The 125446-nt window shown below is 35.8% G+C and overlaps 1 long non-coding RNA gene and 1 pseudogene across 3 annotated transcripts; one reads left to right on the forward strand and one right to left on the reverse strand.

The window, feature by feature from the left end:
* Positions 1 to 32485: 32485 nt before the first annotated feature.
* On the reverse strand, positions 32486 to 34782 carry LOC141488839 (cytochrome c oxidase subunit 7B, mitochondrial pseudogene; annotated as a pseudogene).
* Positions 34783 to 64885: 30103 nt separating this feature from the next.
* LOC141508473 (uncharacterized) lies at positions 64886 to 113816 on the forward strand. Of its 3 annotated transcripts, none has more exons than XR_012474420.1 (3): positions 64886 to 64919; positions 68684 to 68798; positions 108577 to 113816. It is a non-coding gene; the product is annotated as an uncharacterized LOC141508473 (long non-coding RNA). The 3 variants fall into 3 exon arrangements; XR_012474421.1 differs by lacking the exon at positions 64886 to 64919 and adding an exon at positions 67489 to 67557; XR_012474422.1 differs by lacking the exon at positions 64886 to 64919 and adding an exon at positions 67583 to 67646.
* The last annotated feature ends 11630 nt before the right edge of the window (positions 113817 to 125446 follow it).

Genomic DNA, 125446 nt, shown 5'->3' on the forward strand with positions numbered 1-125446 from the left:
CTCACTCAAATTCAATTCACCTGCTTACCATGGCATCCCCTCCCTGATGCCATGGTCTCCTTTGAGAATGAAGGACAAATATCAACAATATGGATCTATGTTTAGCATAATTACCTATGTAGAACTTGTATTAGATTGCTTTCTGTCAGGGAGAAGGGGGAGGGGAGGGAGAAAAACATAAAACTCAAAACCTTGAAGAAAAAATGATTGGTGAAAACTACCATTGCATATTATTGGAAAAACAAATAAATTAAAATATTTTTTAAAAGAAAATAGTTGCTGATAGTGCAAGTTTCTTGGAAAGTTGCTTGCTATCAAAGCAATGCTAAATAAAACATTTTTGTTGCATGGAACTTTTTAGTTTGAAAATCCTTACAAATTCATGCAAGTTCTGTATTGTCTAAATAAATAAATAAATGCATTAAATCACAAATCCTAGGGAGAACAGCTCAGAACTATTAGGCTCCCTTTACAGATAAGAACACTAGGAGCTAAATAGATTAATTTAGGATTGCAAAATTTTTTGAAAACTGAAGAGCACTATAAAAATGCTAAATATATAGGGGACAGAATGTGAGCTGTAGTTGGCAAAGGACTAATGGACATCAATTGTAAACGAACAAGGAGGAAGAAGTGATATTTGTATTTCAAAAGCTTTCACAGTCAATGTCAAAGAAGACATTGTTCTCTTCAACTACATATAGTTTTCCTTCTCCATTTTGAGACTTCCTACTGCCTTTATTTCTGATGTCAAATAAAGATTTTGTAATTTCTTTCAATTTGCCTGGAAAGTTCCTTCCTCCCCCACTGCTAGTTACATCAATGGAAGACCTATTGGTTTGCAAAACCCAGTTCAAATACTGCCTCTTCAAAACAAGTCTTCCTTCCCTGATTTCCTAGTTTGAAATGATTCTTCCTCCTGTGAAATCTCTTGGCACTTTGTACCTTTAATCTCTCGGTCAGGCTTTATAGCAGATATCAAATGCATCACTGGTGCACTTTCATGCCATGCTTTGGCTACCATGAATGTTGGTACTAGTTTTTTCCCCCTCTTTTCCCAGTCAATTGGAAGACCCTTGAGAACTTATCTTATTCATCTCTGTATTTTTATCAACACCTAGCACAATGCTTTGCCCATCAAAATTAATAAATTTTTGTTAATGACTTTCCCCAAAGAGTACAAAGCAAAGAAAAAATTTTTGGATATACTACTGCTGTCAGTGTCATTCATAGTCAGACAAGACATTGTAACTAGTGTTATTCCTTATAGAGCTCCGAATAAGTCACATTGAAATCACAATAATTAATCAGAATTCACAGAAAATGGATATTCTAATTAAATGACTTTTCTAGTTAGCTAAGAAACACATTTAGGCATCTGTCCTAATTGAAAATCCTTTGAAGTTGTATTTATTCAAACTTCTTTCTATAGTTAAACAATAGTATCAGAGCTATAACTAGACAAGGATGAATAGGATTTTATCCCAGGGTGCCAATATCCAGAGGGACATGTTTTTCTTCCTAAGGAGGAGATACTTCCTTCATGAGAGGGTACAATTCTTTCCAGTGGTGACAGCTATCCCCATATCTTATCTTTTAATCTTCTAACAGCCAGTGCCACCATGCAGCAAAACTTGACTCCAAGACCCTATTGCTAAGGTGCTTCTCTCCCAAAGTCTACCTTTCCCTCAACAATCCTCGTGAAGATGAGCACTGGATTTTCCTGGGGACTTGCCATGGTTCCCCTTTCCAAGCATGAACATACTTGCAATCAGATTATCCTCTATGCCAGCTCTTTCTCCTTTCCATTGAACTACCCTCTCTGATAATGTTCCCCTCAAAAAAAATTTCATTATAGTTTTAAATACAGTGAATAGAATTTATACTATCTGTGGCTGAGCATCCTCAGTTATTTTAGCATCAGTATCATGAGCTTCAAATATCATTGTATAGCATTCAGTATGTAGATGTAGACAGTGTAGGAAACTGTACTAGTATACTATTAAAATATACTCTGGGGGGGGGGGGGGCGGAGCCAAGATGGCGACAAGAGAAGATCATCTCTTAGGTGCTCTCTTTTAAAACTTATAAACTAAAGGCTCTAATTACATTTCTGAGAGACAGAACCCACAGAGGGATTCATTGAGACAGTTCTCCAACCCAAGATAACCTGGAAAAGAGTGGAAAGGCTATGCTTTCTGGGGGTGGAGGGGTGGGCCCCCAGAGTAAAGGAACTTCAGCCTCACAGAGGCAGCTCCAGGGTGATGGAAGCTGGGTTCACAGCAGCAAGGGCAGTTCCCTGATCTACACCCTGGGGAGCACCAGGCACAACTTGGGGGATGGGGGCACTCTGCCAGAGCAAGCACATGAAGCCCGGCACTCAGGGCACACAGCGAGCAGTGTAGTCACAGCAGTCCAGATCCAGGAAACAGAAGCAGAAGCTGGTAAGCAGGAGCCCCTAGGGCATGAGTGCTGAGACTAGGGAGGGGAGTGAAGAGCCACTGCTGAGCACTGTCTTCTGTCCCTGGAAAAGGACTCTGGGACTCTAACTACATTCAGATCCTGATTGCAGTCTAGACCCCCCATAGAACAGCAGGGACCCCCCCAGCTCAGCCCCATGGCAGAGGGGTGTGCTTATGGTCATTCACAGACCAGGAGGGAAGACAGAGCCTCACACATGGAGATCCTGATGGAGCTGTCCCACTAATACTCAAAAGCTCAAGAAGCACCCCAAAACCAGGCACAGGCTAAGGAAATAAGTAAACAGAGAAAAAGGAGGAACACCATTGAGAAATACTTTGCCTGTGATCCCAAGAAGGATCAAAATACTCAATCTGAAGATGAGGAAGTCCAAGCTTCTGCATCTAAAGACTCCAGGAAAAACAGAAATTGGGCTCAGGCTATGACAGAGCTCAAAAAAGACTGAAAATAAAGTGAGGGAGATAGAAGAAAAATTGGGAAAAGAAATGAGAGAAATGCAGGAAAAACATGAAAATGAAGTCAGCAGCTTAGTCAAGAAGAATCCAAAAAAATGCTGAAGAAAATATCATGTTAAAACCAGCTTAGGTCAAATGGACAAAACAGTTCAAAAAGTTATTGAGGAGAAGAATGCTTTAAAAAGCAGAATTGGCCAGATGGAAAAAGAGATAAGAAAGCTCTCTGAGGAAATCCTTCAGACAAAGAATAGAACTGAGGGAGGTTGCTGATTTTACAAGAAATCAGGACACAATACTTCAAAACCAAAAGAATGAAAAATTAGAAGAAAATGTGAAACATCTCACTGAAAAAACAATTGATATGGAAAACAGATTTAGGAAAGATAATTTAAAAATTATTGGAATACCTGAAAGTCATGAGTAGGAAAAGAGCCTTGACATCATTTTCAAAGAATTACTCAGGAAAATTGCCCTGATATCCTAGAAGCAGGGCAAAATAGAAATTGAGAGAATGCATCAATCTCCCCAAGAAAGGGACCAAAAAAAAAAACAACCCCCAGGAATATTATAGCCAAGTTCCAGAACTCCCAAATCAAAGAGAAAATATTACAAGCAGCCAGAAAGACACAATTCAAATATCGTGGAGCTGCAGTCAGGATCACACAGGACTTAGCAGCAACTACATTAAAAGCTCATAGAGCTTAGAATATAATATTCTGGAAGGTAAAAGAGCTTAGAATGCAACCAAGAATCAACTACCCAGCCAAACTGAACATCCTCTTCTAGGGAAAAAGATGGACTTTCAATGAACCAGGGGAATTTCAAATGTTCCTGTTGGAATGGCCAGAGCTGAACAGAAGGTTTGATCTTCAAATACCGAATTAGGTGAAGCATAAAGAATGGAGGAGAAGGGGAAAATATGAGGGACTTAATGATGATGAACTACATGTATTCCTGTATAGAATAATGATACTGATAATACTCATATGAACCTTCTAATTTAATAGAGCAGGTAGAGGGAGCTTTTATAGATGAAGCACAAGAGAAAGCTGAATTTAAAGATAAAATGTGGTGTAAAAATGGAGTCAATAGATAAAAGGGAAATATAATGGGAGAAAGAAAAATAGAGGAGGAATAGGCTAAGATATTTCATATAATAAGATTTTTCTTTATTACAATGAGCTATTGCAATGATATGGAAGGGGTGAAGGCAAGGGGGAATGAGGGACTCTTCGCTCTCATCAGAGATGGCTAGGAGAGGAAACAACAGATATACTCAATGGGGTACAGACATCTAAAGTAAGAAGGAGAGAAGAGGGACAGGAGGAAGGTGGGGGGGATGTGAATGATGGAGGAGAAGATGAACCATGGGGGGGGGGGGGAGTGGTCAGATATAACACATTTTTTATTTTACTTCTTGCAAGGGGCTGGGATTGGATGGCCTGTCCGGGACCATAGAGTCAGGTGGATGCTGAACCTAAGGGGTGATGTGTGGACTCAGGGGCTCTTGGGCCCAGATCCAGGGGTCTGTCTACTTCACCACTCAGCTACCCTACAGCAGAGACAGAGTGAAAGAAGAGAGAAAATATAGTACATGGTAGTGGAGAAGTACGAATGGAGGGAGTTGCGATCAGCAATGGCAATGGTGGAAAAATATGGAAGTAACTTTTGTGATGGACTTATCATGAAGAATATGATCCACCCGCAACAGAGCTGGTGGTATTGGAACACAGGCTGAAGCACAATTTTTTTTATTACTATTTGGCGAGGGGGAGGTTTCAGGGCAAATGGGGCTGGGTGGTCTGCCTAGGGCCGCACAGCTGGGTGATTGTTGGGTGTCTGAGGCCAGATTTGGACCTGGGTGGTCCTGGCTCCAGGACCAGTGCTCTGTCCACCACCCGGATGCTCCTACTACTATTATTATTACCATTTTATTTTCTTTTAGGTCTGTTTTTTGTTTTTGCAGGGCAGTGGGGTTGGGGTGGCTTGCATGGGGTAACACAGCTGGTTGATTGCTGGGTGTGTGGGGCCGGATTTGGGTTCAGGTGCTCCTGGCTCCAGGGCCTGTGCTCCATCCATTGTACCACCTGGCCATAACTATTATTATTATTATTAATAATAATAATTTTTATTTTCATTTTTTTCTCTTGCCTTTACTTTATTGCTCACATGGATCTATATTTTTGGAGTGGATGGGGTATTATGTTCACTCTTAAACAAGAATATTTAATAATGTATAAAAATTATTTGTACAAGATAAGAATAATAAATAAATTTTTTACAAAGATATATTCTGGAAGTTAGTTTTATGACTAAATCATTATTATCATTTTTTCTTATGAATTATATTTTTAACTGAAAACTTGTCTGATTAATTGATGGTTCTAGTGAGTTGAAATTTCATTATAGAACAAATAATAATGCATTACATTTGTATAACACAGACTTCTGGATTAGAGTCAAGATGGCAGCATGAAGCTTGGAATGAAGCCTCTACACAGACTCTAAAGCTACAGGTCCCACCCAAAATAAAGAGTAAAACAAATTCCCAATTCATGATATCATGGAAGAACACTAGTAAAAGTCAATCTCACCTTCGTAAAAATGGAGTAACACTCAACATAGGCAGGAGAGCTGGAAAGCCAGTGGGAGGCTCTTAGCCTCAGCAGAGCTCAGGTCAAAGTTCAGCAAGCCAGTGAGGTGGCAGGCCAGCACTAAGGGACCCGACTTCAGCTCAAAAGACAGAGATCAAGGCCTGGGAAACTCTGGTAACTACAGACAGGATTGGGTTGGGCTGGTTACCCTACTGCACAAACTGCTCCATAGGCAATGCCATGGACAAGCATTAAAGCAGGGACTAGATCCCAGTCCTAACAGAAAAAGCTTGGCATATACTTCCTATGCTCCAGAGTTCAACTATCAAAATAAGCAAAAAAAATGTTACTATTATGAAAGGGACAATGAAAATGCTATCTCAGAAGAAGAAAACAGTGACAAAAGGCCTACAGGTGGAGCCTCAAAGGAGCTTATGAATTGGCCTCAAAGTTAAAATGATCTCTTGGAAGAGCTAAAAAAGGATTTAAAAAAAAAAGAGGAAGAAGAAAAATGGAGAAAAGAAATGAGAGTCATGCAGGAGAATTATAAAAAAAAAATTGACTGAAGAAATCAATTCCTTTAAAATTGACCAAATGGAAAAGGAAACCAACTCTTTTAAAAGTAAAAATAAGAAATTGGACAAAGAATTAACTCTTCAAGAAATAAAATTGACCAACTAAAAAAGGAAAAACTCATTTAAAAATAAAATTAACCAACTAGAAAAGGAAACAAAAAAGTTAAGTGAAGAAGATAAAATCCTAAAAACTGGAATTTGACAAATGGAAAATAATGACTCTGTTGTGAGACACTAAGATTCCATCAAACAAAGACTGAAAAAGTAGAAGAAAATGTAAAGTTACCTCTTAGGAAATATGACCAACCTAGAAATAAAAACCAGGAGAGAAAATTTAGGAATTACTGTTCTACCAGAAAGCCTCAAAAAAAAAAAAAAGAATCTGGAAAAATCTTTCAGAAAACTATTATGAAAACTGTTCCCTGAACAAGAAGATAAAATAGTTCTTGAAAGAATCTACCAATCATCTCCAGAAAGAGATCCCAGAATAAAAATTCCAAGGAATATTTTTAACCAAATTTCAGAATTCTCATCTAAAAGAGAAAATATTGCAAGCAGACAAAAAGAAGCAATTTAAATACCAAGGGACCATAGTCAGGATTAAACAGGATTTATTAGTTTTGATATTAACAGATTAGAGGACCTGGTATATCATTTTCTGGAGGGCAAAGGACTTTGGATTACAACTAAGAATTGATTACCCTGAAAAATTCAGCATATTCAAGAGAAAAGATGAACTTTCAACAAAATAGATTATTTTCAGACTTACCTGATAAAAAACTAGAACTGAAGAGAAAATTCAATCTTCAAATTCAAAAGGCATTCATAAAAAGGAAAATGGAAAGGGGAAATATGTTAGTCAAAAAAGGAAAGCAATACTAATAACTGTTTGAGAACTGGATTTCTCTTAGGATAGTTAGAAGATACATTCTTAGAAAGAGAATATGAGTATAGATTTATTAAGAAAGTGAAGATGCTATAGCTAATACTTGAGTTCATGAGGGTTGTATGGACAGTAAAACTATATTTGTGGAGAATCTCAACCTCTGTCTCTTAGAATTAGATAAATCTAACCACAAAATAAATAAGAAAGAATAGAATTTCAGGAAAGTTTGGTAGGCCTCTGGAGAAAAGTGAATGGGATTAGAAAATATACCTTTTTTTCTTTGTGCTACATGATACCTATACAAAAACTGATCATGTATTAGGGCATAAAAATCTCACAATCAAATGCAGAAAGGCAGAAATATTAAATGCATCCTTTTCAGATCATGAAGCAATGAAATTTACATGTAATGAAGGATGATAGAAAGATAAACTAAAAATTAACTGGAAACTAAATAGCCTGATTTTAAAGAATGAGTGGATCAAACAACAAATCATATCAAAACTTTTGGGATGCAGCTAAAACAATTATTAGGGGAAATTTTAAATCTCTAAATGCTTATATGAATAAAAGAGAAAAGAAGAGATTAATGAATTGGACATGCAACTAAAAAAGCTAGAAAAAAGGAAATTAAAAATCCCCAAGTAAATACCAAATTAGAAACTCAAAGTAAGAAAGCTGTTGAACTAATAAGTAAAATTTAAAGTTGGTTTTATGAAAAAAATAAACCTTAGGTTGATTAAAAAAGAAAGAAGATTAAAAAAGAAAGAAGAAAACCAATTATTATCAATATGAAAAATGAAAAGAGTAAACTTACCACCAACGAGGAGGAAATTAAAATAATAATTTGGAGCTATTTTGCCCAAATACATGCTAACAAACTTGACAATGTAAGTGAAATGGATGAATAATTACAAAGTATAAATTACCCAGAATACCAAGAGAGTAAATAAAATACTTAACCCCATTTTAGAAAAAGAAATTGGAGAATTCACCAATAAACTCCCTAAAAAAATCTCCAGGACCAGATGAATTTATAAATGAATTTTACCAAACATTTAAAGAAGAATTAATTCCAATTCTATATAAACTATTTGAATAAATTGGTGAAGAAGGGATGACACCAACATGGTACTCATATCTAAACCAGAAAGAGGCAAAGCACACAAAGAAAATTATAGACCAAGTTCCCCAAAGAAAGAATTGTGGATTTTAAACAAAGACCAAAAACTATCACCTTTAATTTAAAAAATAAAGTTATCATATATATTAAGTAAGTTTGCTATCTCTTATATTTTATTTTTTTCCTTAAGGATATGATTTTTCTCTCATCCCATTCAATTTTGATCAATGTATATCATGCAAACAAGACAAAAATTATCAGACTACTTTCTATGAGGGTGAGGGGAAGGAAGCAAGATTGGGGGGGATTGTAAAATTCAAACAAAAAATAAGTGGGGAAAAAAAGAAAGAGAAATTCCATTTAAACAACATAAAATACTTGGGAATCTACCTCCCAAGATAAATCTAGAAACTATATGAACTCAGTTACAAAATACTTTTCACACAAATAAAGTCAGATGTAAACAACTGGAAAAATATCAAATGTTCATGCTTAGGCCAAGCTAATATAATTAAAATGACAATTCTTTCCATATTAAACTACCTATTCAGTGCCAAGCCAACCAAACTATTAAAATATTATTTTTCAGAGCTAGAAAAAATAATAATAAAATTTATCTGAGTAACAAAAGGGCAAGAATATCAAGGGAATTAATGAAAAAAATGCAAAGGAAGATGGCCTAGCTATACCAGCTATAAAGCTATACTATAAAGTGGTAGTCATAAAAGTTGTCTGATACTGGCTAAGGGCAGCTATGTGGAGAGAGCATTGGCCCTGGAATCAAGAGGACATAGGTTCAAATCCAGTCTCAGACACTTGACACTTACTAGCTGTGTAACTTTGGGCAAGTTACTTCAGGGTCATCTCCAGTCATCCTGATTCATATGGCTCTGGAGGAGAAAGTGAAGCATGACTTAGCACAGCACCACCCTTACTCAAATAAAATTCATGTGCTTGTCATTGCATCATCTCCCTAATGTCATGATCTTCTTTGAGAATGAAGAATAACTGGCTAATAAATAGAGAAGTGGGTCAGTAGAATCGATTATTGGGTTCAAAAGAAACAGTAGGAAATAACTATAGTAATCTACCATTTGATACTAGCCTCTGAGATAAAAACTCATTATCTGACAAAAATTGCTGGGAAAATAGAAAAATAGTTTGGTATAAAGTAGGCATAGACTACATCTCATACATTATGCTAAAATGGGTACAGTATTTAGAAATAAAAGGTGATATCAAAGGCCAATTAAAAGACCAAGAAATAATCTGTCAGAACTATAGAAAGGGGAGAAATTTAGGAGTAAACAAGAGATGAGAACATTACAAATTGCAAAATGTATATTTTTGACTATATTAAATTAAAGTTTCTGCACAAACAAAATCAATGAAGCTAATATTAAAATGAATGCAGAAAGTTGGGAAACAATTTTCACAGCTAGTGTTTCTGGTAAAGGACTCATTTCTTATTTTTTTGCAAGGCAAATGGGGTTAAGTGGCTTGCCCAAGGCCACACAGCCAGGTAATTATTAAGTGTCTGAGACCAGATTTGAACCCAGGTACTCCTGACTCCAGGGCCAATGCTTTATCCACTATGCCACCTAGCTGCCCCAAAGGACTCATTTCTAAAATATAGAGAACTGAATCAAATTTATAAGATCAGAAGTCATTCTCCACCTGATCAATGGTCAAAGGATATGAACAAGAAGTTTTCAGATTAAGAAATTAACACTATCTACAGTCATGTGAAAAAATGCTCTAAATCAATATAGATTAGAAAAATGCAAATTAAAACAACTTTGACGTACCACTTCACACATCAGATCTGACTAAAATGACAAAAAAAAAGGAAAATGATTGGGACACTAATGCATTGTTGGTGGAGTTATGAACTGATTCTAGAGAACAAGGTGGAATTATGCCCAAAGGGTAATAAAACTCATACTCTTTGATCCATCAATACCACTGTTGGGTATATATCCCAAAGAGATCATAAAAATGGGAAAAGATTCACATGTACAAAAATATTTACAGCAGCTCTTTTTGTAGTGACAGAAGAATTGGAAATTGAGGGAATGTCCATCAATTGGGGAATGGTTGAACAAGTTATAGCATTTGAATGTTATGGAGAGCTACCCTTCTGTAAGAAATCATGAGTGGCCTGACTTTAGATAAGTCTGGAAAGACCTGCATTAACTGATGCAGAGTGAAATGAGCAGAACAAGGACATTTACAGCACAACATGAGATGATCCACTATGATGGTCACAGCTCCTCTCAACAGTTCAGATATCAAGGACAATCCTGAGGGATCTGTTACAGAAAATTCCATCCACATCCAGAGGAAAAACTATGGAGTCTGAAATGCAGAGCAAAGCATGCTATGTTCACTTTTTAAAAACTTCTTTTATGTTTTCCCTTTCCTTTCATGGTTTTTTTCCCATTTGGTTTTAATTTCTCTTTCATAATATGACTAATATGGAAATGTTAAAAACAATTGTATATGTACAACCCAAATCAGACTGTATGCTTCCGTGGGGAGGGGGGAAGGGAAGGATTGATGGTAGAAAGGTACAGAATTCATAAACCTGCAAATGAATAAATGTTGAAAACTACCTTTTCATGTAATTGGGGAAAAAATAAAATAAAGAATATTTGTTTAGCACTTGGTAGCTTGCAAAGTACTTTCTTTTTTAAAATTTTCATTGATATCTTTTTATGTCATTTTATTTTCTAAATATATTCATTCCTTCTCTTCTCCCCCCAAACAGTTATCCCCAAATGACTGAATGAAAGAAAGGAAAGGAGAAAGAAAGAAAAAGAAGAAAGAAAATAAATATTTATTAGTCCCTTATTATGTGCCAAGCACTATATTAGGGATACTGTTCCAAAGAAAATATGGTACTACTATCAAAATTCTTTCAGTCTAATAAGGGGATTCAATATCTACATGTAAATAGTGATGATCAGGGAAATGTTTTTTGGTTTATAAAATTATACAGGGGCAGCTAGGTGGCGTAGTGGATAAAGCACCGGCCTTGGAGTCAGGAGTACTTGGTTTCAAATCCAGTCTCAGACACTTAATAATTACCTAGCTGTGTGGCCTTGGGCAAGCCACTTAACCCCATTTGCCTTGCAAAAACCTAAAAAAATAAAATTATACAAATGGTGTGTAGATACATGAAAGAATATATCTGTAATTATGCTGCCTAAAATGAGCTAATTTTCTTCCTATCAAAGTTGGAAGACAAATTTGTTTACATAATGGACAAGACCAGGCAGTTTCCATTATGGACCAGAATTTGTAATACAGAAAATGAAAACAATTGATATCTTACCCAATCAAATGAAAAAAAATTACCGTTATCCCTTATTCCATTAATATGATTTTCCTTTTGCATTTATAACATAGGTTGCTATTATTTTTGTGAGTTATTAGAAACTTTGCTGTAATCTATTTTTTTAATGTTGTTATTTTTCCTGTGTTCTCAAAGAGGACCAATGTATATTTGTCCCAATTCTTACCTAACCCTTAGTAACTGAATGAGCATTGCCTCAAACAGATTGAAGCTTGGGAAAGACTTTAATTAGAAAGGCCTAAGTCTCTCATTACATCCCAGGCAACCGCCAGTATTCTTGACTTTTGTCTTGTCACTGGAATTCAGTGACTCTAAAAGAGAGAAAGGTTGATGACTTTGTGTCTTACATAAATCCAGTTTGAGCAGATCAAGACATCATCCTCTTGATGTCATTGGTCTTCTTAAAGGGCAAATAACAATAACATGGGATAGATTACACTGAAGTTTCTAAAGGTTCATAAAAATAATGCCATTGTATGAGGGTTTTTACCTATGAAATTGGCAAATACAACAATTGGAACTTAACTTGTTTTGACTGTCTAGACCAAGAGTGGAGTTATGTGTGTGTGTGTGTGTGTGTGTGTGTGTGTGTGTGTGTGTGTATAACATCACTTGTGGGCTATATTTGATCAAACATTTAATTCACTCCTAAAAAATGTCCTAGATTTATTGAATTTTGAGTCCCCGTTGTATTTGCCTTGGCAACACCACACCACTACACCCAAGGGTCAGAGGTTTTCTGCCCCTAGACTCATGAAAAAAAAATGATAATTAATTCAGATTAAACTCAAAAAAGTTTCATATATAACCAAAACTGCAGTTGTTTCAGTAATCCCCTACCTAAGATATGATGAATTCTGTCAAAGAGCAAGGTAAGGAGACTGTACAAAACATCTATATGACTATAGCAATATAAATAGAAAGAATGATTAAAAGGAAACTGAATACTGTATAATGATAATGACCAGTCATGGCAACTAGGTGGCACTATAGAGTGCAGAGTTGGGTCTAGTCATGAAGACCCAAATTCAAATCCAACCTCAGGTATTTTGTAGAGCCACTGGGAGAGCCACTTAACCTCTGTTTCCCTCAGTTTCTTAAATGAAAAATGGAGAAAAGAATAACACCTACTTCCCAGTGTTGTGAGAAAAACCATTAAACCATTAGCATAGCGCCAGACCATGCAGTAAACAATATATAAATAAAATTCCTCTCCCCTGCTCCTCCCAAAAAAGAAGAAAATATCTATCTACCCCCAACATTGGGAATTGGTAAATGTCACATGTGCTACTTCATTGGTATTTTCACTGGTTTTGAGAAACATTTTTTTCTTTTTAAATCTCTGTTACTGGGGAGGGTTTACTGGCAGAAAAATGGGAAGGTCAATTCAGAAATGAATATTGTAAAAACAAAAAGTATTGATAAAAAAGATAGAAAGTAAATCATCAGTATAGGACTATAATCAGAAGTGATATAGCAAAATATAAAGGAAAGCTGAAAATATATAAGAAAACCTCAATTTAAGAAATAATTAATTTGAACCAAAATCTTTTGCTCCCTTTCACTGTGTTTCTTTTTTAGGTTTTTGCAAGGCAAACGGGGTTAAGTGGCTTGCCCAAGGCCACACAGCTAGGTAATTATTAAGTGTCTGAGACCGGATTTAAACCCAGGTACTCCTGACTCCAGGGCCGGTGCTTTATCCACTACACCACCTAGCCGCCCCTTTCACTGTGCTTTTATCTTAAGCAGTCAACAGTCAAAATTATCTTAATATATTTAGGTCTAAGTTCAACATCTCACCTTGAAGGATGAATGCAAGCATTCCAGTGTTATTGGGGGGGGGGGATCATAACCATACCTCAGACTCCTCTTTCAAAAGATTCTTGGAGAATTTTTCACCTGGGTATTTTGGTCAGGTGGATTAAGAGGAAGAAAGGAGCAATGCTACTGCTTTGAACCAAGAGAAATTGGAGGAATTGTGCAAAATTTTGAGGAAAGGAGTCATTTTATAGCTTTTTAGGTCTCTAGAGACTGAAAATAGTTATAGACTGCATTTTTGTTCCCAGTACTTTGAATTAAGTATGTATAAAATCAACCTATCTTTGGACTTAATTTCTCCAAGAGGAAAGAGTTTCCATAACACAGACTTTTATTGTGTGAGAAAGCCATGTAATTCTGTTACTTTAATAAAATATGTTCTTTTTTGCTAGCACTCTTTGTCTTAAATGACCTATGGTAATCACTAAAATAATGCCTGGCATATTAACTCACATGATAAGATTTTCATGTCATTTGAAGGTCAGAGTTAAAAAGGCCTCAGAAAAAGATTTGGATTCAGCGGAAATAATATTTATTTGTTAATGGTTTCCTATGTTGACTATCAAATTTAAAACTTGCACTGAGAGATTTCTAAAAATAGTTTGAGGACATCTTGAATGTTTCCTGATTTTTCTTTCCTCCCCTTTAAACATATATACATTTATTAAACATTTACACAAACTTTCGTTGAATGACAGTGGAATACTGAGGGTGCTAAAGATTGGGGGTAGAAGAAGAAAAACACCACAAAGGATGAGACAAACCGCTTAACTTAACTTAACTTAAACAAAAATAATTCAATGCTATAAATATCAGGATAGATGGTAAATGTCAAAACAGGGTAGAACATGGCAGTCCATGAGCTTCATGCTCAGAGTTAACCCCAGATAAAACCATGAAGGAGACAGTTTAGGTTGATTCAACAAGAATTTATGTGCCACTATTTGAGATGTGAAGACAATAAACAAAACTAGCTTGAGGCACTGTCTTGAACATGTCTCTTCTTGTCCATCTTCTTGCCCACCTTCTGAATTCTTCATAGGACCTTTCAGAAAGTCTTCAGAAAACCTTCCAGTACCCCTTTTCAATATGAAAGTAAATAAATTCTAGAGTTTACTACATTACATATAAAAAATAAAACTGATTAATTTATAAATGGAATTAGAGTTAAGTAAATACCTTTAGTAAAAATGAAATAGATTTAGAAATGTTTTTTGGATAAGACTCTTCATCTCCTGACTCCATGCATTTTCACTGGCTTTCCTCCAAGACTAGAATTTTCTCATTTTTCAATCAATAATACAAAAAAAAAAGCACTCAAGAAGCTTACATTCTAACGGAGAAGACAACCCATAAAAAGAAATGAAAAAAAGAGAAATGACAAGGGAGATGATGGAGAAATACAGGATGGATAGAGAGGGGTAAGGAAGCATGCAAAGATGGTTGTCCTGGGCTCACTCCTTAAAGGAACATTCTGGGAGGAACCCTCCACCCTCCCATCAGACCAAAAAACCCTGGGCAGAGAGTACATCTGAGGGATACGTTCCCTCATCTAGGAGTTTCTGGGGCCTGATGGAGAAGCGCAGCCTGGTAGGAAATGCTAGTGCTTTTCCAACTTATTGTCTCTATAGCTTGTTTGTTCAAAATTGTTTGCACATTGAATATCTTTTTTGCAATTTTTTGGTATGTTGTCTCTCTTCCACTTCCCACCACCACCACCACCACATTAGACTGTGAGCCCATTTAAGAAAAAGGACTGTCTTTTGCCTTTCATGGTATTCCCCAAGGCTGAGCACAGTCCCTCAGCTTAATGTTTGCTGACCAAAAATTTTGTAACTTCATTGACTGGAAATCAACTCACAAAACAAAATATTCCCTTATAGGCTTAACCTCATACTCCTTAAGGGAACACCTAGCCAAAGTTGAGACTCTAGGGCTAGATGGTCCATTTGGTCCCTTTCATTTCTGGATCTGATGATTGCTTGTCCTTTATTCTGGAAGAAGGCCATGACAGCAGGGAGTCTGATGACAGCATGTGAATTGGATTTCAGTGAGGGGCTGCTTTGCTAAGTCACCAGTCTCACTTTCTTCTCAGGAATCATCTGGGTCCAGTGGGCAGGAAAACCAAAGATAGCCCTGGATGAGAGGTAGTCAGAGTAAAGTGACAATTCTTAGCCACTACAAAAAGAGCTGCTATAAATATTTTTGCACATGTGAGTCATTTTCCATTTTTTTAAGATCTCTTTGGGATACAGACCTAAGTATTGGATTGCTGGATCAAAGTGTATGCACAGTTTAAAGCCTTTTGGACACTGTTCCAAATTGCTCTCCAGAATGGTTGGATCACTTCACAACTTCACCAAAAGCGCATCAGTGTCCCAGTTTTCCCACATCCTCTCCAACATTCATCATTTTCTTTTTTTTGTTATATTAGTTAGTCTGACAGGTGTGAAGCAGTACTTCCGGGTTGTTTTCATTTGCATTTTGCTAACCAATAGTGATGGACAGCATTTTTTTTCATATGACTGAAGGTAGCTTCATGTGAAAACTATTAACCATTAATCAATTGGAGAACAACTTTTATTCTTAAATATTTGATTCAGTTCTCTGTATTTTGAGGATAGAAGCCTTTATTAGGAATACTTCCTATAACCCCCCCATCCCATTTTCTACTTTTTCTTCTAATTTTGTTTGCATTGGTTTTGTTTGTATAAAACTAAAAAGGTTTTGCACTATCAGAATGATTCATTTTACATTTTGTACTGTTTTCTATATCTTGCTTGTTCCTAAATTCTTCCCTTATCTTATTCCCTGTCAGATAGATCTGACAGATGACCTAAACAAATTAGGAGAGCATGGAAAAGTTTATCACCTTTTATGTATAAATCATGTACCTATTTTGACCTTATCTTAATGTATAGTGTAAGATGTTGGCTTATAACTATTTTTTTGTCACAGTATTTTCCAGTTTTTGTCAAATAATGAGTTTTTATCCTAAAAGCTTGGATCTTTAAGTTTATAAGACACAAGATTACCATGGTCATTAACTACAATGAAGTATCTAATCTATTTCATTGATTTACCACTCTATTTCTTAGCCAGTTCCAGATTGCTTTGGTAACTACCACTTTATAATAGTTTGAGATCTGGTATGGCTAGACCACCTTTTTTTCTTTTCATTGATTCCCTTAATATTCTTGATCTTCTTACAGATGAATTTCGCTGTTTTTTTCTAGCTCTATAAAATAAGTTTTGGTAGTTTGATTGGTATAGTACTGGATAAGTAATTTAGGCAGAATTGCCATTTTATTATATTGGCTCAAATTTTGTATGAACAATTAATACTTATCCAGTTTTTTAGATCTGATTATTTTGGATTTGTTTTACATAGTTCTTGGATTTGTGTTAGCAGGTGGATTACCAAGTATTTCATATTGTCTACAATTATTTTTATTTATTTTAGGAAGATTTTCTTTTGAGTTTTAAAATATTTCCCCCATTCTTGCTTCCCTCTTCCCACCTCCCACAGAAGGCAGTTTTGTTAGTCTTTACACTGTTTCCATGATATACATTGATCTCAGCTGAATGTGATAAGAAAGAAAGCATATCCTTAAGGAAGAAAAATAAAGTGTAAGAGATAGCAAAATTACATAATAAGATAACGACAAGTTTTTGTTCTGAATTGAAGGTCTTTGTTCTTTGTTCAAACCTCACACTTTGTTTTCTGGATACAGATGGTATTCTCCATTGCAAATAGTCCAAAATTGTCCCTGGTTGTTGTACTGATGGAATGAGCAAGTCCATCAAGGTTGAACATCACCCCCATGTTGCTGTTAGAGTGTACAATGTTTTTCTGGTTCTGCTTATCTCGCTCAGCATCAGTTCATGCAAATTCTTCCAGGCTTCCCTGAATCCCCATCCATCCTGGTTTCTAATAGAACAATAGTATTCCATGACATACATATACCACAGTTTGTTAAGCCATTCCCAACTGAAGGGTAGTCACTTAATTTCCAATTCCTTGCCACCACAAACAGGGCTATGAATATTTTTGTACAAGTGATGTTTTTTCCCTTTTTCATTATCTCTTCAGAGTACAAACCCAGTAATGGTATTGCTGGATCAAAGGGTATGTTCATTTTTGTTGCCCTTTGGCCATAATTCCAAATTGCTCTCCAGAAAGGATGGATGAGTTCACTGCTCCACCAACAATGTATTAATGTCCCAGATTTAACCACATCCCTTCCAACACTGATCATTGTCCTTTCTGGTCATATTGGCCAGTCTGAGCAGTGTGAGGTGGTTATCTCAGAGATGCTTTAGTTTGCATTTCTCTAATAAGTAATAGTTTAAAGAAATTTTTCATATGATTATGGATTGCTTTGATTTCCTCAGGTGTAAATTGCCTTTCCGTATCCTTTGACCATTTGTCAATTGGGGATTGGTTTTCTACAATTATTTTAAATGGAATTTCTCTTCTTTTGTTAGTGCATTTTATTGATAATAGTACATATTCAAATTTAATCTGATTTATTAGCCTTTTTCTCCATCACTTTCTTCATCTGGGCAATCAAAACATGGTTAAAAATTGTCTGGAAGTTTTAAGACTCCTTGTGAACCTTGAATTTGAAAATATGACATTGGCATCATAGAAATAGTGATGTTTGGAGGATGATTGGATTAGGGGTAAAATATCATGAGTTACATTTTGAACATGTTAGGTTTGAAATGCTTGCCGGACATGATTGGAAATGTCCAGCAGTCGGTAATATAAGAATTTAGGACAAGCATTAGATCTAAATAAATGGATATTAGAGTTATCTGCATTGTCCAGTCAATAAAAAATGTATTAAGTCCCTACTGTGTGCAAGGTTAGGAGATAGAACATATCATGTGAGTTTTTAAAATCAAGATAGTAGAAAGTATAGTGGAGAGAGTCCAGTATCAAGTCTTCCAGGGAGCAAAAAGACCGAAATGTCTTGGTCAGATAAGAGGCAGGTCAAGAGGAAGCAAGGTCACTGAAGCCAAGAAAGAAGAGAGCATTTTCAATGCTAAACTAAAAGATTGCTCAAAGTGAACTATTTCAAGAATTCCCTGGTGAAGGCTAATGGAAGAAGTATTGGGGGGTCAAAGAAGCCTCTCCTGAAGTCTCTAAAATTACCAAAAGTAGATGCTTTCCTATTATGGCTTTGCATTAGGGCAATATTAGTCTTCATGCTTTATATACAACTATTCTTATACTATATATATATATATATATATATATATATATATATATATATATATGTGTGTGTGTGTATATATATATATGTATATATATATATATATATATATATATACATATATATATATACAATTATTCTTATACTACAAATAAGCATAGAGGTTTTATCTGAAGAATAGATTTCCCAACCTGACTCTCAGGAACTACCATTTCAACACAAATCTACATATTCTGTAATTAATGAACTTCAGTTACTACATTGCCATTGTCTTTTTTAAGGATTCCATATGAAAGTAACAATGGAATGAATTCCTAGATTATTCAACTGATATCATAAGACTTTTCATAATCCTGGAGGGTTATGTTAAATATTTAATTTGCTATGACTCCATGAAAGTAAAGTAGAGGCAAAGGTCTCAGAATGTTTTTCAGCTCTCCAAATATCCTGGAGAAAAATCACCTTTTTTGCTGAAACATCACATGCTTGGTCCTAGCCCAAATTTTTGTCCTGCAAAATTTCATAAACATCTTCCTAATCCATTTTGAGTGATCCAGATGTGAAGGAAATAAAACAATTCATGGTTGACTCCAGAGTCATAAACTCTTTCACTCAAGTCATTTAAAAACAAATTTTTACACTTTCAATTTAGTATGTACTAGGGAAGGAATATATGTCCCAAATGGGGACTATATACTTAGAAATATGTTTTTAAAATAATTACATGTTTAAAAAATAACAAACCACAAATAGAAATCTATTTTTCTTCATTGCAGAAAGGGGCCAGTATTGTTCCTTGTGTTCTTAGAAACCACAAGGAATTTTATTTGCAAAGAATCAAGGAAAAGTTTTCTAGTGTCTTGGACTGAAAATTGTTGGCTTAGTAAATCAAGTTGAACTCTGTTTATCAATAGTCTTGTGTGTGTGTGTGTGTGTGTGTGTGTGTGTGTGTGTGTAGTGTGTACTGTCCCATTTAACAGACATTGAGTTAATAGCTGGATAATTGTTAAGCATTTCACCTCTCTGTCCAGAGGTAACACCTAAAAAATCCACAATAATGCTGTGAATATCAATCTTGTAAAATTCTTGGTCTAACACTAGACTGTTTTCCCATATGTCCTAGAGGGAACCTTTGAGTCAAGACAGCAAAAAAAATGCCCCAAAGTATAGCTAGGCCTTTTGTATCATGTTACATGAGCTTTTCTTTCCTTTAGGTTATCTTTTCTCTTTCAGGTGCCAAGATTTTCAAATGGGTAGCTGATGAAAAGACTCATTGAATTGCTGTCTGTTTCATAGCCACCATTTCTCAGAGGACTATCTGCATAGGCCTCTGGCTAGGTATTGGCTTCCTTTCTGATTTTTAAATGTAATCTTTGCCTATAGTATAGTAACAACACTTGTTCACACTAGATTATTAAGTTGTTCACAGATAAAAATTTGACTGCCCAATCTATTCACATAAAATTCTTGGAACAAAATACAATTTAAAGAAAAATATCTATTTTTCCACAGCTATGTAACTTTTAGATTTTTAGAAATTTAAACATTTTCCTTCTGTAATACAACTATTAATACTAAATTTTCTTTGAGGGTAAAATCAAGAGTTTAAAATTTGGAAAAAATAGACTGGTTTAGTTTCTACATGAAGTCACATCTACTACTTCATAATTAATGTCAGATTGATAGATCTTTAACTCTTCATGAATCATTTTAGCATAAGAATCTTCATTTAATCCTCTTTAGAACCTTCTAGAGGGAGGTGGGGATGGGTAAGGTAGGTATTATCCCCATAACCCAAATGAGGGAACAGGTTCAAAGAAATTAACTGGCCCAAGGTTTTACAGCTACTAAGATGATGACCTAGGATTTGAACTCATTTCCTTTCTCCTAATCCAGCCCTTTTCCCATTATACAGTATTGCACCAGTTTAAACTGAATGTTCTCTCTCTTTCTGCCTAAAATGCATCTATTTTATTGCTCAACTATCAAGGCATAATTTAATTCGAATATTTACACTTATGTATATAAATACATTATATATATATGCATGTACATATAGACACACACATATATGCCTATATATGTGCATGTATACACAAATGAACATACATACACACATACATACATACATGTGTATAGAATAAGTGCATGAGAATGTCAACCATGAAGCAGCATTTCCTTCCCACCCTCAAGAACTCTGATCTCACATTGTCATGGGTCTAGGGGCTAACCCTTGGAAATCTAAATGAAGCTCATGTATAGGTCTCCCCAAAAGTAAGCAACAGGGTCATTATCTCTTGAACTCAGTACACCAGAAGGGTATCAAATATGAAGCAGTCCTTATTTCACTAACCTCCAAAATTGTAAGACACAAAGGCACCCAAGAACAAATACAGAAACATAAAACACACAAAATACCATATTAAAAAGGAAAGATACTTTTGGGGATTGCTGAACAATTGTTCCCCATTTGCTTTCCACCTGCACTGTGCAAGCAGTCCTGTGATATAATGGAAGTTCTCAAGGTCCAGATCTCTCAGCTCCTCTCACTCAGCTTTAGCCATTCAAGAGGAGCCTTTTGGAGGAATCTCAACCTCTCTGGGAAGCATGCTGTTAAGAGACTGTGGATGGGGTGGGCCTGATGTAAACTCAAGAGTTCTCAAGCTTGGGAACTTGAACACAAAACTACCCAAGAGCTAACTCCAAAGCTGGCAACATCCATTCTCAGAATTGTTAGTATCTAACTTGTTCCAAGCAAAGGAAATTAAAAGGAGAAATGTAGATGTAGGCAAATCCTCAGGCCTTCCCCGGGAAAACAGGATGATTGCCATTTTCTGCTCCTGGGGTGGGAGGAGTGGGGGGGGGGTATCCTCTCTCTTGACTTCCTCCCCCATTGTTGCACTCTGGTTGGAGTTAATAAAATGATTAAAAAAAAAGAAAAAGTCATTTCATGGATTTCTCCTATCCCAAACTGGACCTCAGTCAAGCAATCAAGAAGACCCTCTTTGGGTATGGGAAAGCAGGGAAGACAGTGAAGTTCCCTGGGTCAGTAAGAGTCTAAAGAATAATATATGTCTAGGAAAGTGCCCTTATGTCCAAGTTTCTGCCTAGCCTTAGGAGTAGTCCATCCATCTTATGACCACCTAACCCATGACCCTGCAGAATTATTGTTTTGCTTATTTTAGCCTATACATCATATGTCAACTTATGAAATTATTCTTTATTTAAGGTATCAGACCTATAAAAATAGGGCCCTGGAAAGATAGGGCATCTAAGATCATGAGGAAGATCTGAGTTTGATTTCATTAAAGAGAACATGTACCCTTTAATGAAAGTCACTGGCTCAGAGCTCTGCCTCAGTCTATTTTATTATAGACAGGATAATTTTAATTGCCATAATTCCTAATCTTGTTCCTAGAGAAAAGAACCACTAGCACTCTGGGTATTTGTGACCACAGAAAGCAGGGGCTCTGGTCAGAGGAGTGCTTCTGGTTATCCACTGGAGAGCAGAGCCCTTGCCTCAGCTCCAGGGCTGAGAGGAACACTTAACACTTGTGACCATGGAGGAATCATCCAAATTGCATATACAGGGCTAGGGAAGTAAGGGGCCCTGGTTGTGGTTGGAGGTGGGGCAGGGTATAGAGAAATGCTTCTGGAGGATAAGAGCAGGATGAGGCAGAATATAGGTCAGGAGAGCAGTAACCATAATTTTCATCCCACCTTGGAAGAACTGAAAACTTTCAAACTCCAGAACTAGCTATAAAAACAGAAGCACAAAAAAAAACCAAAAAAAAAAAAAAACCAGAAGCTTGAGACAGTGCCACCTGCACCTCAGGAGCAGAGTCCATATTTAACTTAAAGTTAAAAGTAAAAAATAGGATTTAAAATGAGCAAACAACAAAAAAAACCAAGTTACTATGGAAATACTAAAGATCAAGACACAAACCCAGAAAAAGACAACAAAATCGAAATACATAAAATCTCAAAGAAAAATGTGAATTGGACACCTGCCCAAAAAGGATACCTGGAAAAGTTCAAAAAAATTTAAGCAAATAAGAGAGTAGAGGGGGGGAATGGGAAAAAGAAATGAATAATGCAAAAAAATTGTGAAAAGGAAATTAGTAGGGGCGGCTAGGTGGCACAGTGGATAGAGCACCAACTCTGGAGTCAGGAGTTACTGAGTTCAAATCCGGCCTCAAACACTTAATAATTACCTAGCTGTGTGGCCTTGGGCAAGCCACTTAACCCCATTTGCCTTGCAAAAACCTAAAAAAAAAAAAAAAAGAGAGAAATTAGCAGTGGTAAAAGAGACAAAAAAAAGTTGAAGAAAATAACACCTTAAAAATAAAGAATTGGCTAAATGGTAAAAGAGACACACAAATTCACCTAAGAAAAGAATTCCTTAAAAAAGTAGAATTAGTCAAAATGGACAGAGGTTAAAAAAACTCAATGAAGAAAATATTTCCTTAGAAATGAGAATTGGGGGGCAGCACTGGCCCTGGAGTCAGGAGGACCTGAGTTCAAATGTGACCTCAGACACTTATTACCTAGCTGTGCAACCATGAGCAAGTCACTTAATCACACTGCCTTGTATAAAAAACAAAAAAGAAATAAAGAAAAAAGAAATTAGAATTGGGCAAGTGGAATAAAACACAAGAAAAACAAGAAAAAGAAGAAAAATGTGAAATATCTCATTGGAAAAACAACTGACATGTAAAATAAATTGAGGAGAAATAATTTTAGAATTACTAAACTACTTAAAAGTCATGATCTTATAAAAAAAAAGAGCCTAGACATATTTTAAAAAATAAGGAAGGAAAACTTCCCTGATATCCTAAAACCAGAGGATGAAACAGAAATTGAAAGAATTCATTGATCACTTAGCAAAAGAGATCTCAAAATGAAAACTCCCAAGAATATTCTAGACAAATTCTAGAATTCTTAGATCAAGGGAAACTATTGTAAAGCAGCAAAATGAAATAATTCAAATATGGAAACATAGTCAGAAGTTTCTACATAAAAGGAATGAAGGGCGAAAGGAGCCAGGATCATAACCCAGAACAAAACACCAAGCAAAATTATTATCCTGCAGGGGGAAAAAATAGATCTCTAATGAAATTTAAGACTTTCAGGAATTTCTGGGGCAGAGCCAAGATGGCAGGGATGGAGCCAAGATGGTGGGAAAAAAGGCAGAGACTTGCCTGAGCTCTCCCAAATTCCCATTCCCAAAGAAACACCTCAAAACAAAAGGTCAGGGTAAAATAAATTCCCTGCTAAAAATAGGGGTAAGAGTAGAGCATAGTCTAACACAGGCTACCCCAGCCCAGGAAGCCAAAGCAGGCCTAGAGGGCAACCGAATCAGCATTGGCAGCAAGTGTGTCTGCATCTCTCCAACCATAAGAAAATAAAGGATTCAGACAGCTGGTTAGGAGGAGATTATATGGGTCACTTTGCTGGCACTGGGTCCAGGACTAATTTTCATTACTTATACTGGGGTGGGGGGCAGTCTTGGCTTGCAGTCCCAGAGTTAGGAGAAGAATTAACATACTAGAGTTTGGAACAAAGGGGAGCAAGGACCCAGGTAAATAGTTCCAGGGCAAAAAAAAAAAAAAAAAAGACTACTCATGATTATTCACAGACCAGAACATAGACCAGGAAAGTAGTTAGTACACCTCTCCCTAGATCAGACCACTTTGGAAGAACTGAAATTATAAAGACAGCTTGGGATAGTACCCTCTCCACCTCAGAAGCAGAGCCCAACTTTAACATGAAGTTAAAAGTAAAGAAATAGACTGAATTAATGAGCAAATAAACAAAAAGATTCTGACCACTGAAAGATGCTATGATGACAGGGAATTTCAAAACTCAGAAGAAGACAGTAAAGTCAAACCTGCTACCTCCAAAGCCTCAACGAAAAATATAAATTGGTTTCCAAACCAAAAGAATTTCTGAAAGAACTCAAAAAAGTTTTTAAAAATCAATTAAGAGAGGTAGCGGAAAAATTAGGGAAAAACATGACAGTGATGCAAGTACTTCATTAAAAAAAATACTGATGAAAATAACCCTAAAAAACAGAATAGGCTATATGGTAAAGGAAGCACAAAAATTCAATGAAGAGAAGAATGCCTTAAAAAACAGAATAGGGCAAATGGGAAAAGATATATAAAAATTCACTGAAGAAAAGAACTTAAAACATAGAACTGGTTAAATTCAAAATACAAAAGCTCAATAAAAAAATAATTCTTTAACAATCAGAATTGGGGACTTATGTTTATTATGGTTATAGATGTAGGTTTCTATTACATTGCTGTCAGGCAGAGGGGGAAGGAAAGGAGGAAGAAAAATTTTAAAAATGATTGTTGAAAACTAGCATTACTTGTAATTGGAAAAAGAAATGAAAACAAAAATTAGAATTGGACAAGCAGACACTAATGACTCCAAGAGAAATAAAGAGTCAATAAAACAAAAGCAAAAGCAATAAAGAATACAAGAAAATGTCAACTATCTCATTAGAAAAACAACTGATCTAGGAAGTAGATCAAAGAGAGATAATTTAAGAATATTTTAACTGAAATCCATGATCAAAAAAGAACCTAGACATCATCTTTCAAGAAATTATCAAAGAAAACTCTGATATTCTAGAACCAGAGGGTAAAACAGAAATTGAAAGAATCAACTGATCTTTCCTGAAAGAGATGGCAAAATGAAAACTCCCAAGAATATTATTATCAAATTGCAGAGCTCACAAGTCAATGAGAAAATACTGCGAACAACCAGGAAAAAACAATTCAAATATGGAATCATAGTTAAGGATAGCACAAGATCTAGAAGTTTCTACTGATTAAAAAATAAGTGGAGTTGGAATATGATATTCTGAAGGGCAGAGGAGCTAGGATCACAACCAAGAATCACTTACCAGCTAAACTGCATATAATCCTTCAGGGGAAAAATGGAAATTCAATGAAAGAGGGGACTTTCAAATATTCTTGAAAGAAAAAAAAAATAGTGCTGAATAGAAAATATGCCATTCAAATACAATATTCAAGTTAAACATTAAAAGGTAAACAAGAAAGAGAAATTATAAAGAACTCAGTAAGAATAAACCATTTAGATTCCTACATGGGAAGATGGTACTTCCAAAAAACTTTATTATTAGAGAACTTAGAAGGATTATACATAGACAGAGGATCTGGGTGTAAGATGATGGGATGATATCCAAAAGAATAAAATTCAGTGGTAAGATACTGGAAGGAAAAAGGAGGAAAAGAGAAGCAGAATGGGGTAAATTATCTCACATGAAAGGAAAAAAATTTTACATTGGAGGAAAAGATAAGATGGGAAGGAGGAGCACATGAGTCTTACTCTTATCAGAATTGACTGAAAGATGGAATAACATACACACTCAGTAGGGTATAGAAATCTATCTTACCCTATAGAAAAGTAGGAAAAGAAGGGGATAGAAGAAGGGAGGTGCTGATAGAAAGGAGGACAGATTAGGGAAGGTGGTAGACAGAAGTCAACACTTGAGGATGGATAAGTTGAAAGGAGAGACAGAATAGAATAAACGGGAAAATAAGGAGAAAAATACAATTAGTAGTCATTACTGAAAAAACTTTGAATCAAGTTTCTCTGATAAATGCTTCATTTCTCAAATATATAGAAACCACTGGAGAAAACTGAATGGCAATAGAAGGAAGTAAGTCTTTTCTCAGCTATTCAAAGCACCTTCACAAAAACTGAACATATTTTAGGGCATTAAAAAACTTTAAAACAAATGAGGAAAAGTAGAAATGTTAAATGCATCTTTTTTCATATCATAATACAGTAATAATTATATTCAATAAAGGGTCAAAAGAGATACAGATTAAAAATTAATTGGATTAAATCCTAAAGAATGAGTGGGTGGGCCAAAGAATCAATCATAGAAATAATTTTTATTTTCATTAAGGAGAGTGACTCATTTTTATGAGACATCCATATATAAATTTATGAGGCCCAGGGAAAGCAGCAGTTGGGGAGAAATTTATATCTCTAAATGTTTTCATCAATAAAACTGAGAAAAAGCAGATCAACAAATTGGGTGTTTGACTAAAATTTTTTTTAAAAAAGAACAAATTAAAAATCCCTGATTACATTTTAAAATGGAAATAATGAAAAGTAAAGATTATTGAAATTGAAAATAAGAAACAACTTAATAAATAAAACTAGGAACTTGTTTTATGGGGAGAAAAAATAAAACTTTGGATAATTTGATTAAAAAAAAGACCAAAATACCAGTGTCAAAAATGAAAAAGATGACTTCATAACCAATGAAAATTAAAGCAAATATTATGAGCTATTTTACCCAATTCCATACTAATAAATTTAACAATCTAAATGAACTGATTATTTATAAAACTACAAATTGCCTAGATGAATAGGTGAAAATAGAAAATCACCAGAACCAGATGGATTTACAAGTAAATTCTACTAAAATTTTAAAGAACAATTATTTTCAATACCATATAAACTATTTGGAAACATAGGTAAAGAAGGAGTCCTATCAAATTCCTTCTTTGAACCAAATATGGTGCTGATGCCTAAACCAGGAAGAGTAAAATCAAAGAAAGAAAATTACAGACTAATTTTCCTAATAAATATTAAAGAATATTTTTAAATAAAATACTGACAAGGAAATTATAGCAATATATCACAAAGATCATACATAATGACCAGATGGGATTAGTATCAGGAATGTAGGACTGATTCAATATTAGGAAAACTAAAAGCTTAATCGATGTTATCAACAAAAACAATCATATGATTATCTCCATAGATGCATAAAATGCTTTTGAGAAAATACACTTATTCCTATAAAAAAATAGAAAGCATAAGAATGGAACTTTCCCTAAAATGAAGAGCAAGCATTATTTGTTATTGTGATAAACTTGAAGCCTTCACATTGAGATCAAGGAAGAAACAAGGATACCCGTTATCACTACTATTAGTCAATATTATACTAGAAATGTTAACTATACCTAAAGAGATGAAAAAGAAATTTAAGGTTATCAGAAGAGGGAATAAAGAAACAAAACTATCCTCTTTGCAGATGATATGACTGAAATTGTAATTGGAAACTTCAGCAAAGTTGCTGTATATAAAACAAACCTATACAAATTATTTCTATGTACTTACATACATTTCTATTTCCTTATATGTAAAACCCACAAAAATTTCTATGTATTACCCATAAAGTTCAATAGGAAGAGACAGAAAAATTCCATTTTAAATAACTGAAGATAAAGGCGGCTAGGTGGCGCAGTGGATAAAGCACCAGCCTTGGAGTCAGGAGTACCTGGGTTCAAATCCAATCTCAGACACTTAATAATTACCTAGCTGTGTGACCTTGGGCAAGCCACTTAACCCCATTTGCCTTGCCAAAAAAAAAAAAACAAAAATAAATAAATAAATAACTGAAGATAATATAAAATATTTGTAAGTCTACCTGCTAAGACAAACAGGAACTAAATGAAAATAAAATACTTTTCACACTTCTCACACAAATAAAGTCAGATTTAAACTAGAGAAATATTAATTGTTCATAGGTAGGCTGAGCATAGAAATGACAATTTATCTAATTTATTTAATGCCATACCAATCAATTTCCAAAAATTATTCTGTAGAGCTGAAAATAAACAACAAAATTCATCTACAAGAAAACTTTATCAGGGAATCGGGGCAGCTAGGTGGCATAGTGGATAGAGCACCAACCCTGGAGTCAGGAGTACCTGAGTTTAAATCCAGCCTCAGACACTTATTACCTAGCTGTGTGGCCTTGGGCAAGCCACTTAACCCCATTGACTTGCAAAAACACCAACAACAACAACAAAAAAAGAGCATCAGGGAATCAATTTTTTAAAAAGTGGCCTTACAGTATTCAGATCTCACTGTAGGATAAACCAGTAATCTAGTACTAACAATCTAGTACTAAGAAATAAGTGATGAATCAGTGGAACAGATTAGATACCAAAGACATAGTAGTAGGTGCCCATAATAATCCAGCTTTTATAAACCCAAAGATCCAAGTGTTGGGGAAAAGATTGCTGGAAAAATTGGTATAAAGATCCCATATTATATTTCAAAATGAATATGGGATTTAGATATAAAGGATGTTGTTATAAGCAAATTAGGGAACATGGAATATTTTACTTGTCAGATTTATGGATAAGGGAACAGAGCACATTAAAAAATGTAAAATGGATCATTTCATTTAAAACTACAAAGGTTTTGCACAAACAAAAACAATGCACACAAAATTAGAAGAAAAGCAGAAAACTGGGGGGGCAATTTACAGGGAGTTTTTCTTAATTAAAGGCTTGAGTTCTCACAATATAAATAGTAGTAAGTCAAATTTATAAGAATACAACTCATTTCCTCAATTTTTAGACAGAATAATCAAAGCTATCTTTAGATATAATTGCTTTAAATACAAATTAAAATACCTCTTAAGCTACTACCTCACACCCATCAGATTGGTTAATGTGACAGAAAAGGAAAAGGACAAATGTTGGTGGAGATGTAGAAAAATTGGGATAATTATTTACTCCTGGGAGTTGTGAACTGGTCCAACCATTCTGGAGAACAATTTGGAACTATACTTAAAGGCCTATAAAATTCTGCTTACTCTTTGATTCAATGCACTATGAACTCCCAAAGAGATCAAAGGACCTGAATATTCCAAAATATTTCTAGCAGTTCTTTTTGTGGTTGCAAAGAATTGGAAATCAAAAAGATATGTTAATTGGGGAATGGTTGGAAAAATTGTCATATGATTGTGATGAAATACTATCACACTTTAAGAAATGAACAGAATGGTCTCAGAAAAATCTGGTAAGACATTTATGTACTGATACAAAGTAAAGTGAGCAGTCAGGAGATCATTTTGCACATAAAGCAATATTGTTCTGTGATCAACTGTGAATGACTTAACTATTCTCAGCAATGTAGTGACAAGAGCATTGCAAAGGATCTTTGAAAAATACTATCCACCTCCAGAGAAAGAACTGATAAAGTCTATATGCAGATTGAAGCACATTTTTCTTTTGGGGGGAGGAAGAGGGGTCTGTGTTCTTTTGCAATGTGGTTAATATGGAAATGTTTTGCATCTAATCATCTATGTATATGACTGCTATCAAATTGCCTTCTCAAGGATAGCGGAATGAAGGGAAGGAAAGAATTTGGAACTCAAAAATTATAACAATGTTAAAAATGCAACTGAGAATAGAAACATTCCCTTTTGAAAAAAGTATGTGGGTGTTCCTCCTGAGCCCCTTGGCCCGGTAGGAAGCAATGAAAACAAAAGACATTATCTGGGTACTGGCAAGAAGGATGATGTCATCAAGAGGCTGCATGGAACTGGGGGCCATATACCAACCTGCTTGAAGCCATTTCTGGTTCAAAGAGCAGATGTTCCTCCAACACCCAAGGTACTGTTTTTGTCCAATTTCAGTGCTATACCACGCACAAAAGAAAACTTTTAAAATAGCCAAAGTATCTTTTGAGCCATAAATATACTCAATTTTCCCATATGGGCCAGTCATTAGAGGATTGGTTCCCTGAGAAATTTAAATACCATCTGCTGGGGTTTGAGAATGGTGAAATATCAAGTGGTAGTCAAAAGGGTCAGAAAGTAAAGACAGCTTTAGGATGAGCATAATTGAAGTAAGGGGTCAACAACCACGGAGCAGAGAGCGGCGAGAGCTCCAAGAAATGAACTGCTCTTGGTAGAGAGGGAAGCCTCAATGCAGAGACACAAATCCTAACTGCTTCCTGCAGAAGATACAGGTTTCTGGGCATAGAACTGCTCCCTGCTGAGTAACATCACTTTTATAGGGGATGGTTCTATTCCATTAACATAACTGTTCTTGTTTCCAAGGCAGCCACAGCAAACAGTGGAGGCAGTGCTAGTCCTGTAGCTAGGATCCAAGGTTGCCTCTATCTGCCTCCATTTCCCCAACTGTAAAATGTTATTAGCATCTACTTCCCAAAGATACTACCCATAAAAGCAACTAACAAATAGCCAAGCACATACAGCAGGTGCTTAATGCATGCTTAAAGGAACCCTTGACCCCTTGGGAATTTGTGTTTTCCTGGCCAGCTGGGGAATGCTGCAGGGCAAGGATCAGTCACTTTATTTCCCAATGCCATCTGGGTAGCAGCCTAAGTTATCAAAATAAGAAATCTATCCAAGTGTAAGTATACTGGAGTCAGGCAGAAGGCCCCGAGACATGATTATGTCAAGGACTGGGGTAGGAATCAACAGAGATCACATCTCTATGGCTAACAGTTCATAGTTGTCAAGTTCCAAAAGCAACTTAACCATATCTTATAAAGAAGAATTTAACTCAAATTCATAATTAAGTTCAGCATTTTATCTAGTACAGATGACCTTTCTAAAGGGAGAATATAATTCTGATTGTGAACAAGAGGGCACCTTCATGTTGTTTGTGGAGCATTTTAGGGTTTAAAAAGTATTTTGTAAAAAATCTTTTTAAAGTTAGTACAATGCCTAACCATAGAAGGTGGTTAATGCATGTTCTCTTCATTATCTCTCTTGTACCAAAAAGGGAAACTCAAGCTTGGGGAGAGGTTAATTGACTTATCCAGTCAGTAATATCAGTCAATAATTTCAGTCAGTATCCCAAGGCAAGAAGGGTAAAAAAGTTTTCTAACTAAAAGACTATTTTTCTATTACAATGTCTTGTCTGAATTAAAAATGATATTAAAGACACCCATCACATTGGCAAAAGCACAATTAAAATCCCTAATTTTAGACAAGTTGTAAAATTTTGTGGATTGTAGATGTAAAATTTTTTTTGAAGAATCTGTATGCAATATAAGTATGCAAAAAGTTTCAAAAATAATCTTTAATCTGTCCCCCAACTCCCCATAGTACCACTGTAGGAATATACTTTGTTGAAGGCACCAGCAAATACCCAAAAAAAACATTTTTCATTCAAAAATGTTCATGATAGCATTATTTGTCATTAAAAAAAGACACAAGTATCCTGCATGTCCAACAATAAGGGCAATAGTTAAATTACAATCCAATATACTATAAAATTATTCTCAAATTCTCATCTATGATCTAATTGATTTGTTTTGAATGTTTTTCAACGTATTAAGATTCTCAAAACTATCATCCTGATAAAAGAATTTTAAAGACTAAATATTCACCTATCAGTAAGAAATTAAGACTCTTGGGTTTCCCTCTGTGTTAATTACAATCTCAAGAGTATAAATGATCAGGATATTGGGGCACTTGACCTGCCAGGAAGAAACAAGATATTGGAAAGAGTACTGTACAAGGATGAATCTTTGGGGCAGTTAGGTGGCACAGTGATTTCAGAAGTCCAGAAGCCCCAAGTTCAAATCCAGTCTCAGATAATACTTAGCTGTGTGACCTTGGGCAAGTCACTTAATCCCATTTCCTTGCAAAAACAAAACAAAACCCAAAAAAGGTAAGTTTTTGAGGAAGTTTTGGGCAGATATTTGTAAAACCTTCACTGAGGCCACACCAAAAATAGTTAATAATTTTGCCTATTCTGTTTTTGCTTAAAAATCCAATTCTTTCCCAATTTAGAATGCTAGTTTTTTGAAAGGGCCTCCACTTTAAGGTTTAGATGGTAAATCCCAGAGAATAAAATTTCATGTCTAAACTATACTATTAATGTTAATTTTGTTTTAATCCCCTATTTTTAAAGTTTTTACAGTTTCAGGGTTCTTACCTCCCAACATGCCCATGCAGATTTACCTCTGTGTTAAAAGATTTTCAAGGAAAAATATAAAGTTGGGAGGGGGAAAGCAGGGCAAGGATAACAACCCCCATGTCAAGGACAGATAAAGTCTACCATACTCATGGGAATGCGGTAGAGGGGAGGGTGAGAAAGGAATGGATATGGAGGGGATGACTGAAAAGCTATGAAGACATAAAACATTACAAAACAACTTTAATTTGGTTATACTGGATGTTTAATATTAAAGTTACAACAAAGCATTTTTTTATATTTTAAAGAGAATTCTGTTGCCCTTTGCGCTCCAGGTGTTGGTTCTCATAAAATCTGAAATACACAAGTAAAATTACATAAATTACAGATAGAAGAAAACCACTTTTCATTTTCTTGATTTTTAGTATAGAGTATACATAAATATTTATATACATATGTATATTTATTGTCTCCTTTATTTTAAAGTAAGCTCCTTTCAAGTAGGTATTATTTCATCCTTTGTAGTTTTATATATATATATATATATATATATATTCCTGTTTGGGATGATAACTTCATAGATTAAGAGCTGTAAAATATCTTAGAGGCCATATGTAACCCAACCTCCTCAATTTTACTGATAAATGAGTAGAGTGGCTAAATGACTTGCTTGCTCTTTGAGTGGAATTTAAATCTAAATTTGTCTCAATATTGGAGAATATCCACTACACCAGGTTGGGTACTATGAAGTGAGCAACATTTAAACTGGGCCTTGAAGGATAAGGATCATAAATAAGAACTGAGGAAAGAGAGGTCAGAGTGTGAGCAAAGAAAGGGTCATGAGGGTCTAAGGATTATATGCCACTTTGTGTAAGGCGGACCACTAAACATTTTTCTTTGCCCAATTTTCTTTATATCTAGAATTCTCAAATGTTTATAAAACTATCTGAAAACCTCAGACTAGAAGGCACTATGTAATAATATATATGTAGATAGATAGATAGATAGATAGATAGATAGATAGATAGATAGATAGAACAGTATGTGAGTGTATGTGTATGTTATAAGGGCTTTAGAATGTTTTTGGAGTTTTTTTCTACTTCAAGTGATATTGGGTGAGGAGAGAAAAATAAATCCATGGTAACTAAATATTTTTAACGGAAAAAGGATACCTCTGAGGGCCATATTCTGTTAAGACAAAAGTTATTTTACTACATCTTCTAAAATGGTAATAGCTTAATATCTTATAATCTTAAATTAACAATTAAGCTAAGCACCTGATGTGTGCCAGGAACTATTTTAGGCAATTAGGATACAGAGACAAAAAAAAAATTAAATAATCTCTGCTCTCCTGGAGGTTGCTTTTTCCATGAGGAGATCAGCTTTCTCAATTGTTGATAAAAAAAAATCTGTCCATTTCAACTCACTTTCTCAAGGTCCCTACCCCAACCCGCCTAGAAAATTCCAACAAGTAGTCTTGCTGCTCTCTCCTCCTGCAATCCTTCCGGTGACACCACGGACACGGCAACTTCTGCCTGGTGACGTCACTGACATCACTCGCATCACACATCTACCCCAGGGACATCACAATTTCTGCCCGGTGACGTCACTCCCATCACACATCTACCCCGGGGACATGACAATTTCTGCCCGGTGACGTCACTCCCATCACACATCTACCCCAGGGACATGACAATTTCTGCCCGGTGACGTCACTGGCATCACACATCTACCCCAGGGACATGACAATTTCTGCCCAGTGACGTCACTCCCATCACACATCTACCCCAGGGACATGACAATTTCTGCCCAGTGACGTCACTCGCATTACACATCTACCCCAGGGACACTACAATTTCTGCCCGCTGACGTCACTCGCATTACACATCTACCCCAGGGACACGACAATTTCTGCCCGCTGACGTCACTCGCATTACACATCTACCCCAGGGACACGACAATTTCTGCCCGCTGACGTCACTCGCATCACCACTCTCCTCTGGCCCTCCAGGCCCGGGGCCGCGGGGCCCTGCCCACGCTCTCCGGCCCAACGGGGCCACTCACCTCCCGGCACTCTGGGGTCCCCCCGGGCGCTTCCACCATGTTCTGCACCTCCTCGAGCTCCCCCGCATGTCACACCGACGGCCGCGTCACAGAGCGCGCTGGCCGGGCGCCGGCCCTGGGGAAGCCGAGGCCCGAGGCCCGCCCCTCAGGCCTTCTTCCATGGCTTGGGCCTCACTCTGCGGTGCAGGGTCGGGTACCGCGCCAGCTCCAGCTGGCTCAGAGCTTCTCGCCAAGTGGCCAGACAGAAGGCGCCGCCGCTCACCAGCAGCAAGAGGCCGTACTTGGCGTGGAAATCCGCCTTCTTGTCCCCGGGCTTTGGGCCGGTGCCCACCTGCCGGGCGCTTCCAACCGAGAGGCGGGCCAGGGCGCGGCGCACGGCCGAGAACATGGCCCAGAGTCCCGGCGGCGGCAACGGTCTGCGGGCGGCGGGCCTCGAGCGCAACCGCTACTGCGCCGCCTCTGCCACGTGCTCCGTGCGCGGGGGGGGGGGGGGGGGGCCCCCTTGTTTGGGCCTTAGGGATGCTCCCCAAGCACATGCCTGATCCAACGTGTTTATAGCGGCCTTCACGGGGTCCGGGCCCGGGCTCCCTTCGCCGTCGCGAAGCAGCCCTACCTCCCCTTCCCTCCCTGCGCCCCGGCCCCGACCCCGGCCCCGGCCCCGGCCCCGGCCCCGGCCCCGGCCCCGGCCCCGGCCCCGGCCCCGGCCCCGGCCCCGGCCCCGGCCCCGGCCCCGGCCCCGGCCCCGGCCCCGGCCCCGGCCCCGGCCCCGGCCCCGGCCCCGGCCCCGGCCCCGGCCCCGGCTGCTCTGTGAAGGCCCGGGCCATCCGGAGACGAGCGCCTGCTGTGTGCGCCCATAGTGGGGGTGCAAGCCGGACCATCCCCAGAGAGAGAGAGCGACACAGCCCCTGCCCTCAGGGAGCCCCCCGGGGAGCCAGCGCACCACCCAGTTGTGGAAAAACAATGCAGGATAAAGAGAGAGAGAGAGAGAGAGAGAGAGAGAGAGAGAGAGAATGTTAAAGGGAAGACACCAAAATTGAAATCAAGAATGTCCATTAGTAGTTAATGTATTCTTGCATGGTTTTACAGATAAAATCACCATGATCTTGATTTTTTTTCCTTTTTATGGTTATGAGCTTGTTTTTACTAATTTTTTTTCCAGACCTGTGATCTGTGTGGGGAGTTCTTGGTGCTTTTGTTTTTGTTTTGTTTTGTTTCTAGTTTTTGCAAGGCAATGGGGTTGTGATTTGTCCAAGATCAACAGCTATGCAATTGTTAAATGTCTGAGGTCTCATTTGAACTCAGGGCCAATGCTCTACGCACTGTGCCACCTAGCTGCCCCCATTATTTTTTAAAATTTTATTTCATTAAACATTTCCCAATAACATGTAAAAAAATTTTTTTAACACTATATGCTCTATCTACTGCCCCACCTAGCCGAGCTTTCTAATTCAGATCCTGCAATTTATAGTCTTAGAAAATCACCTAGAGGCAGTTTTAAAATTAAAAAAAAAACTCCTATAGTCATATGAAAATGTGCTCTAAATCACTAAAATTAATGTTTGTCCTTCATTTTCAAAGAAGACCACAACATCAGGGAGGTGATACCTTGACAAGCACTTGAACTGGATTTCAGTGAAGGGGGATGTGCTAAGTCATCAGTCTCATGTTGTCCTCCAGAGTCATCTGGGTCCAGGGGCCAGATAGGAATCAGGACTGACTGGAGATGACCCCAGATGTGAGGTAATCATGGTTAAGTGACTTGCTCAAGGCCACACAGCTAGTTAGTCAAGTGTCTGAGATCACATTTGAACTCTTATCCTGAATCCAAGGTCAGTGCTCTATCCACTGCACTATTGGAGGAAAACAAATTAAAACAACTCTGAGGTACTACCCACACCCATCAGATGGGCTAATATGACAGAAAAAGAAAATGGTAAATTTTTCTAAAAAAAAATGGAGGGGATGTGGGAAATTTGGGAGACTAATGCATGGTCAATGGAGTTATGAACTGATCCAGTCATTCTGAAAATCGATTTGAAACTATGTCCAACAGGCTATAAAGGGCTATAAAACTGCATAGTCTTTAATCCAGCAATACCACTACCAGGTTTAGATTCAAAAGAGATTAAAAAAAAAGAAAAGGATCTATATGTGAAAAATATTTGTAGCAGCTCTTTTTGTGGTGGCAAAGAATTGGAAATTGAAGAGATACCCATGATGTGGAAAATGACTGAACAAATTGTGGTATATGATTGTAATGGAATGTTATAGTTCTATAAGAAATGAAGGGGGTGGCTAGGTGGTGCAGTACATAGAGCATCAGCCCTGGAGTCAGGAGTACCTGAGTTCAAATCCAGCCTCAAACACTTAATAATTACCTAGCTGTATGGCCTTGTACAAGTCACTTAACCCCATTGCCTTGCAAAAAAAAAAGGAAGAGCAGGCAGATTTCAGAAAAACCTGGAAATATTTATGTGAACTGATGCAAAGTAAAGTGAGCAGAATCAGGAAAACATTGTACACTATAGCAGCAACATTGTATGTTGGCTAACTATGATTGACTTATGACTTTTCAATAATAAAATAATCCAAGATACTTACTTACAAAGACCCATGATGGAAAAATGCTAATCATATCCAGAAAAAGAACTGATAGAGTCTGAATGCAGATCAAATAATATTGTTTTTATGGGGTTTTTTGCAAACTTATTTTTTTTTCAAAATGTGTCTTCTTTCACAACATGACTAATATGGAAATAGACTTTCCATGATTGAATACATATAATTTTATCAAATTGCTTACCATCCAAAGGAAAGAGGGAACACAGAAAATTTGGAGCTCAAAATTTTATTAAAAATCATATGATTGTGCATGCATAAACTATGTCAGATTATTTTCTGTTTTCAGGAGGGGGAAATGAAAGAGTTGGAGGGGACAAACATTACAAAACATTACAAAACATTACAAAACATTACAAAAATGAATGTTGAAAACTATACATATAAGTGAAAAAAGAAAGGAAGGAAGAACTAAAAAGAAGAACTAAAAAAGAATGTTAAAATTGTCTTTACATATAATTGGAAAAAATAAAATATTATTTAAAAAAATTGTTTCCTGGAGCACAGATGAGTTAAATGAATTACTAACAGTCACCGTATATCAGAAGCCAGATCTGAAACTACCTCTTCATGCTTCATGCCAACTCTTTCTCACAGCTTCATCATGCTTCCTCTCTCCTTTTTTGTGCAGTTTGAAAATGGATTCCTGAGTTTCTTTGATATTTGTATAGCCTCTAAAAGGAATTTCTTCATTAGGTAATTGGTTGGATGTTGCTGCTACTCTGATAGAATTTCATAAGTATCTCTTGTACTAAGATAATTGAGACCAAATTTGCCATTGTTCTTTCACTGATGAAAAATGTTGGCAACTGTCCTGGTTTTGGTTGGTTAATTGTCCTCTTGATTTCATCTAGAAATGGTCTCTAGATGACCATATATAGATGAATCTGTAGGTTCATTTACATCTAATCTTCCTTGTTTTATAAGAAGATACTGTTCCCAATCTTCCCTCACACCTACTCCACAGTTTGACAAATGAGTTAATACCCCAAGGTTTCTTAACTTGGAGTCCATGAATAGTGTCAGGGTACTTGTGAACTTGGGGGGAAAAATTGTTTTTATTTTCACTAACCTCTAACAAATACCAATTTCCTTCAAATATAAATTGAAAAAACAAAAGCAAAAAAAAACAAACAAGAAAACATTATTCTAAGGAGTCCAGAGGTTTCACCAGACTACTGAAGGATCCATGACAAAAAGGAAAGTTAAAAATTGTTACTAAAGTTAAGAAAAATTAAGAACCACTGTTCTTAATACCATTTGGCTGCATTAAAATAAGATGTTTGTTGATGAAATTGGTTTCATAGAAGCATGAATTTAGAGTTAGAGACCCTTAGATCCCCTTAATTTTACAGCTGAGGAAGCTGAGGCAAGACATATAATTTGACTTAGGTATGAAGCAGAATCTAAACTGATTTTCCAATTCTAATTCTGCCTTCTATACATTACACAGTCTCTCAATAGAATATAATCTCTTTGAGAGAAGGAACAGAGAAAATTCTAGTCCAGTACTCCTCTAAGGGATAAGGGAGTAAAACAATCATCCTGTCACTATTGTTTTCCTCTCCATAAAGGCGGAATTTCAGTCAAAAAATTGCTACACTTTACTCCTATCTCCACATTCCTCAGTTTCCATAGCTGGTTTCAATCTGCTACAGTTGCTATATCTGAAACCAGTTTTTTATGTTGAATAAGTTATGATCAAATTAATTTTTTTGTGGCACTGTTTAATCTCTTCTTGAACAGTCTCCATCAGGTCCAGTAAGAAAGGTTCTGGGTGGTCAATAAACCATAGGGCCTCTTCAGCTTTTGGTCCCAAATTTCATTTTTTAATATAGTTTTTGTTATCCTCCTTATGTACAATTTCAAAATGAGGTTGCTTAAGTTTCAGAATATAAAATAAACCCTCATAAATCCTCAACTTTTCTTTTTTATGACTAGCAAGATACAGCAGGAAGAGCTAGAAAGAGAAATCCCATTCAAAATAACTTCAGACAATATAAAATACCTGGGAGTCTACCTGTCAAGGTAGACTCAGAAACTTTTTGAAAACAATTATAAAACACTTCTCACACAAATTAAATCAGATTTAAATAACTGGGCAAATATCAACTGCTCATGGATAGGTAGAGCTAATATAATAAAAATGATAATTCTACCAAAACTAAACTACCTGTTTAGTGCCCTACCAATCAAAATTCCAAAAAACTACTTTAATGAGTTAGAAAAAGTTGTAAGTAAATTCATATGGAGAAATAAAAAGTCAAGAATTTCCAGGGATTTAATGAAAAAAAGTGAAAAAAGAAGGGGGCTTAGCCCCACCCAATCTAAAATTATAAAGCATCAGTCATCAAAATTATATAGAGTGGTGGACCAGTGGAATAGACTAGGTACAATAGCAGGGAACTATTATAGCAATCTGCTATTTGATAAACCCAAAGAGTTCAGCTATTGGGATAAAAACTCTCTCTTTGATAAAACTGCTGGAATAATTGGAAGTTAGTATGAAAGAAACTTAGATTAGACCAACACCCCACACCCTATAACAAGATAAGATCCAAATGGATACAGTATTTAGACATAAAAAACAATACTCTAAGCAAATTAGAAGATCAAGGACTAGTTTACCTGTCAGATCTATGGAAAGGGAGCAGTTTATGACTAAGGAAGAGATCAAGAACACTAAAAACAGATGATTTTGATTACATTAAATTAAAAAGCTTTTGCACAGACAAAACCACTGTAACCAAGATCAAAAGACATGTAGTAACCTGGGAAACAATCTTTACAACCAATGTTTCAAACAAAGGATTCATTTCAGAGAACTGAGTCATATTTAAAAAAAAAAAGCCATTCCCCAGTTGACAAATGGTCAAAGGATATGCAAAGGCAATTTACAGAGGAGGAAATCAAAGCAATCCATAGTCATATGAAAAATTGCTCTAAATCATTACTTATTAGAGAAATGCAAATTAAAGCTTCTCTGAGTTACCACCTCACACCTCTCAGACTGGCCAATATGACCAGAAAGGATAATGATCATTGTTGGAAGGGTTGTGGGAAATCTGGGACACTACTACACTGTTGGTGGAGCTGTGAACTCATCCAACCTTTCTGGAGAGAAATTTGCATCTACACCCAAAGGGCAACAAAAATGTACATACCCTTTGATCCAGCAATACCACTACTGGGGCTGTACCCTGAAGAGATGATGAAAAAAAGGGTAAAAACATCACTTGTACAAAAATATTCATAGCAGCCCTGTTTGTGATGGCAAAGAATTGGAAATCAGGTAAATGTCCTTCAATTGGGGAATGGCTTATCAAACTGTGGTATATGTATGTCATGGAACACTATTGTTCTATTAGAAACCAGGATGGATGGGAATTCAGGGAAGCCCTGGAGGGATTTGCATGAACTGATGTTGAGTGAGATGAGCAGAACCAGAAAAACATTGTACACCCTAACAGCAACATGGGGGTGATGATCAACCTTGATGGACTTGCTCATTCCATCAGTGCAACAACCAGGGACAATTTTGGGCTGTCTGCAATGAAGAATGCCATCTGTATCCAGATAAAGAACCATGGAGTTTGAACAAGTTCAAGTACTATTCCCTTTTAGAAAAAAAAAAAAGACCGATATCTTATTGTCTGATCTTATTAACTCTTATACTTTATGTTTCTTCCTTAAGGATATACTTTCTCTCTCATCACACTCAATTTGGATCAATGTACAACATGGAAACAATGTAAAGACTGACAAATTGCTTTCTGTGGGGGGGTGGGGGGAGGGAAGTAAGATTGGGGAAAAATTGTAAAACTCAAAATAAATAAAATCTTTCATTTAAAAAATAATAAAATGAGTTTGCTTAATATTAAAAATCTCCATCTTATGAAATTTTATATTTCAATATGTTACAACAGAAAGACTACATAGGAATCAGCATTTGATTAGACATGAAATATGTGGAAGAGTAAGGAGTCTTATACAGTAACTCCTGGATGACTAAAATACCAATATCACCAACCTCTAAATGGGAGATCAAAAAGGGAAGAACTGGTTTTAAAATGGAGGTGAGTCTGGTTATGATGTCATTGTTGTAAAGTATGCCAGTTTCAAATATCTTGAGAATGAAGTGCTGGGGGGAGTAATCAAATGGCCATGTCTACTACTAGAAGCATAGGAATGGAGTTTGGGACTGGAGTTTAGACTGATGAAAATAGTCGACATAGAGATGATAGTCAAAGTCAAGAAAACAGATCAGCCAGAGAAAGACTATACAGAAGAGGAAGTTAATGTCAATGAAAGAAAGGATGATGGCTCCAAAGGAATAACAACATCAAGATAAGGGTTTTTTGCTTTGTTTTTTGTTTCTGAAAATGTTTTTGGCAAAGAACAAGAAAACAGCAGAGAAACTAAAAATTAAGATACAACTAAAAATTAAGATACAAGACAGAAGATAATCAAATAAGGTTACCAAGAAATCAGGATAGAAAAGGACTGAGGACACAATTGGAAGAGTTATCAGTATAAAAGTTGAAAGAGGCTTCTTTCTCTGATTAAGGAGAGAAAAGAGAGAGGATGAGTAACAATACAGAGAAATTATGAGATAGAGCAGAGAATTCCAAGAGCAGCAGAAACATCCTGGGTGTTCTTGGGTGAGGATAAGTTGGGGGAGTGGGGAGGAACTATAAACTCTGTTTCTATTGCCTACAGTGAGTTCAGCTGGAGGGAATTAAAATCTATTTGTGCTGTGGTTGGATTTGGATCTCTCCTCTATGAACTGATATAGTTGTGCCCTAGGTAACAGGCACTACATTCTCTGCCCAGAACAGATTCTAACAGGTAGTTAATGTTTTTAAAACACTTTGAAGAAGAAAGGTGCTTATTTAAGTATTAAGCATTGTTATGAACATCCTGCCTTTTAGAAGCTCAAAGGTAAAGACAAAAGGATCCATCCTTATTAGTATTCCAAATTAAGTAGTGTAGGATAAATTATTTTTTAGCTATCCATCTTATTTCCCTCCCAACCCCTCACTCCCACAGACTTCAGTCAAGTCCAACACTGGAAAGAGACATAGACCCAACCCCTAATTTTCCTTTTAGCCCTAATGAATACTTCTCTGACAATGCCTTCCTTGTGTGGGTTTGTTTGTACAGATAACCCTTAAAGCCATCAGCCTCCTGCTGCCAGAGAAATTTGATAATACTTTCTTAAGGAATGCAAGTAACCATAACTGAGTAGTGGTATATCCCACCAGTTTGATTTGATTCTCACCAGACATGATGTTAAGTCTCTTCACTGTGATCTTGATGTTGTAAATTTGTCCGTTTGGGCAAATATAGAAAAAAATATCTTCAGGAATTAGGAAGAAGCTCCCACTTTGCCTTGGATAATTAGCAACCATTGTACCATAACTCCCAGGGCACATAACTGAATTATCTTTTCAGTGAAGTTGACTTGTATGATCTTTGTGATATCCTGATAAAGAAAAGGCAAACCTATCCTTCCAGCTTCAATGACAATCCAAAGATATCTAGGCACCAACATGTTTTTGACAAAGCATAAAAAAAGAGTATCTGGAAGCATTGTAATTGATATTTCAATGGTGCAAACTGAATTTAAAAAATTATGTGACAAGAGTCTAAAAAACCTATGAACATCTATCAGCAGTAGAATGACAAAAAAAACAAAAAGTTTTAATAGATTGGGGATACTACTAAGATATTGCCTTTAGCTTAGATAATGAGGACATAATTTTTGACCCAGTGGAAAGTAGGTTATTAATAAAATTCCAATTACTTTTGGTAAAGATAGTCTGAATATTTAAGACAGAATGGTACCATATTGAAATAAAACTTTCTTTTAAGAATTATTTTTAAAAACATCCCTTAAAATGGGAAAATTTATAGAATTGGTTAGAGTTTCATTAATAGAATGACATTAATGCCAATGATTGGTACTTTGATTCCTGAATAGACTTCATAGATCCACATATAAGGAAAACTCAGTTCCATTGTCCCAGACTACAACTGTAAACCCTAAAGTTACCCATTGATCATAAGAGGGACCACCAGATGAGAAAATTCATCATATCTCAATCCATTATGAATCAAACCCTTAAAATCTGGGTTACATGAAAAAACATAACAACACATACACATACAAATCTACCCAAATGGATATTTTGAAAGTCTTATTTTCTAACTACAAAATCCAATGACTTTTTCTCTGAAGCTTCTTGACACTATTGACCATCCTCTCTTTCTCCTCTAAAGAATTACACTGTACTGGTTTTCTCAATTCTGACAAATCTACTTCCTTCACCCACTCCTTTTTTCTTTTTTTTTTTTCTCTAAGCTTTTCTGTTCTTCTTTCTTTATACTCCATCTCTGAATTAAGTTCCTCCTCTCATATGGGTTTCACCTATTTAAATGACTCTTTGGATGGAGTCAATTTAAATTCAACATATGTAAAATAAACAATCTCCATAATGATCTTACTATCAATTTCTTCTGCTCTTCCTGTTTTTGTTAATGATAACACTACTTTCCTATTGATCTAGATTTTAAATTTCACTCATAACTGACTCATCCTCTCTCCACCAATCAATCATCAAGATTTATTGATACTGCACTAGTAAAGTTTCCTAACTTTGATCTCTTTCTATTCTTGGTGTCATCTTCCATCCTCCTTCAGCCCAAATATTGCCATTGCTACCTTCATATCTCTCCTCGCACCCTCTCTCTTACTCACATAGGTTCTGCCCCAGTTGAGGTCTTAACATCTTTCCCTCAGATTCTTTCATTAGTCCTTCTGTGGGTTTGTTTGTACAGATAACCCTTCCTCAATTCTCTACCCACTTTACTCCACTCAGCTTCTAAAGTGATTGCCTAAAATGCAGTGCTGTGTTACCTTGCCTTTGAAGTTAAATTCCAGTGGCTCCTATTGTCACTAAGATCAAATATAAGTGTCTTATTTTAGCTTTTAAAGTCCTTGCATATAACTCCTCTTTTTTGCACTTAATGGTACAGTGAAAATAACTTTGTATGCCCCTCACAATACATACTCCATCTCTTATCTCCCTCTAGTTATTAGAATTTGTCACCTCCTCCTCCCCAAAATTACATGCAAAATAACTGTGCGTTAATTTTGTATAATCTTAGTTCTTTATGCGTAAGAACTATTTCATTTTTATCTTTGTACTTAGCAGTACCCAACATCGAGTTTGGCACATAGCAGACTTTTAACAAAAATTAGTAGATTGAGTAATTCCTACTGCCTTTACCTTAGTTCAAATTTCTATTTTACCTCCAGCACCTGGTATATGATGGCCACTTAATTCATGTTCATTGACTGATTGACATTTTTAACTGAATACTTAGGTCTCTTATATAGTTCCCTAAATCATTTTTTTGCTTTAGTATTTCTTCCACTTGAATTCTCAAGGTTCTACCACCAGTGCTCTCTCAAAGCACTCACTCACTTGAGTCACTCTTCTGGTCAAAAACCTCTAATGGCTCCCATTGCCTGCTGAATAAATATTCTACAATTCAACAAATGTCATCTACAATTTGACCCTAAATGACTTTTATCAGCTGCCAGCACAGTGCTAACACAGAGCAGGTGCTTAATAAGTCTATGTTAAATTGAATTATTGAATTTCCAGCATAATTTCCTGTCACTTCCCTACACAAACCTATGATTCATCCAATCTGTACTACTTTCCATTCCCTAGTACACATTATCCTTTCCACCCCAATTTCTGCCTATTAAAATCCAACCATCGTGACCAAATTCAAATGCCACTACTGCCATGAAGCTTCACTCATCCTGCAGCAGAAGTAAGCTTTCTTCTCTGAACCCTTTTTCCTTATTATTAACTACTCCCAGAACCTATCTGTTCTTCCTTATATTGTAATTATTTATGCAGGTGTCTCTTCTATTAGACCATGCGATCTTTGTGAGTAGGAATTTTATATACACATATATCTTTGTGGCTCTTATTATAATACCTGCAAAAGTCCTTGGGATTTGTGTTTACATATTCAATAAAGGAATGCTTATTTTGTTTATAAATTTGTTTTCATTATAGATTTCACATTCTGTTTGTGCCCTGTTTGGAACAATATTTGCTCCTATATGAAAATAAGAACAATTAATTTTTTAATAAAAGAAAACATGGAAATCTTTTAATAAAAGGAATATACTTCTATATGGGAATATTGATTCTAACTTGTTAGTTTTTTAAACTAGGCAATCTCTATAAATTTTATCCATTCTTCTAGTTCAAGAGTTCTTAACCTGATGGAGGTCCAAAAAGATATTTTAGGATCCATAAACTTTGAATTTTTAGTATTTGATAAATATATTTCAATATAATTGGTTTCCCTTTCAATCCTGTGTGTTTTATGCATTTGAAAGCATTATTTTGTCTTTAACAACTCTTTCTGGCTAAGAATTAGAAAAAAAGATGTACTCATCAATTAGGGAATGACTAAACAAATTTTGGGGTATTATTGTGATGGACCATTATTGTACTATAAGAAATGACAAGCAAGATGATTTCAGAAAAACCTGGAAAGACTTATAAGAACTAATGCAAAGAGATGATGAAAAAGGGTAAAAACATCACCCAATAGGAAATTCAGGAAAATTTTGATGGATTTATTGATTGATTCAAAGACATTTTAGTAACAATTCCCAACTTGTTCCTGAGTATAGCAATATATCAACTGATACTTAACTATATATACAGATCAATTATATGTCAATTTCTTATTATTTAGGTATTATATCAATAAAGGAATTAGCCTAGATGTGCTCTTAGGTTCCTCTCAGTTCTTAATCCATAATTCAGGGATAATCAGTTTGTAGTTTTATGAATTGTTTAGGGATTTCAACAGATGCAATTTCTTAGGTTTAGAACCTTCTTTTGCTCTATAGACTTAGGTAGGAGTGTGGCCTATGAGGGTTCAGAGAATCTTTAGGAAGCTCTGCCTAGTATCTACTTATAGATAGCCTTGGGGTCTCTGCTTCCAAAAATCCATGGTGATACATTATAAGGGAAATGGGAGGTTCTCCATTCAGAATTTATGCAGTACCTGTTTTCACTCTTTTCATTGAATAGTAAAGAAAAGCCTTCTGATTAGTTGCTGAGTCAGAAATGAGTGTGTATACAAAAGGTACTACCAGTAGATTCAATCTCTCTTTTTTTCCAGGTTGTAATAATTTTCCTCTTTCTCTCTTCCTCTCTCCTTCTTCCCAAGGTTGAAGGGGGAAGAAGAGGGAAAGAGATAGGAAGGGGGAAAGAAGGGGGGAGAGTTGGAGAAAAGAGAAAGAAGAAAAAGAAGATGAAAAGAAAGGAGGAGGAGGAAGATGAGGAGGAGGAGGAGGAGGAGGTGGAGGAGGAGGAGGTGGAGGAGAAGGAGAAGGAAAAAAGAAGAAAGAGATGAGCACATGGCTATTTTTCTTCCTTTGTTGTGTTTCATCCTTTCCTGCACTTAAATGAAGCTTCAAAAAGTTCAGAAGAACACCAGAAATCCAGAAACTGGGGTTCGTGCCAGAGTTTGTTGGCATCAAACCAGGGTGGGAGGCAATGTTGCCCTGAAGAGCAAACCAGGGTTTCCACCCTAGCAGATGATCAACCTGTCACTGAGACTCCATATTTTTTGGCAAAAGAGTGGCCATTTGACTTCTCAAGTAGTTATGGACATACCAAGAAATAGATTTATTTGGTAGGATATATAGATGCTTTGTAGCATCCACTTTTAAGTCTGAATTCATTCTCCCTAGGAATCAATTGGCTGAAAGGAAAAATCTGTCTTCGGTTTAGGGAGCTTTTATAAAAAAAATTATTCTTGTAATATTTTCTCACTAGCCATTTGTAAAAGCTAATTTATTTTCATTACTTTTCAGTTATGTTGAGAAGATAGGAAGGGTTACTAATCATTAGTATGGATGATATTGAGGACATTTTATCTTATGATTGATATTTGGGGAAAGGAGGGAAAAAGAGAAAGAAGAAAGGAGGGAAAAGTAAGGAAATAAGAAAAAAGAAAAGAAGAATCAAGAAAAGAGAAGAAGAAAGGAAGGGGATAGAGCACTGGCCCTGGAGTCAGGAGTATCTGAGTTCAAATCCTACCTCAGACACTTAATAATTACCTAGCTGTGTGGCCTTGGGCAAGCCACTTAACCCCATTGCCTTGCAAAAACCTAAAAGAAGAAGAAGAAGAAGAAGAAGAAGAAGAAGAAGAAGAAGAAGAAGAAGAAGAAGAAGAAGAAGAAGAAGAAGAAAGGAAGGAAAGAAAGAAGTTAAAAAAAAGATTTAATTGCCTATGTGCCAAGTCTAGACTAAGTGCTTTACAAATATCTCATTTGATGTTCAAAACAACCCTAGGAAGTATCTGTTCTTATTTCTCCCATTTTTACAGTTGCAGAAACTAAAATGGATAATTAGCTCATTGGAATAAGGGTTTGAGTTAAGAGCATGAGACTCACCCCAATTCCTCAGGGGTACCTCTGGAACATGGAGATTTATCTAGCCGCCTTCTTGCGATCTGACTTAGTAGTGCTTGTGAGAGTTAGGATAAAGGTGCCTTGAGCTCTATAAAAACTCCACTCCTACAACTATAATCCTCTACATGCATGTGATTTATGGACTAGAAAATTCTGATTAACTAAACAAACAAACAAATTCTGAAGGAAAAAATTCAAATGAGCTATTACTAAGAATAACATTCATTAACCTTCCTCAGTGAGAGAGGACCATCCCAAACCAATTATTTATGAATTTAACACAGCTTAAATTGTAAAGTCTTCATTAAATTACAGGTTGGGGTTGGGTAAGAGAAAGGAAGTGGGCCTATTTATCAATCCTGGGTCTATTACATTTATTCTTACACTAAGATTTTTTTAAAAATCCTTTCCATAAAAAAGTCAAATTAATAAAATTCAGGAAAAAAATTTTTTAGCTTCTTCCTAATCAAAGAGTAAGTCATCTTCTCAACTTGAAAAATAATTTAAAAAAAACAATCATCATTTGTAGAATCCTGGTCATATCTATATGCATATGTAAAATTAAGCAGAGAATTGAGGTAGTTATTTGAATAATCCCAGCCAAGAAAAACTTATACCAAAAGTGGTCAGATTTAGTTATTAAAAGAAAGGTAGTGTTTACTAGAATTTTAAGGATAATTGCCACAATTCTCTGGCTTTTCTTTTCATATGTACACACTAGCCTGCAGGCAAAATGGTAAGCTGATATTGCTTGCTATTGTATAATCTTGTAAGCAGTCAGGGCTTTTCCCATAAATCATTTTACTTCTGCTTTAATCATAGACAAAACATTGGCATTTATGGCTTACTTGGAATCAGGTCTTTAATGGAAACAAAATAGTTATTGTATTTCCCTTTTCCTCCCTCCAGCTGGGCAACATTTCTTAACCCCCTTCTTTCAAATCAGGTATGGGATTTAAAAGCAAGGTACTAATTTGAGCTCCTCTAAGTTTCTACTGATAATAGACCATCTACATTCAGAGTACAGGCAGTCCCCAGCTTACCAACGGGTTATGTTCCAAAAGAGCATTTGAAAATCACTTGTTTGGAACTTTGAACATTTTCCCATAGACACAGAATAATAAATGGTAATTAGGTTCCCAGGAAGCCCACAAAAGCCTATTGAGGCCATAAAGTGGTTAAAGTATCTTACCAATGGCACCAGTCTGAGTTCTGGGTTCTGAGAGTATTCTCCTGGTATTCAGGAGAGACTAGAAGGAAGAATGTACTTTTGCCCTTTCCTAGGCTCAGAACCTGGCCCTAGGCAAAGTTTTAAAATAAAATCCTTATAAATCACTGTTATAGTAATAGAGTGCTAGAACAAAAGTTACCTTACAGTACAATCTCATTTTACAGATGAGAAAACCGGGACCCAGTGGAGATGAAGTGACTTGCCTGACATCACAAGTGATGGAGCCAGGATTAGAAACATCAGAGATGGCTCCATTCTATCACAATGCCCTTCTGAATAGATCGAGCCTGACTTTGGCATTCTCTCATCTACACCTCTGTACATTCTGTATATTAATGTTTCTTTTCCAGGGTCCTATTGTTACTGAAAATCACCAGCTCCAGAACCCCAAACATATTTGGCTCATGCTTCCAAAGTGCCCCATGCTTCAAAATCAGCAGTCTTCCTCCCTACCCTCCTCCTCAGATCAAACTCCCAATTCCCCTGGAATCTATCTCAGAGGAATTAATTTTAGTAAAGGGTTAGAAGGAATGTGCTGGGATGGGAATAATTCATACATGTAAATAAATATCTTTGGGACAGTTATGGGAATTTAGACACTTTCAAAAGAGGAGCTTTTATGAAGAATAGGAAAAACTTAGATTTTTGGACATGGCAAATGTGTGGATTAGTTTTGCTTAATTATAATTATTTGTTACAAGGATTTGTTACAAGGATTCCATTGGGTGAAGGAATAATATGGGGAGGGAGAGAGGAGTTAGGGATAGTGCAGACAAAAAAAAAGAAAAGAGTCATCAAGTCAATTTTTTTTAAATGTACAGAAGAGAGCAGAAGGAAATTCAGAAGGAAATATAGACAAGCAGGGCATGCTGAATTGCAAAAAGTAGGTTGTAACAGATATTTTCAGTTTCAAATAGAATTCTATTTTTCCATTCTAGGAAAAAAAGAATGTTTCTTCATTTCTAATTGGTGAAATTTCAGACAGTATAACAGAAGTGAAAAAAATCAGGTAGCTGGAGAAAATTCGTTTTGGAAATGGAAGCTGTCACTACACAAGTCTTTGGAATTCACATGTGCTCAGCACTGCCTGCTTTTCACAGTGTCATCTTTTTCTTCACTTCCCCCCTCCAATTATTAAGTTATGAATTCACTAAAAGCTATAAGAGTTTTTTTTTATAGTAGCTCTCATGACAGAAGGAACAGGAGCTCTAGTAGTGATAGGAGAAATAGGGTAAATAAATGAAGTTTGTTTAAGGTAGGGGAGCTGTTTAAAAGCAAAGGCCCATCTACAGTGTAGTCACTCTATAAAAATAGTGTCTGTTAAGAGCTTTGTATTTCACATGGCATTTTATTATATTTCATTTGTAGTTTCAGTTCATTACACACACACACACACACACACACACAAACACACACATGTTTTCAGAACCACTGCATAGCATGATTTAGATTCAGTTGTTTTTTTCCTGATTTTCCTCTAAGATAAATATATAAATATATTTCATACACATATGTGTATATATGTATATCTGTGTATGTATGATGAGTGAATACATACAAGTATATGTATGAATGTACAAATACACCCACAGATATGTACACACAGAAGGCAATGTAATATCCTGAAAAGAGAACTGATCTCAAAGTCAAGAAGGTACCTGGATTAGTCCTTTTGAGACATATTTGAACTTACGACTCTAAACAAGTCACTAAACTTCTCAGGTGCCAAGCCATTCTTTAAAACTATAAATTGCTGAATTGTTGCTGGTCTGCTTTGAGAAAGGTGTTGTTGCCTCTTTTGGAGGGATAAATAGAGAGATAGACCTGGAGTCAGAAGAACTCATCTTCCCGAGTTAAAACCTGGCCTCAAACATTTAGTAGCTGTGTGAACCTGGACAAGTCACTTACTGCCTCAATTTCTTCATCTGTAAAATGAACAAGAGAAGTTCTTTGTCAAGAAGACCCCAAATAGGGGTCACAAACAGTTCATCACAACTGAAAAACAATTGAAAACACCATTGAGGGGGTGGCTAGGGCCCAATGGATAGAGCACCAGCCCTGGAGTCAGGAATACCTGAGTTCAAATATGGCCTCAGACACTTAATAATTACCTAGCTGTGTGGCCTTGGGAAAGCCACTTAAGCCCATTGCCTTGCAAAAAAAAAAGAAAGAAAGAAAGAAAGAAAGAAAGAAAGAAAGAAAGAAAGAAAGAAAGAAAGAAAGAAAGAAAGAAAAAAAACACTAATGAGATCACAGGGAGTTCTAGACTAAGAAAAAAATATATGTATAAATATATACTTCCAAAAATTAAAGGGTGATTATTTGCATTATTAAGGGGTTCAAGATAAGATTGTCTAAATAATACATCTCTCTGGCTCATTTAATATATGATTTGATTTACAGAATAATTGATGTACACATTTTTTCAGGAACACATGCAAGAAGTGTATTTTAAGTTGATCTGTTTTATCTCCTTACCTCTGTATACAATTTTTAAGCCCATACTGTAAAGCATATAGATTTTCAAATGACATGTTGAATAAATTGAATTAATAATTAATTTAAAACTATTTCCAATTTTTATTTGTGCTACTTTGACCATTTGGTCCTATTTTCTAGAGATTGTCTGCATACGGCATTAGACCTGGTTCTGGTAGCCTGAAGTCCAAAAGTAAAGTTAGTCACCAGATTCTATAAATTATTAAAGGTAAAAGAGAAACCCAGAAGTTGATAATCTGGCTGGTTGGTTTCCCAATGGAGCTGTCAATCTCAGGTCAGGATTAAAAATATCTTTGACATTTGCACATGGAGAAATTGTTGGTTCACCTGATCAACCTGAATATTCCAGTTATTCATGTGCTACTCATAAATGTTCAACATAAATGGATCTCAGATGTAGATAGTAGTTATTTTCATTACCAGTGGTTAATTCATTGAATACCCAAGTTCATGATCTGAACCGCTTTTTCTGCTTTCTTGTCAATAGCCTTATTAGTGAAGTTGTCTTTCAGCATGTTCTTAGCAAGCCAGCCTCTCTACCTTCTCTTTAGGCAATAGCATTTATTTGACCCAGTGAGTACTTGTCTTGTGTGCAAATTCTATAGAAAATAAGACAAAATTTTGGAGAAGCAAGAGTGGAGCCCAATTTAAGAAATTATGTAAAAAATCTAAATTTACAAAACAATAGAAGGTTACTACTTCACAATAGGATTTGCCACAATTTTCCTTTACCATCACTCACCATTACTCTTTGTTTGAGACAATTCATAATTATTAAAAATACTTTTTTAACCTTTAAAAAAGTTGCATATAATTAATTGTATAAGTAGGCTTACTACTAAATTTTGATAGTTGAGGAACTGAGACAGATAAAGGTTATTCTGATTCATCTAAAATGTGATCTAATTTACCAAAAAAAATTTTATTTTTCCAGAAATATATTGATTGTGTACAACTGTACTTGGATTATTCACAGTCTTCATTTTCTAAACTATCAAAAATTATGTTTTCTGTTTTTTTCTGGTGGACATTGTGTATGGGTTGTTTTTTTTTTAAAGAAATGTATCACTCTGATTCTGAAATTTTCTCCTTTGAGAAAATGGCAGGTGGTTTGGGGTAGTTTATTTCAAAGCTCAAACCATCTACCACCTCATTATCATCAAAGATTCTTATCTTTGTCTTCTGTCTTTAAAATTGATTCACATGTCAGCTGGTTATGCTGGATAATGAATCTGGTGAGCTAAACCCACACAGCTGCTAACACTGAGTTCTACAGTTATACAAAACATCAAAGAACTGTTGACAGACTGAAAGGCATCAATATAGGAACCTTACTCTACCAAACAAGAGAAAATGATGATAATCTGTCCACTACTATATGCATTTTTCAAAACTGAAATATATCACCTAATGAGTCACATTAGGAAAATTCGGGGCCACAGCCAATCTATATTACCTGATCACTAGAGATTTTTTAAAGTGCTATTACTGACAATTTCCAACTTTTAACAATTTTATACTCAGTTGTGACTAAGGGATTTTTGTGATTTTTTTCTAAAAGCCAATTGTGTGACCATATAAAAAATCATCAACAACCTGCCTTCTCATATTATCATATCATCAAAGATGATAACTATATAGATCATCTTTATAAGTCATTACTTGGTCATGTCAACTTAGTCACTTTTGAAGGAGGAATAAAAAATCTGGCAATTCCTTAAAAGTATGGAGTATTTTATTCACGGAACTTATATCTCTACCATCTAACAAAACATATGTCATATAGTAGGTTCTTATTAATACTTGTTGATTTTTTGTTCTTTTAGACTCTTCCCCTCATTGACCTTTTGGTTTATCCTAAGATATGATCTGTGAGTGCCTTTAGAAGTATTATGTCACTTCCATCAAGATTTTTTTCTTTATATATTTGGATGAATCCTGATCTTCCTGACTTTTATCTTTTTAAGTGATGCTGCCTCTTTCTAACAATACATATGGTACTGATATTATAAAGTCCAAATGCAATGGTTGTAATGGAAATAGGTCACTTAAAGATACAGATCTGTTCCATTCTGAGTCTTGTTTTGCCCCATTCAGGTTTTGTGAAGAAATACTTCTAGAAACATAGTACTTTTCATATTAACAAGCTATTAAATTATTAATAATTTTATATCATTCTTAATTTTTATCATTATTATGATTATTATTATTATTATACTTAATAAGTGTTTATTAAATTGAACTGGATTGGATTGAAGTGAATTGAATCTGACTTAACTGAATCTTCTACTAACCTCTTTCCCAACTCCTTTTCTGAGGTGATACTGTCCATTCTCTTACTCTTCCATTGTTGTTTTAATAAATAAGATTATACCTTAAAATAATATTACCTTTAATTGTCTTATGCACAAAGCTATCATATGTGACAAAGAGAGTTTCTGACTGCTTTTAGTCCCATGACTGTGATAACTGTTTGTACTAGATAGTCAAAGTATATACTTTCCATTTATCATTTTTGGGGAAATCAACAGTTGGTTTAATGTAGCTAGAACTGTCACTGGATGTTTTTTTATCTCATTTTTATCCTTTCTTGCTTTTTTTGGTATTTACTTTGACCTTCACTATTACCAGTCAGTGATCAGACTGTGCACAAACAGCTACACTAAAACAATTCTGATATCTGTAACTAGTCATTTCTTGTCTGTTAAAATATAGTCAATTTCAGTCTTAAATGATTTTTAGTACATGCTCTTCCTCTCACTTTCCAGACCTCTTTTAAGAAAATAAACTAAAAAGTCATCATCTTGTACAAGAATAAGATTTTTTAATAGACTAGCAGACTTTGGCCTCTTTCAGCTCTTGACGTACAATCACATTTTTTTTTTGCAAGGCAAATGGGGTTAAGTGGCTTGCCCAAGGACACACAACTAGGTAATTATTAAGTGTCTGAGGCCAGATTTGAATTCAGGTATGCCTGACTCCAGGGCCGGTGCTCTATCCACCGAGCCACCTAGCTGCCCCAGAATCACATTTTTTAATCATAGTTTTCTGTCTTCTCATATAGCCCCTTTGTATCCAGGCCACAGACTCCAACTCAAAAATGTTATCCTGGAGCCTCTTATCAAATTTTATATTGCTTTTATCCACATCCTTCTCTGCAATGGCTTTTGTCTTGTGAATTGAGATGATCTTTGTAATGGTTTGCTTGCTTATAGTTGTCATGAGCATTGCAAAATAGGAAAATCAGCAAAATTATGTCTTTTGTTTTTATTGGGGTTACTAGGAAGCCAACCCTACCTATTCCTTTACTCATCACTTAGAGAACCTGCAAATTGTCCTTTCATTGTGGTTTCTACTATGTTCTAGTTTAAATTTTAGAGAATGTAAATATAGATATGACTTTTATCCAATAATGTCAACTCTTGATCACTGAATGAAAATTACATATTAAATACCTACATTTAAATTTATGTTTATAAGTGATCTAAGCATGATTTTTATTACCCTATTTATCCATGAAACAAATAAAAAAGAAAATAAAGATGAAGATGGAAAAATGCCATTGGATTTGGGGCTTTGAAATAATTGGTGATCTTTGAGAGCAGTTTAAATAGAATATTAGAAAAGGAAATCAGATTGCACTGAGTTCAGGAATGTGTATGTGGTGAAGGAAAAGGGGCAACCATCTTGAGTTTGGTATTAAAAATGAAGAGAATGTTAAGAATATAGCTCAATAGGGGGTGGCTAGGTGGTGCAGTGGATAAAGCCCCGGCCCTGGAGTCAGGAGTACCTCGGTTCAAATCCGGCTTCAGACACTTAATAATTACCTAGCTGTGTGGCCTTGGGCAAGCCACTTAACCCCATATGCCTTACGAAAACCTAAAAAAAAAAAAAAGAATATAGCTCAATGAAGGATGCAATAGAATGATTTTTTTTAATGATAGGTATGATCTGAAGCACGTTTACAGACAAAGTGTATATGCAACAAAGTGCCTAAGAGAGCAGCAGTGACCGATAAAAATAATATCTATTGCAATAGCATTTTATGGTTATAAAGTATTTTACATTATTTTTTCTAATTTCATCTCTACAACAATACTGTAAAGCAGATAGTATACAAATATTGTCATTATTTTATAGCTAAGGAAACTCACAGTCTGTGAGAATCCAAGTCAGCCCGCAAGTATAGAACTCTTTTCAGTATAGCTCTTTATCTTTCTTATGAACAAGATCCCAGAAAGGACAAAAGGGAATAGAAACAAGAACAAATGCTGGGGACTAGCTCTGGCAAATCAACCTTCTGCATGGAAAGTAAAGAGGGAGAGAATGAGTGAGAACCAAATGAAACTTTTATTTGTGGACCAATGAAGTTGAAAGACCTCAAGGAAGGAATTGATAATCTTAGTAAAAGAATTTGAAATCTTCCATTAAGAAATAAGGTGAAACATTCAACTGAGATCAATGTATACCATGGAAACAATGTAAGGACTAACAGACTGCCTTCTGGGGGGGGGGAGCAAGAATGGGGGGGGGGGGAATTGTAAAACTCAAAATAAATAAAATTTTTCTTAAAAAAAAGAAAAGAAATTAGGTGAAGAATGTTGGAGTCTTGTCTGTAGAGACTGGGATATAAGGAAAACCCAGAAAAGGTTTCAAATGTGGGGCAGATAATAAAAATTTGACAAGATGTGATAAGATAAAAAGAAGAAAAAGGACTGATAGCCTTATCACAGCAAGGTCTCACCTGAGGTTGGGTAGGTTGAAATTTGTGGTCTATAAAAACATATTTTCTGGACTTTCTCCGGCTTAACTTTGGGAAGCAGGAGTGGATAAAGAAAAACAATACCAGGAAGTTAGGTGACACAGTGGATGGAGCATTGATCCTAGAGTCAAAAGGACCTGAGTTCAAATCCGGCCTCAAACACTTAATAATTGCCTAGCTGTGTAACCTTGGGCAAGTCACTCAACCCCATTGTCTTAAATAAATAGAATTTTTTTAAAAAAGAAAACAGTATCTTCAGGGCTTCAGCAATAGAAAGTCAAAGAGATGAGGAATTTTGAAAATCCCTGCAATAATATGAAGTCATCATTTCCTATGCATTATGATTTATATAAATTCCTTTGTATCTTCCAAGTTAAGTGGCAAGGTAAGATTTCATGGGAGAAGTGGAAAAAAGAACCTAGAAGGATAATGATATTTGACCTTCATTCTCATTATTTATTTTTTAAGTTTTTGCTAGGCAATGGGGTTAAGTGGCTTGCCCAAGGCCACACAGCTAGGTAATTATTAAGTGTCTGAGGCCGGATGTGAATTCAGGTACACCTGACTCCAGGGCCAGCACTCTATCCACTGTGCCATCTAGCCACCCCAATTGACCTTCATTCTCAAAGAAGACCATGACATCAGGAGGAGATGCCATGACAAGCACATGAATGGGATTTGAGTGAGGGAGTGCTAAATTACCAGTCTCACTTTCTCCTCCAGAGCCATCTGGGTCTAGTGACCAGTTGTGAATCAGGGTGACTGGAGATAGGATGTGAGGCAAATCAATGTGAGGGTTAAGTGACTTGTTCAAGGTCACACAGCTAGTAAGTGTCTAGTGTCTGAGGTCAGATTAGAACTTTAATCCTCCTGACTCCAAGACCAGTGCTCTATCCACTGTACCACCTAGTTCCCCCTACATAAAATGATAATATTGATGAGGTGGTGATAATACTGGGGCAGTGGGAAAGGGTGGGATCTAGATAAACAATACTAAAAAAAGAAATAATATTTGAGAAGTAAAATAAAATAATCAAAATACTGGAAAAGAGCTGAGGAGTTGATTATTGTTTAAATGTAGTTCTATAACAATAAATGTACAATATTAAATGAGCAAAAATTGATGCTCTTTAAAAAGCACACTTCAATGACTGTTGAGATTGCAGAAGAAATTGATATGGGGAAGTCAAACATTTCAAGGATCATGACAGACCCCAGGATTAGTTGCACTGAAGCACAAAGGAAAATGTGATGAAAAATAATAAAACAATAATAGTAACAATGGCAAAAACTAAAAGATTCTTGCTACAAAACAATCTAATTCTTAGGAGAAAAAAGACAACAAAGAACTTCAAAGGGATCAAGTAGGTGAAAGTAGGTGAACACATAGGCTTTCTGAAATTGAAATATTAACAAAAGGTAAAAAACCATTGCTTATTGTTTCTATGAATATACAGTGCTTGCCATGGGTAAGACAAAACATGCATTATTTAACATTGGAAAAAGATAATTTTAACTGATGAGATCCACTTATAATTAAAAGATATATGAAAGCATTGTCAGAAAAAGTCATCATCCTGTAAAACATCCATCTCCAAAATTTTGTAGATTTTTTTTTACTTCTGCTAGGCATGGAAGTCTTGTCTCCATTGAGGAAATGATGAACTCTGATATATTGAGAACCAGAATTGTTTTGGAATTATGAAACTGTTCAAATGAAGATGGAATACTGCTATGGCCCTATGATGCAACATCATAAAATGTTAAGAAACTTTTACAAAAAATTATTATTTTTAACATGCATTTAAAAAAGTTTTTTGAATTCCAAATTTTCTTCTTCCTTCCCTCTCCTTCTCGACCCATTGAGAAGGCAAGAAATTTGCTATCAATTATACATGTAAAATCATGCAAAACATGAAATGTATTCATTTAAAAGAGATGGAAATAGGCACACTTTAGTAGACTCAGCACTCACTTAATTTAGGCACTACTGAAAACCTATGTGCTATAATTAAAGCTATACTTGGAAAAATCAACTGTTCATCAAAATTAGCCTTAATGTCTAAAGTAATAAAAGAATGGTTTCATGATGAAGAATTAAAGACTATTTTTCAAAATCTTGCAAGCTCCAACACCAAATCATTCAAAAAACTTAATCTATTGAAGTTTTATCAAGTATTAATATAAAAATTCACAAGACCCATAAACATCAATACATTCAATTATTTTATTTTGTTCTGGTTAATATACACAACATTGTAGCCTCCTTATCATCTCTAGGCAGAATGCACACAATTCTAGATATTCAACTCCAGTTTTTCTGATGAAATCTAGTCCTGTATGATAAAATACCTATTGGACATTTCATATGGGATATCCCAGAGACGTCTCAATCTCAACAAATCCAAAATGGAATTTCCCTCTAAACCTGCCTCTCTTCTAAATTTCCCTGTTTTAGTTGAGGGCATCACCATTCTTCTAATCTCCCAAATTCTCAACCTCAGCATAATCTTCAACTCTTCATTCTCCTTCATCCAATATATCTAATCAGTTATCAAATCTTGTCATTCTTACCTACATATATTTCTCAATTATCCTCCTCTCTTCTTATATCAATTTAGGCTCTCATTATCTCTCACTTAGTCTATAGCAATCTTAATTGGTTTTCCTGACTCAAGGCTCATCTTACTCCATTTCATCCTCCACTCCATCTAGATGCCAAAATAATTTTCCTTACATGTAAATTTGGCACTGGCGCTATACCCTATTTAGTAAATTCCAGTGGCTCCCTTTTGCCTCAGTGATCAGTGATCAAATCTTCTATTTGACTTTTAAGGCCTTTCAGAACCTAACTTTCTGGTCCATGTATTCTTCAATCCAAGTAATATTGGACTCCTCCCAAGTCAGGACATTTTAACTGACTGTTTTTGCATACCTGGAATAATTCTCTCTCTCTCTCTCTCTCTCTCTCTCTCTCTCTCTCTCTCTCTCTCTCTCTCTCTCTCCCTAACTTTCTTCAAGTCTCAGATGAAATCTCACCTTCTACAAGAAGCCTTTTCTTTTCCTTCTAAATATTAGTACATTTCTTAAGAAAATCATGTATGTTTTTTGTTTGGATATAGTTGCATATATGTTGTCTCCCTCCATTAGATTATGATATCCTCGAGGGTTTTGCCTTTAAGCAGGTACTTAATAAATACTTGTTAACTTGACTTCCATTTGGTTTTTAATGCCCTTCAGCCTGGCCCCAACCTAGGTCCTTTGAAAGGTCAGAAAAAAAGACCTCCAAAACTAGTTAAGTTGAAGAGCTTGCATCCTCAATCAATTGATCAATCAATAAAATATATTGATTAAACTCCTCCCATTGTGCTAGGCACTGATACTACAAAGATTAAAAAACTGTTGCTGGGGCATCAGTGGTGCAGTGGATAGAGCACTGGCCCTGGAGTCAGGAGGGCCTGAGTTCAAATCTGACCTCAGACACTTAATTATCTAGCTGTGTGACCTTGGGCAAGTGACTTAACCCCATTGCCTTGCTCCCCCAAAAAACTGTTGTCTTCAGAAAGCCTATATTCTATCTATTATATATACATATTATATATATATACATATTATATATATACATAGATATACATAAGTATAGATATACATAAGTACATATGCAAAAAGTATATGTGTTCATGTAAGATAAATATGTCCATAAGGGCTTTCTATATGCTTATAAACAGTATAGAAAGTGGAATCTGGCCTACTTCTTCCCAAGGGAAACTGCAATATCTACATTGAGGGAAGCTGGAGAAGGTAATTGTTACTCCCCTTATCTATCTGCAAGAGAAATATAGGACTAGAATTCTATCTATCTGCTTCCCTTAAATATAGCTGACTTAGGGATATATTTTTTAAGTGGTCAAAACAAAATCCATTTCCCTAGTCACTTGTAGTCAGCAGTTAGACTTCTTCCCACTAAACATTCGTTATACACAAGATGATCACAAAGAGAGAATAAAAAGCCTACCTACATTATCCAAGAAAACAATGAGAAATCATATTAGAATATGCTAGAAAGAATAAATGAATTCTTTACCTGACAGCCAGGGAAAATCTCAGATCAGACTAGGACAGAGACCCTGATCTTCCCCAAGAGTAAAATCCTGAAGCCTCCAGTGAAACAATTGGAAGTTAGAGATATGTTGAAGAGGCAATTTCTCCTATATGTCTGGAGCCTCTTTTTCTCTTCTTGTGCCTTTCTCAAAGAATAACTGGAACTAGCAATGTCTTTCACTTCAAGAAGCTCTGGTACCAACTCCTCCTTCTATGCATATCTACATTCTTGTAAACATCGGCATTCTCTCCATTAGTCCAGAGTTATGTTCCACATAGGTCTAATGCCTCCGTTGCTTTGCTTGGGAGGAAGCCAGTTTACATAAACAAGGTAAAGGGTCAGGAGCAGAGAGAAGTTGATACTAATAACAAGGGAAATCTTCCTTCTCCAGAGCCACCATTTAGTGACCTTTTCTCAATCCTAATCTTTCTTGATCTCTCTTTGTTATTTGGCGCTAATGATGAACATCTTCTGAACACTCTCCTCTATTTGTGATACTTCTATCTTCTGGTTCCTCTCCTATCTATTTTATTATTATTTCTCATTCTCCCCAACTGTGGATATCTCCCAAACCTCTATCCTGGGAACTTTTCTCTTTTTTCTTCATACTATTTGACTTGGTTATCTCATCATAGTTTGGGTTTATCTAGCCTCTCTCCTGAACTCTAGTCTCCTGTTACTAATTGCTTCTTGGACAGTCCCTGAAGGCGTCTCAAATTCAACATTTTTCAGAGCAGAATTAGTTATCATTTCCCTCAAATTCTCTCATTCTAGCTTTCCTATAACTGCAGAGGATGTTTCCAGCTCTCCCAGTTACTAGCCCCACAATTATGGTATCTTCTTCAGCTGCTCACTTGTATTCACCCCACTTATCTAATTTATCTAATATATATTTCTCTCCACTCACACAATTATTGCTCTAGATCAGGTCTTTATCATCCCTTCCCTAGATTATTGTAATAGCTTCCCAACTGGTCTCCTTGCCTCAAGACTATTCCCATTCCAATTCATTCTCCACTTAATTGCCAAGATGATTTTTTTCCCTAAAAATGAATGTCTAACCATGTTACATCCATCATCAGTGACCTCCCTATAAACTCCTATTTGACTTTCAAAACCCTTTATCACTTGGATCCTTATCTTTCCAGTCTTCTTATGATTCACACCCCCTCCACACACACTATATGATCCAGCTATACTGCTGTTTCTTGACCATGATAATCCATCTCCCACCTTTGTGCATTTGTTTCCCCCATTCATGTAATGTTTTGCCCTTTTGTCTTACCTTCTTTATTCCTCTAGCTTCCTTTAAGTTTCAACTTGTTAGTTCTTCATGAGGTCTTTTTCAGTAGTCCTCCCTACCTCCTCACCAATTTAGTAGTGACTTCCATCCTAAGATTGCCTTCCATCTACTCTGAATGTATTTTTTGTGTTCCTAGTTATTTGCATGTAAGATCCTTTTCATTTACATGACTTTAGTCATGGTATATATTGTTTTCCTGATTCTTTGGTTCACTTTCTATCAGTTCATATGTCTTCTCATGCTTCTTTACATTCTTCACAATTTCTCATGGCACAATAACATCCTATTATTTTGATGGACCAAAATTTATTTAGCCATGGGTCAATCAGAGAACATCTGCTTTGTTTCCAGTTTCCTTTGTGAAAAAGTGCTGCTTTGAATATTTTGGCAATATGAATACTTGACTATGAATATTTTGACATACATAAGGAATTATCTTCAACCAGCTGGAGTATGTCTAGGGGATATGAGCATATTAGTTATTTTCTTGATATAATTTCAACTTGTAAAGATAAGGATTCTAAGAGATGGAGATGAGGTGGGAGCATATTCTTGGGATAAATGGATGTAAAGATGTAGACATGGGAGATGAAGTGTCATTTTTGAGAAATAGCAAGAGGATCAATTTGGCTAGAATCTAAATGTGTGATTGGGAATACTATGTGTAAAACATATAGTAGCAAAGTAGCAGTGCCGTTGTAGTCCTAAGACCTAAAAGGTTATAGAAGGGTGTGGTAGGATCTGATACTATCCCCTCCAGCAAGGATAAATTTTCCCTAAAAGATCACAAAATTCTGTAGGGATCTGATTGACTCCAGCCTCCTATAGCTCAGATCACATAAGGGCATAAAAAGTCCATCCACATGTAGTCAAGACCCTCTTGCATAGTCAATTTCTGAAGATCACACTAGACACCTTATCCTACCTGACTGACCAGATGGACATGAGGAGAGACTTGCTTCTTTATGATACTATATTTTTGTTATGTTGGGGGGGGGTGGAATTTTTGTCTTGTTAACTATTCAATAACTAACAAGTATCTCAGTCTATCCTCAAATCAAAGCTGAACAAACTCTGTGCTGGTGTTGGACCCACCCTTACCAAGATGTATGGCATATTTAAGGTACTCATCTTCTAGTCTTTGGTTATATTAGCTCTGCAACACTAAGATTTCACTTATTGTACATGCAGGAAAACAGACACCTTTCCCTCCAACTCCCAGTTACTTGGAGTCAAAAAGGTTAGTCAGGAACCTAGAGACAACATTAAGGTACAGAAAGAATGGTAGGAAGCAAAACAAGCTAGCTTCATAAGGATCCAGGATATCTCTTCATGTATGAGCAGTAAAGACATGACTATAAAGAACCTAGTTGAGATGAAAGAGGTGTGACATAAAGAGGATGCAGTGGTGATGTCCAGATACCCCAAATATTGGTGTTTTTTAGACCCAAAGAAGAAACAGAATTGACTTGCCTTAAGGATAATTTCATCTTTCAAAAAGGACAAGGAATTATATTCTGATTTTCACCAACAGAGAGGAACTGGTAACTAGAGTGGAAAAGATGGGACCTTGAGAAGTAACTATTTTAGAGTTTGTGATAGAGAAGTAGAGGAAAAGGGGGTATATATGGACATGAATACTACATTATAGGAAAGAGGAAAAAGTTGAAAGAAGCATTGATAGAATTTCATAGGTTAAGTTTTCTGAGGAATAATAAAAAAATTCTCAAAAATAAAATTCCAGAGACAAAAAGGAAAACAATTCTGATAAGTTCCATATAAGAGTTCTCTGAGGAGATCTATGTATTTGTGTAGAGAACTCACTACCAATTTGGAATATATATATATATATATATATATATATATATATATATATATATATACATAAAATGAAAACAAGTGAAGATTCAACAGAATGAATACACAATTATCACATAAAATCCTATAAAAACTCAGAAATTCTAAAGCTTATTAGAAAGCTGAAGCTCATGAGAAGAAACAAATAGTTTTGTTTTGCTTTTTTAAAACTGTATTAGAGGGGTGGCTAGGTGGCGCAGTGGATAAAGCACCGGCCCTGGAGTCAGGAGTACCTGGGTCCAAATCCGGTCTCAGACACTTAATGATTACCTAGCAGTGTGGCCTTGGACAAGCCACTTAACCCCATTTGCCTTGCAAAAAAAAAAACTGTATTAGATAAAGAATAAGGCCAAAAATGGGATACAAGTACTACTTGGAATGAATGGGATGATGATACTCCACAGCAAAAACAAAGCAGACCTGCTCAATTCTTATTTTGTTTGTTTTTCTGTAGAAAAGAATGACCTTTAAAATGGAAAGAATGAAAATGGTTTGTCAGGAATTGATACCCAAGATAAATCAGTAGATAGCAAAAGAATAGTTAGTTGCCCTTGATTAATGTGAGTCATCTAACTCAGATGAACTATATCCTTGAATACTGAAAGAACTGGCAGATGTGATTACTAAAGCACTGTCAGTGATATTTAGAAGATCATGGAGAATGGGAGGGGGCACTGTGATACTGAAAAAGAGCAATACCATTCAGTTTTCAAAAGAAAAAAAAAGGAAAAGGCTGGTATCTGAAAGTCAGAGGCATGACTTTGCTTCTTGGGAAAAATTCTAGAATGCATTATAAGAGACAGTGAACATCTAGAATATGAAAGTATAATAGCAAAGCAGCAGGAGGGTTTCCATCGTAATCCTAGAATTATTAGAAATCTAAAGAGGCAAGGGGAGAGACCACTAGGCAAAACTAGCATTTCTTAGTCAAACACCATGCTTAAAGTCTCAGAATCTCCAAGCAAGGGGAAGCTAGGTGGCACAGTGGATAGAGCACTGCCCTGGAGTCAGGAGTACCTGAGTTCAAATCTGGCCTCAGATGCTTAATAATTACCTAGCTGTGTGGCCTTGGGCAAGACACTTAACCCCAATTGCCTTGCAAAAAAAAAACAAAACAAAACCTAAAAAAAAAACATCTCCCAAGCAGGTAGAGAGGGGTCAGAATAGTCCAAGGGAAGTAGTGAAGTTTTAGGGTTATGGATATATTTTGTTATCATTGCATTTTAAAAATATTTATTTTCTCCAATTACATGTTAAAACTATTTTGAATATTTTTTAAAGTTTTGAGTTCCAAATTCTCTTTCTTTTTTTCTGCCTCCTTCCTCTCTCCTCTCTCTCCCTGAATCAATAAGTGAATAAGAAATGGTTATACATGTACTATCATGTAAAACATTTTTATGTTAGTCATTTTGTAAAAGCAGACTTGAATTTAAAAAAAAAGAATGAAAGAAAGAAAGTGAAAAATAGTAGGCTTCATTTTATATTCAATGTCAGTTTTTCTCTAGACCACTTCACTTTGCATCAGTTGTAAGTCTTTTCAGGTTTTTCTGAAGTCATTCTGATTGTCATTTCTCATAGCACAATAATATTCCATCACAATCACTTGATGACTATCTCTTTGATTTACAATTCTTAACTATATGGATGTATATTGAGTAAAAGCAGTTCAGTCTGTCCCAGGGTAAGGAAGATCATCCAAACCTGTAAGCAAAAATGGGTTCTTTTGGTTTGAATGAGGAAGTAGATCCACCCAAGGATACAATAAAAGCACACAAAATTTTAATTGGCATTAAGGGTTGATGGTTTTCTTCTTGACATCCACATTTGTTTAATATCTTTAAGTTTTTGGGCCAAGTTTGAAATTTCAACCAGATAATTTAAATCAACATTGCCAAGTGCAATACTAAGGGAAAACTGGATGATGGTGATGACGATGGTGACATCTGTGCAGGAATAATGAAGAAATTAACTAAAAAAGAATTTGAAGACATCTCTGATGCTAGCCTTTTAGAAAAGATGAAGAGATGTGGGCTAGATGACAGCATAATTAGATGAAAATTGTTAAATACTGACACAAAGGGTTGACATTAATAGCTTAAGTGTCAGTTTGGAAGGAGTACCCGGTGATACTCCAGGGATCTAGTCATTGATTTTTATCAATGACTTGGAAAAAGGCATAGGTAGGCATCCTGATTATATCTCCAGATGAAGCAAAGCTCACTTGATGATAAAATAAGGTCCCCAAAAGATCTTGACAAGCTTGGAAATTAGAGTGAATAAAATATGATGAAATTTAAAAGTGATTAAAAACAGTCTTACATCTGAATATCATGTGGGGGAGATATTAGACTTGTTCTGTTTGTCCCCAAAACACTACTAATGGGAAGTTTTCAAAGAGGAAAATCTAGACTTGGACTGATGTAAACCATCTTAACAGTCAGCATCATTTAAAAATGGTATAGGTTCTCTCAGGAGGTATTGGGCTCTCCTTGACTTGAAGTCTTTTAACAAAGGCTGATTTCACCACCTGTTGGTGGGGTTGGTGAGAATATCCTCCTGTGCAAAAAAGGTCTTAGAAAAGTCAAGGGCAGCTGAGAGTCAGTCACTCAACAAGTGTTGAGTATTGGAATACAAATATAAGAAGAAAGACCTTACTTCAAGGGGCTAAGAGGTTAAGGGAGGAAGATAAATAGAAGCTGAAAAATTAAGGATGTGAGAGAGGAAGGAATCTCAGCAAAGGTGTGGTAGAGAAAGTGGAGTGTCACCTAGGGAGGAATGAGACATGACTGGTCTGGGGGCCCTTCTTAAATAGAGCTTTTGGGAGGAATGATTCAATCAGAGGGAAAATTCAAAGTATCAAGGGAATACTGAACTCTCTGATTTAAGAGTGGACTGAAGATTTTTGGTTTTGGAGTAATGAATACAGGTATTATTATTCCAAATTAGCAGATGAAAAATGGAGGCACAGAGAAGTGAAATTTATTTAACTTTTCATTTTTTTGATGCCTTTTGTCTTCATCTCACCTTTATTTTTTAACAGTCCTCCCTCCATCCTCATCCCCACCCTCAATCTATCTATTCTAACAGAACTATCTATTCTAACAAAGGTTTTAAAAACCAAGGAGAAAAATAGCAATTTAACTAAAGCAACCATATGTTTACTTTATAAATGCATATTACTTTCTGGTCTGCTTGGTACAAACCTAGTTTAGCTGATCTTAGAGGTTTCCAGCAGAGCTGGGCTAGGAGGAAATCAAAGCAAAAGAAGTATATTTATTCAATATACCACAGTTTAATCCCCTGTTCATATGAATCCAGGATCAAATGACAGAAGTTACTTGGAAGAGGAAAGCAGCTGAAAGCAGAGACTGAAACAGAGGAGTGATCATCAGAAGAAAGAGAGCAATGAACAACAAAAACACTGTAGAAACCAAAAGTGGATGCATTTGGAAATAGTAATGAGGATGAAGAGTAGTTCTTTTGACTGTGGAGAAAATACTATAATGGAAAGAGAAATAGTCTTATAGATTTCAAATTCAATTCCACAAGAATGACTGAGTCATCAAACTCTGTATCTACAAACATTTGTTAAATGTTGACTATGCAGAGCTCAGTATTAAATGATGATGATGATGGTGATGGTGATGATTTGCCATTCTTCTTGAAAAACACCATGACATCAAGGAAGTGAAGCCATAACATGCGTGTGAATTGGAGTGGCCAGATATGAATCAGGACAATTGGAGGTAGCCCTAGATGGGAGGAAATCAGGGATAAATGCTAGGTAGGATTGGGGGAAATCTTAGAAATATAATAATGAAAAATAACAAATCTGGATGTCAAGTCACAAGATGTGAATTTGGCCCCCTCACAGACACATTAACCACTTAACCTCTCTGGGGTTAGGTTTCCTTTTTCATCTAGAAAATGAGACAACAGAACCAGATAATCTCTAAGGTATCTCCAAGCTCTAAAACCCTACCTTTTTTTAAGAGAGCCTCCACCTTTATGGAGTTTACGGGCTAGTATAGAAACAAGATACAATCACAGAAACTGAAATATATTTAATATGTAAGCACATGAGAACAGCGATCTCAAAAATGAGGCTATGTGATCAATCAGAAAGTAGGAGTATAAAATCCTGCCTTCCCTATAATATTCAATTGTGAGACTCTCCAAGACAACCAAATCACCCCCTTCATTCATAAGTACTCAGTCTTCCCATTCTGACCTCTCTTGCCATGATGCAAGCCTCTAATCTCATCCCCGTGCCATAAAGGGACTTCTCAGGGTGATTATAACCTCACTGTGACTTAGGCACCTGCACCAGAAGTTATACTGGTAAAATTCTCCCTCTCTCTCCCACTGTAGATTTAACCATTACCTTGTGACTGGGCAGGTACTTTTCAGCAAGTTCTACAATTTGCAAAGTAACTTTTTTTTTTATTTTAGGTGAGATAGAATGTATTGCACATGACAAGTAAAAAAGAAATGTGGTTCTTCCTTTTAGATCTCATTTCATTATCTTTTCCCCAAATGTACCCCTATTCCAGACATCCCTTTTACTGCTTGGGAGCACATCTTAGGCTTTATCCTTGTCTCTTCACCTCACTTATGCAATCAGTTGCCAAATCTTGTCTAACCACACATCATTCTTATAAATTTTTTTTTCTTTACTCACACAACTACCACACTAATTTAAGCTCTTATTATTTCTAGTCTATACTATTGTCATAGCCTTCTATCTCTCTGCCTTCAGTCTCTTCTCTACTTCATTCTCTCCTCTACACAATTATAAAAGGGATTTTCCTGAAGGGCAAGCCTGACCATGTCACTCTCCTACTTGAGAAACTCAGGATAATATATTATTGACTTTAGGATCATATATTATTCTATCCTTATCTCATAATTTTTCATTTTTCTTTTTTGTTTGTTTTATGATAGGCATAATGATTAAGATGTATAACCTATAAGTAGTTAAATATGCTTTTATTCCCACCGTGGCTTCAAATTTCACTCCTAAGAACTTTTCCTTCTCTCGTTCCTGCTTCTGGGGACAACTTTTCTCCTCGGACCTTACAAAGCCCTAAGTTTTAAAGGATAGGTAGGAATTCAGCAGGGAAAGAGGAAGTTGGACATTCCAACCATAGGCAACAGCTGAATAAAAGCATGGAGATATAGGAAATATAGTTGGCAAATAGGACACCTTAAGAAGTCCAGTTAGATGGAAAGGTAGGTTGACACCAGATTGAAAGCAAGGCAAAGGAGTTTGAAATTCTGGTGCCATCTCCATAATAATTTGTTTTGTTTTGTTTTTTAGTTTTTGCAAGGCAGTGGAGTTAAGTGACTTGCCCAAGTAGGTAGGTATTTGAACTCAGGCCCTCCTGACTCCACTGCGCCACCTAGCCGTTAGTTGTTAAATAATTCCCAATTACATTTTAATCTTGAGTCATTCTTGGTTTTGCAGAGCAAGAGTGCATTAGACACCTCTGGTTTAAGGAAAGGGAAATGAATGTGAACTTCCTGGAGAGAGAATAGAGAGAAAAGGTCAAATGCTGGTGCTAAGCAGTCTGTTCAATAAGGTAGGTAACTCTACAATTAATTTTAGAAAGATTTGCACATAAAGTAATTCATATAAAAAGTTTTAGTGCTTAAAGAGGAAAGCTAGTTATCTTGATAAGTTGGTTATGTAGTTCTCTAGTAATCCTTGGTAACTACACCAATTCAGCAAACATCTATTAAACAAAGAACAGGAAATACAAAGATTTATAAGATATGTAGGATATCCCCCAAAAGCCAGGGTGTTTGGAGTTTCAATGCACTCTTGGCTGCTGAATGCAGCTGACTTACTATTTGGCATAGATAGGAAGTATAAAAGAAGAGTTCCTACCCAACTCTCTGGATGATGGTTCCCAGAGTAATAGGAAGAAGAGGCAATCTTCATTTGCTCTTTTTGCCATCCTATGATCCTATGCCTTTGCCATCTCCAAGGTTGAAGATTAACAGAAGCCTTCCATGTTTCATATGGAATGGGCTCAGCATGTTGGAATGTCTGGATTTTATAGATGCCATTTAGATGGTGTTAGAGACAACTTGCAGGCCATAGTATGGAAATTAGACTTACTTTTATCCTCTCTCCTAGAATGTAGGCAGCCAGGAAAACTGGGCAAAACATGAAGACTGCATACCTAAGGTTATAATACAGAAAGCAAAGACTCACTTTAAGTCATTTTCTAACACCTTGTACAGAACACCTCAGAAGTCAATAAATATCTGACCATCATAATGATATCTTACTTATTCCCTGAAGTTTCATAAACTGTTTTCCTAAATTATCTCATTTGGGCCTCAAAGCAACTTCATTTGTTGTACTATTACCCCATTTTCACAGATGAGGAAATTGAAGCTAAGTGAGTTGCCTATGTGCACAGAGCTTATTAAAAGTCAGATGAAGAGTTTAGAATCTTAAGTCTTCCAGACTCCAAATCCTACACTCTCTCTACTACCCCATTGTGACTCTGACAATAGGGACAGTTTCATAACTTAGCTTGCTTGGTTGACTAATCCAAATTAGCAACTATTTCAAATTAGAAAATGTATATTATGCAAAGTTCTTTACAAACTTAAAACTTAACAAAGATAGTTATATGAATATTGTTATTTTGTTCTGGTCTTGTCCACCTATTAAAGAGTCAGCTTAGCTGTAGTGTACTGGATAGTATTTTGGGACTGGAATCAGTAAGACCTGAGTTCAAATGAAGTCTCTGATGAGTATTACCTATGTGACCTTGGGGAAGTCACTTAACCACTGACTTATTTCCTTAATTGTAAAATAAGGATTATAATAAAGCAGGGTTGTAAAAGTACCTAGTATGTGCTATATAAATGCTGGTTCCTTTCCCCTTATTGATGGGACTAAAATAGAAAAGAAGCTGGGACAGGTCACTAATTCTGCTTGTGTTCTCTTATATTTCGAGGTCTCTGTACTATTGTTCAGTTGGATAAAATGACTTTTTTTTAGTAGTTGAATAAAAGTATTGGGGTAAGATCATCTTCTGGAAATTTATAAAAATCATCCTTGGGACATTTCCAGAGGTAAACAGAAATACTAAAATGAGATGTGCCTCATCCTGTTTCACCCTGACTTTGATTTCTTCTAATTTCTGAAAGTATTTCCTTCCATGTAACTTAAAAGACTGAATACATTTGTTTTTAAGTTTTTGTGGATTGATGTTTTGGTCAGGCAGTTGTGGAAAACAGTCCAGTCTGTAATGATGTTGAGGGTCCAGCAAAGATTATTGGTGGTGTTCTCAAGAATACTTTCAGGGATGGATTTTCAGAATGGGGATTGGAGGTCTGGGAGTCAATGAAAAATAGTAAAACAGCCGCTGGGAAGTATCACACGTAGCAAAGAATCTTATATTATGAAGTCATTATACATAATAATATATCTAACTATGTGTGATGATGTTCTATTTGTATGCCTTGCTAAGTATCACACATAGCAAGGAATCTTATATTATGAATTCATCATATATAATATATTTAAGTATGCATGATGATATATTTGTATGCCTTGCTAAGTATTACACAAAGGAAGGAATCGTATATTATATATAATAAATTTAAGTATGTGTGATATTATATTTGCATGCCTTGCTAAGCATCACACATATCATGAATCCATTATATAATAATATATTTACATATACCCATTTAAATCTGTTTCTATGTTAATACGTTGGCATATAAAACACAATAAATTTACATGAATATAAATGTTTAAAATACATGTCTTTATATTGTCCTATATGTTTCTGTTAGCATGGGAGATAAATGATGACAGCTATAGTGAGGTATTGGGTACTTCATCTTCTTCCTTATTGAAGTCTTGCAGTTGTTCCAATTAAGTGTTTCTGGCGTTGGGTGGCTTCGCCGAAGGGAAAGGCTCCCACTCGGGCTGCACGAGCGCGTCCCGGGAAGCATCCCGGCCGAGATGGGGCCGCGGAGCGCCCAGACTCGAAGTTCCCGGAGAAGCCCCGCCCCCTCCTCCTCCTCCTCCTCCCGCCCCCTCGGCGGGGGGCGGGGCCGCGCGCAGGCGCGCAGGCGCGCCGGCGCCCCGGCTGGCGGCTCCTCCCCCCGCGGGCCGTAGTAAGCATGGCGGCGGCGGCGTCCGGAGTCTCCCGAGTGAAACAGAAAGGGGGAGCCGCCGGGAGGCCGGGCGAGGAGCGGGGCTGAGCTGCGGCGCCGTCACCGCGGGGACACCACTCCCACAGCCGCCGCGCCGCGCCGCGCCGAGGGGAGGAGGCGGCGAGCCCGAGCCGGGGAAGGCGGCGGCGGAGGAGGTGAGTCTCCGCGGCCCCGGGCTGGGCACCGGCGGGAGGGAGCCGGGCCGGGCCGGGCCGGGCCGGGGCCGGGGGGACCGTTAGCCCGGCTCGGCCGGCCCCCGCCACCTGCGGCCCCGCAGCGCCCGCGTCTGGCGTGGAAACTTGGCCGCGGCCGAAGTTGGGAGCTTTTCCCGGGGACGATTCCCCGCCCCCGCCCCCCGCTTTTTGGGTTGAAAACCTTGAAAACCTGCCCTTCCGCGTCTGATCCCCGGCGGCGGCGGGCCGGGGTCCCCCCGCGCCTCAGGGAGCCACCTGTTCGCGGCCCAGGCCGTGGGACTCCGGACACTCCCCGGAGCTCCGGGGAAGCTGACCGGGCGCGGCGGGGCCGGGGCCGGACCGGCCGGAGCCCACGCGAGGGCCTCGGCAGCGGCTTGGCAACGCTCCTCGCGTGCCCTCCCGTGCGGGGGACGTTCCGTGGGGCTGAGCCGCCCCTTCCTTAGCCATCTCCCCTGTGGAGTCATTCTGGATGCTTAGCGCAGAAATGCGCTTTCCAGTACCTTCCAGCCGGGATAACCGAGATTACTCCTCAGAATTAAACTCTGCAATGCTCTTTGGGGGGGGTTCTCCATTTTTTATCACGTTACATCCCACTGCTCAGATCTTCGTCAAACACCATATGTTTGGCAGAAACGAACCGCGTTTTTAGGCTCTGCTCTTGTGTTTTGGTCAATTTTTTTTTGAAATTTTCCCTGTTTTTTCATAAACAGACATCGTGCCGTTGCTACCACAAGTTTTAGCTCTTCGTTAGGAGAGAGTCTATTTTTTTGGTAATATATTATTTATGTCAGTAAAGCAGTCAATGCCCCAAAGGGAAATTGGCTTCTACTCTTTTCCTGTTGATTCTCATTGAATTCATTTTTCTCTTTAAGAATGAATTTTTGGATAAAAATATATGCATCATCTTGTCTTTGCAACAAGTTTTAACCGTTCATTAGGAGAGTATTTTTTAAAGAATAGATTACAAAAAAGTAAATGCTCCAGTGAGAAATAGACTGATGATCTTTCCCTGATTTTTTGCCACTAAATTCATTTTTTTTAAGAATGAAACATCTTTACAGAGCTGTGTGGCCTTGGGCAAGCCAACTTAACCCCATTGCCTTACAAAAAAAAAAAAAGAATGAAATATCTAATGAAATTAGTTTCACTAAGTCAGATGCTAGGCCTGAAAGAAATCGGACAGTTTCTGGAAAGGATTTTAATAACTAATATTGCCCATGTTACTCAATCTTTTATAGGCCACTAATATTTGTTACAGAGAAGAATGAGGATAATTTATAGACATTTCCCCCCCATTCTATTAAATTAGCTTTTGAACAGAAGGGTTTTCTTGATAGCAGAAATACTTGGATTTTCCTTACAAAATTTTGCCACGTTTTCCACTTGTAGATTATGTACAACAATACTGATGTCAGCTCAGATTGATTTCATCTTGGTCACCTGTACTGCCTGTCTGTGTCTCTTTTTCTTCCCTCCAAGATGAATCTTGAGTGCCCATGTATATAAACTCATTTTAACAGCATAACTAAAATGTAATTATGTGCATAGATATTAAATGTTTTGATTGTTAGTTGGAATTAACTCTTTCACTGCTTAGATTCTGATTTGTGGATAATCAAAAGCTGATTGTGCTTTAATAATGGGCTCAGGGAATTAGTAATAAAATTTTAGAGCTCAGTGGACTTCTAATTCAACTTATAGATGAGGGAACTGAGACTCAGATTAAGTGACTTTGGGTCCTTTTATTCCCATCTAGGGTTCTTTGCTATAGTTTTGACTTTTTGACTTTTATATTTAATCTGTAAGTGAACAAAATCATCATTGATAAGGATCACTTACAGAAAAACATGTTAAAATATTGCATAGAGGAAAAAGTAGGCCCCGAGAAAGCCAGGAATCCATAGAAAAGAAATTAAACATGACTTGTTTTTTACTTATGTACTTTCATTTTTATTCTGGGTTACTTAAGTTCATTTAACTCATAATTTGACCATCTTTTGTTAATTTAGACTTCTGTAACATTCATACTTGTGTTTTTGTAATATTGGTTGTATGAATTACAGACTTGTGTTCCTAGTGGTTTTTTCCCTTGATTTTCTGACATTAAAAAAAATGTCACTTGATGAAGTAACTATTCAAACATGAAGATTTAGGCATCATTTTTTAAAGCATTCTTTTATTACCTTCTCTACCCCCTTTGAAAATGAATTTAAGAACTTCAGATATGAAATGCATATATATATATATATATATATATATATATATTCACAATTACATTCTGTCATATAGCTTAGGGATATATTTTGTTTTGTTTTGTCCAAGAACAGGGTTAGCTTTTTTGAAGCTTTTATAACAAAAATTCTAGAACAGAATAGCAGATGGGAAGACAGGAAACTGTTTCTGACTCTCCAGTAATTATTTGTGTGCCTTACTTTCTTTGCTAGCAAAACCAAAATGTTGATTCCTTATGTTACTAAATGTTTCAGGGGAGCAGTACTGTACTTATGCAAAAGGGTACTTTGTAGAAGGTAGATTAGAAACAGTTTTTTACCTGAAAGGGCTTTTTAACTTTTTTATTATGGTAAAAGCCTTTCTCAATGAAAGACGCAATTTTGAGTGATCTTGGTTTGTATCTCTTTGTATGTCACCATCTTATAGCTTCTCCAGGCACACATGAGTGTTTATTTGTCTCTTCCATATTGGCATCATGCCCTGTGGTCTGCCTCCTAGTCAGTCTATGTCTGGTCTTCTGCATGTGTAATCTCCCTCCCTCCTTTTCTTCTCCCAATTGAGTGCTGTGGTCTTAGGAAAGGTAACTTAACTTGCCTGTCTTTACAGAATCACAGAATTCCAGAGTTGGAAGGAACTGTGCAGTCTAACAGTGCCTCAGAAAGAACTCTCTGTACAGAATATTTGACAAGGTGTCATTAACCTTTGCTTCAAGACCTTTTATGACGGGAAATTCACTGAGTTTTTCCTTATATTGAGCTTTTTTGCAACTTTCCTTTGCCCCTAGTTCTAAGACCAAGCATAACAAATCCATGTCTTCTTCCATTTGGCAGCCCTTCAAGTATTTGAAGACAACTATGATGTCCAACCTTAAGACTTCCAGACTTCTTTTCTTCAGCCATTCTTCATATAGTATAGTCTCTAACAATTTCAACATTTGCCACCTTATCAGTATCTTTCCTACTATTGGTCCCCAGACCTGAAAACAGTAATCTAAAGATGGTTCAACTAGGTCAGAGTATGGTGGAACCATAGCTTTCTTATTTGTGGATACTATGTCTCTCCTAGATACTGTGTCTCTCCTGGTGTAGTTTAAGGTTGTATTCACTTTCTTTTCTGCCATATCATATTGTTAATTCATATCAAACTTGCATTTCAGTCACATTTTGTTTTTTTAAAACATTACCATTATCATGCCTCCCTCTATCATATAGGTTAGAAAGTAAATTTTTTTAACTCAAGTGAAGATTTTGCAATTATTTAATTGAAAATTGAATCATATTTGATTCTTCTCCATATTGTAGAGTATCAAAATATTCAACATATTTTGCAAGTTAAATGGAATTAGATTGTACTGAGAATCTTTTGGGGGGAGGGGAATGTGCCAAAAGAATGATAATTTTTTTTTTTGGTGCATCCTTGCTTCATTAACAGATTTGATCCAGTAAATATTTACTAAGGACCCACTATGTACAAGTAAGTATCTGTGTTACCTGCCAAGGCTAAAAAAAAAAAAATCCCTTCTTTTTAGGAAATATGGAAGGGGAAAGAGAGATTCATAGAATCATAAATATAAGGAAGGAAAGGAAAAGGGAATAAGCACTTATATAACATTGTCAGACACTGTGCTAAGTCCTTTACAAATATTTTCTCATTTGATCCTCACATCAACCTTAGGAGATAGTTGCTATTATTATCTCATTTTAGAGTTGAGGAAACTGAGACAAACAGTAGTTAAATGACTTATCCAGTTAAGCACTTGACATCTGTCCTCTTATTTGATCCTCCTAATATCACTGGGAGGTAGGTGCTATTATTTTATTTTATTTTATTTTTTCTATTATATACAAAGATAGTTTTCAGCATTCATCCTTTTGCAAGCTCTGAGTTCCACATTTTTCTACCACCTGTTCTTCCCTCTGCATCCCCATGGCTTCTAACAATCTGTTAGACATGTTAGACATGTACAAAAAGTTAGACATGTACAATCATATTTAACATATTTCCATATTAGTCATGTTGTAAAGGAGGATAAAACCACGAGAAAGAAAAAACAAATTCTTAAAAGTGAACATACATAGTATGCTTTGCTCTGTGTTTGGAGTCTATAGTCTTTTTTTCCCCCTGAAAGTGAATGGCATTTTTATTTTTATTATGGGATGGGATTAAGTGACTTGCCCAAGGTCACACTGCTGGGCAATTATTAAGTGTCTGATGTCAAATTTGAACTCAGGTCCTCCTGACTCAAGGGCCGGTACTCTATCCTCAGCACCACCTAGCTTCCCAGATGGTATTTTTCATAACAAGTCTCAGGATTGTCCTTGATCACTGATTTGCTAAGAGGACCTGCATCCTTTGTAGTTATTCCTGAGTTAATTGATCATCTCACAGTGTTAATGTTGTTGTTAATGTGTACAATGTTCTCCTGGTTCTGCTCAATTCACTCAGCATCGGTATATGCAAGTTTTTCCAGACTTTTCTAAAGTCCAACTGCTCAGTGATTTCTTACTCTATCACATTCATGTACCACAAATTGTTCAGCCATTCCCCCAGTTGATGGGCATTCTTTGCCACTACAGAAAGAGTTGCTATAAGTATTTTTGTATATGTGAGTCTTTTCCTCATTTTTATGATCTCTTCAGGATACAGATGCAGTAGTGGTATTGCAGGATCAAAGGGTGTGAACAGTTTTATTGTCCTTTGGGCATAATTCCAAATTGCACTTTAAAAAAGGTTGGATCAGTTCACAATTCCAGCAGTAGTGCATCAGTTTTCTCATATCCTCTCCAACATTGATCATTTTCTTTTTTTATCATTTTAGCCAATCTGATAGGTATAGGTATAAGGTACTACCTCAAAAATTGTTTTAATTTGCATTTCTCTAATCAATAATGATTTGGAGCATTTTTTATATGTCTATTTATAATAATGACTATTATTAACCTCATTTTGTAGATGATCCCACAGCTAATCGATATTGGAAGTCAGATTTAAACTCAGCTCTTCTTGACTCTAGAGCCAATGTTTTTATCCACTATGTCACCTAACTGCGTCAGATGTCAGAGATCACCTAATCCAATATCATTTAACAACTCCAAGGTTTCAACCTATGTGGTAAACCCAAAACTTATGAATGTAGTGTGTGTATATATAGATAGATATCAGTATGTATGTACGTATATATACATATATATATATATATATATATGCATATTAAAATATATGAGGTGGGAGTGAGCACTAACAATTAAAGGGATTGGGAGGTGATACATGAATACATGAACTGAACTTTAAAGGAAACTCAGGATTCTTAGAGATGAAGGGGAGTAGGGTTGGGGGCAACCTGTGCCAACAGTGGCCCCCCCCAGTCATCCCAATCCTGATTATAATCAGAGTTGTGTGTCTGTGTCTAATATGGCATTACAGTATCTTTGTCCACATGTGTAGCCAGATATTGATTAAGCACCTACTTATGTGTTAGGTACTATGCTAAACTCTTTAAGATTATAATCTGTAGGCTTAATAAGGGCGATTGGTTCTCTTGGTTAGAGCAGGTGCTCCTAGTGGATGAATTTATACACTTGGGTTTGTTCTATGAGGCTATTTAATTTCATACCATTTCCTGGTCACAGACTGACCTTTAACCCCAGCCAGCCATCTCATGAATAATTGACCAAAGATTTTTTTTTTTGCCACTTCTAGATGCTGCTGAGAAAACAAAGGGTAGAGAATGGTATATTCCTTGTTCTTAAGGAGCTTATTGTCAAGAAGAAATACTAGAAAAACAATTCAAAAGAGTTTAAGTATATACTGTGAGATAGTCTCTATAAATAGTGTAGTCATTTGGAGGAGGGAGATTTAGTATGGGATAGGGAGTGCTAGAGTAGTCAGAAATATAAGATTTGTAGAGTGTTTCAAATGAGGATAACTCATAAGAATGATGTACCAACGTAGTATGAGACATGTGTTGGGTACTAGTGACAAAGAATAGTGAGTAGATAGACTGTGCCTTATCCTTCACTACAAAGGAAGAACAGGAAGAAGATGTTGATACCTCCACATAAATCCATCAGAAACACTTTATGAAGAACTTCTTGAAAAGTACATTCAATTAGTCAGTAAAAATTTGTGCACTGTGTGCTGGGCACTGTGCTTAAATCCTGGAGGTGGAAAGAAAAGTGAAAGATAGATCCTACTCTCAAGGAGCTCACAGTCTAATTGGGAAGGTAAGAACTAACTTTATACAAACAAATCATCTAGAGATAGATACTTACATTCACATATGGGATAAGTTGGAAATATATACACCAGTAAATACTGTAATACAGCCATTATGAATAGCATAACCTTCATGTATGAAGGACTGTGAAGTTTACTTTTGTGCTTGTTTATAATTAGGCAACTAGGTGGTTGTGCTGGGTCTGGAATCAATAAGACTGAATTCAAACTCAGCCCCAGATGCTTCCTAGTTGTGGGATCCTGGGCAAGTCACTTCATCCCTATTTGCCTCAGTTTATTCATCTGTAAAGTGGTGGTGATAATAGTATCACTTAACTCCCAAGTTTGTTGGGAGGATCAAATGAGATAATTGCAAAGCATTCCACAAAGTGCCTGGCACCTGGTAAGTATACTATGAATTTTAATTATAATTTTTATCTAATGTGTCTAAAAGCCAAAATAGAGATAGTAGCCTAATCAAAGGCTTTGTGAGATCAAACCATTTGAACCAGGTGCCCCTCAGAGAAAAGGCTGTGTACTCGGGGTCAGTGAACTATAAAAGGGAAGAGGAGAGAACTAGGATTTATTAAGCACCTACTATATGCCAGGCATTATACTAAGAACTTGACAAAATATCTCATTTGATCCTCCCAGCAAACTTGAGCTGCTATTATTCCCATTTTACAGTTAAGGAAATTGAGGTAGAGAGTAGTTAGGTTGACTTACCCAGGGTTGTATAGTTAGAGTCTGAGTCTGGTCATGGAGACTACACTACTTAGCTGCCTTTAAGAGCCCTCCTTTCCCCCACTTTTTTTTGGGGGGGGGGATTAGTGAATTGCATTGAATGAATATATATATGGATAAGTAATGAGCACATCTCTTTTCCTTAAAAACTCATCATTCAGGCAGCTAGGCGGCACAGTGGATAGAGCACCAGCCCTGGAATCAGGAGTCCCTGAGTTCAAATGTGGCTGCAGACACTTAATAATTACTAGCTGTGTGGCCTTGGGCAAGCCACTTATCCCCATTTGCCTTGCAAAAACCTAAAAAAAAAAAGCTCATCATTCTTTCACACTTCTCTACACTTCTCTCTTACTTTTGAGTTATTGCCATCCTTCCAATGACCCCTCAACTTTTCATTCTCTCACTAATAACATATTTATTTGCCAAGTCTTGTCTTTTCTGTCTCCACAAAAATCTTTCATACCCCTCCCTTTCTCTCTAACTCAGTCATCTACACCTTCTGTCTTTTTCACCTCTCACCTGGACTATTGCAAATACATCTTATTTATTGAACTGCCTGCCTTAGATGACTTTCTCTTCAAACAGTTAAAGTGATTTTCCTAAAGAAGACATACGGAGGCAGCTAGGTGGCACAGTTGATAAAGTCAGAAGGACCGGAGTTCAAATCCAACCTCACACACTTAATAATTGCCTAGCCGTGTGACCTTGGGCAAGTCACTTAACCCCATTACCTTAAATCAATTCAAAAAATAAAAAAAATGACTACATCACTCCCTTGTTCATTAAATTCCAGTCCTCCTATTGATTTAATATCAAATACTTGTTGCTTGGGCAATAATTTATACCTCTAATAGTACTAAATTGTTAATTTCCTTTCCAGTTCTCTCTTCCATAGCTCTTGTTTCTTTTCCAAAAACTTTCCAAAAATATTTTAAAACTTTTAAAAATTCTTCATTTATTCTAGGAGTTCTGGTTGAATTTGTGCTCAAGCTGTGTTTTTCTTTGAGTCTTTACTTGTAAATATTTTAAGTCATTCTCTTTTTCTGGGTTTCTGACATAAGACTCCTTGTTACCAAATTAGCTTTTTCTGGAGGGATCCTTTTTTTGTTTATTTTTCTAGCCTGCTTCCTGACCAAAGGCATGATGTTAGGTTCAGGTCCTATGCACCCCTTCATGGGGTATTGAGTATTGTATTGTACCAGGATCACAGCTTAGAATCTGGCTTTGATCTAAAACAGTATCTGATTGCTGCCCTCCTAGCCTGAGGTTTGCAAAGTTCTGTCCAGATGTGAGAAACAGTAGACTGCTACTGGTTTTGGCCATTGTCAGCCGGCTGGAAAGCTTTATTGATTCAGTTATAGAATAGCAAACCCCACTTTGGTCTGAAATTCTTACTTTTGATTATTCCTCCCCAGACTTTAGCGTGGGCTGGAGACTGAAACTGCTTACCCCATTCTGCTCTTGGGGTCCAAGCCACACCATTGCTGCTTGCTTCTGCACCTGTTCCACTCTTGTGTACAGCCTGAGGTCAGTAGGGTGGGTTTCAGGATGGGGATTGACTCAGGTCCCTTCATCAATCTACTCTCTATTTGAAGCCAGGAATTGGATAATGGATAGCAAAGCTCCCTGTTTGCAAATTGTCCCTTTGCTGGTTGGTCCTGTTTCAGTCTGACACTACCTTAGTGGATTGTCTGATCTCTGGTCTGCTTCACCTGGTGACTGCAGACTTAGCTAAACTCTGTCTCGGACTCCTGTGACTTTTTTAGGTCTAATGCATTTTCTGATCTATTTGGAAGAATTCCTCACATAGTTTGCTGCTGCTCAGCCATTTTTAAAAGCATCAAAAATGGTTAACATTTTGGTGATTAAAAGGAAACTTTGTTTATTGGGAAAATTCATATATTTGAAGCTTATTCTTCATTTTGTAGTGAATTGAGTTTGAAAGGCATCAGCCCTATTTAATTCTTAATGTGCTAAGTTTTAAATCCAGTTATTTACACCAGGTGGGTTGCATCTTTAGACTATGACTGCATAGCTCTACCTGTAAGTTTTATCCCTTAAGCATTGAAGCAGAAAGAAAAACAAATAACTAGATAAGAAACTAGATAGTGTTTCTTCTATAAAAATAACCTTTATTAAAATACCAAAGTTAACTGCTAATTAATAATTAGTAATGTGTTATGTATTTTTTAAAAGAATACAGCTAGGTTGCGCAGTGGATGACCTTGGGCAAGCCACTTTAACCCCATTGCCTTGCCAAAAAAAAATAGAATATGGAGTAAAATTCAAATTCAAAGAAATACAGATACATGGTGGGGATTATCTTTTTTCTTTCTTTCTTTTTCTTTCTTTTTAGTTTTTGCAAGGCAGTGGGGTTAAGTGACTTGCCCAAGGCCATACAGCTAGGTTAGTTATTAAGTGTCTGAGACTGGATTTGAACTCAGGTACTCCTGACTCCAGGGCTGGTGCTTTATCCACTGCGCCACCTAGCTACCCCTGGGGAATATCTTCTTAATTGAACTTTATATACTTTTAATCTTTGAGTATTCTTTGCCTTCATTATTTAAGTTCAGTTAGTTTATTGCCCAAAGCCAATTTTAGCTCTTTTTATTCCTTAGGCCTTCATGAATTACATTGCAAAAAATGAATAAATTCTTTGATTGTTAGTCTAATGCGGAGTCTCTGCACTATTGGAGGAATAGCCAAATTAAATTCGAACATATTTTCTTTTGCTGGGTGAATACTTGAAACAACTAACTTTGTAGGACCTGTTAGAATTTGTGTTCTGCCTTACTTGTATATGGCCCCTGAGATTACAACATCACTGTCTCCACTGGAGGATTATTGTAACTTTGTTTTTCTCCTTCTACTCTAAAAGCGAAATTTTTTTTAATCCCTTTTGGGAAGCTTTTGCATTGTTCCTTAATTGTTGACTTAAATGTCTTTGCTTTCAGATTTGTTTTTAAAGTAGCTTGGTATATCAAAAGCCCTGTTATTCATCTGCATGAAACTCTTTAGAGGAAAAGGGTTGATTTGTCTTTTCAGCACTCCTCTCATTGATACTCAGAAAATCATTTTATCTTTTTAATTTCTTTATCCTTTTTAAAGAAATAAACTAGTCATTTGCCTAATAGGTCTACAGGATCTATAGGGAAAACAAAAAAATAAAAAAAGGTTAGAGATGATTTCTTTATTAATTCCCCATTACTATCCTTTTTTGAGGTAATTTTTTTTTTCAATATGATGAGATTATGTAGTTTGAAGAGGTTAGCTTTGGTGAAAGATTTCTTTTTTATTATGAACTTAGTTATCAATGGGCATTTCAATATCCAAAGAAAAATAAAACAAATTCTGAATTTATGTATAGTTTTTAAAAGACACTGTAAATACATACACACACACACACACACACACACACAATTTACAGGTTAGTGACAAAAAACTTTCTTACAACAAACACAGTTTAACATATCTCTAAGCATGACTCTACTGGTGAAGATGCATATATTCAATTGGGTTTTTTTTTAGGTTTTTTTGCAAGGCAAATGGGGTTAAGTGGCTCACCGAAGGCCACACAGCTAGGTAATTGCTAAGTTTCTGAGACCGGATTTGAACCCAGGTACTCCTGACTCCAGGGCTGGTGCTTTATCCACTGCGCTACCTAGCCTCCCCTATATTCAATTTTTAAAAGTTTTTTTGAGCACTTCTGTTCAAGACTTCTAAAATCTGAAAGATACAGAAGGGAAAATGAAAAAGTTCTTATCCTCAAGGAACTTGCATTTTTTTTTTTTACTTTAGAAAGGATAACAATATGATAGGTGATTATATATAAAATAGAAGCAAAAAGGACAAAGGAAAAATTTAAAAAATAAAGAAATTTTTGAGATGAGAAATGACACCCAAGAGATTTAGGAAGATTTCATAGAGTAAGTAGCATCTGAACTGATGGAAAATGAAAGATCTGAAAAATAGCTGAAGAGAGTGAATTTCTATCCTGGAGGCTGGCTTGGGCAACTCCTCAGAGGGATGTAGAATGTCAAGTTCAAGGAACAACTAATAGTTTGATTTGGCTGGGGTGCAGACTATATGAAAAGGGAATAATATGAAATAAAGCAGGTTGAAGGAAGAAAATGGAATGAAAATAAGGAAGGTGCAGAGCCTTAAATGTAAGGCTAATTAATGAAGCTTGTATTTTATCTCAAAGGCAACAGTTGTTTAGGGAGCTTTTTCAACTGGAGACATTGTTACTCATCAGTCCTTTAAAAGATTATTTTTGTTAACTTTGTGAAAGATGGATGGCAGAGAGATCAGTTTGGAGGCTAGTACCTGAATTAGAATGATGGCCATGTCAATGAAAAGAAGGGAATGGTCTCCAAAATTTGCAAGTAGAAGTAATTAGGTATGACAACTGATTAAATATGGGTCTGTTGGAGAGAGAATAGTCCAATGACTTAAATTTATGAACCTGGGTGGCTAGAAAGAGACTGGATGAACTTAACAGAAATAGGGCAAGTTTTGGAAAAAGAGGAATTTTTGGAGTAGGAGGAGGGGTTTACTTTTTGTTGATATTGGATTTTAGATGATGATGGCAGAAGACCTAGGACCTGCCCAGCAGCCATACTTAAGTTCAGGAGAGAGATTGGGCTGAAGATGTAGATTTTGGGAGTCAATGTATACAAATGATAAGTGAACCTAGGGAACAGATAAGGGTTGAAAAGCAATAGTGTAGAGTAGATAGGAGAAACCTCAGAACAGGACCTTGGGGAGACACTCTTTAAGTTTCTTTAATTTTTTAAAACTTTATTTAACAACCACAAAACTAAGATGACTATTTACATATATGACAAACAGTGGAAGAGGGATATACATTAAAGCAAGAATTTGTATTATATTTACAAATAATGTATGTGTATAGTTTGCTCTTCAAGAATATATATAATACATTAGGGGCAGCTAGGTGCCTCAGCGGATAGAGCACCGGCCCTGGAGTCAGGAGTACCCGGGTTCAAATCCGGTCTCGGACACTTAATAATTACCTAGCTGTGTGGCCTTGGGCGAGCCACTTAACCCCGTTTGCCTTGCAAAAAACCTTAAAAAAAAAAAGAATATAATACATTTGATGTACTGTTTTCAAAGTTCTGTTTGGTTCCATTTCTTTATTTTTTATTTTTATTTTTTTTAGGTTTTTGCAAGGCAAACGGGGTTAAGTGGCTCGCCCAAGGCCACACAGCTAGGTAATTATTAAGTGTCCGAGACCGGATTTGAACCCGGGTACTCCTGACTCCAGGGCCGGTGCTTTATCCACTGTGCCACCTAGCCACCCCAGTTCTATTTCTATTCATTGCATTTTAAAAACCCAGTGACACTCTTTTCTTAAGTTTTTCCTTTTTTTCCTCTTCCTGTTAATAACCTAATATTTCTTACTCTGTTTCTTCCCCCAAAAATTCAAAGTCCTTAATTAAAAAAATAAGCATTGATCATTTCAGAAAATTTATTCAGCATCTTAAGATATCACCTCTGTCAGATGGGTGATGTGTGTCATCATTTATATTTTGGGTTTTTTTTTAAGTTTTTCTTTACAATGATTTTGTATAATTGTTCTGATTCAGCTCCCTTCATCCTTCATTAGTTCTTATAAGTCTTCCTAGGATTACCTGAAAATGCCAATTTCCTCATTTCTTACAGTCCCACAGTAATGTCAAATTCATATTTAATTGTTAATTTCATATACCATAATTTATTTAGCCATTTTCCAACTAGAGGACTTTTCCTTAGTTTCAATGCTTAGCCACTACAAAAAAAGAGATGGAATAAATATTTTTCTATGCATGGGTCTTTTCATTTTTTGATCTCTTTAGGGTAATGGTAAAATAGGGCAAAGTGTATATTATTAGTAACTTATGGGGTATACAGTAGTTCCAAATTTCTCTTTCCAGTGACTGAACCAATTTACAATTTGATCCACACCTTATCATTTCCCTCCCCTTCTCTTTCTCCTCTTTCCGTCCCAAATGTATAAGAAAATGAGCAATTCCTCAAAAGACACAACAGTAGAGGTGGCTAGGTGGCACAGTGGATAGAGCACCATCCCTGGAGTCAGGAGTACCCGAGTTCAAATTTGACCTCAGACACTTAATAATTACCTAGCTGTGTGGTCTTGGGCAAGCCACTTAACCCCATTTGCCTTGCAAAAAAAAAAAAAGACAACAGTATATGAACAGGCAATACTCAAAGAAATCCAAACTATCAATAGGGTTTTTTTAAATAAAAAAAAGTTTTGTCAGAAGTCTTTTCTTTTTATGTTTTGATATCATGTGGTTATGGGATATTTTTTGGGGGGGGAGGATTGCCATTTTATATAATCTATTATCATTTTCCTAATATTGTGCCAACCTTGCATTGCTAATATAAATGTTGTTACAGCCTCTTTACAAATTATTTATATTTTTTTGCATCAATATTCTTTAGGAATATTGACCTCTAGCTAGGTTTTTTTCCCCCTCTAGTTCTTATCTTTTTAAAATTTTCCCCTGGTTTTAGTTTTAAGACCATCTTTTTTTATTATATTAGGAATTTGGTAGGATTCTTTATTTTGCAATTTTTGCAGTTTATGTAATATTGGAATTAATTGTTCTTTGATTGTTTGAAAGAATTCACTTGTAAAATCTGCTTGGTCCTGGTATTTTTCTTTGGGAGTTAATTTATGCCTTTTCCAGTTTCTTTTTCCCAAATTTCTTCATATATGTGCTCTATTCCTTTTCCATTAATCTGGATATTTCTAAGAGTGTTCTTTATTTTTTTCATTTTTTGAATCCTTTTTTTCATATCGGAAATTTAATTTTTCTCCTATTATTTAAAAAAAATTAGCCTTACTGTTTAATTGGATTTATAGTCCTTCTGCCCACTCTCTCTTCTTTTCCTGTTCCTAGTTTAATTTATCAGTTGTCTTTTTGGTTTCAACTTTGTTAATCTCTTCTTTGATTATTTTTTAGAATTTCTATTTTGATGTTTAGTTTAGGTTTTTTTTTAGTTTATTGCTTTTCTAGTTCTTATTTTTATTTTTTCACAAGTATCTGTTTTTTATTTACACATTACCAAAATATTCTTGTTGTAAGAGTAAGCATAATCCCTCCCTCCCCCCATAAAAATAGAAAACCTCATGAAAGTAAAGTGAAAGAGGAAAAAAATTGCTTCAGTTTTGCATTCTGATGCCATCAGCTCTGTCTGTGAGATGAATTGCATTCTTTATCACAAGCCCACCAGAGAAGTTACTTCTATATTTTTCCACAGTTGCTGTTGCTGATTGCAATTCCCTTCAACCATTCCTCCCCATTAACATTTATTATATTTTCTCTCTCCTTTCCTTCTGTCCCTCTTCAAAAATGTGCTGTAGGGCAGCTGAATGGCGCAGTGGACGGAGCACCATTCCTGGGGCCAGGAGGCCCCAAGCCCACATCCTACCCCAGAGACCCAACAACTACCCAGCTCCTTGGTCCCAGGCAGGCCACCCAATCCTACCACCTTACAAAAAGTAAAAAAGAAAATGTGTTATATCCTCTCCCATGATTTAGCCTCTCCTCTTTACTTATATTCCCCCCTCCTCTCCCCCCATCCCCTTTCCTTTCCTTTTTCTTCTAAGATTTTTATACTCTATTGAGTATGTATTCTGTTTCCTCTTTGAGCCATTTCCAGTAAGAATGAAGGCTCCCTCATTCCCCCCTCACCTTTCCCCTTTCTATACCATTGAAAAAGCTATATCTTGACTCTTTTACATGAAATATCTTAGCCTATTCTACCTCTCCTTTTCTCTTTCTCCCAGTACATTTCCCTTTTACCTATTGACTCCATTTTTACAATATATTATACTTTAAATTTCAGCTCTCTCCTGTGCCTTGTCTATATATATTCCTTCTAATTGCTCTAATAAATGAGAAGGTTCATTATGAGTATTATCTGTGTCATCTTCCCATGCAGGAATACACCCAGTTCATCATCATTAAATCCCTCATAAATTACCCTTCTTGTCCATCCTCTCTATACTTCACCTGAGTCTTGTACCTGAAGGTCAAACTTTATGTTTAACTTTGGTCATTTCAACAGAAACTTTTTAAAATTACCCTGTCTCATTGAAAGTCCATCTTTTCCCCTGGAAGAGAATATTCAGATTTGCTGGGTAGTTGATTATCGGTTGCATTCCAAGATCTTTTGTCTTCCAGAATATCATATTCCAAGCCCTAAAAGCCCTTAATGTAGATACTGCTAAGTCCTTGTGATCCTGTATAGTTCCACGATATTTGAATTGTTTTCTTCTGGCTGCTTGTAATATTTTCTCTTTGACTTGAGTTCTGGAACTTGGCTATAATATTTCTGGGGATTGGGTTTTTTGGATCTCTTTCTGGGAAAGATGGGTGAATTCTCTCAATTTCTATTTTGCCCTCAGCTTCTAGAATATCAGGGCAATTTTCCTGTAGAAATTCTTTTAAAATGAAGCCGAGGCTCTTTTCCTGATCATGACTTTCAGGTAGCCCAATAATTTTTAAATTGTCTTTTCTGGATCTGTTTTTTCCAGATCAGTTGTTTTTTCAATGAAATATTTCACATTTCCTTCTAGTTTTTCATTTTTTTAATGTTGAATTATTGTGTCTTGATTCCTCACAGTCATTGGCTTCCTTTAGCTCCATTCTACCTTTGAAGGATTTGTTTTCCTCAGAGAGCTTTCTTATCTCCTTTTCCATCTGGCCAATTCTGCTTGTTAAAGCATTCTTCTCCTCATTAACTTTTGGATTGTTTTTATCCATTTGACCTAAACTAGTTTTTAGTATGTTATTTTCTTCAGCATTTTTTTGGATCTCCTTGACTAAGCTGTTGACTTGGTTTTCATGTTTTTCCTGCATCTCTCTCATTTCTCTTCCCAAATTTTCCTCTACCTCCCCTTAATTTTCAAAATCTTTTTTGAGCACTGCCATAGTCTGAGCCCAGCTTCTATATTTCTTGGAGGCATTAGATGCAGAAGCTTGGTCTTTGTCATCTTCTGTTTTGCTCCTTCATGGGACCAAAGTAATTGACTGGTTGGGTTCCTTTTTTTCTATTTACTCATTTCTCCAGCCTGTACCCTGGTTTTGGGGGTGCTTCCTGAGCTTTTGAGTATTAAATTTAGGACACTCCTGTAAGGACCTCAGTTCCTTCAAGGTCTTATGGGAGGCTCTGATTGCTCTCCTGCCTGTGCTTTGGTTTGTGGATGACCACAAACCCCACCCCTCTGTCCCAGGGCTGTAAGAAGGGTCCCTGCTCTATGGCAGGGGGACCCCAGACTGTGTCTGAGTATGGACAAAGCACCAGAGTCCTATCCCAGGGACAGAGGAGAGACCTCCACAGTCTTCCCCTACTCCCTTACCTTCCGTTGACTAAGCACTCTGGAAGCAGCTGCCAGGTGGCTCCTGTTGGGCGGCTCTGTAGGCTGCTTCAGTTTCCTGGGATCTGGGCTGTGCTGAAGGCAGTGGCTGCACTGAGGAGGGCCACACTTTCCTGGGCTTCACCCTCGCTCTGGCAGTGGTTTCCCCACTGATCTTCCAAGTTGTGCTTGGTGCTCCCTGGGTTAGCAGGTCAGGAAACTGCTTCTGCTGCCAAGAACCAGGACTCCCAGGGAGCCAGGTGTCCTTCGGGCTGTTCCCAGAAGCCTGGAACTCCTTCACTCTGGTGGGCTGCTGCCCCTCCAACCACATGGAACAGAGCCTTCCCACAATTTTCTGGTTACCTTGAGCTGGACAATTGCCTCACTGGATCTTTCTGTGAGTTCTGTCTCTTGAAAATTTAGTTAGAGTCATAATTTTAAGGTTTTTGAAATATTTTGGAGAGAGTTCCTAGGAAAGGCTGTTCTCCTGCCGCTCACTATCTTGGCTCCACCCCCCCCCCAATTTTTCTAGTTCTAATTGCATTCTTTTTTTTGGCAAGGTAAATGGGGTTAAATGGTTTGCCCAAGACCACACAGCTAGGTAATTATTAAGTGTCTGAGACTGGATTTGAACCCAGGTACTCCTGACTCCAGGGCCATTGCTTTATCCACTGTGCCACCTAGCCGCCCCTCTAATTGCATTCATAATTCATTATTCTATTCTTTCCTTGGTTGATGAAAATATTTAAGGTACCTATTTTCCGATTGTTTTGACTACAATCCCAACAGTTTTGATATGTTGTTTTTTGCCATTTAATTTCATTATATGTTTTTATTTCTATGATTTGTTTTTTTTTTTGACCCAGCGATTCCTGCACATGTTTAATCTCCATTTTAGAGAATTTCTTCACATGTTCCATTTGAATGTAATTTTTCATTCTGTGGTCAGCAAAGGATGCATTTTAATATTTTTGTTTTAAAAATTGTTAACTTGAATTTCTTCCTTTCAAATCCTTTGACCATTTAAAATTTAAAGCAGTTCCATATTTATCCTAGATATGAGACCTTTATCAGAAAAACATAATGCAGATTTTCTCCCAATTAACTATTTCCTTTCCAATTTAACTGAATTAGTTTTATTTGTAGAAAAAAAATTAAATTTTAATGTAATTCAGATCATCCTTTTTACCTTCAGCCATACTTCCAAGACTATGTCAGACATCTTCTGATTGGTTTTCCTTCCTCAAATCTCTCCCCTCCAGTTCATCTTCTCTACTAAGCTATCAGAATGATAAAGTATAGGTCTGTCCATATAATCCCCTACTGAGAAAACTCCAGTGACTCCTATTAACTCCAGGATTTAAATAGAAAGTGTTTTGGCTTTTAAACCCTTCACATCTTGTCTCCTCTTTTTCAAGACTTCTTGCCCTTCACTTCCTCCTTACTATCTGTGATCTTGTGACTTTGCCCTCCTGTTTATTCCTTGCACATACTATTTTATCTCCCACCTTCATACCCTTTCATTTGATCCTGAAGTTTTAAAATGGCAAATGTACCATTGTTTATAAAACAGAATTGGCTAAGCAAAAAGTAAATTTCATTATATCAGTGTGTATTTAATTTAATTTAAATTGATATATGTACCTTCATATTCAAAAATCTGAATGTTACCTTAGACTATTAATAAACATTTTTTTAAATGACTCCATGATCTCCTGATTTCTCTGACTTCTTTTAAGGCTCAGATCAAGTCCTTTGTTTTAGGGGATGCCTTTCTTGGTGTTCCCCCCCTCCCCTCAATAGCTAGTCACAACTAATGCCTTCTTTTTGAGATTCTAATTACACTTTTAGCACAGTACCTCAATCAAGTCGAATTCATGTACTTATCATGGCATTACCCCTGATTGCATGGTCTTCTTTTGAGAACAAAGGACAAACTTTATCATATATGTATATACATATGTAAATACATATCTAAATATATATATATATATATATATATATATATATGATTAGAACTTATAGATTGTCTCCTTATTCCCTTACTCCTTAGAATGTGAACTGTAAGGACTAGAACTGGAGTTTTTGCATTTCTTTGTCTAATAGCAGGTAACTTGAAACTGGAAAGGATAGCTAACATATAGAATGAAAAGGTTGAGATACTTTAAAAGAATTATATCTCAAACTACATCTAAGATGAAATTTAATAGCAATAGATGTCGAGTTTTACACATGATCCCCCCAAATTAAATGTGTTACAAGTATGGTAGGAAATAGGGGGGGTCGTCTTTTTATTTAATGAACAACCCAACATAAGTAACATAAAAGAACAAAAGCAAATGCAATAGACATTACTAAGAAACATGCTGTACAAAAAAGATGAAAATGTTATTGTAATTTGTTCTGGTTAAATCATAGCATCTTGTGTTTGTATTATATTCTGGGTATTATGTTTTAGGATTTGGTGGATGACTAGGATGATAAAGGTTTTCAGAACTATGCCATATGAAGATAAAGTAGAAGTATCTTTCAGCCCAAGAGGAGAGTCAATTTATGCACCCTATAATAGTAATGTAGAGGAGGAATTAGATCTGGTTTTGGTCTGGAAGGCATTGGATGATATTTAAACTCTTTTTCATCTATCCTCATTCCTTTTTTTTTTTTTTGGAGGTCTTCTGGGTGACTGAATGACTAGTTGTTGATGTTGGGTTGTGTTAGCAGACTTGTGAAACCTCTCTTCTAACCAGATATTCTATTCTGTTTATTTTTATTGTTTTTCTATATCTTTCTAGTTAACTTTCAATTTGAAATTTGTTTTAATTGCCTTCTTTCCCCTATTTTGTTGGTATTGGCAATTTGGAGAATTTTCCCATTACTTTCCTTTGTTGAAAGAAATAGATATTATTTTTTACTATTTTGTTGCAACATCTCCCTTATTCTCCATGTATACCAATTGAATCTTTTTTGGCACAGTTTTAAATTCGTAATTTAGTTGAGTGATGTTAAAAGAGACTAGAAATCACCAGAAAGGCTAAAGCAAAATAGTTTAGCAACTATTGATGAGTATTTTATTGTTCAGTTTTCCTCTTAAAATGGAATTATTGGACTTTTTTTATTTTCCCTCTCAGAGATTGTATGTCATAAATTCATTTTTCTGTTAATAGTGTTTTATTTTTTTTCCATTTACAGGTAAAAATAGTTTTCAACATTCATTTGTGTAAAATTTTTGAGTTCCAAATTTTTCTCCCCCTCTCCCCCTCCCCACAATAGCAAGTAATCTAATATAGGTTATACATGTTAGATATATTTCCATTATTATAAAAGAAGAATCAGAAGAAAAGGGAAAAAACAATGAGAAAGAAAAAGCCAAAAACAAATATAAAAAGTGAAATAGTATGCTTTGGTCTGCATTCAGACTCTATAGTTCTTTCTCTGGATGTGGATGTTATTTTTTATCCCAAGTCTTTTGGAATTGTCTTTGATCACTATTGCTGAGAAGAGCTAAGTCTGTCAAATTGATCATCACACAGTGTTGCTGTTAATGTGTACAATGTTCTCCTGGTTCTGCTCAGCATCAGTTCATTTAAGTCTTTTCAGGTTTTTCTGAAACCTGCTTACTCATGTCTTCCATAACAATAGTATTCCATCACATTCATATACTGCAACTTGTTCAGTCATCCCCTCAATTTCCAATTTCTAGCCACCACAGAAAGAGCTGCTATAAATTTGTACATGTGGATCTTTTTCCTTTTTTATGATATCCTAAGAATATAGATCTAGTAGTGATAATCATAAATTAATCTTTACTAATACTTCTTCATGTAGTGTGATTCTCCCCCCCCCATCCTTTATATTGCTGCCTAATAAGGGTTTAAAATAAATTTGAATTCACTGCCAAGTTAGTGGATATAATGAAAGATAATAGTGTAATTTATTTTGCCTCAACTTTGATTTTTTTTTTCTGGAATTAGTAGATCTCATAGTGTTATATCCAAGTTCTCTTTCCTTTGGATGTAATTAGTACCATGAAAGACTAAGCCCTGGGTGACAGTAGATCCAGCCACACAAATAAAATTTTATGACTCATTATTCATAATAGAAAGTGATACTGGACTCAAGAGGAACCTCAGCTAAAATTCTAATTCTCATACCAGCTGTGTGACCATAGGCAAGTTAATTTTTAACACCTAAACTTTATTTTCTTAGATGCAAAATGGGCATTGCACCTGTAGTAGCTAATATGGGAAGAAGAACAAAAAGAAGGGAGGGAGGAAAGAAATTGAATTCATAATTGTAATATTGTGCATTAGCTAATGCAGAAAGGCTAAGAAAATTTGCATTCTTTTCTTTATTGCAAGATCAAGGGTTGGAGGTAGGAGAACCTAACAAGACACTATTTTCAGTATCTTAGCCCTGGGGAAATTTTAATCCACCTATCTTTGTAACTTCTGCCCTGGGTATTAGCTGTGATTTCTGACAGGGTGTAGTCTGTTTTATCCTAGTCTCTAGGAAAACTTTCCAGTCAGCCATGCCATCCTACACTCTGCCTGCTGTTCCTCTTTCCCCCATATCTCCTTCTCTTCTCTCCAGAGCAAAGCATCCCTCCTTGCTCACCACTTCCCTGTATGTATGTATTCACCTATTGGAATGTAAACTTCTCAAAGTCTAGAATTATCTTTAAATATTTTTATCTTGTGTATTGTAGATAGTGCCTGACATTTTAAACATTTAATACCTCTTAATTCATCTGTGTATCATTATTGTTATTATCATTCACAGTCTATTTGGAGTTAGTTTTGCTGAACTTTTTTGTTTTTTACATTTTTGTTACAAGACTTGACTCACTATATAGTGTGGGAGAGAATATATTTGGAAATCAAGTTGCTATAAAAACAAAAAGTTTCAATAAAAATAAGGTGAAATTGTAGAAATATTTGAGGAAATAAATGTTATGTGTTTGTAGTTTATTAACCCTGTGCATAGGAATTGGAAACCTTTAGTGTGATATACAAATGTCAGTTACTTCATTCTTTATCATCTCTTTTGTCAAATCTTTGACTTCTCTTTATTTACTACTGCCTTTATCTTTGCTGTCTATAAATATTCCTAGACTTCTTCCATTCTTTAAAAACTTTTAAAAACATTTTTATCTAGGTTTTTTGCAAGGCAAATGGGGTTCAGTGGCTTGCCCAAGACCATATAGTTGGTAATTATTAAGTGTCTGAGGCCAGATTTGAACTCAGGTACTCCTGACTCCGGGGTCAGTCCTCTATCCACTGAGCCACCTAACTGCCCCCTTTTTTTAAATCTCTCAAACTATTTTCCTAGAGTGCTACACTTTATTATCTCCATTTCCTTATCTCCCTCAATCCTTTCCAAACTCACTACTCAAGTGAAGCCTGATTCTAAGGTTTACCAATAATATCTTAGTTTAAAATTTATTATTTTAAAAAAATTTTATGGATCTAATTTTTTTTAATTTCTCCCAAATTTTACTAGTGTCTCTTCTTCCCCCTTCTGGAGAACCATCCATTTAACAAATAATATTTTAGGAAAACTACCAACAAAGCTAATTGGTATATTGAAAAAGTCTAATGATACATGCAGTGTACCACACCTATGAGGTTCACAACTCCATAATATGGGATGAGACTGTTGTCTTATATAAATTATTTGGAGCTTTGCTTGTTCTTTGTAATTTTCCAATATTCACTTTTGATTTGTGGTATGATATTTGCTTTTATATTGCTGCAGTCATTGTACATATATATGTATATTTTTTCTTGACTTTGTTTATTTTCAATCAGTTAATTTGCATTCATCCAGGCTTATCAGTATTATCTTATTGATCATTTCTTATAGCATAGTAATAGATTCATGTTCCACAATTTGTCTAAACTTTTTCCAATCAATGAACATTCATTACTGTCACAAAAATGCTGCTGTTCAGGGACATTATAACTTAATCAGTGATCTCTTTGGAGTGTAGGCTAAATATGGGGGGGAAGGGGAGAGAGAGAGAAAGAATATGAATTGGAGACAAACCCTTTTCTGTGAAATTTGCTAGCAAGTATTTATTCCACTTTGACCTCTTTTCCTTACATTCATTATTTTTGTTTGTACTGAAGCTTTTCTGTTTCATGTAACTGATGTTAACTCTTGTATCTTTTGTAAATGACCCTATCCCATTTTTAGTTAAGAGTACCTCTTTCCATAGCCATGAGAAGTATATGATCTTTTTAATAGTTTGATCATTAATATTAAGATTATATATCTGTTTAGATCTGAGGCTAATTTTTGCCTAACTACTTTCTAGTTTTTATCAAATAGAGAGAGAGTTCTTTCCTAACTAGCTTATCTTTTCTGGTTTGTCAAAATATTGATTTATAGGAGGTCCCTTGTTTCTGATTCGCCCTTATCTGTTTTGTTGATATAATTCCTTGTAGATGTGTGTATGTATACATAAATATATTTTGTATACACACATACACAAAACAATACCAAATGATATGATGAATGGTACTTTATAATATCACCTGAGATCTTAGAAGTGTGCCTTCTTCCTTGTCTCCTTTCATTGCTTCCTACTATAATTTTAGACCATTGGTTTCTCCAAATGCATTTTCTTATTATGTTTTATTGAGTTCTGCGAAGTGTCTCTTTGATTTCCTTTTAGGAAAGATAGAGGGAAAGAAGAGAGGAAGAAGGGGAAAAAAGGAAGTAATGACAGTAGGCCTCCTATTCCTACTGTTCTAAATGCTTTATATACTTTCTTTTTTCTTTGGTTATTAAGTTCAGATTTTACCTTTAGTTGAGTCTAGCTCCTTTGTTTTTAGGAGCATGTTATTACATTCCTTATTTTGGTTTCTTTTGACTGTGAAGTGTGTTATTTAAATTTCCTTTGTTTTATTCAAAGGTTTTTCTCTTTTGCTTGAAGAAGTTGTGGTTTGTCATTGGAATTGTTGAATTTAATCATTATATAGTTTAGTTTGTAGTTTGCTGGACAAGGTTTTTGTTTTTGTTTTAGTCTTAAGGTGGTTGTGGTTGTTGGTTTTTTTAGGGGAGTCTAGCTTCTCTGGATTCTTTGGTACTTTGTTAACTGTGTTCAGAAATTAGGAACAGTTTTTATTTCTTGTATAATAGTTTTTAGGGGTTTTTTTTGATTTGTCATATTATTATATTCCTTCAGTTATCTCTATTCATCTGTCTTTGAGATCATTATATTTTGAGATTATCTTTTCTTTTAATATTACTGCTTTTTGTATCTCTTCTTCCAGATTGTACTTTACTTTTTTTTTTGTATTTGAGTTCCAAACTATTATTCTCTCTCTTTTGTCCTTTATTGCAATTTGTCACTTTGGATGTTGAGAGTTTATTTTTCAAGTTGTTACTGTCTTTGGCTTCTTGGTATCTTAGATTGTGGAAAGAACTAAAATTACCATATCTCTTGTGTATAATTGCCATTTTGAAGATATTTGAAGAGTGGGGATCATAGAAAATGCCTAGTATTACTTATTTTGATCATGTGACATAAGTCTCCCTAACCACTTGCCAAATTTAATTGTTTTTTCTCAGTCTTCAACTTGACTCTTCTACTATTTGTACTATTGACTTTTCCCTCCTACTGGATACTCTTGTTTCTGAATTTTCCTAACACTGTTCTTGCCTTGTCTTACTTCCTGACCTCTCTTCAACTTCTTTTGCAGGATCATTATTCAAGGTAGCACCTACTTTGTATGCATATATTTCAGAGTTTTGTTCTAGGACTAAATCTCTTAGCACATTCTTCTCCTTATAAATTCCTCTGGATTTATCTAACATCTACTCAGTGATTACAAAAAAAAAACTTCAACTTTTATCTTGCCCAGATTTGTTAGTCTAGCCTTCCTAGATGTTTATAGGCATCGAAAACCCAATATGTTCAAAACAGAACTCAGTGTAATTGGGAGGGAGAAAAAATATTCAAATAGCTAAGTACTTACAAGGATGTGTGTGTGTGTGTGTGTGTGTGTGTGTGAGAGAGAGAGAGAGAAGAAGAAGAAGAAGAAGAAGAAGAAGAAGAAGAAGAAGAAGAAGAAGAAGAAGAAGAAGATAATGATGAAAAAGATGAAGATGATGATGAATAAGATGATAGAAGATGAAGATATAAGATCTGTCCTGGTAGAGGGGGTTTCCTTTTCTGGGAATTTTCTATGTCAATGAAATTACTGGTCTGAGCCACCTTAAAAAAATCTCAAAGAAAGCTCTACAGTGACTGTTTAGTGTAGGAGTAAAAAAGTTGATTATATTTACTTTTCATTTATAAATCAGAAAAATTGCCTGGTAAACATGGCCTTCTAATTGCTTAATATTCAAATATCCAGATCCTTAAAGCAGTGTTCTCTAGATTAAGGTATATGAAAAACCCCAGGAAGTAGATGGCTTCACCATCAAGACATATGTTGTATAATCAGTGAACTAATGGAAGATGGGTTCCATACTTTCTAAGATACTATTTTCTTCAGTATTCTTTTGTATCTCCACCAAACTGCTGACTTGGTTTTCATGATTTTCCTGCTCTCATTTCACTTTCTGATTTTTTCTTTACCTCCCTTACTTGATTTTCAAAATCTTTTTTGAGTTCTTCTATAACCTGAGACCAATTCATATTTTTCTTAAGAGGCTTTGGATACAGAAGCTTTGACATTGTTGTCTTCTAAATGTGAAATTTGATCCTCCATAGGACTAAAGTAATTGCCTATGGTCCGATCTTTTTTCTTCTCTTGTTTGCTCATTTCCCCACCCTATGATTTGATTTTAACTCTTTTTTAGGGTGGGGCTCTGCTTCCAGGGTGGAGGACATACTGTCCCATGCTTTTGAGGTTTTTTCAGCTAACTTTAGGGACAACCCACCCACCCAGGGAACCTCATTTCATGGTCTTATGAGGGACTCTAACTGCTCTCCTGGCCTATGGATGACCACAAGTACTCCTCTCTGTCCTGGAACTGTGAGGAGGGTCCCTGCTCCACTATGGCAGTAAAGCTCCTTTTCCTGAGACTGGGGGCCAGACTGCAGCATAGATCTGAGCACAAGAAAAGCCATAGAATCCTGCCTCAGGGATGGAGAGCGGAGAGACTTCTGCAATCCCCCCCAACCTCCTCACCTTCCATGGACTGAGATCTCTGGAAGGAGCTGCCCAGTGGCTCTCCAGACATGCTCATGGTCCCTAGGGCTGGGTCTGCACTAAGGTCTATGATGGACTGGGCTCTCTTTTAATTCTGGTATGGGAAGGGCAGAGTTTTCACACTGCCCTTGTTGGTCCCTGGACTAAGAGGTCTAGAAACTGCTGCTGCCGCCACATATTCAGGGACCTGGATGCCCCATGGGCTGTTCCTGAATGACTGGAGCCAGTTTGCTGTGCTACAGACATTTCTGACCCTGATGTTACTGACCTTTCCTCTGGATCTTCCAAATTATCTTGAGCTGGAACATTGTTTCATTCAGTCTTTCTGTGGATTCCATCACTTTAGAATTTGGGTTCAGTCATTATTTAAAGGTATTTAGAGTGGTCTGGGGAAGAATTTGTGGGAATTCCTACCTCCAGTCCACCATCTTGGCTCTGCCCCAGTCCCATAATTTCTAGTCAGTCTTTTAAACTTGTCTTTATTACAACTTCACTACTCTCCAAACACTTCTCCACTTCATCCTCTACTGCAAGGTATTACCTACCACCAGGCTATTAAAACATAACATACCAATTACCCCCAACCCTTAATCCTCCTGCTCCTCTCATCCATTACCTTATAACTATGGTGCCCGAAGGTACTCCTCAGCAGCAATTTCTGCCCTCTAGACTTGGTTGGTGAGTAAGACTCTCCCTTTCTCCTCAATTTCATTTTTCTGAGCAGACTTAAATGAATTATAATTATCTTTTTCCCCACATTCACACCTCTTTCCTTCTAGACTCACTAATTCTATTGAGGGTTCTACCATCCTTCTCCTTTCATTTAGGTTCACATCCTTAATCAAAAACGTCTGGAGATCAATTGCCTAGAGGATCTCTTTGCTTGGATATTTTCCCCAGGACCTCAAAATCTTATGTTTCTGAAGTCAGACACTATCTTTTTTTTTCCCTTCCTCACTTCCCTATTTTAGCAAGTGACATTTACCCATTCATTTAGTTGACATATCTGAATACTTGGAATTTTCTTGACTTTTCTATTTTCATGACTTCTCTTAAAAATTTAATCCTATTGGATCTACCACCAAATTCTTTCTCTGATATTCTCCTTTCTATATCTACATGTGGTATTTCAATAGCTATCTAACAGGTCTTTCTGTCTGTCTCTTTCCCATTCGTATTGACTTTAATACTGCTGCCAAACTTAGCTTCGTTATTCATAGCTTTGCCCATATCTCTTTTGTTTCAAACCTTTTATTGACTCTCTATTGTTTTTTTTTTTAATTTAGGGTTTGTTTGTTTTTTGCAAGGCAAATGGGGTTAAGTGGCTTGCCCAAAGCCACACAGCTAGGTAATTATTAAGTGCCTGAGACCAGATTTGAACCCAGGTAATCCTGATTCCAGGGCTGGTGCTTTATCCACTGCGCCACCTAGCCACCCCATCTCTATTGTCTTTTGAATAAATTCTTTTTGTTTGGTATTCCTCCTGCATGTTACAATATAGTAATTTATATAGTATAATGATCTAAACTGGACTACTTTGTTTCCAAACCTGTACTGTACTGTACTTTTCCTGCCTCTTCTAATACTGATCCTCATGTCCAAATAGGAGCAGCTAGTTACAAAGTAGAGTGTATCAGGTCTGGAGTCAGAAAGACTACTCTTCCTGAGTTCAAATATGATCTTAATAGCTGTGTGACCCTGGGAAAGTCACTTCACCCTGTTTTACCTCTGTTTCCTCATCTGTAAAATGAACTAGAGAAGGAAATGGCAAACTACTCCAGCATCTTTGCCAAAAAAAAAATGTATCATTGTAGGTGGGGCATTGGCTTTGAAATCAAGAAGACCTGTGTTAAAATTCTATCTTTGACAATAGTTATATACCATTGGCAATACATTTAACTTATGTGAGCTTCAGTTTCCTTATTCTTAAAATGACTGTAAGACTTGGAGTGCCTGCATCAGAGGGTCTTGAATGTAAAGAGTTTGCAAATCTCAATGTGATATAAAATGTCACTTAGCATCATCATCATTTAAATTTCTCCTCCTTCCAGAGCTTTTTGACTTCTTTTGGGTTATCTTGTCATGTGTGAAGTAGGGAATATTGGCAGAAGGTACTTGAATGATAGATGAAAAAGAGGAAAGATGATGAATTTCACAATGAATGGCCTCATTTTGGGGGGAAGAGGGGGTAAATAGACAAGGTTATCAGTTGAGAGAGTGGGGTTAGGAAAAGCTATGGGAGAATTAAGTAGATATGAAAAGTTTTGGAAGAGCTGCTGTGGAGAGTATGTTAGTGAATTGATTAAAGAATGCCTAGAATGATGACCTAGAAGCAGTGAGGGCCCATTTGAGGTTATGTAACATAATTTTATGTCTTCATATAAATGCTTTTTCATTTAGAAAGAGCTCAAGGACTGTGTGTGTGTGTGTGTGTGCGCGCGTGCACCTCAAAATCAAAAACTCTTGATAGAATAAACAATTATATTTAACCTAATAAATACTCAGTGAGTTATCTTCACAGGTATAAGATGGGGAAGGAATAAATAGAAAACAATTGTTCTGGAAAAGATCTGAGAGTTTTAGTGAATTGCAAATGCAGTATAAGTTAGCAAGGCAATATATGTCAGCTAAAAAACTCAAGTGATCTTGGCCTGCATTAAGAGTGGCATAGTTCCTGCATTAGAGACTTCTTAAAGCCTAACCTATGTGACAGAATAGAAAACAGCGGAATTTTCCCAATATTCTTCTCCAAACAACCTGAAAATAATGCTTTACATACTATTTTTTTCTCAATTTATTTTCTTGATGTTTCTCTTTCTTTGTGTGTGTGGGGGGGAGAATTTTGTTTGCTTTTACAACATGATTATTGTAGTAATGTGTTTCATGGTTACACAGTTGCTTTCTCAATGAGGGGAGTGGGGTGGGAGAAAGGGAGAGAATTTGGAACTCAAGGTTTTTGGAAGTAAATGATGAAACTTACTTTTGCATGTAGCTGGGGTAAAAAAAACCTTAAAAATAATAATACTTCAAACTGAATTGTCTAAAATGGTCAAAGCATATGCAAAGGCAATTACAGCTGAGGAAATCAAAGAAATCCATAGTCATATGAAAAATTGCTCCAAGTTATTACTTATTAGAGAAATGCAAATTAAAGCATCTCTGAGATACCACCTCATATCTCTCAGACTGCCCAATATGACCAGAAAGGACAATGATCAATATTGGAAGGGATGCAGGCAATCTGGGACACTAATACATTGTTGGTGGAGCTGTGAACTCATGCAACCTTTCTGGAGAGCAATTTGGGATTATGCACAAAGGGCAACAAAAATGTGCATACCTTTTGACCCAGCAACACCACTCCTGGGTCTGTACCCTGAAGGGATGATGAAAAAGGGTAAAAACATCACTTGTACAAAAATATTTATAGCAGCCCTGTTTGTGGTGGCAAAAAATTGGAAATTAAGTGAATGTCTGTCAGTTGAGGAATGGTTTAACAAACTGTGGTACATGTATGTCATGAAACACTGTTGTTTTATTAGAAACCAGGAGGGATGGGAATTCAGGGAAGCATGGAAAGATTTGCATGAACTGATGCTGAGTGAGATGAGCAGAACCAGAAAAACATTGTACACCCTAGCAGCAACACAGGGGTGGTGATCAACCCTGTTAGACTTGCTCATCCCTTCAGTGCAACAAGCAGGAACAATTTTGAGCTGTCTGCAATGTAGAATACCATCTGTATCCAGAGAAAGAATTACAGACTTTGAACAAAGATGAAAGATTATTACCATCAAATTAGAAAAAAAAGACCATTGTATTATTATGTAATTTTACTATCTCATACTTTATTTTTCTCCCTTAAGGATATGATTTCTCTGTCATCACATTCAACTGAGATCAATGCATAACATGAAACCAATGTAAACACTAAATAGAATGCCTTCTGTGGGGCATGGGGGGGAGGGGAGCAAGAATGGGAGGAAAATTGCAAAACGCAAAATAAATAAACTCTTTAAAAAAAACCTGAATTGTCTAATGGTAGAGACAACAAAAGGTCAGAGTGGGATTTTCTTCTTGTCTAAAACTACCTAGAAAGTTAGTAGGAGAGATCTATGACATGAGTGGAGACTGGTCTGGAGCCCATATGGATAAAACAGTAAGGATAGGACGAGGTGGTAGTGATAAATACAATAGTAACACACTTGGCAGTAGGTCCAAAAGATTAGAGGGTACTGAGGAGCAGTTTCAATTAGAATCCCAAGGAATCACAGGCTCTTCTTAAGTGAGGACTGGAATGAAAACCAAGAGGATGTCAACACCTCTCCTTATATCACACCATCTTTGAAAACTTCTAAACCCCCCAGAATTCTTGAAAGCAACATGAAAATACCTGAAGCCTGAGACAGTACTCTTCCCTCCCCACAATCTTCCATGCTGTGAACAGAGTCCAACATTAACATAAATTTCAAAATCAAGAAATAAAAGAAGAAGATGAGCAAACAAAAAAGAAACTGACCATAAGAAGCTAGGTAATAAGATCAAGATAAACTCAGAAGAAGCTGATGAAGACAAGACAGTTGAAAGGAAAGCTTCAAAGGAAAACTAAAGTTAATTGGAATCTAATCTAACAAGAATCCCTTAAAGTGCAAAAAATTATTTTCAAAACCAAATAAGAATAGTAGAGGAAAGCTTAGGCAAAGAAGTGAAGGCAAAAAAAGACTATTATGAAAAGATAATTAACAACTTGATAAAAAGAGGTATAGAAAAATACCAAAGAAAATAACATCTTAAAAAACAGAACTGCCTAAAAGCAAAAATAAAAAAAAGGTACAAAAATAATTAGAAAGCAGAATTGGTCAAATGGAAGAAATGGTACAAAACAAAAGCTCATTAAAGAAAATATTTCCTTAAAATAGTGCAAAATTGAAGTTAATGACTCCATAATTTGTTCAAAGAGGAAACATGTGTATATTGTCATACACATGTGTATAGATAGATGTGTATATATATATATGCATCTATATATAAGTATAAATATGTATAAGTATGAATACCCACTGATATATAAACATATATAAACTCTTTCTGATTCCATTTGAGCTTTTCTTGCCAAAAATATTAGAGTGATTTGCCATTTCCTTCTCTATCTCATTTTACAGAGCAACAGGGATAAATGACTTGCTCATGGTGTCTAAGACCAAATTATAGCCCAGTAAGATTAGTCTTCCTTATTCTTGGCCCAATTGTCCATCCTCTATACCTCCTAGCTGCACAAAGTGTTAGGCAGGTTGGTTGGATGGTTGGTTGGATGAATCTTGTCTTTTGTTATCAGAAGATGACCATAATGACATCACTGTGGAGAGATGAGTTACAGTTTCTGACTGGCTGATCAGAACAATATGAGCTAGGAATGCCCTACCACAGTAGGGTATTATCCATGTACACACCTGGGTGCGTACTTAACATATCTCACATTTGCTTTGAGGTGCTTCCATTCTACCTTGCTTATGGAACACAGCACCCTCACTTATGAGGACACGGCAGGCTGGGCAGTAGTCCTGTGCCAGTGTCTCCCATGCTGCACAATCAATTCCAAAGTTCTTGCACATGCTAGATTGATATTACAAATCTATCTTATCCAACAAAGAAGGAGAAAGGCATAAAAGAAGAGGATGGAGATAGGGTGATAAAATTAAAAGAGGGTAGAGGACAGAAGCAAGACAAACTTTAGAAGAAAAACAGGATAAAAAGAGAAAAGTATAAAAAAATGAAATAGGATGGGGAAAATGTACAGTTAGTAATCATAACAATGTGAATGAGATGAACTCACCCATAAAGCAGCATAGGGTAGCCATTAGATTGGGTTAGAAAGCAGAATCCAAAAATTGTTTACAAGAAAGAATCTCAGTTTTCCCCTCTTAGCGATAGATAAATCTAGTCATTCAATAAAATAAGAAAGAAGTCAAGGAGAGGAATAGAACCTTAGTAAAGTCAGAAATAACAGACCTCTGGAGAAAACCAAATGGGAACAGAAAAAAAATTTAGGCTTTCTTTTTTTAATGTTAATTTTTCCAACTACATGCAATGGTATTTTTCAGAAATCATTTTTTACAAGGTTTTGAGTTTTGCATTTTTCTCCTTCCCTCCCTTCTATCCCCCTCCCCCAACAGAAAGCAGTCTATTATAGATAGTCTCTGCATCATCTATTAGAGCATTAAAAAACTTTCTATCCAATTGCCAGAAAAAGCACAAATATTAAACACACCATTTTAAATACCATAATGCAGTAAAAAATTACATTTAATAAAGGACAGTGGAAACATAGAATAAAAGTTAATTGGAAATAAAATAATCTAATCCTAAAGAACAAGTGGGACAAAGAAGAAATCATAAAATAGTTCAATTAAAGAGAATGAAAAAATGAGATAATATACCAAAATCTATGAGATGAAGCCAAAACAGTACTTAGTAGAAGTTTTATATCTCTAAATGCATATGGCAGTAAAAATGAAAAAAAAAGATGAATCAATCGGTCAACTTTAAAAAAAAATAGGAAAAAAATTCAAAACACCCAATTAAATATCAAAATGAAAATCTTGAAAATCAAAAGATATTAGTAAAATTGAAATAAAACAAATTTCAATAAATAGGATCTGATTTTTAAAAAATAAAGTAAACCATTGATTAATTTGATTTTTTTTAAAAAAAGAAAACCAAATTGCTAGTATCAAAAATGAACAGGGTAAATCATTCACCAGTGAAGATAAAAATTAAAAAATTTTAGGAGTTATTTTGCCAAATTATATGTCAATAAAACTGATAATCTAAGTGAAATGAATAAATATTCCAAAAATATAAATTACCTGAATGAATAGATGACAAAATAGATTACATAAGTAACCCTATTTTTAAAAAGACATCGAATAAGCTATCGATGAGCTCCCTAAGAAGGAATTCCCAGGACCTGAGGGATTTAAAAGTGAATTCTAAAAAACATTTAAGGAATAATTCATCCCAATTTTATGTAAACTATTTGAAAAAAATAGTTTAAGATGGAGTTCTACTAAATTCCTTTTTATGACATAAATATGGTTTTGATTCCTGAATCAGGGAGCAGCCAAATTAGAAAATTATAGAGCAGTTTCTTTAATGAATATTGATGCAAAATGTTTAAATAAAATGATAGTACAATAAGTACAGCAATGTATCACAAAGATCAAACACTTGACCAGTTGAGATTTATATCAGGAATGCAGAGCTGGCTCAATATTAGGAAAACTATCAACATAATTGATGTAATGATAAAAACAGCAAAACTCTGATTATATCAATAGATGCAGAAAAAAACCTTTGACAAAAATACATCACTCGGGCGGCTAGGTGGCGTAGTGGATAAAGCACCGGCCTTGGAGTCAGGAGTACCTGGGTTCAAATCCGATCTCAGACACTTAATAATTATCTAGCTGTGTGACCTTGGGCAAGCCACTTAGCCCCGTTTGCCTTGCAAAACCCTATAAAAAAATACATCACTCATATTAAAAACATGAGAAAGCATAGGACTCAAATGGAGCTTTTCTTAAAATGATAAAGATTAACTATCTTAGACCAAATACAAGCTTTATTTGTAATGGTGATAAACTTGAAACCTTCCGATTGAGATTATGAGTAAGGGAAGGAATACCATTATCACCACTATTATTCAATATTGTACTAGCCATTGCTAACTATAGCAATAAGACAGGAAAAAGAAGTGAAGGAATAAAAATAGGCAATTAGAAAACAATTCACTCTTTTTCATGTGATGCTATGATATAGAGAACTCTAGAGAATCAACTAAAAAAAACTAATTTAAGCATTTAACTTAAGCAAAGTTGCAGGATATAAAATAAATCCACATAAATCATCAACATTTCTATATACAATTTAAAAAAAAACAACAAAAAATTCCATTTTTAAAAATGGAAACAATTGGATGGTGGTAAAGGGGGGAGGAACGAGAAGAGGCAGAACAGGCAAGGGGCTGGCTGGCTGGCTTTGACTCAGTTTGTAGGGAGCTGCTACAGTATAAGCATTATCTGCCTCCAATGCCACAGTATAACTTGCCCGGGACTTGCAAGAGGTGAGAGATCCTCTGGAGGGACCCAGGAATCTTGGTTTCCTCTTCTGTCTTTGTCATCCAGCCTCCTCCTCTCCGGACCTCTCTGAACTGCAGCAGTGAGTCAACTGAGGCAACTTGACACTTTGCCTTCAGGAAACCATCCCACATCCCAGGAGTGTGGCCAGAAAAAGTTGGCTAGAACTGGAACTGCCAATACATGAGGAATAGATTGGCTTTGGCCCATTCATGATCAGGATGAAAGCCACTCTAAGCAACCAGATTATGGACATTCCAGAGAATGTTGACATTTCTCTGAAGGGTCGGACAGTTATTGTGAAGGGGCCCAGAAGAATCCTCTGCAGGGATTTCAACATATCAGTGCGGAGCCCAGTCTCCTTGGAAAGAAGAAAAAAAGGCTCCCAGTAGACATGTGTTGGAGGGGGCAGGGGGGAGGTCAAAAAGAACTTGCAACCTTACGCACAATCTGTAGTCATGTGCAAAATATGATCAAAGGTGTTTCTCTGGGTTTTTGAAGAGTGCCCATGAGACCAGGTGTTGCTTGTGCGGTTTCTCAGGCCCAAAAAGATGAGTTGATTCTTGAAGGAAATGACATTGAACTTGTATCAAATTCAGCTGCCCTGATCCAACAGGCCACTACAATCAAAACCAAGAATATTAGAAAGTTTTTGGATAGTATCTATGTTTTAGAGAAAGGCATAGTGCAACAAGCTTACAAATAAGTTGGAAAAGATCCCAAAGGCCATGTCCTAAGGAATCAACACTTATTCAGATGTCAAAATAAAAATACTTTTTTGTCATTTGAAAAAATGGCAACAATTAAAAATACTTGGGAGTCTACCTGCTAAGACAAAATCAGGGATTCTATGAACACAATTACAATACTTTTCACACAAATAAAAACAGATCTAAGCAATTAGAGAAATATTAATAACTCAATCCAATATAATAAAATGACAATTTTACCCATGTTAATTGTTCATTAACATGCCAAACTACTGAAGGATTATTTTATAAACTAGAAAAATAGTAACAAAATTCATCTGGGGGGTGGCTAGGTGGTGCAGTGGATAGAACACTGGCCCTGGAGTCAGGAGTACCTGCGTTCACTTCCGATCTCAGTCACTTAATAATTACCTAGCTGTTTGGCTTTGGGCAAGCCACTTAAACCCAATCATTGCCTTGCAAAAAACCTTAAAAAAAAATTCATCTGGAAGAGCAAAAGGTAAAGGATGTCAAGGAAATAATGGGAGGGAAAATGCTAAGGAAGGTGATGTAACAGGTTCAAATTCCAAACTAAATTATAAAGTAATAATCATCAAAAACAATCTAATACTAACAAATAGAGTAGTGGATCAGTGAAATAGAATAGGCACACAATACAGAATAGTAAATGACTTTAGTAATCTAACATTTGATAAATTTGAAGATTCAAGCTTTGTGGGTAAGAACTCATTATTTGACAAAAATGTCTGGGAAAACTGAAAAGCAGCTTGGCAGAAGCTAGTTGTAGACTAACATCTCACCATGTATTCTAAGATAAGGTCAAAATGAAAAAATGACTTAGACATAAATGGTGATGGCATAAGTAAATTAGATGAACATGGGAAAACATACCTGTCAGATCTATGGATAAGAAGAGAAGGAACATTATGGGATAATTTTGATTACATGAAATTAAAAAACCTTTGTCAAAATTAAAAGGAAAACAGGAAAGCCAGGAATTTTATAAGTTTTTTGATAAAGGTTTCATTTATCAACTATATAGAGAACTGAATTCAATTTATTAAAAAAAATACCTAGGGAATGCCCATCAATTTGAGAATGCTTAAATGAGTTGTTGTATATGATTGTGATGTAATATTATTGCACTATAAGAAATGAAAAACAGAATGGTTTCAGAAAAACCTAGAAAGACATATTAACTGAAGTAGAATGAGTAGAACCAGGAATACATTGTACAAAATAAGGCAGTATTGTATGATGAATAACTAGGAAAGACTTAGCTATTCTGATCAAGAGAATGAGCCAAGAGATTTCCAAAGCATCCATGATGAAAAAATGCTATCCACCTCCAGAGGGAGAACTGATGAAATCTGAATGCTGACTGAAGCATACTTTTTTAAAACTTTGTTTTTGTTTTTTTAATTTTCTGTTTATCTTTTGCAAATTACATAGAAATATGTTTTGTGTGGTTACACATGTATAATTCTATACTATATTGCTTCTCAAGGAGGAAGGAGAGAAATGGGGCAATGAAATTTAGAACTCGAAATTTTTTAAATTTAGTGTTAAAAAATTTTTTACATGTAATTGGGAAATGTTTAATGAAATAAAATTTTTAAAAAAATAATGGGGGGCAGCTAGGTGGCACAGTGGATAGAGCACTGGCCCTCAGGAGGACTTGAGTTCAAATCCAGCCTCAGACACTTAATAATTACCTAGCTATGTGACCTTAACTTAACTCCTTAACTCCTTTGCCTTAAATAAAATTTTTTAAAAATGGATGCTCAAATAGAATAGAACATAGCTTTTGTGATATAGATGAGTGATTCAATGGTTAGAGTAGTAGGCCAAAAGTCAGAAAGTACCAAGTTCAGATTCCACCTCAGTCACTTTAACTGTCTGACCTGTGTCTGCATCAGTTTTCATAATTGTAAAAAATCAGGACAATAATAATACCTCTCAAGGTTGTTGTGAGGATCAAATGAGTTAATATTTGTAAAGTGCTTTTTAATACAGAGCCTTGCACATATTAGGCACTATATATTCCCTTCTTTCAAGTTTTAATCTAAATTTGCTCTCTGCATTACCAGTTTTTAAAATACACCAAAGTGTATGATTTAATCTGTGTTTTTCCCAGTTTTTTCCTCACATAAGTTTTACATTATATTTTCTATTTTTCATCTGTTCCCCCATTATACTTCCCCTCCTACTTGTTTTAGTATTTTAAAATACATTTTAATTTAATTATTTTAGTATGGTTTACATAGTATACTACATTTCAGTTGAAAAATATAACTCCTCAGGTTAATAGTTGAAATGATTCTCATATTTTAATGTGCCTGATTGTTTTAAGGATGTAAACACAAATCACTTTTTGTTTTTCAGAATTGGAGAGCATCCAGTATATTAATGTTTTACCAATAATGGCAGAGCATCCACCGCTCTTGGACACAACTCAGATTTTAAGTAGTGATATTCCTCTTCTACCTGCACCTATTGTAAGTGGGGATGGAACACAACAGGTAAGGAAACCTAGTTCTTTCTTCCTTTTGATTACGTATTTATTAGTTTTATAGGAGTTATGTTGAATCTTCAAGATAATGTTGTATTTGTTGTGTTAATCCACTCTTTAAATTCCAGTTCAAAAAGCCTCTTGATGCAATTAAACCACTATATACAATAATACTTGACCTCTGAAGGATATGACTCATTTTATCCAAGCATTCGAACATGTATTTTAAAATTTCCTTGTATTGGAGTTTTGTTGGTATTTAAGTTGCTCTGGATCTTCTTTGTAACATAAGTACATTAGTAACCAAATGATTTAGAAGAATAGGGCTTCACACATTTTATGGCTTCATTAGGTAATAATATGACCATTTCATTCTTCAATAGACTCATAAATTTAACAATTTGCTCTGATGAGAAATTTTAGGATAGTAGAAAGTATGTAATTTTTCATCATGGCATCTTTTACTTAAATTTTTTTCCATTTTTTATATACAATATTATTAACATAGTTACATGATATCTTTCAATTTTGTGCTTAACTTTATATAAAGGGGTTTGATTCAAGCATATGTGACCAGTACCTCACAGGGGAAAAAATACTAGGTATGAAATTTACATGTAAATTAAAAGTATTCAAACTATAATGAATAGTATTTTCAGTTTGGAAGAAAAAGTAGAATTATTAAATTACAAAGGTCTCAGAATAGTCTGACCTTCTCTGTTACTTAATTGTGTAACTAAACCAAAAGAGTATCAAGCTATATTCTTAAAGATATCTAGCAAAGAAAAATTATACAACTTTCTTTTTAGTTTATTGCTGTGCTTGTCATTTACAATCAGAAAATTCTACCATATATCTTACTCTGGTATTTAAATGTTTCCAATTTTGTTCTCTGTGGATGGATCCTAATCTTCACAAAGCTCCTTATTTACAATTGCTAGCTGTTATGGATAGCAAAATTCCCTGCACTTTTAAAAAATAATTGTGTCATTACTTTTTTAATTGTTGACAATGTTTAATAGTTTGTTCAAGAGGCATATGTTGGGGAGACAAAGACAAATTAAACAATCATAATCCTCAAGGAACTTAAAATTATTTTCAGGGGTAATAGTTTGCATCCATTAATAAATACAAAATAAACACAACATAATTTATAACATCAGACCCTAGCCATGGTTGGATTATTCTCAGTAACCTCATAATTGGCATCTTTAATATCTTCTTTTTTCAATCTATATAAGAGGTAGCATGGTATATGGAAAGAGTGGGGCATTGATTGCTAAAAACTTGAATTCAAATTCTACCTCTGCAACTTCTTTTTTTAAATAAACAATTTTAATTTTTTTAATTTGAATTCCAAATTTCATCCCTTTTCCCCTATCTTCCCTTTCTCCCCCCCCCTTTCTTCCTCATTCCCTCCCCTTCAGCTTGATATAGGTTATGCATGTGCAATTATATAAAACATATTTCCATATTAGTCATTTTGTGGATGAAAACTTGAACCAAAAAGAAAGAAACTGAAAAATAGTATGCTTTGGTCTCTGTTCACGTACAAGCAGTTATTTATCTGGAAGTGGCTAAGATTTTTTCATCATGAGTCCTTTTAGGTTGTCTTGTATCATTGTCCTGAGAATAGCTAAGTCATTCAGTTGTTCATCATACAGTATTGCTGTTACTGTGTACAACATTCTTCTTGTTCTCTTCAATTAATTCTACATCAGTTCATGTCTTTCCAGGTTTTTCTGAAATCATTGCTTGTCATTTCTTCTAGCACAGTTCTGCAACTTAGTTCTTCAGTGACCTTGAACAAGTCACTTACTCTCTCTAGGCCTCAGTTTCTTCATCTATAAACTGAAAAGTTTAGATTATTTGACTTCATAGATCTCCTTGAGTTCTATGATATCCTATTCTTTGTAAAGCTTCTTCAAATACCATTTTTATCATGGCTTAAAAATCTATCATGATTTTCTACTTAGTAAATTAAATCCAGGTTCTATCAATTAAAACTGCTAGTCCTGGAGGAGGTGCTGGTATTCCTGCTGCTCTCAGGCTTTGACAGTAGTTGGTATATAAACGTGTATTATTTCTTTGTGTGTGTGTGTGTGTGTGTGTGTTTTATATGTTATGTCTATATATATGTATGTATAAAATGGTAAAAGTCTTTTTTGCTTCTCTTCAACATGGGACACTGTCTCTTATTCAACTCAGATTCTGTTTTCTATCTAGTGCTCATTGTGATTAGAGGTCTTCTCTTTTTTAGAAGGCTCTAATAGGTTGTTCTCTTTACAGGTCTTCAGCTGCTCTAGCACTACCTCTGTACTGCTGCCATTTCTGGGTTCAAGAGATTCTTTGGGGAGAGCTGTGTGGATAACTTTGCTTCCCTTTCCCCCACCATGAGAGAAAACCAGGTCTATTCACTGTTTCTATCCCCTTACCTCACTTAATTTCTCACCAATAAAAGTGTCCAAGAGGAAAAAAAAACATGAGGAATTATAGAATGGTAGAAGATAGAAAAAGAAAGTTGAGATAAAATCAGAGAGAAAATTTTACCTGTTTTCTAAGTTTTGTTCTAAGCTAAACCAGTGCTTAGAAAGTGGAAAGGATTCTTCCTCTCTTTCTCCTTTCTTACTATTCTTTCTAGGTATTCTTTTACTACTCTCTTACTGCTTTTGTCATTGCTGCCATTCCCTCAAATCCCTGCCTGTGTACATATTCTCTGAAATCCTTGCTCTCAAGACTCAAATTCATGCTAGTAGTATTAATGTTAAAGTTCATTGCTCATAAGCGGCTACCCACTAATTAGGAAAAACAATGTAGGAAAATGTGTTCAATATTCAAAAATAATAGATTTACAAATTAAGTTTTAGTCCCCTAACCATTCATAACTTGGGGAATGCTTATTTCCAAAATGCTTCTAGGATTATCTAACACATTATATTGAGAATGTATATCTTAAATATATTAACATATGACCATATTTATAGAACAAATTAAACTATTAATCTATAACTATTATTTTTGAATAAATTCTTTTAAAATAATTACTTGTCATCAGAATGGAATCTAAAATTTGATAATTTGGGAGTGGGGAGATTATATTTTAAAATTTCCCCCACAGATAACATCTCGTGAAATAGGAAATTTTTCATGATGAAATACTTTTTATTAAGGTTTGTAGAAGAAGATGGTGAAAGTAAAATTAAGTAATCCCATAATATTCAGATTTCTCTATTCTGAATAAGTGGAGAGTTAGATTAGATACCAGGCTTTGTTAATAATAAACAGCTGTCTCCATGTCAGGAGAGGAAACAAGGGATAGGAATTCTATGACAGTTTTCCAAATAATTTTATTGTTCATTCAATTTTTTTTAAATTTTATTTTGTTTTGGTAACTCCTGATAAATAGGAACTTTGTTTTATTGGGTTTATATAACTTCACCATTCTAAATTTTGACTATTTCTCTTCAGTCAAACTTAGGCATTAAATTTTGTTGTATAAACCTAACTCTCAGCTTCTTGCTTTATGAAACATGAAAATTAATTTATTTTTAATCATTCTAGCATGAAAATTTATTTTCTTAGCATTCTGATTTTCTGGCAGAATAATAGAAATTATGGCTGATGATCTTTAAAACTATTTTTAAACTACTAAAGTCCTACTGATTTTCATTTATGAGATGTATTGAAAATATATTGAATAACTTCTTACATCACTTATTATGACTTTTTTGTGTAGTCTTAATAGTATTTTTAAAAATTAAACATGATCTATGGGTTATTTTTATCCTAATTTTATCAGTGGGGGAAAAAAGTAAGGGATCATGAAATGAAGGGTTATGCCTAAGATTATGACTATAACCAATATATGGTCAAATGGAAGTTCTTAATTTGGGACCCTAAACTTGTTAGTTTTTTTAAATTTTAATAACTAATATAATTTGTTTTCTTTTTAGTCCTCTGTATTTGATGCATTCGCAAATGTTATTCTACAAAGGCATCTGAAGGTTTTCCCAGATTGCTAAAGGGGTCCTTAACACCAAAAAGATTACGTAAATTCCAGGTCTGCATTAATGTTTCCAATGAATTCCAGTGAACTAGTGCTTTTAAACTTTTGGAAACCCTAAAGCTTGTATTTAACAATAGTCACCCACTCTGACCAGGCTGATCCTTACTTTTTAAATGTACTTTGTTCTTAACTCAGTTTCTTGGTGACCCTGGCTCCCTTCAAGAATCAGATCCTGGGGTGGCTAGGTGGCACAGTGGATGGAGTACCAGCCCTGGAGTCAGGAGGACCTGAGTTCAAATCCGGCCTCAGACACTTAATAATTACCTAGCTGTGTAGCCTTGGGCAAGTCACTTAATCCCATTGCCTTGCAAAAAAACAAACAAACAAAAAAATGAATCAGATCCCATGCCACCTCCAGGGCTTTGTGATGATCCTCCTAGTAATTAATACTCTTCCTCTTTGAATCATGTACTTGGGTGTTTGTGTAAGATCTTTGTGTGTAGGACCTGGTTTTCATTTTATCATTCTATCCCCAGCATCAGCATCCAGTTCCTTGAATCTAAAAGTGCAATGGGTTAAAGAATTGACCTCCAATCGAGCTCAAGCTGCAGGTCAGGCCTACAAGTCACTCACTTCACCTCTCTGTGCTCTAGCCCTAGAGGCCCAAACTCAAATAGACATAAGAGAAAACCACAAATTAACATTGTGTTTTATTGTATTTTAATTTATTTTATTAAAACATTTTCCCATCACAGGGCTGTTTGTTTGACACCTCTGCTCTAAACATTGCAGTACCAACCTTCACTGATTGAAAGAGTTCCTTATCTGGGAGTTCCTCACATCATTAGAATCACACATCTATTCCTTATCCTTATACTTTATCAAATACAGAAATAGGACTCTTCACAGAGGAGGAATGGTAAAGTGAGGTATTGGAGGGGTACTTTGGATGTCACACAGAAACTGAGCAGAGTCATAGGCTCCACTTGTCAGTAGCCATACCAGTAGCTCCTAAAGCTAGAGTCAGAAGGGGGATCTGTGCTGTCATGATTGATGGGTATGTGAGATAACCTGAGTGAATAGTGGAGCAAGGCTGCTAGCTAGATATAGTAGGACCATGTGGACTTTGCAGTCATGAGCTCATTAGTGAAGCTGCTGCATTACCCCATGCAGTTTATTCTTTAAAATTCCTCAGTATTTCACTTTACATTTTCTACAGATAATTTCAAAGAAGGAAAACTATGAAAAGGACTTGAAAAAATGATTTAATTTATAATTCACTAATTTCCAACTAATTTTTCTTTACAAACAAACGCTCCACAGAGCATGAATTTTCATCCAAAAGAGAACTAGGCCAGCTAATTCCAGAAGTTGAAATGTTTAGATTTGTTATTTAGGGGTAGTTAGAAAGGGAAGTGTATCTTCTCTAATTTCCCTATCATACTTCCTTGATTTTAGTAACTAGACTAGATATTTTTTTCACACTTATTCCATAACCACCTCTGATCAGAGAGCTTCCAGCTTCAAATCAGAAGGCAGCTATTAAGGGAATAATTTCCTTAATGGTATAAGAAATGTATTATTTAAATCCAGTTTGGCAATGGAAGAAACCTGAAGTCAAATGAGAAATATTTTTTCATCCTCTTTATATATTTTGATCCAGATTTTGCTCAGCAATTCAGTTACTTACATAATATTGAAATTGAATGGTAAATTCCTACATGTTGATAAATAACAAGTTTTAAGATGATAACTCACAAGAGTGCCTACTTTCTGAATATCATCCTTTAAAAACAGCAGGAGATGCAAAACTGAAGGAATGTGAGAGGCCATCTCATCCAAAAATCTTATTTTACTGATGATAAAACTTGATCAAGATCATATAGGACTTGATCAAGATCATATAGTAATAAGTGTAACAGTCAATATATGAAACCCAGATTCTCATATTCTAGGACTTCCCACTATCATGCATTGCTTCCTAATAGAGGCATAACTAGTATAAATTCTCAAAAGGAAATTTAAAAATCAAAGAAATTAATCACGTGAGATCTGTGAGCCAGTGAGTGGGGTGTGGGGACTGGATGGGGATCAGCAGTTAAAAGAGATAGTGACAAAAATACTAGTAAAAAAAAAACACATACTAAAGCACCCAATAGTAACATCAAAATAGTTAGAAATTTTGACTAAATTCAGTAAAAATTATCTAATTTGTATAGATAAATCTCCAAATATAGTTCATATTTTTCACTCTAATCTTTGTCCTTTGTACATTTTCTTCTGTCTTTTAAAAAAATCTATTTTCATACTCTTAAATATGCTTCTATTTGGAAAGAAAAAAAACATTAAATTCAAGAATGCAGGTTTAATGGTGTAGAGATTTATTTAAAACAATAAACAGTTGTCACTAAAGATACAAGACCAATGAAAAACAATTCCTGTCTTTAAGGAAATTTACATTTTACAAACCTATAAACATATGTAATATACATGACTGTTTGAGGAAGGAAAGAGTGCTAATAAAAGGGAATTAGGAAAGGCTTCGTGTAGAATGCAGTAGCTGTGCTGAAACTTGAAGAAAGGCAAGTTACAAATGATTTAGTGATAAATAAGTTAATTGTTCAGTCATTTGATTAAAAAAGTTATAAAAATATCAAAAAATTTCTCTTGATAATTGTCTATTTACTTGTTTACAAACTACATATATTATATATTCTCTGAATATTAAGCAGAAACTAGGACTATATTGAAATATCTCAATCAGAAAAGAATTTAAAACATGATGTTAGAATATACTTGTAAAAAGCTTTCTTTGAAATCCATTGTTCTGTTGACTGACAGATAATTTTGGAGCTGATGTTGCTCTTTATTGATTTAGTTGCTATAGTTACATGATACATTTGTATATAGCAGGAAGCTCACTGTACATTTATCGGTTTGATAGAAAGCAGTCATTGAAATATGTACCAATGACAGTACTGATAGCTGGTCATACATTTTACATCCTGGTTCAACAGGTGGACTATTAACCTAGATAGAGGAAAAAATAAAATAAAAAACTACTCATAATGGAGTTTGATAGGTTGTTTAGTCAGCAGTGAGTTAATGAGGATTACCTTAGTATTTAGTAAATGTGACAGATTGGAATGTCCTGATGATGAAAATCTTAAAGTAGTTTTGTGCCTTTTAGTGCCAGTTGAATGAGAAAAATAGAAAACTTAACAACCACAGTATGTGAAAGTTCTAAGACTTCAGAAGAAGTGTAATTAACATTTCCATTGAATTCTGTCAGTGGATCCACAGTGAGGGAACAGTCAGAGGATGGAATATAATTGTTATGAATAGATGCCCTGATTGAGAATAAAAGCTACAGATTTACCAGTTTTAATGTAAACTGAGAAATGAAGTACTTCTCAACTGGTTTTCATCTTAGAACAATAATATTAAAGTTGTCATATCTACAGATTACCATATTTTAAATAAGAAGAGCTGCATTTTGAGGGGTATAACATTAATATCAGCTTTTGATTCTTTCTGGTTTATAAACTTAAGACTATAGTTTGTGTACATTGCGAAGAAAATTTTACTTGTATTTTTAAAACAGAGCTTTTTAAAATTTGTCTTTCAGTACTGCATTTTTTACATTCTGTCATTTCCAATAGAATTGGGATTTGATTAAGAAGCCATCTGGCAGCAGTATTTAAAATTTTTTAATTGGAGGCTTTCAGGAATTTTTTTTTAAAGAATAAGAAAAAAAGATTGTAAAATACTTGGTAGAAATGTAATTTCTTATCTTTCAGGCATAGTCTTTTCTCAAAATAATACTTTTGGATCCTTGGAGTAGATTTGTTTACTGTCCTTTGCATTTATATCTACTTGATCTGTTAACTAAGCATGCTGATAGATGAGAGAATTTTATAATGTAATTATCCTGTACTAACTGTCACTTAGGTGCCTCTCTTTAATTTTTGTAGTATATATTACATTATGAATGATCTAAAAGTTACATAGCAAAATTCAGAACAGTAGTTTTAAAGTGTTACTTTTTAAAAAAATTTTAAATCAATTTTATTTTTCTAATTACAGGTAAAGATAGTTCTTACTAACCTTTTTTGTGAGATTTTGAGTTACACATTTTTCTCCTGCCTTATTTTCCCTCCCCCCTTGACAGAGCATTCTAATGTTTCATATATATATATACGTGTGTGTGTGTGTGTGTAACTATGTCAAACATATTTCCATATTAATCATGTTGTGAAAGAAGAACCAAAACAAAAAATAAAAAATCCATGAGGACAAAAAAACAAACATAAATTTTAAAAAATTTAAAATTGTAAGCTTTGGTCTGCATTTAGACTTCATAGTTCCTTCTCTGGATGTGGATGATATTTTCCAACACAAGGTCTTTAGAATTATTTAAAGTTTTACTTTTAAAACTAAAAATGGATACAGGAAATTATTTTTCTTACATGGATTTTTCTATGTGGATCACTTCTTTCTGCATATTTTAGTTATTAATTTTATTAAATATATACAAAATTTCTCTGGTTCATGTTATAAGTATTTTGTTGTGGTCTTTTTATCATTTATTTCATTCTCCTATTTTCTGGATATTTGAATTTTAAAAGAGCAGTAATTTAAGGTAATAGAGTTAGCTGATTCTTTGAATTTTAAGAATGATTGAAAGAGTTAAATTTTAGTGGAAAACCCATTCATAAATATTCAGTATGTGTCCATAGAAATAACTGAGTAAAGTTTTTTGAGCAGAATCTAAAAATGATCTTTAGGAATTTTTATTTCCTTGAACATATTTCAGAAGCTAATTTTCAAAGACATTAGAGAATTGTGTTTCATAAACATGCCTACTTTGTCTACAGATTAAAATACAAATAAATATAAAACTTTGAAGTGGCACTACTATTTTTGTTCTTGAAAAGCATTTGGAGTCTTAAGGATGATCAATGACTTTTACTGTGAAGATTTTTAAATTTGAAAAATCTTTTTTTGTTTTTGTTCTTAACTTTCACATGTTCTTTTAGGTTTAGGAAGTTTTAAATACTACTTGTTTAAAAATGACTTACATTGCACTCAACTCAGAAATTGAAAAATACTTTTGCTTTCCAGCTTATTTAAATTCTGGTTTTTTTTTTAATGTGAAAAATAAGCAAGATACAAACTTTCTTTTTATACTGAAGATAGCAACTTTGTAATAGGGTTAACATGAAAATGAAACCTTTCTGAATTTAGTTTGTGGGGAAAAATCCACACATCTTGCAAGTATTATGACATATTTATTATTGTGACATTTATTAAATATTCTACCCTTTAATGGTTATGGAATGTATAAAACAAATCTTACATAGTTAGCTGAACTTGACCCATTTTAAAATAATGAAAGTTTTTGTTCATTTTAGATGAAATTTTTCTAATATGTACTATGTTTTCTGCTCCATTGAACATAAAGAATTATTGTGACATAATAGAGCACAATTCAAATCCTGCCTCTGATACTGTGTTATCTTGGGCAGATCGCTTAACGTTCTTGTGTTTCAGTTTCTTCATCTGAGAAATGGAGAGCATCATTTTTTTCATATTCTAAGGTCATTCCATCTTTACTCATTAACCTTTTCTTGTTTACCATTATTCTATACTTAATTTAGAATAAGGAGTCAAATCACTCCATTCTGCTGTTTTTTTATTTCTTATATCTGTTTGTAAAAGTTTTTCTGCCCCGTTTTGGATCTTGGATTTTTTTTTTATGGTGGTGTATCTAACCAGCAAGCCCCTCTCCATCCTGTGTTTCTGATTTAGTGCTTCTAATCTCCATAAAATAGATGACCAATAGTCAATAATAATCCCTAAAAAGTCATTAAATGTCTACAATGAGCCAAGCACCAAAGATCCCAAAAGAATCAAGAGACAGTTTCCTGCCTTAAAGAAACTCATAATCTAATGGCAAGGGGCGGCTAGGTAGCGCAGTGGATACCGTACCAGCCCTGGAGTCAGGAGTACCTGGGTTCAAATCCGGTCTCAGACAATTAATAATTACCTAACTATGTGGCCTTGGGCAAGCCACTTAACCCCCTATGCCTTGCAAAAACCTTTAAAAAAATCTAATGGCAAAGACAACAAACTATGGACAAAATAAATGAGAAATAGATTAGAGGAGGAAAACACTAGAATTGAGAGGTTGGGAAAGGCTTCCTGTAGAAGATAGGATTTTGTTAGGATCTAAAGAAAACTAGGAACGCTAATAGGTGGAGATGAGATAGAACATTCTAGCAGTGGGGGAAATTCAGAGAAAATGCCTGGAAATGATGAGATGTTTTGTTGTAAGAACATTAAGGAGGCTAGAGGCTAGAAGAATAGTGGTAGAGCATCAGTTATAAGAATAAGAAAGTAAGGGGCAGCTAGGTGCCGCAGTGGATAGAGCACCGGCCCTGGAGTCAGGTGTACCTGAGTTCAAATCCAGTCTCAGACACTTAATAATTACCAAAATTGTGTGGCCTTTGGCAAGCCACTTAACCCCATTTGCCTTGCAAAAACTAAAAAAGAGAGAGACAGAGACAGAGAGAATAAGAAAGTCTAAGGAGGAAACTATATTATAAAAGACTTTGAACACCAAGCAAGCAGAGGCTATTGTATTTGATCCTGGAGACAAATAATGAGTCTCTGGAGTTTATTAGTTGGTGGTGTTAGGCATGCCATGATCTGAACTTTGCTTTAGGAAAATCACTTTAGTGGCTAAATGGAGAATGCATTGGGGTGGGGAAAGACTTGAGGCAGGTAAACTCATCAGTAGGATGTTGCAGTAGGCTAAGTGATGGTAGTGCTGGCCTGTATAAGAGTAGTGGCAACTTCCGAGGAGAGAAAGGAGTATATAGAAATATTGCAAAGGTAATGTTGAAAGACTCTGACAAGAGGTGGATCTGGGAGGGGACATAGAGGTTGTAAGGGGTCCAGGATGATGCCTACATTGTGAACCTGACAGTCTGGCAGAGTGATATGGCCGTCAACAGTAATTGGGAAGGTAGGAGCAAGGAAGGATTTAGGGGAAAAGAAAATGAGTTTAGTTCTGGACTTGTTGAGTTTAATATGTCTCTTGGACATCTAAGATGTCTGAAAGAGATCCAAGATTGGAACTCAGCAAAGTTAAGGTGTATGTAACTCTTTGTAGTCTATAACATGCTTTCCATAAATTTTCTAATTTCTCTTCATAACAACCCTGTGAGATAAGTAATATATCTATTTTACAGATGGAACCAAAGGATCAGGATCTGTTCATGTTTAACTATTGTTAACATGGAAAGACAGAGACTTGAACCCAAGCCTCTTGACTCTAAATCTAGAATTCTTGCTACTTGCAACATGCCAACTCCTTAAAAGTTCTTGAGTAATCTTTAAACATCTACTTTTAACTAATCACTATAATTTTGTTAGTCCATTGTATTGCAAGGACAGCACTTGTCCTGGCACTAGGCCTTGTACAGTACTGGCATTCAATCATTATTGAATTGATTAGAACCCTTGAAAAAGAGAATAATTTCACACCTACAAACAGAAGAGGGACAGGAGGAGGGAAACTGAACCACAAAGACTCTAATAAAGCAAGAGATTTTTTTTTTAAATTAAATGAAAGTTTTGGAGGAAGCAGATTATAAAACAAATAGCTTAGAAGAGGAGTTGAAAGACCTCACTAAAGTAACAGACAACTTAAAAATTAGAATAGAGCAATTGAAGTTGTGAGTGCAGAAGACAAGTGATAAATTAGAACAAAATTAGGACATTGAAAAAAAATTAGGAAAGATACAAAAACCTAAAAAAACAAGGAGCAAGAGTTGTAGAATCTCAAAATAAATGATGGGAGGGGGCAGGGGGAAGTACCAAGAAGGAAGGAAACAAGCTTTTATTAAGTGTCTTTTATTTGGCAGACACCATGCTAAACACTTCACAAATATTCTCACATTTGAGTCTCACAACAATCCTGAAAGATTGGGGGCTGTTATTATCCCCATTTTTCCTGACGAGGAATCAGACAGACAGATTAGATCATATAACAAGTATTGTCTGAGGCTAGATTTGAACTCAAATCTTCCTGACTTCAGGCCCAACATTCTATCTACTGACCACCAAGGTTTACATAATAGTTTCATAAACAATCTCTTTCTGTTGCTCTTGTTCCGTGTATGTAAAAATATGTTCATGTTGATCATTTTCAGAATAGTAAAATTAAAACCTTAAAAAGAATCAGTTTCCTAATTGCAAAATAGAGGAGTCATGGTTAAGAAAACTGTTCATACAATAAATCAATGAATATAAAGTGACTGACAACAATCTTCACATAGTTGAAGGGTAGGCATGAAAACAATTTGATTTATTTAGCTTGCCCCTGAAGTATAGAATTAGAACTAATGGGTGGAAGTTACAAGGAGACAGAATTTAGCAAAAAGACAAACTTCTAATAAATAGAGATATTACTAGAATGGGTTATCTAAGAGTTTCCATTAGTGAGGCTAGATGATCACTTTATAGGAAGATGAAGACTAGATTCAGAGTTTATTTAGTGACCAATCAATTAGCTCTGAGTCTTCACATGCTGTCAACCTATAAATTGTATGAAGGACTTCAAGTCAATGAGCAAATTAGGTCCTTTACAGTCTTACATGTTACGCCATTTCCTTACCATCATTTAGCAAAGACATGAATCATGCCTGTTCCGTATAAATCTTTGTTCTGGGATCTATGAAATAACACAAGAAATAGAGATGCTCAAGCAGTGTTTAGAAGAGTCAGAGAAGTCTTCTCATGGTCGACTTTCTGTAAGTGTTGAAAGTCTTATAAAATAAAATTATTTCACGATAAATCCTTCTTCAAATGATAATTATTACTTTTAAGAAGGATTTATCGTGAAGTAATAGCAGTTGACATGACTTATTATAGTTAACCAAATTTTTCCATTAATTGAGTTACCCTTCATTTCTTTTAATTGAGTGTTATATGCAACAAGCTATACTTGAATGCCTTTTGTATGTAAGTACTGTGATTGCTATACATTCAAATTGATACAAAGATAAAATAAGACATAATTCCTGCTTTAAAGTTCATTGCCATTTAATAAGAGTGATTCTAGTGGGGGGTAGCTAGGTGGCACAGTGAATAGAGCACTGGCCTTGGAGTCAGGAGTACCTGAGTTCAAATTTGGCCTCAGACACTTAATAATTACCTAGCTGTTTGGTCTTGGCAAGCCTCTTAACCCCATTGCCTTTTAAAAAAAACTTTAAAAAAAAGAGTGATTCTACCTAAAGTAAAGATGCCCCTATGTCAGTTGCATGTTTTTTTTTTTTTCTGCAGTGGTAATATTGAAAAGTATGATTGGTTAAATCTCTGAATTTATATTTTTAAATGTATAGCACCATGAATGGATATATATATATATATATATATATATATATATATATATATATATGTATGAATTCTTTTTCTAGTTCTTTAAGAGTAGAGATGGGTATATCTTTCACATAGATACTAAAGAAGCTTCCTGGTAATCAGATCACATTAGCAAAGGGTTCGTTTTGTGGGGTTTGACTCTAGCTAGACCCCCCTCCCTCCTGGCCCCACACCATCTGTGTAATCCTTGATTTAGAGAAATATCAGTAAATGTTGATGTTATCATAAACCTCTGGTAACATTTTTCCCTGATTGGGACAAATTCTAGGAAGGTTAACAGATTTTTTTTTCTCACAAGCCAAAATTTAGTTGAGGACCCCTTCTCATTTTAGAGGACCTCCTCACAGCACTTAATCACATTTCTTTATTCTAGTAGCCAGATCATTAGTTTCCTTTGGAAGAGGCTTTGTAAAAATATAAAGTCGACTTGGTGGCATTAAGTAGGCTAAATCAAGAGAAAAAAAAATTTCTCAGAAACTTAATATAGGTAGAAAATTTCAAACATCTAAGAACAGACCTGTTAAAATAATAGAATCAAAATATCTGAAGAATTAGGTGACTCAGGAAAATATTTAAGTATTTGTAAAGTACTGCATTGTTTTGGGAATTTTTAACTAGAGTCCAGAAGCAAGATAGCTATTTTCCCATAGATTAATTTGCATAATGAAGACTTGGTACTAGAAAGTAGAAAGAAATCTTTAATAGTTCTTAGGAAATGCTAAGTAACCTTTACTCTCAATAGTAACAAAGATTTTATTGGCGCCAACTTTCCTGGAAATATGATGACCCCCTTCCTCTCACCTCCAAGGTTTTCCTTGAAGCTTATAAAGATCATGGGAAATGTTTCAGAGTAATTTCTGAAGCTTTTTTTTTTTATAATCTGAATGTTGCATGTTTCAGGTCTTTTGAAATTCTAGGTGGATATTCTTTGACTTCAACTTCAGAATTCAGTGAAGGTGCTGATTCTTTAATAGTACCAGTTATCAAACGATTCTGTTCAATTCATTTTTTCTCTAACATGTTGTCCCCTTTGTCATCTTCATTGTCATTTATGTTTTCAGTTTTCTCCCTGTCTACTGACTCATTTCCTTCAGCCTATAAATATGCCCATGTCTCTCTCCTATCCTCAGACAACTCTCACTAGATTCTTCCATCATGGTTCACTATTGTCCCATAAGGCTTCTTATCTTTTGAAAAGGCCTTTTACAATAATAGATGCTTCCACTTTTCTCCCTTCTCAACCTCTTACAGTCCAGTATCCGACCTCATCATTCAGCCAAAACTGTTTTTGACTTAACTTGACCTTGACCTCTTTCTTCCTTTTATATTCTTTTTCCCTGTAGGTTTTTGGGACACTACTCTTTGCTGGTTCTCCTGCCTGTCTGACTGTTATCTGTACCCTTTCACTTGATGATCTCTTCAGTTTCCATCAGTTTCATTACTTTCTTTGTTCTGACTATTCTTGAAATAATCTCTTCTGTTCCTATGTCTCTGCCATCCTCTAGTCTTGAATTTCCAACTATCTTTCAGATATTTAGAACTGGATGTCCAGTTCGACATCTTAAATTCATCAAGTCCAAATCAGAATTCCTTCTCGTTTCCCCAAAACCCTCTTATTTTCCCTATTCTATTAAGGGCAACAGCTTCCTCCCTGGTTCGCATCTTAAGAGTCCTCTTTGGCACTATCCTTCTCTTGATCCAATCATGCCAAGGCTGTTGAATTCCTCTTTGTCACTCATATCTCTTCAGTACTTCTTTTCCCTGACATTAACAGCACACTTTTTATTCATCTGTTGCAGTAGCCTCCTAGTCCAATCCAAGGCTTTATTCAGCCACTGAGGTGATTTTCCTAAAGTACAAGTCTGACCTCATCATCCCCTACTAAATAAATTTTTTTTTTTAGGTTTTTGCAAGGCAAACAGGGTTAAGTGGCTTGCCCAAGGCCACACAGCTAGGTAATTATTAAGTGTCTGAGACCAGATTTGAACCCAGTTACTCCTGACTCCAGGGCCGATGCTTTATCCACTATGCCACCTAGCTGCCCCCCTACTAAATAAATTCTAATGACCCTCTGGTCTCCAGGATCAAATACAGCTTTTAGAGCCCTTTATAATCTTATCCTGGGCAATTAGGTGGCATGATGGATAGTGCTCTGACCTTGGAATGAAAAGGGTGGGTGTTCAAATCTGACCTAAAACACTTGACTCTTACTAGCTGTATGACCTTGGGCAAGTCACTTAACTGTCATTGTCTCATATTCAAGGCCATCTCCAGTCTTCCTGATTCATATCTGGCCAAAGGACCCAGATGGCTCTGGAGGAGAAAGTGAGACTGGTGACTTGGCGCACTCCCTTCCCCCCCACTCAAATTCAGTTCATGTGCTTAGCATGGCATCACCTCCCTGAAGTCATAGTCTTCTTCCAGAATGAAGGACAAAGCATCATTATCATCATCATCATCCCTACCCACATTTATGGTCTTCTTACACCTTACTCCCCTCCTCAGTACTCTTCAATCTAGTGGTACCGATCTCTTTGATGTTTTTAAATTAAGATATTCTCTACCTTGGCTCCAGGTATTTTCTCTGACTGCACTGCTCTTCCTCATCTCAGCCTACTGGCTGTCTTTAGGTCCCAACTGAAATTCTCTCTTACTGAAAGCCTTTCCCAATTCCTCTTAATTCTAATGCCTGTCCACTCATTTATTAACTATTTATCTTCTGTGGAGTATATTTGTATTCATTTGTCTGTTTGTTGTTCGACTCCGATGCTTAGCACAGTGCCTACCCTATAGTATGCACTTAATAAATATTTACAACCTAGCAGTTACTAGGGTGCCTGTTAAATGGATTTTTTTCCTGTAGTTTGTTTTGTGTGGATGGCCTTCAAGAATAATTTAAAAGCAGGTATGTTGCCATCTTTGGGATGTGAGTCGGTTAATTTGAGGAAAGGGGAACATGATTTCTTAAGTTACAACTATGTAGCATACATCATGCTAAGCAGTTTACAAATATGTTCCATTTGATCCTTAGCAATGTAGTTGCACAGCTAACTTGTTTGTTCAGCCATTGAAAGAAAAACTTTTTGAAATCCACTTACTCAACATGCCATTTATTCTCTTTTTCCTTTTCTATGTCTGTTTCAGCATAATTCAATGGAAAGAGCACTGGATTTAGAGTTTAAAATTTTAGAGTTTGAATTATGGTCTTTGTGAACCTGAACAAATTACTTTGCCTTGATGGATCTGTTTCCTGAATGTGTAAAAATAAAGGTGTTCTCTTTTTTGTTGTT

The sequence above is a fragment of the Macrotis lagotis genome, chromosome 1 (assembly GCF_037893015.1).
Source record: "Macrotis lagotis isolate mMagLag1 chromosome 1, bilby.v1.9.chrom.fasta, whole genome shotgun sequence".
NCBI lineage: Eukaryota > Metazoa > Chordata > Mammalia > Peramelemorphia > Peramelidae > Macrotis > Macrotis lagotis.